The sequence below is a fragment of the Spodoptera frugiperda genome, chromosome 6, assembly GCF_023101765.2.
Source record: "Spodoptera frugiperda isolate SF20-4 chromosome 6, AGI-APGP_CSIRO_Sfru_2.0, whole genome shotgun sequence".
Lineage (NCBI taxonomy): Eukaryota > Metazoa > Arthropoda > Insecta > Lepidoptera > Noctuidae > Spodoptera > Spodoptera frugiperda.
In genome coordinates, this window is record NC_064217.1 from 4564628 (window position 1) to 4706405 (window position 141778).

General features: G+C 35.7%; 10 protein-coding genes and 1 non-coding gene across 14 annotated transcripts; 5 read left to right on the plus strand and 6 right to left on the minus strand.

Annotated features, from left to right (window-relative positions):
- Window positions 1–17721: 17721 nt before the first annotated feature.
- LOC118267997 (telomerase Cajal body protein 1 homolog) lies at window positions 17722–21045 on the minus strand. Its single transcript, XM_035582264.2, has 5 exons — window positions 20502–21045; window positions 19964–20152; window positions 19455–19618; window positions 18610–18899; window positions 17722–18140 (listed from the first exon to the last, which is right to left on the minus strand). The coding sequence occupies exons 1-5, from the start codon at window positions 20942–20944 to the stop codon at window positions 17823–17825; spliced, it is 1404 nt and encodes a 467-aa protein (XP_035438157.2). The 5' UTR covers window positions 20945–21045; the 3' UTR covers window positions 17722–17822.
- A 242-nt stretch (window positions 21046–21287) lies between these two features.
- Window positions 21288–45193, plus strand: LOC118267994 (hormone-sensitive lipase). Of its 2 annotated transcripts, XM_035582260.2 has the most exons (16): window positions 21288–21452; window positions 21531–21815; window positions 24882–25039; window positions 28016–28202; window positions 29063–29276; window positions 32856–33046; window positions 34064–34313; window positions 35899–36108; window positions 36782–36919; window positions 37913–38062; window positions 38575–38716; window positions 39359–39451; window positions 39923–40018; window positions 40339–40483; window positions 40753–40878; window positions 41557–45193. In XM_035582260.2, the coding sequence occupies exons 2-16, from the start codon at window positions 21531–21533 to the stop codon at window positions 41656–41658; spliced, it is 2487 nt and encodes an 828-aa protein (XP_035438153.1). In that variant the 5' UTR covers window positions 21288–21452; the 3' UTR covers window positions 41659–45193. The 2 variants fall into 2 exon arrangements, with proteins under 2 accessions (XP_035438153.1, XP_035438154.1); XM_035582261.2 differs by having other exon boundaries at window positions 21303–21815.
- Window positions 45194–45985: 792 nt separating this feature from the next.
- LOC118267998 (probable N-acetyltransferase san) lies at window positions 45986–50033 on the minus strand. Its single transcript, XM_035582265.2, has 3 exons — window positions 49865–50033; window positions 49398–49721; window positions 45986–47121 (listed from the first exon to the last, which is right to left on the minus strand). Exons 1-3 carry the CDS (start codon window positions 49870–49872, stop codon window positions 46923–46925), a joined length of 531 nt encoding a protein of 176 aa, XP_035438158.1. The 5' UTR covers window positions 49873–50033; the 3' UTR covers window positions 45986–46922.
- Window positions 50034–50463: 430 nt separating this feature from the next.
- Window positions 50464–54304, plus strand: LOC118267996 (probable cytochrome P450 301a1, mitochondrial). The gene is made up of 10 exons (XM_035582263.2): window positions 50464–50901; window positions 50984–51221; window positions 51514–51707; window positions 51972–52170; window positions 52500–52582; window positions 52857–52972; window positions 53133–53302; window positions 53544–53609; window positions 53692–53905; window positions 54013–54304. The coding sequence occupies exons 1-10, from the start codon at window positions 50553–50555 to the stop codon at window positions 54121–54123; spliced, it is 1740 nt and encodes a 579-aa protein (XP_035438156.1). The 5' UTR covers window positions 50464–50552; the 3' UTR covers window positions 54124–54304.
- Window positions 54201–55951, minus strand: LOC118267999 (protein lin-52 homolog). Its single transcript, XM_035582267.2, has 4 exons — window positions 55791–55951; window positions 55540–55641; window positions 55185–55283; window positions 54201–54911 (listed from the first exon to the last, which is right to left on the minus strand). Exons 1-4 carry the CDS (start codon window positions 55822–55824, stop codon window positions 54742–54744), a joined length of 405 nt encoding a protein of 134 aa, XP_035438160.1. The 5' UTR covers window positions 55825–55951; the 3' UTR covers window positions 54201–54741.
- A 2091-nt stretch (window positions 55952–58042) lies between these two features.
- Window positions 58043–101515, plus strand: LOC118267786 (40S ribosomal protein S19a). Of its 3 annotated transcripts, XM_035581974.2 has the most exons (32): window positions 58043–58140; window positions 58795–58865; window positions 59718–59927; window positions 60260–60436; window positions 63182–63494; window positions 64113–64367; window positions 67055–67216; window positions 68454–68702; window positions 77145–77407; window positions 77749–77936; window positions 78904–78985; window positions 81653–81685; window positions 82090–82353; window positions 82434–83958; window positions 84775–84973; window positions 85812–85936; window positions 87003–87218; window positions 87680–88007; window positions 91699–91919; window positions 92380–92544; window positions 93354–93520; window positions 94279–94394; window positions 94866–95089; window positions 95437–95674; window positions 96571–96846; window positions 97243–97378; window positions 97842–97947; window positions 98360–98485; window positions 99068–99201; window positions 99802–100013; window positions 100408–100608; window positions 100712–101515. In XM_035581974.2, the coding sequence occupies exons 2-32, from the start codon at window positions 58795–58797 to the stop codon at window positions 100771–100773; spliced, it is 7044 nt and encodes a 2347-aa protein (XP_035437867.2). In that variant the 5' UTR covers window positions 58043–58140; the 3' UTR covers window positions 100774–101515. The 3 variants fall into 3 exon arrangements, with proteins under 3 accessions (XP_035437867.2, XP_050550307.1, XP_050550306.1); XM_050694349.1 differs by lacking the exons at window positions 58043–58140; window positions 58795–58865; window positions 59718–59927; window positions 60260–60436; window positions 81653–81685 and having other exon boundaries at window positions 63146–63494; XM_050694350.1 differs by lacking the exons at window positions 63182–63494; window positions 64113–64367; window positions 67055–67216; ... (23 more) ...; window positions 100408–100608; window positions 100712–101515 and having other exon boundaries at window positions 58092–58232; window positions 60260–60473.
- Trnal-caa (transfer RNA leucine (anticodon CAA)) lies at window positions 86261–86376 on the plus strand. The gene is made up of 2 exons: window positions 86261–86298; window positions 86332–86376. It is a non-coding gene; the product is annotated as a tRNA-Leu (tRNA).
- LOC118267785 (uncharacterized) lies at window positions 100648–107318 on the minus strand. The gene is made up of 9 exons (XM_035581973.2): window positions 106532–107318; window positions 105912–106447; window positions 105492–105833; window positions 105062–105203; window positions 103418–103556; window positions 103002–103110; window positions 102585–102709; window positions 101919–102067; window positions 100648–100812 (listed from the first exon to the last, which is right to left on the minus strand). The coding sequence occupies exons 1-8, from the start codon at window positions 107113–107115 to the stop codon at window positions 101927–101929; spliced, it is 2118 nt and encodes a 705-aa protein (XP_035437866.2). The 5' UTR covers window positions 107116–107318; the 3' UTR covers window positions 100648–100812; window positions 101919–101926.
- Window positions 107319–116880: 9562 nt separating this feature from the next.
- On the minus strand, window positions 116881–119151 carry LOC118267537 (G-protein coupled receptor moody-like). The gene is made up of 3 exons (XM_035581590.2): window positions 118786–119151; window positions 118131–118369; window positions 116881–118042 (listed from the first exon to the last, which is right to left on the minus strand). The coding sequence occupies exons 1-3, from the start codon at window positions 118975–118977 to the stop codon at window positions 117271–117273; spliced, it is 1203 nt and encodes a 400-aa protein (XP_035437483.2). The 5' UTR covers window positions 118978–119151; the 3' UTR covers window positions 116881–117270.
- Window positions 119152–123306: 4155 nt separating this feature from the next.
- Window positions 123307–125705, minus strand: LOC118267756 (G-protein coupled receptor moody-like). The gene is made up of 3 exons (XM_035581931.2): window positions 125489–125705; window positions 124673–124911; window positions 123307–124572 (listed from the first exon to the last, which is right to left on the minus strand). The coding sequence occupies exons 1-3, from the start codon at window positions 125681–125683 to the stop codon at window positions 123834–123836; spliced, it is 1173 nt and encodes a 390-aa protein (XP_035437824.2). The 5' UTR covers window positions 125684–125705; the 3' UTR covers window positions 123307–123833.
- Window positions 125706–137462: 11757 nt separating this feature from the next.
- On the plus strand, window positions 137463–139543 carry LOC118267711 (uncharacterized). The gene is made up of 4 exons (XM_035581848.2): window positions 137463–137713; window positions 138037–138216; window positions 138547–138706; window positions 139403–139543. Exons 1-4 carry the CDS (start codon window positions 137621–137623, stop codon window positions 139471–139473), a joined length of 504 nt encoding a protein of 167 aa, XP_035437741.2. The 5' UTR covers window positions 137463–137620; the 3' UTR covers window positions 139474–139543.
- The last annotated feature ends 2235 nt before the right edge of the window (window positions 139544–141778 follow it).

Sequence of the window (141778 nt, forward strand, 5' to 3'; positions counted from 1 at the left end):
TTTGACATTTGGCGCCACAACCATGACCTATCAGACGTATGTGTATGTGTACCTATGCAATCGGACATGAATAGATTGACTGCTTCCCACTGCGACCGCAACCAGTGACGTATGCACTAGACTTTAGTGCATACATCAGTGCCTATAGTGACTAGAGAGATAAATGTCAAGGTCTACAAAGTAGCTACAGCTTCAGTTTAGTATAGAAATTTATCAAATAAACTAAGATCTGAATAGCAACTAAACTAATACTTATATCAGTAATAACGACGATCTCCGCCACCGTAAGTGCGGGTCTGTGAAAAGCGAGCAAGGGTTCCTCACCGTCAGACCAAAACAAAACTAAGACACATTCAAAGAACCATCAGACCACCACAGGTGGGGCCGAGTCCAGTAGGGCTGATGCCTGAGTTGGAGCTGCGGCTCCGACTCGAAAAGCAGGAGTAGAAACTGGGTAGTTATTAGTTAGTAAGAGTCTGACACTCCTTCTCACCGAGTAGTTATTGGTGATTGGATGACTTTCCCTCCTTAATAACCATTAAGATTAAACATTTAGAGATCACATCAGCTAATATTAGACAATTCTCATAGCATATTCACGTTAATGTACTTAAAACGAGGATGCTTGATTAATTTCAGCTCTCGACAGGCTCGTCATCATGAGCAGCATGCGCGACTGCGGATGAAATACCTAATTAAATTAATAATAATTCGATTGTACTGAGTATCATAACTGTAGGTATTTGATGAAGAGCGGTTAGCTCGCTATTCGCTCCATCACATTAGAGCTTATTATGTCATGCGAGATCTGTGGTGGCACGATAGTGTCCATTTGATGTCGACTAGCCTGAGTATAGAGATTATGTTAATTTGAATAGCCGTATCATGGTAATCTGTTTCGTAATAGAGTTTTCTTCCAACTATAGTAATTTAGCTAAAATGCACTAACAAAACTTCTTTGGCTATTACAAAGATTGAAAAATACGATAAATAAATAGACTTGAAAAAACATGGAATGATAATTATAGTATTCTGACGATTATTGATCACCAGTGGCTTGGCCCAAATCAGCTTATAACCTGTCTGTACACCAAATGTCAACAAAATTAATTCATGATCATTTATCATTAAGTACTTTTAGAGAAAGGTTATGTTTTTGTTTACATCATGGCACAGATAATATAATGTACAGCTTATATACAAAAGAGTCTTAGTAAAATAAAAAAAAATCCTGCTGGCCATCTAACGAGAAAAAATAAAGATGCCATAAAGTTTTACTTTTTATTAGATTTTTTTTTTCTACGAATTAATGGCATCGCGTGGTTTTTTTCGCAGATATCAGCCAGTTTTGGTTAAATATTAAAAACTTACACATAAAAACTTTTTACATGATTATTTGTATTTTACCTATTTAGCTTTTTATCTACTGTAGCATTAAATTCAACGTCCCAAAAATAGTGTACTTTTAGGTTTAGTTTTTTTTTTTTTTGAGGGGGGAAAATCATCCAATGACTTTTCCCGCCTTGGGCGAGGCGGGAAGGAGTGTCACGTCTTTAAATTTAATCTTGGATCCATAATAAATATCTAAACTGGGACATTTTGCCCGTTAAACTTGAATGAAAATGTCGTATAACATACTTTGTATAGAAACTGCCATCTTCCTAATGGCAAATTTCCCTTTACACATGTTTCATACAGAGTGGAAACAACAAAGAAATAATTCTCAAACTGGAAAAGTACTGAGGAAAGTAAGTAATGTATCCACTTACCACGAACAGTGAAGGATCACCAGACCCCGATGTAACACTGTGCCACACGTAAACATTACTTTCGAGATTCGTCCGGAGACGATACACAGGGCCGGTTTTAACCCACCCGTGAACAATGGATACCAAACAAGAGATCAATTGGAGGCCCTTTCAAATCCTATCATTACCAAGTACGACTTACTACGTACGACGTATTACTATGATTTTTGCATGCAAGGTTTTTTATACGAGAGCATCTCTTAGCGTCATTTACGGCCTGGCGCCCAGGTACCCGCACTCATTGCACTTAAGTTAAAGCCGTCCCTGACGAAATCTAACTTTGTCTCGGAGACACTAACTTGGTAACGAGCGTAGTGTTACAAGTTTCACGATACGAAAGGGTGTTGGATAAAACATGATACTTTCGGCTTACAGTGTAACGTTTCGATAGCCACGGTTCAAATGACACGATAAAACTTGATGGATAAGGATGTGTACGTGATTGCCACAAGATCTAAGTATCAATTTGATATTTTTGTGACCATTTTTGATAAAAGTATACGAAATATGTCTGGAAAAGGCCGCTAACAATAATTAAGTGACCATCATCTGTACACTTAGTTTCAATAAACGCTTTGACCTTGATTTTGACTTTGAAATTTTAAATAGGTTTAGCAATGAGTTATCAATAAACCAATGTGTATCGTACCGTACAAAAAAAGAGGAAGTAAGTACTTAAATAAATCGTATATCTTAACACTAAATTCTATAACTATTGCGTCAATTTTTCTTTTTTACGTTAATGTTATTTTACGCACGAATAGAATATAGTAGTATAAGAATACCTACTCATACACATAATGCCATAATTCCCTCACAATTCCCTCTTTAGTTGAACGTACATTTTTCGTCGTGTTTGCCTCCATTGTGCTCAAAGTCCTCTGTGTACAATACACACCTTTCAATTCAAACTAGGCCGGGTTATTTTACGAAATATTCTTTATTCAGAATGGGTATATTTTTTCTCATGAATTTGTCCTTGTCTAACATACTTCTCAATATTGCTTTGGTTTTTATATCTCAGTAAATAAACTAAGAAATTCATTTATTCATTTCAAATAAGCGTTAAACAACAAACAATTTTCTTTGAAGCTGCAATACATGAATGGAAATTGAAAAGCACAAACTAAACTCGCATCAAAGAGACGGTGACGCAAGTGTACCAAAGAAGGCAGCGACGAAAACGAAAATGGAGAAACTAGATGGTACTTAGACTTACATAGAAATGCTGGGCAATGGGCATGTTCTCTTTACTGAGAAATCCACAAACCTAGCAATTTAAATAAAATTTTCATTATACATCAACCCCAACTAACCGAACTGCCATTCGTTGGTGTTAACTAGAATAATTTAGCCATTTTGGCGTGTTACAGCAATAAAATTCGCCGAATAGCTCCCCAGGGATAATAAAATGGCCGCCTAACTGTCATAGATGTCAAATGGGTTGCGGAATGGTCCACTATCGCCCTCTATGTGCAACAGACAGAACGTGATAAGTTTTATGTTTATGGCCTTTTTTATCTGGAGAGTACAGGTATACGACCTGAAAATTGATGTTACAGTTTTTTTCAGCCGATTTGGCAATAAAACGGATTTTGGAAATTTCGATTCGGACAGGTACTTTCAAGTTGTTTTGAAATACCGTATTTAATAATCACCTAATCATATAAATTATATATTTCTGTTCCCCTGGGAATACATTTACAATCAACGAATCCTTTAAACGTGTAGCGGCAACACCGCTAAACGAGGAAGCTTCCCGAGTGACGCAAGCAACGAGATCGGAGATCTTCGGGTATCTCCGCCGCTCCGCGGGCGTCGTTCGGAACACATCGGTTTCGACGACGCCCACGCGCCAGTCTATTGTTCGCCGCTGCGCAAGGCACTCACGCGCTCGCTTGCCTCCGCACCGCTAAACGCGCCCCACGCGCCCGCACGTTATGTCGCTAATAATTGTTAATTCTATCCTAATAATTGTTAATTCTATCTAAGTAACTTGTTTTTTCGTTTCTCATCTAGTTTATATTCTTACATCATCCTAACTTCATTCTAATGTGTTTTCGTGCTTGCTATCGCTTGTTCTAACCGCTTTGTTTACTAATTCAAAATATAACCGATTGTTCGTGAACTTTGGACTTTTATTTGGTGGATACAATACCTACATATTGGTGACCCCGACATGGAAACGCTCAAAGAAGATCGTTTAACAGCTGAAACGTCGCGTGTAGGCGTCCGTCCGCCTCCATTTTGGCCGGACGACCCGGAAATGTGGTTCGCGCAGATGGAGTGTCAGTTCGCGTTGGCAAACGTGACAGTGGACCTCACAAAATACTACCAGGTCGTATCGGCGTTGGAACATCGCTACGCCACCGAGGTCAAAGATATAATTACGAACCCGCCTGCGGTAAACAAATACGACAAGCTAAAATCGGAACTTATTAAACGTTTGTCAGCCTCGCGCGAGCGCAAGGTTAAACAATTATTGATGCACGAGGAACTGGGTGACCGTAAGCCATCACAATTCCTACGTCATTTACGGCACCTAGCCGGGCCGTCAGTGCCGGAAGACTTTCTGAGGACTCTGTGGTCGAACAGGTTACCAACTAACCTACAAGCTGTTGTAGGTCAGATAGCGGAATTAACCAGGCAAGCGAGCGCGTGAGTGCCTTGCGCAGCGGCGAACAATAGACTGGCGCGTGGGCGTCGTCGAAACCGATGTGTTCCGAACGACGCCCGCGGAGCGGCGGAGATACCCGAAGATCTCCGATCTCGTTGCTTGCGTCACTCGGGAAGCTTCCTCGTTTAGCGGTGTTGCCGCTACAGTAGCCCCCCGGCGAGACCGTGACTACGGTCGATAGCAGTGAGGGAAGCGTACTCTTCTTCCGCTTCGTGTGGTTTTCACAGCCTCGCTCGCTTGCCTGGTTAATTCCGCTATCTGACCTGCCATTTCTTTTATAAGGGTAGCTGTACCTGACTGTGCTATGCTTGCTACTTGCATGGGCCCTGCCGGCGCGATCTCGTTCACCGTGTCCGCCAAATCCGCCAATTTGTCCAACGGTAAATCCGGTTGCGACGCTACAACAGCTTGTAGGTTAGTTGGTAACCTGTTCGACCACAGAGTCCTCAGAAAGTCTTCCGGCACTGACGGCCCGGCTAGGTGCCGTAAATGACGTAGGAATTGTGATGGCTTACGGTCACCCAGTTCCTCGTGCATCAATAATTGTTTGACCTTGCGCTCGCGCGAGGCTGACAATCGTTTAATAAGTTCCGACTTTTGCTTTGGATTTCTAGACGATATTTTAATTTATTCTTCTTCTGCAGACCAGCACAGAAGGCACCTGCGCCAGCTACTATCGCGCCTGCAGGAATACGGCGTCCTCATTAACGCAACGAAATGTGTGTGGGGCCAGCCCGAGGTTACCTTCCTAGGATACCAGGTATCAGCAGCTGGTACCCAACCTCTCAGCACAAAAGTCCAGGCAATACAGGACTTTCCAGTTCCGTGCACAGTGAAGGAGTTACGGAGGTTTCTTGGTATGTTGAACTTTTATAGAAGATTCATACCCAACGCTGCAAAAAGTCAAGCACCTCTAAACTCGATGCTAGGCGGGGAAAAGGTCAAAGGCTCAGATCCAGTACAGATGTCGCAGCTCCAGCTGGAAGCATTCGAAGAATGCAAAAGTATGCTGTCAAACGCTACGCTTCTTGCACATCCAAGGGAACAGGCAGAGCTCTCTATACTAACTGACGCATCTGATGTTTCTATAGGGGCAGTTCTCCAACAACGCGCTAACGAGACAACGCAGTGGGAGCCACTAGCGTTCTTCTCTAAGAAGCTGAATCAAGCTCAACGCAAATACAGCCCCTACGACCGCGAGCTGCTTGCCGTCTACGAGGCGATCAAATATTTCCGGCACATGGTGGAAGCCCGGGAATTTGTCGTCTTCACCGATCACCGGCCACTCACATATGCCTACAAGAATGCGAGGGAGAATTGCTCGCCACGTCAATACAGGTACTTTGATTACATATCTCAGTTTACTACAGACATTCGCTACATACCAGGCGCCGAGAATGTCGTAGCTGATACCCTGTCACGTGTAGAAGAAGTCACAACGACAATTGATTACAGGGCTTTAGCCCAGTTTCAAGAGTCAGACCCCGAGCTTCAGTCGCTATTAGAAAAAGGATCGTCGCTAAAACTGAAAAAGATTACTCTAGTTGGCTCGGACATAGATCTCTACTGTGACGTTTCTAGTCAACCACCAAGACCATACGTCACGCCAGAGCTGCGTAATCAAGTGTTCGATGCTCTTCACGGTCTGAGCCACCCTGGACGTACAGCTACCGTGCGACTGGTCACACAAAGATTTGTGTGGCTAGGGATTCGTAAGGACTGTAGAGAGTGGTGCCGACGCTGTCTTCATTGTCAGCGCTGTAAAGTTACCCGCCACACATCCGCTCCTCTCTCCCATTTTCCTTTAACCTCGTCGAGATTTTGCCACATCCATCTCGACATCGTAGGGCCGCTAATACCATCTTCTAATTACAGTTATTGCCTCACCATCGTTGACCGGTTCACACGATGGCCTGAGGCCATACCTCTCAAGGACATCACCGCCGACACCTGCGCGGCCGCCTTGGTATCCGGGTGGATATCGAGGTTCGGTTGCCCTTCGCAGATCACCACTGATCGCGGCCGGCAGTTCGAGTCCGGCCTGTTTAAGGCGCTAACATCACTGCTAGGTGCCCATCACTACCGCACCACAGCCTATCATCCCGCATCAAATGGATTGGTCGAGAGGTTGCATCGGCAGCTAAAGGCAGGCATCATGTGCCACAACAACACACAGTGGACAGAAGTCTTACCTATCGTTCTGCTCGGCATTCGCAGTTCCTGGAAGGATGACGTCCAAGCATCTTCAGCTGAGTTGGTCTACGGTGAGCCCCTACGCTTACCAGGCCAGTTTCTGTCGCCATCGAGCAACCACACCGTTGAAGACATCACCAGCTTCGCTACACGTCTCGCAAAACACATGGCTGACTTGTCTCCGCGACCAACTAAGTGGCACAGAAACAAAACCTTCTACATACCGAAGGACATGCAACACTGTACCCACGTATTCCTAAGGCAAGATTACGTGCGCAAGTCTTTAGAACCACCCTATGCTGGTCCCTACAAGGTACTAAAGAAGACTCCTAAGTTCTATGAAGTTGAGGTAAGAGGCAAGAGCACCAACATATCACTTGATCGCCTGAAACCAGCTTATGTCACCCAGGACAGTCATACGGACAGCTCAACCACAGATCCAATAGATCTGTGGTTGAGTTGTGGTTAATATTCAAAATTTTACCATAAAAACAAATGAATATATTTCCCCGAAGGTTCTCTGGGATATACATTCATCCACCATACAACAGTTATACAACCCCACTGTATAATGAGCTTACTCCTGCTCACCACCCAATCAGGCTTCATGCTCTAATCAAGGAATTTTGAAAACGTACTGCTCAACTACCTTTACCAAACCTGACGACTTACACTAAAAGTACGTGATTAACAGAAACTTCACCTATCCGAAACTAAATCACTAACTAAGGCTTATTTTTAAGGAGGTAAAATCACTTTCTCCTGCCTTAGGCTAGGCAAGAGGGAATGTCAGACTCTTCCTAACTAAAAACCACCCCGTTCCTCCTGCTTTTCGAGCCGGAACACCGGTAAACCCGCTAGGTAATCCGTAGCTCACTAACCAAAACTGCTACCAATATTTATTTAGGAATCTCTGTCACACGAATTGAAGAATGTAATAAAAGTGAGCCAAAAATAACTCTCAGTAAGTTATAAGAAAGCCGAAAATATAACAATATCAAGTAAATAAAGACGACAAATGTTTATATAAACCTACATCGGTTTTGTATTTGCGGATATGAGAGTCCACACTCAATAAACTGAAATCTTGAACTCAGAGGGCAAAAATATTTATAAGGACTATCACGATCTATGATTATTTCATATCATTTCACAAACCCACGAATAAATTGCGACGAGTCCTATAAAAACATTTGAATATGAAATCTGCTTTTATGAATCCAATATTTTTTATATTTAGCACACGTATATAATTCTTTTAAAGCAAATAAGTTGACTAAAGGTTATAGAATGATCTAGAATGTATGAAATCTGGTATTCATTTTATTTTTAGGTTATTTCGTCAAATGCCAAAAAGCCGTTGTTTGCCCGCTCCAAAAGCATTTTGCGTTCCAACTTCAAACACTTCAGAATAACATCAGTCCACAAAAACAGGCAACAACAACCCTTTACACAGTCTATTTATAGAATAGTATATTTTATTTTCAAATAACTTTATCAATATTTTCTTCTCCACCATCGCTTAGCAGCTTTGACAAAGATTTTTCAAAGGCACTTTTTATTTACTTGCGTTATTTCTTTTGCAATTGCGTTTACAAACTGATTTTTCTTTTGGAACACCCACTGCGTAATCGTTTTGGTTTTGTTTGTTCAGTGGTATGGTTATTTTGTTGTGTTATTATTATTTTGTATTTTTGTTTCTGAAAAGTCTACCCTGCTAAGCTTATTTCTTAGGCATTGCCACTGTATGTCGGTTAAGTACCTATTATTTATGTTAATTATTTTTGTAACGGTGCAAATAAACTGTTTTTCTCGCTTTCTTTTCTTTCTTTCTATGTATAGATATATCTATTTTTATATCTCCCTTAGGTACTAAATTTCCTTTTAAATTATTAAACTCATAAGTTTAAAAAAAAAAACAAACTTATGCTCCCAAAGCCGATGCTTTAGGCCATTTATAAACAAAACACTGTTCTTAAGAACTAAAATAGAATACAAAAGAAAAACGTATTATACAAACATCATAGATAAAATGTAAATAAAATAAAGATATGTATCTTTCAAGCTTTGAAACAATGACATCTCTCTCACTTGGGATTCGAAACACGATGAAACAAACTGATACTAGACTCTTAGGTCTTACAAAAACAAGTTATATTCGTATTACCATTTAAATGTACCAAATATATTGAATGTTTGTATTACAAATATCTCAATTCTCAAGTCCAAATTATATAGATTTAAACATTTACATTGTGAAAACAAAATTTTCTTAAACAGTTTCAAAGCTCAACCAATGTATACCAGACGCAAACCTACAACTTTTAAACGAATCTATAAACTACAATGTTATGCAATGTAGCTTAATTCAAACACGTCTGATAGTACTAGAAATACTTCATCAAGTAAGTAACAATGGAAATGCAACCTTTACTAAGTGCATTTACGTACTTATTTCGCAAAGCACGTAGGCGGCACATGCGAGGGAAATGACCTTTTCAAACGCATCTAATGTGGTTAGGATGTTCCTACTTAGATACATTGTATCGCAGATAAACTTGGTGACATTTCAATATTGCTTGTTAAGGGCAGCGCATGTTACAATCTACGCTTTCAGCCGCTTGAAATGGTAGGGTATTTTGTTCTGGACCTACCTATATTTGTGTAACTTGTAGTTCTTTTTTTTAAGGATTGTAATGTGCTTCAGTGGTTGTACCTACTAATAGGAAACCGACCATATCAGGTTCCTCATGCAACGTCACGCCTGTTATATCCGATGGGCAGAGATGCACCGTACGGCACGTAAAATAACAATGTACACCCAGTTTTCACCTCTTTTGTTATAATTCACATGTAATAATGAGAATATTGCCATGTACTGGGCACAATTCTAGACTCCGTGCTCCTACTGAGAAATTTTCGTAAATACGAAAAAAAAAGAAAATCAGAATCCTTAAAACTAAAAATACACAAATTCTAGAACTGAATTAGGTACTACACCAATTTATATTATACAAAACAATTGCTCTTCCTTCCATCAATTTATAATAATCAGACGAATTGCTTCCTACTAATCTTTCCATCACACTTGATTGAATATTTATACTGCAGCGAACCCGTGTCAACCCTTCAGCTTTATGGATGCCTGGTACTTACTTACACACGTTGTCACTCACACTCACACTCTTACCATTAAGAATTGTATTAACATGCAAGTATGCACATGCCTTAGTAATGATAAAGATTTATACTTATAAAAAATATCCATTCTGTATATTGTTTATCTAAAAACTGAGAAATAAAAAATATTTACCGAAAAAAATATTATTCAATTTAAAACATGGCTGACTGAAAGCCCTGAAAAAAGAACATGAAAAGCATGGTTGGTGACTTTGCACATGTGTAATGTCTTAGATTAGAAAATATCACAGGTGTCTTAACCCGCCATTGGTGACCTATATGTCTATGAGACCGGGTAATTTAAAAACTAAGAATAATTTTTAAACTGTTTATCGAATTAGGTTGCGATTTCGAGTAGCTGCCTTACTACACGCCCTCTACCATTAGTCCACCCCGCAACAGCAATCCGGTGAATTTATTTTTATGTCCTTTCTATGCCATTTTATCTCTTTTATTTGCTATTTGTATATTTAAGTCATTTTGTGTCCTTCCAATGTCAATGTCCTATTTTATATCGTTTCTAATTCAAAATATCTATCTAAAAAAATCTAATAATAATAAAAAATAATACATAAACCACAAAATCACGGTGCAGGAGACCGGGTCACTGACTATGTAAGACAAACACACGTCACCAATGGCGGGTTAAAGAAATTACATACCTCTGATATTGGATAACATATCACCTTTTGCCTCAAGCTACGCACGTTTCTACTGTCCATATATGCTCGTGCCTTTAAACCTTAGGGAAAACAGACATGAGATTACAGGTGGTTTCTTTATTTACTCTTGCAATTGCAACTTTCTGTGCAACTATTATATGTGTCGTATAAACTTTACACGTGTTTTCTAATGAATAGACGTAAAAATATAACTGGTAGTACCTAGGTATGTCATTTGCACAGCACTATATTTTATGTTTTCGGGTTATTTTTCTTTTAAACGATTACGATTTTCATAGTATACCTAATTTGCACATTCAATTTTTACTACATACACACCTAAATAATATACGTGTTTGAAGAAACAGTGCTCTAGAAATATAATATATCAAAATCAAACTCATTCAGATAAGCGGAGATGCTTTGATCTTAGTCACGAATCAGAAACCAATTTCCTTCGTCTATTCATTTGTCTCTGTCATACACAGATTTGTGATTGTACAGATAAGTAAGTATCTGATTAATGAAATAAATACAATACAACAAACAACTGGATCGGAAATAGAATAGATTATGTCTAAGCATTTACAGCCCTAAGACAATAAAAACTCAATATTATAGTAAAATGATAATAACACGTTGACTGTCCGTGCATTACATGTAATGCATGATATGATCTGGCTGTGACGTCCTTGCATTATATGTAATGCATTAGTCAGTGGCAATTGAACTGATTTTACTGCGACGGGACGTGTGAGCTAGAACTTTGAATTTTCTAGGGACGTATGAACAAAGACTTGAAAAAATAAGACTTAAATGTTCCATCGAAATTTTATCCTTTTTTTATCAGTAGAATATTTTAAGTTCCATTGGACGTACCAACGAGATTATCCAAAATAGATGGGACAGTCAACGTGATAATATAGGTATGATAATAATTATCCGATAATTCTGATCTACTAATATTGTACCTTTTTAAAAAATATATAAAAAAAGAAATAGTTTCCAACTGGCCACTGTTCATGAAAAAAATAAAAATGCCATTAAATTATTTTTTTTTTATTTTATTTCTCTACATATTAATGGCTATGCTTCGTTTTATTTCGCCTCAATCAGCCAGTTTCCCTTAATATTTTAGATATACAAACTTTTTACATACGGAGTTTAGGTAATTGATACAACAAATTGCTAAGTTAAAAAAAAATATCTAAGTTATTTAGATCGGATATAAACAAAAACATTTATCCATTCAAAAAGCAAAATGGATAAGTAATGAACCATAAATACACTTTCATGCTTTTTAAACGTAGGCAATCTTTTAAGACCTATAAATTATTCCACATATTTTGGCTTTTGGGACTTAGCTTCGAGAATAAAATGGGAAATTTCCCATATTACGCTTTTCTCGACAAGCTTGTGAACAACTTAGCAGATAAGTTATTTGACAGGATGATGAATGCCGATTCGAAAGAACTTAGCTGTTCTAAGGATGTAAGGCAGTGTATCAATGCTTTGTCTTGTCAACACTGGATCGAGTGAACGACATAAAAACTCTACCCTTATGAAAAAATATATCTTGGGAAAAATATGTAACTTTTATATTTTAGTTTGCTTTCCGTCTATAAGATGCTTAATTCAACCAGTATAATTTCGGTTTTGCAGTACTTTTTTTTTAAATAACGATGCCCCACATTAGGATTTTCTTCTGTGTCGTGGGTGCGTTTACAAACATACAAGTTCACATACACATAACACCCTTTTGAATTCCATTTTTATATATTTCTTTCAATTACCTCTTATTCGACTAATTAAAGAACTACTTTTCTGTTCCACAGTTTAAACAAGTTTACTAAATATTCAATATCACGGCATAGAAACAACATTATTCAGTTCAAACTAAACCTCCCAAACACATTGTTGCTTTAACCCATTGTTTGCACAACATGGCTAGTTCGAAACTACAATCACCCACGGTTAGTTTGTAGGTGTAGCCTGAAGACCTAACTTTGGCTAAACAAGTCTATCTTATTAGATCTGTGAAGATAATATCTTCACAATATAAAGATCTTACAATATTCTAAATAGCATACATTATAATATATAATGTATACGGCCATACATACGGCCTATCATACGGCAGAATAGAAACTCGACACACTAGGGTAAACTTTTATTATCTGTGGACTTCGATTTATTTGGTAAAGATGGCCGACTTCGAAATGAGGTGCTGATGAAAATGAAGACTTTTTCTTTACTATTTTACATATTATTGTGTTACTATATAGTTTAAGTATTTACTAAATATTATAATTGTATAATTTAATATTAATTATTGTAGCTGTGTGAGAACATACAAAGTAATAAATGTATTATATAGATATATCACACTTTCCTAAGTAGATACGCACCTATATACGTTACTACTAAATCTTGTAGGTACTTAGGTGTAAGTAACTTGAAACAAAGAAATATTGAGTTCACTACCCTAGAGAAATCTAGAAGAACAGAGAAACCTATTTATTACAATACAAAACACACTGTTTTCTTACCTACCTGGGACAATGTACCTACTGAAGACAATTAATATGTATGTAGTGTACATATTAATACCTAGTTAGTATTGGTATTAGTACATTGCATTATTTAATAGTATATCTGAAAACATTAAAAACCAAATCCATAAAGTGTCGTAAAGTATGGTTGAGAGAAAATATTTTTTTACTCAGTAAATGACATATTTAAAAAACAGAAACATTTTTGACATTCTATCGAGTTGACATTAGATAATAACGAAATTAATTTTATATAGATAACTTAAGACGACTAACATTATAACAAGAGTTATGGATCTAGACTACTGCTATCAGCTTAAGACCTAAAATATACCTACCATAACTTTCGCAAATAAAATAATTTGAATTTGCAAGACTCGAAATAAACAGTCTACAAAGTTTTAAAAATGATTTATTAAAAAAAATAACCAAATCAAATACATAAATCACGTTATACATTAACTTTCCAGACGATTATTTAACTTTGCAGTACATAAACAGTTTGACGTACTAGTGGCTCCATCTGTCGTGAACAAATGGCATTAGACTCAGTTATTAATTAAAGTGGGGTTTTGTGGCCGTGTGATGGATGAATCTATGTATTATCGCAGAGATTCTGACATTGTACCGACTGTTTAGGGAACAATGAATAAATGAGCCCTGAGAGAGGCATCATCTGTTTGTATTAATTTAAAAGGATTTTTTGTCCTTAAGTAGGTATTAAGATTATTGTGCTATAAATTAAAGCAAATTATTTTAAGATAACAAATTATTAATACCTACATAATCATTTGATTACCTATTATGTTTATCGGCTTCCTCATGTGTGAACTGTTTGACGAAAAACTCGACTAGTTTCAAGCCATTTTAGAGGTTCATATTTAATTTTATGAACAACATGAGACGACGCGGCGACTGTCACGCTGATACTATAGCATATCATTTATTTAACAAGTCTCACGATCTCATAAAACAAAAAGAAAATTACGGGCATAAGATTTTTGTTTCACGTCTATCTTCATACAATAACACTAGTCCTAGTCTAGTAGAAAATATTCAAACTAGAATTACCTAAAATAACGTAATTCAAATTCTCTATCACGAAACCTCAATAAACCACAGCACAAATAAAATCATACGTTATGCGCATATACATAGAGTTTAGAGTACATGATACACGAGACGATACAAATGCGACACGAGAAACGCAGCGTGTTCGTATGCAATCTCGTAAATCCTAAAAATGTCACACGAACATTTTCTATACATACAAAATGCAACAATGTAAGAGAACACGTTTGTACTCCTTTTATAAGAAGTGTTATGAAAATATACCTGAAAATAAATAAAGCGTGTATTGTTTCGTAACTTATTCTAAGTACATATAACTTATTTTTCTTAACTTATTGTTGTTCCCAACATAAGGTAACATTAACATAACATTAAGCGTTTGATTATACGAGTATATAATGTATAATCAAAGCAATAAGCTTATTCCCAGATTAATGTACTTCTGATCCGGAGCTGCGGACTAACTACTACCAGCGGGTTTACCGGGGCTCTGGTTCGAAAGGCAGGAGTAGGAACGGGGTGGTTTTTAGACAGTAAGAGTCTGACACTCCCTCTCGCCTCGCCAAGGGCGAGAGAAGTCATTGGATGACTTTGCCCTCTCAAAAAAAATATATAGTTAAAGATATATTTTTAACTAAACCCAGTTGTCGATTTGAAATGCAGTGACCAACGAAAAATAGGATACACAAGAAAATATATTCATTCAGCTTTATAAAATAACAACTAAACATGCATTGCGCACGTTTCAAAAAGTTGTTCTTATTCTTATGAAATAGTCACAACATCAAAGGGCGAGGCTAGTATATCAATCTAGTTGACCGGCCAGTACAAAGTTGGACCATGTACCGTATCTAAGTAATAAATAACCGGTATAGCTGAGCAAACAAAACATCACTCTGAGCCACTAACTTGAGACATATTTCTTTGCACATCTTCCTCCTAGTAACAACTGTGACACAAAAAATAAACACACTAAAAGGTCCATAAATTATAATTAAACTATTTTGCATTTGTGCTAAAGACATTTCGATATGTTACTCTATTTTGTACTTAATGTAAAACAAGTTAGATTACAAGTTTATACATTTTCAAAATCAGACATCGAAAACAGAAATGATTTTAATAGCGAATGCATGAATACAAGACTGTTCCAATTCTAATTAACCTAAATTGTAGTAGAAACTTGCTTCCATTAAATTCTCAGTTTCTTATCTAGTGAGTCTTCTGCGAGGCAATATCTTTGCTACGAAGGCTACGCTGTAGCGTTGTAGCTGACTACGGTGCCGACTTATTTGCTGTCCGCTACGGCTACGTCGTAGTTCGTAGATACATATCGCCTACGCCGCGCTAAGACACCACACAGAAATGTTTGTCAGTAATTTTGTCTGTAAGATAAGCGTGTATTTGAATTCTTAGACTTCCTTACTTACATTTTAATTAAAATGAGTAAGTAATGATAACGAAAACACGCTGTAGGTATTTAGCAAAATACGGCACTAATTCAAATGGGAACTAAAATATTAGAATGAAAAAAGGATAACTGATTTTTTTCATAATCGTGTTATAAAATTGTAGGACAGTTCATCAATCAATTGTTATTGCCAGGTAGGTATTACAGATTAACCTATTTTTCCGAACAAAAACCGCTATTATAATCTCGTTACAAAACTGTTAGATGGCTATAAAAAAAATTATAATGTAATTAACTAATAACGATATCAGATGTAGATCATAATTATTATCGTGAGTAGCAAATGATCCGTGAAATTTATCTTAACGATTAGAGGTAGAAAAATTAGGTATAGTAGGTAATTGTATAAAAAATTGCTTTCAACTTATTACGTAATTCTGAGAATACCAGTATTCATGAAGCACGTCTCAGTTTAAAACCCTAATGATATACAGACAAGGTTTTCTTGGAATAACGTCTTATATCTAATTTATTATGGGGCTTGAGATTCTCTGTTTACGTAGCCTTGAATTAAGTTGTAATTTTTTTTATGGTAGGTACACGCCGGTAGACGAGCAGACGTATCACCTGATGGTAAGCAATCGCCGCCGGCAATGGACGCTTGAAACACCAGAGGCGTTACAAGTGCCTTACTGACATTTTGGGAGATAGGAATTTAAGAGTTGTTGGGGAAATGGTAAGATTTGGAAGGGGTAATTGGGCCTTCGGTAACCTCAGTCACACAACGCAAGCGTTGTTTCACGCTGGTTTTCGGTTAGGCCGTGGTATCACTCCGGTCGAGCCGACCCATTCGCCGAAGCAGAATCTAACCAGTTTTTATCTTTGTGACACGTTGTACTTTTATATTTCAGTATTTCTGTAACCTTTTTAGACAAATTAAGATATTGTAGTATTAAACATTTATTCATCAACATTTTTGTCCATTTCCTCACATAGGTACCTAGCAACCTGTAAAATAGACTTCTTAGAAAGTAATCAGTAGATAAGTTAACGAGGCCGACTCCCCAGTGAGCGCAGGAGGTAACAAACACGTTCAGCCAGCAATCGGCACGTGTTAAGGCCACTTTTATACATTGTATCTATGCTAATTTTCAAAGTAAAATCAGCCTGTACGTACCTTATCTCCTACTTAGTTATTGCTAGCACGTTCTTACAACTAGGGCGCTTAGCTTACACTTTACGCAGGGCTAGGGCATTCCTTAAACGTGTGCTAGGTACCTATGACCCTATGTATATAGGAACGTAATAAATAAATAATTGAGAACTAATGAAATAAACGCACTGATTAGTGCAGACTGGATTGTTATAATCCTATATCAAGGTAAATGTTTACATTTAAAAAGTTATTGAACTTTGTAAATAGAAATGAATCACACCCAATGGAAGTTGAGAGGATTTATTGGAAGCAAAATTACATTTAAAATAAAATATTTGTTAAACAACAAACATAAGCAAACTTCGGAAATTATTAAAAAGCCTTTAAAACTGCCGTTCCCTAGGCATAACTAAACCAATAAGCCCAACAATGGGAACACGCAAACGAGCAAATAACTCATAAAGGAATTTGTACACAGCCCTAAATCACATGATAATATCTTTTTGAAAAGAGTTGTTTAATATTTCCGATTATTTCGCCCACGCTTTGTAATAAAATGGATATATTTTACTTATTTATGTGTCCAAGTACCTAAAGTTGTAAATAAGCGCGCTGTTACCAAGTCGAATATCAAAGGGTCCTGTCACTTGTTAACTTAAACGTGCTATTATCAATAAAGGGCCCTTTGTTCACACCTTAGGTATGTACAAATTGAATATTGTCTGGCAGAAGGTGCGACAAGATTGTTTCCGTGCGTGATTGCAACTAGTTTATCTCTCAATGTTCTTCTCTATTGGAGGACTATAGTCCTTTGAATAAGTGTCACTTTAATCTGATGTTCTTTGACCTTGTATTACTGAATTGTATGGGAAATGAACTAAAATTTTAATACTTTAAAATTATCGATTGTTATAAAAAATGTGTAGGTAGATATGATGTGTAAATGCGCATTAAGAAAGTATCTAAGATAAAGTTCTATCTATTTAGGTAGAAAATTAAAACAACATTAAATTTGAATGATTCATCAGCTGTTTCAAACTTATAATTATTTAAGGACTAGATAAGTTAGTTAGGTAAACACACACAGATATTAAAACTATGTATATTTTAATCTACGTTAAATCTGGTACTTCTCCAATCCACCAGAACACTAGACTATTTTCAGTGTTTTCTGTATATTCTATTTCTAAATCAGGAGATTCTCGGTCTTCTAATTTTCTTTTATTTGATTGTGTCGGAACCGTAGACTCGTCAGTTGAATTTTCTGTTTTTATCATAGGTGGGGTACTGTCTTGGTTTTTAACTTCTATCTTCGGTTCTGGTGATGGTACCATTGGACGTCTGATATGGTATTGTCCTGAGCCAGTTGCTAGGATAGGCCGTATTGGATGAATTGAGACACTGTTGCAGCAATCTTTATGGAGTGGGAACTGAAAAATGAGAATAATATCAGTTTTTAGAGTTCATCGGTCTAGTAATCGCAAATTTGACTAATAAACTGAATGTAGCCTGGTTTCAACTACTTGATAAGTGTATTGGGAATGGTGTTTTGTTGTTTGAGATTCCAAACTTCTAAAAACAGTGAGGAGTTTGTAGATAGTTGATAAAAACAGGAATTTCCATAACACACTCATGGTAGAGTAAAGTAAGTAGTTATTTTTACAGTTACGACTCGTCTTTCATGCACAAAGCATTCATTTATGCTTCTCTAATCTTCATTTCTTTTATGCCTTAGGTCGCAAACCAGCTGACGTATCACCTGATGGTAAGCTATCAGCGCCGAGCATGGACACTAATAACACCAGAGACACAGATGCGTTGCCGACATTTTAAAAGAGAATATGCTACTTTCTTAAAAACATATTAATGTAGGTTATGTTAAGTATGATAAATACATACCTTATAAGTAGCAGTATCACCCATATCCTCAGTGATTTCCAAAGCAGATTTCCAAGGCACTTGATCCTCGTCCCACACCTTAATTACTCCATCTGTACCACCAGAGACCAAATACTTGCCACAGGGTGAAATATCGAAATAAATTCTTTGGTTAGTTTCTACTACTCTAGATAATATGTTTAGTGGTCTACGGAAGTGTCTGATGTCCCACAGTAATAGTCTGTTGTCCTTACGAGCGCCCGACACGAGGTAACGGCCATCTGGTGTGAACTTTACTTGAGTGACTCCTCCTGTAAACAGATTGTATAATGTTTAATGTTTCGTTATTTGTAGTGAAATTTCGGTAAGCACTAGAAAGACCAGAAATTTCTATTGAATTTTACTTGATGAGTTATTAATTATTATAATTTTCGGCTTATGCTGCTTATGAATATTATTATGAGCCTGAAACCTGGCTTGAAACTTGTCGAGTTCCTCGTCAAACAGTTATGTGAGTAAGACGAAAAACATAATAATTAATTTAGTATGTCTGGCCAACTAAACTTATTATATAAACATTGAAAACTGATGTGTATTAAGTTGTAGCATTGTTGTTGAATTTATGAAATAGTAATTACTTTAAAATAAGTCTCCTATGGAAACAAGAGTGCTCCCTTTTACATTGGACTGAACAGTGAAGATAGCTTACAAGTTTAAAATGTACCTCTTTAGACAAAGATTGTTAGGGCATTCACATAACTGGTGAAAAATACATATTATAATTCACACAATGGTTGCCTAGCTGATCCTAATAGGCTTAAATGCACATCCAACTATACATAAAGCATTGAAAAGTAAAGTAGTACCTCCATGTCCATGCATCACTCCAATACTCTTGTAATTGCCGAGTGTATTCGCACTGTACAAGCTGACAGTGGTGTTCCAGGACCCAACAGCCAACAGATCATCGCACACAGCAAGACATGCTGCCGGAGCTTTAATTTTATGTTCTATGAATTCTCTGCCTGGTCTGTAAATTCAAAATATATTATTACTCATATTTTCTCACATCTCTTTTAGGTTTCAATTAACCCATTGTATGCCGGATCAACAGATCCACATGAGACACAATTTTCTATTAATGTCATATATACAGCATACGAAAGTTAATTTTAATTTTATGTTTTCATTTCTTAAATGCTTAGTGTTTAATTTTTGTTTCTTTTCAAAAGTTTTAAAATCTCTAATATTATACTCCTTTAACATAAGAATTTTGATTTCATAAGTCGTTTTTATTTAGTTTATTAAAATTATGTTTACATGTTTTGTGCTCTTGACTATTCTAAGGTTGTTCATAAAATCACATTTTAATCACCTTTCTACATCAAAAATTCTAATAGCTTTTTTGTATCCAGCTATAATTAGGCCGCCAAAAGTTGAAAAGGTCACAGATATAGCTGGTTCCATCTGGTCAACTGAATCAAATCCCCTGTAGGAACAACGCAGGGAACCATCGTAAGCATCCCACATTTGCACTGGAGCATTCTGCCTAGTTGTCAACCAACTGAAATCAAATTAGGATATTAACCAATATTCTATTCAAATAAAATTTAAAATGATTTATTGGAAATGTTTTAAGGTATAAAATTATTAAAAGCTGTGGGGTCACATTTACATCTGTAAATATTACTGCAGTGTGTATTTTAACACTGATTACCGATTAAACAAGTACAAGGCTATCAAACAAAATAAATTGAAAACTTAGATTATAATTCCGTCTGTAAACTCATAATTAATTCCAATAATAATAAGAGTGATATTGTATCTTATTAAACCGCAGAAAAATAACGCAGATATTTCACACATAATGTTAAGAATCTATTTATAAATTACAGTATGGCACTCATACTAACCAACAAGTATCTGGGATGCGACTATTCATCCTAGGAAACCAACAGAAGTCATATATCAATCCGCATTCTTTGACGTGAATTACAGAATCCATAACGTCTATTATTCGGTTGGGGGCAACAGACCCTTCGTAGAGGTCTGTCGATAGCTCGGTCACATGTACCCCATCGTTGTTCACCACACTGAGGCAACAAGTACCGTCCGGTGACCATTTACAACCACGCAAATAAGGCTGCACATCTTCATTAGCCCGCCTAGATCGCGTCCACGAAGAATTTGATAGTTCTATCAGAGTTTTACTCGTAAATAAACTTGGAAATGGAAGAATAGACTCTTCGCTAGCTGTTGAGTTTTCTCCATTTTCTACATCATTGGCAAAATCTTCGGTCTTGACATTAAGTTCACCCACACCTACTTGATCCATTTCTATTGAAATGTCACCCATTTTAATTTAAAAAATCACTGTTTATTTCATTATTTATATGTTTCTAATACATATGCACGATAATGAAGTCGGCCTCAATTTGACTTTGACAACTAGCTATAGCTGTCATTTTCGCCTTCCAAAAAATTTAAGTTTCATCTGAAATGATTTCTGTCTAAAATCTTGAAAGTGTTTATTTTAAAAATCGCAATATTTTGAACATACTAATATTATAATACTCAAACTGAAATAGGTAGGAAAAAACCATTTCAAAACTCAACAATTGATCGATGTTGCCAGCTTTAATAAAACAGAAAACTGGAACCCAACAAACAGCTGTCAATCTGTCAATGAAGCAAATTGACATAAATAAAAAATCTCATGTCAAATAGTCAAACTGTATTCAATACTCGATCGCAACGGAACGATAAATTTACATTCATAAAGTCTGTGTTACTTAAACGGCCGATGAATGAAATTGTAAATTAATATGGTACAATGAAAACAAAATTTTCCCGCGATCAAATTTGTAATTATATTTTCGATTGGTATGATTTTTTTGCATAACAAATAAGTGCGTCAGTTGTTTATAATAAAATCGTTACAGATGAGGATTAAGTTCTTAATACGCGGTTTGCGTTACGGGAAAAGGGTTATATCGGAAATGGCCTTTTCGGAATCACCGGCGAAAGCTTCGCTGTGCTGTGAGATATCACAGGATGGTGCTGCACCAACGTATGCGATGTACGAGGCATTGAAAGATTCGTGCCAAAACAACGCGACCTATTTTCAACCGGACGACAGCGAGAATGGGCAGAGACTGTACCAGGGCTTCATGACCCTCATGGACCATGTAGACACTGTGTGGCCTTTGGTAGATCATGTGAGGAAGGTATGTACAAACATTTCATACAATGGTACTTAATATTTTGAAACTGACATTGCTGATTGCATCTAACATCTTTTTTCTTATATAGAAGTCTAGTCATTGATATTCTGTTGATATAGAAATGAGGTCAGTCAGTAGTGCTACCACCATTTGCAAAGACTTTCTCTAATTCATTATACATGCATAATAAAAGCACTAAACTAGATTCACACAAATAAACATGTTACATAAACAACATTAGCTTAAATTCAAGGTGTAAAAACATTATAGCACATCCTTGTTTATATTATCATTTAAAATATTTTAAAACCTTTAAATTAATCTAATCATTGTCGACAATGATTGATTACTTCCTAATTAGTTATGACCTTTTAATAACAATACTAAAACCTGTTCATTGATAAAAAAAGCAATTAAAAGAAGTTTAATAAAAAAATATGTACTTTAAAAAAGTGCATGTTTAGTCTTTGGTTAATTTTATTAAAAGAAGTTTTATATAAAAGAGTTTGTGCTTTAAAAAAAAAGTGCATCTTTAGTCATTGGATATTTCTATTCTAATTCTAAACCATTGCACAACACAATGTTATCATAACAAACAAGTGTTAGCAGCAGATGTTCTAAACATACTTGAATCACATGATGAGATAAGAAACATGTGGTTACTCTCCACACTAGGTGTTTTAAACAAAAAACTAATCATACACAGACAATGTATGAACTTTGTCCATTTTGTGATTCATCCGGGTAAACACACTGTACATCTTAATTATGCTACACATTCTGCCTGATAAATTGTCTAGATAAGAACACTATTACACTGAAAATGTAACTATTTCATTACCACTTATTATGTTTTGTAATAAATTGTATTTTCTAGTAATTTAATTAAGATAATGACTTTTTTAATTTTTCTAATGCTATTAACTGCTAATGACCCTATCTCCTACTTTATTACTTTTACATTATTATGTCATAAGTGAATTGGAAATATCATTGAAAATAAATAATATACTAGATATTTCATTATCTTATCAATGATTTATGATTTCAAGTATCTACATATTATTGAGATATTGTAGGTATTGCAGTTTAAGTACTTTTTAGGTACATACATACAACATTTTAGGCAAATAATGAGGCTAAAAATAAATAAATTTAAAAAATTAAAAAACCCGACTGCATAAAGAACACTTTAAATAAAAACTGAAAAGTAAAAAACAAGCTTAGTCTAAAAGTGTAGATAGCAATGCTATTACCACCAAATTAAATAATTTCATAATCAATACACAAAAAATAATAATCTTATGCGAAACATAATTGAGTGCAACATTCGGGACCCATATTGAATGATTTTAGTCTAGTTTATTTAATGGGTCCCGACTGTTACACTCAATTATGTTTCGCATAAGATTATTATTTTTTGTGTATTGATTATGAAATTATTTAATTTGGTGGTAATAGCATTGCTATCTACACTTTTAGACTAAGCTTGTTTTTTACTTTTCAGTTTTTATTTAAAGTGTTCTTTATGCAGTCGGGTTTTTTAATTTTTTAAATTTATTTATTTTTATTTAACACTTTTTAGTTAGTTATAATACGGCTATGTGTTTCTCAAGATTTCACCCGCGACACGAGAGAACTACTTCCAATACCAAGATAATAAAAAAATAACACACGTCGATCCAGTTATTTTAGATTGATTGCGTAACACAAAGAGAGTAAAGGAATTAGAAAAAGAAGAAGGATTAAGGGCAGTAAAATTTACTATTTACAAATTTCGTAAACGCTCTAATTCTTTAAAAGAATTTTCGTCGTGTGGACTATTTAATATATTTTTTTTGGATCTTTTATTGTGAGGGGTTTTTGTCCGTAATAGTATTAATCCTTATCCTTTTAAATAGTCTATTAATTTTCTACATTAAATGAAGATAAAATTTGCTCTTTACACTGTTTCAAAATTTCTACTAGTTTTAGACAAAAAACGGTCTTTACAGTTGACGCGTCGCATGGGCTATAGGTAAACGACTATGTAGATAGATTCCTTATTTAACGTTCAGCAAAGCGAGGGCGGGTCGCTAGTCCTTTATTTATAAATAAATTCATTGTAAATAATTTAGTTAAGACGTACTTTTATTATCACTTTTCACTTTTAAGTTCAGACACCGCTAGTCAATCGCGTCGCGTAGTACCTATACGAGTATTTAGTTTGGATAATAAAGAACATAATTGCACATAGTATTTTTTTACTATATGTCAGTGATATACCATTTTGGAATCCTCATGATGAGCTCTTTAATTTGATACCCATATTGTAGCAAATAAAAAATTTTTTTTTTTTTTTACTCCTATCTAGGGCGCCTCACGGCCGCCATGTTGGTTTTTGTTTTACGTCACATATCTAAGAACACTTGGGTAATTAAGACGAATCTAACGATACCCTGATTGTCGAAATCCATCAAGCCGTTTCGAAGAAATGAGGTAATAAAGAATATTAGGCTCATACATACAAGATACGCGCGAAAAACATAACCCTTCCTTGGCAGTCGGGTAAAAATAGTTTAGTAGTTTTCCTACTTACAGACTTTGTATTTAAAAATAAATATAGGCAACAAAAAGTATTATATGCTCCATATTTACCATGTACCAGATTCAATGAATACCTACATAAGATCCGATTACATGTATATTTCTAAGACCTGTATACTAATGCTTTCACAATAAATCTATTCTAAAACCACATGTTGAATACCATCAAGAACATGTCAAAATTAATAAGGCTATAAAATATCGCCATTGGCATGACCATAAAATTATGACATTCAAAAATAAATCTTAGCAACAATATTGTTTTATTACTAGACAATGTGTAAGTACCTAGATAAATTACTTGTATGAGACTACTTATTAAATGAGACAAGCAGGGATCGAATCGGCGCTCTGATTGGCCGGTGCGAATGAACCAACCAATCAGAACGCCGAACGATTTCGATTTCGTAAAACGTAAAGCAAACTCGTACCAAGGGAATATTTTTTGAAGAAATTATTGTAACATGTAGTTTTTTGTTTCAGGTGGCTCCTCAATACGACTTCGATTCAAAATCGCCAGGCAATGGATACCGCAGTTTCGTTTCAGTGGTCGATTCCTGTGTATTGCACGGTTTAAAACTTAGCAGACAAGTGAATACCAGTAGAGATGCACTCCTATTTAGAAAGGGACATTTCGTCAAGTAAGTACCTATTTAAAGTATCAAAGTAGGTATAAGAAAGACTCCTTAAAATTAAAAGTGTAGCATTGAAAAGAGACCGCCGCGTCCTTAGTCGCACTATCCTGCTCACGACTATGAGCCCCTGGCGCGGCTTGAAATTAAACGAGTTACCTCGTCAAATAATTACGTAAGTAAATACGTTAAAGTTGATGTAACATTGAAAAATATACTTTTATATTTCAATTCAAATTCTGTAGCTTTGTGTAATCGATGAAAAAATCCGGAAGAGGTTCGCAAGTCAACGCGTAGGTTCTATTTCTTAAGAAAACTATACAATTAGCCAGGTAACGATACATTTCTAAATATTATTTCCTAACAATGTGCAGTGAGCTTAGAATCTCTAAAATTTTCCAGCAATAATTATTCAAGATTAAAGAATAAACTCAATAGAGACTGAAGGTCGTCGTCTTCCAATAAAATCGCACGACAGTACAGTCTTTGTAACATATTTTACGTAATATCATTAAAAAGGCTTAATTTCATGCTCTTCTGCTAATATTCAAAGTGATTGGCACTAAGTAACGCTTGTTCTTGTCGTTCTCCTAAACGTTAACATAAAATGTACCTTGAACACTTGAGGTTAAGGTCTATAATCCAATGACAGGTAAAGTAATCGTGAAATTGATACATGTTGGTACTTTTTGCTTGTTAACCACAGGCTAGTTATGTATTATTCAGTTTTTGCCACTTGTGGCAACAAGGAGATCAAGGTTGTTGTTATATTTACCAGTACTTACATACTGATGACTAATTCATAGCCTCTCTGACTATAAGAGCAATTTCTATCTATCTATGACTAAAGCAAATACTTAAAGCGATTACTTTTACATAACTAGCGACCCGGCCCAGCTTCGCTTGGGTACAATGGTGATATATCATGCATGTATTATACATTATAAACCTCCCTCTTGAATCACTCTATCTATTAAAAAAACACGCATCAAAATCCGTTGCGTAGTTTTAAAGATTTAAGCACACAAAAGGACAGAGAAACCAACTTTGTTTTATACTATGTAGTGATATGTAAATACATACATATGGCTTACGCTTACTAGCGACGTGCACTTATACGCCCACTTTCCACCAGTTTCGCTGAGTCATGTAATATAGGGGGAGAACCGTGTGCAGTACAGCTACGGGATATTTTTCATTACTCCGCGACTCGAACTTGTTGTTAGAAAAATGTTGGAAAATAACAAAATTAAATCCTATTGGGACTTGGACCCAATTTCAAATACATTGGTAATCTAAAATGCACTCGATTGTAAATGTATATAAAGTCTTATATTGCCTGGTTTATTGTTGTCTAGGTACAAAAGAAGTGTCACATATATCGACTTGGCCAAGATATTCAAATATTTCGAGTTCATGCAAGTAGTATAATTGTTGTTCATGAAAACCGATGCCAATTTTCAGACGCTTAATTGCATTACATTTGGTGGATAAAATAGTTTAGTTTAAGCATTGGTAACAACGAACATGTTGCTTAAAATATTTATTTTCTTTTTGTATTTTACTGTTCTAATTCAGTTTTTAGAAATTTTAATATTGAATTTATGTAATGTAATGCCGTAATGTGCACTTCTGCTTACTCCTTCGGGGATAAAAAAAACAAAATATTGAATTAACAATTCTTTAACTGTTCCTCATTAGAGCTCTTATTCATTGCGCTTGATTGTTTCATAAAAACTCTTTTATAACCATACCCTGTACTATAGCAGGTACTCTCCATTCTTAATACAATGCCAAGAGTCCAAAGTCACCTCAACAATTATTTTAGAAGAAACACTTAAAATATAAACAAAAACAACAGTTTCACCTTTACAATATTAATTACCATTTCCACAAAGATGCGAGTATCATACGTAAACATCTACGTAGCTACTTTAAAATCTATACCACCCATGACCTACAAAGGGGAAATCGAACAGCTTTTTATTGTCGTGTTCGTTGCAAATACTCTTAGCTCAGTCACAATAGTCACTGTCTATATCTCTTCTCTACAGAATTGCTATACCTACTTAGATATAGCTTGCTTTTATCCGAGGTTACTCAGTTAAAGAAAAACTGACTGACAGATGCTAATCGTCGAATATTTTTGTATTTTAATGACTATTGATGATTTAAGTCCTTCGTAAAACCATTGCTTACTACAGTATGTTTTCGACTAACTTCGTTCGCTAGAATATTTTATTATTTAACATCTCTTATGGATAATGGACTAATATTTAGCTACTCAGCTTTTGTATTTGTTTCTACAGCCTATTACTTTAACCTGCATGTGCATAGTTAATGAAAACCCCGATACAGTTTGGATAACACTTTGTGTAGATGCAATTTATCTCTAAAATTAGTATTGACTTTGAAAATGCATTGCGCTACCGATCATCTACTGTAAATAATTGATCTGACAGCTCTTACGTCAGCGCTGTATTTTCGCAGTATTGCAGGGTAAACAAAAGAGCTTATATGTGGGCGAAATGCGCGTGGAAAGTCTCGTGTCTCGTTGAATTTAAACACTGTGAAATGTGCAGTAAAACTTCATTTAAATAAAGACTTTACCGTGTCGTTGCTCTCTGTGGACACTAATGTGATTACGGAGCGGAGCTTACCTATACCTCTTTGCACTATTTAGTTTTCCTCTGCATTCCGATTGTACCTTTAAATAATGGATTACCTGATAATAAGTAGTAAAATGCAGATAAAATGTATCCACATAATCCTATAGTTTGGGTGCAAATGCAAATCTTTATTCCACCCACAGATCACATAGGTACATAGGAAATTACAATCACCTCACGTCTTTAGCTTAAAGGACTTCAGCAAAGTCAGATCTAAATAAAATCCCATTTATAGGTCAACCGCATAACCAAACTTGTCGAATGCGCAATTGCGCAAAACTTGCGCAAAATAACAGCGCCATTTTCTATGTTTTAGGGAGATAGAATCCTGCGGGCAGCTTCTAGCTTCACTGGGCACGTGTCTCCATCACCTACACACGCTGTTGTCATGGGCACCACCAGGAGAGCTGTTCCCAACCGAACCTCACACGCCCGAGGAGTTGTTTGCGCAAGCCGACACCATTAATCAGTATTGTTTCTATGGAAGGTGCCTCGGGTTTCAAGTAAGTTGAATCTGGTTAATGTAGACTTGTATTATTGTTGTACTTGGTATTATTGTTGTAGTATAATGTTGTTTGTTTGTCCTCGTTTCAAGTTTAAGCAGAGCCGATTCAACGTAAGTTTTAAATAAAGTGTCAAGTTACTTTTTTACCGCAGAAAATAATGTTCGTCTCACGCGTATTTCATTGCTTACATGTTTTCTTTTTATATATAAATACAATGAATCTGGCACTTTTGTATTTTAAATCACATTTTAGTTCTATTGATATGAAATCTTTTATAGTTTATTATCTCAGCTAGGGCTAGCAGAAGTAAAATAGACAGCATCTGTGCGGAAGTGTGAATATTTTAAGATTTTAAATTGTGGCCTTTTTCGACAGAATTTGGTCGAGTGCCAATCGCGAATTAGCTAAAGTTCGAAGTCCAATTAGTAACTCAATGAATTGCAAACAAGTTGGAATAGATTGTTAATTGACTAGAGGCGAAGTTCGAAATTATCTTCTCAAAGAGTTAACTCGAATACTGTTATTTATAATTACTTTTTTATTTGTAGTTAATGAAACCTTTGCAATGGAATGTTTTTGCGTGGTGTGTAGCGATTGTAACAAAAAAAATAGATTATTAATGAAACCAGTCGTTAATGATCTTCATCCTGTATGACAGGGTTATTTTTTACACATTTAAATGTCATTGAAACGCAGAAAACCAAAAACCTGATTTTCTACTAAGCACATAACTTATTTCAATAAAAATCTAATTTCCTGCATTAAATAGCCATAATATTGCTTTAACTACTTGAACTAAAGTCCTAGAAAAAGCACCTTCAAACAACCTTTACCTTAATGTTTGTATTCTATTGCAGTTCCTGCCATCAATGCGTGGAATATTGAAAGGCATATCAATATGTATGGCGGGCTTCTCCGAGGCGTACTATTGCCATGGTAACCTCATCAGCTCCGTGTGGACTGGTGGCCAGTACCTCATCGACCCTGAGATGCGAGCAAGGAGGATTGTTAACATATCTCAGTCAGCGAACATAGAGTTCTGCAAGGCGTTCTGGTTTCTGGCTGAAAGTGGTATGTTTATTATTATTCTTAATTTAAATTTACACGTCACTGGCAATTCCGAAATCCGTTTCACCACCAATCCTATAAACTTCACGGAGCCCGACCTTTCCAACGAATGCAAAACCGTGGAAATCGGTTTGTGCGTTCTGGAGTTATAGCGTCAGGAAGGAAAACCCGACTTATTTTTATATTACAGATTATTTGCAAGAGAAATTGCTTGCTGTTTTACGTTTTCAAGATGTTTGTTTGGTAGTCGTGTCTGATCCGTTTATTTGTTTTATTTAATACTTTTCATATTCATCGAATGTATTGTACGAATCTTCAAACGCGTTACATATTTCGCATACAAGAGTAACAATAATGATACAATAAACGAAACATATGAATGTATTGTAGCGATGAAATTGACGGTGCACACTCGCCCACACAATAAAGTACTTAACTAAATCGTTTTCCTCAATTGATTTTAATGACATTCTCGAAATGTGACTTGTTTGTCTCATAACAAATGAATAGTCATTTCGATTCCATTCAGGTCTAGAAATAGGTGTTTTCCCGTATCCATTTGTCCTATTGACATAGTGTATTTATCCCATAGTACGGCTATTATGACTAATTTAATCGTACTATGTGAAAATATGACGAACCAGACGTGACTAGAATATTCTAATAAATTGATCCTATTAGGTAGAGGTACTACGTTATATTATTATCTACTTATTGAAGAGCCTAATGTGTATGAATTTCTTTTATACAAATAGAGCTAGACGATCGTACCAAAACATTGAAAGTCAAAACTATTTCAATTAATCTTAAATTAGGCACTTTTGAAACGTTAAATTGAATAGTCTGTCTGTCAGTGAAGCTAGGTGCTCGTTCCAAAGTGTATGAAATACGTCTTCGAATGAAGAAGAACGAGCAATTTCACGATCTCTAGCCATGCTAAGAACATCCTACTAGACTAGAATAGCATGCGTTGTTTAATGAAAACCACGAGTGTTTAATATTGGGGTCATTGTGTTAGTTTCGTAAATATGTCGCCGAGTTCAAGGCTAGCAATATCAATGTTATCTTCAAGCAATACCTACTAAATAATAATCACTAGAAAATTATCTGTCTGTCTGTATGTTACCTAATAACTGTTAAACTGGTGAACTCATTTTGATAGAGATTGCTTATTGGAAGCGGATACGGATTTTTTTATTACTCACATTAAAAGTTCCAAAGGGTTATTTAATGATAAGATAATTCCATTGAAATGAGAATTTTGTATTTTAATGTTTAAAGGTTATCATTAAATTACATATGAATTCATTAAGTAGATACGGCGGTGCTATTCCACACGTGTTGTAGAGTTGTGTATTTATTCATCGGCTTACGTTTCCTTATATCATAATTACTAGTACTTAGATAGATACTAGGTACATTCTAATTGAGTACTAGACAGCTAATACATATTATCGTATCGTGCTAACACGGATGTTGCTGTTACTTTATAGTAAATTAACTAAAGTATTTAACGTTTACTCACGTATATTAATGGAGAAAAGCTCTGCTAGTTTCGAGTCACAGAGGGACTCTTCATCATGAGCAGCGTGTGCAAACGCGGCATCCACGCGAAGCCTTTTACTTTATCGTAATTTATCGAAAAATAAAACTTATCTCTACACTTTAACTTCACTATCCAATTTTTGTAATATATTTTTATCATGTTTTATGGTAACAATACTACCTAATTACATATTTCCTAAGAATTACACTCTAGTCTAGTTTATAGTACCTATGTATTATGTATTCCAGAACCATTTGTCAGCAGTTATCAGTTCTTAGTTATACAAGGAACTAGAATTTTATTACCACAATACCATACCTAATATACTTTATAGCATTGTAACTAGTTGATGAGAAACATGGCAAACGCGATCAAATTCATGTTATAATACTAAAAGTTCTAGTTTTAGATGATACAGTTTTTGAGAACTTTCTAATATAGTTTTTGCTTTCTAATTAGTAGATTAGTTAATGAGTATTCCATTCCATTTCCTTTCAAAATATATTTACAATCATTGATTTATGTTATCAACCAATTCGTGACGTTTAACGCGTATTGAATTACTTTCAACCATAAATACAAGCGATTTGTTTATAAATTGTGATCGTATCAAACGTGATTTTCTACGTATAATTTGCGTACGTGCTTCTAATATTTTGCTTCAGCCACAATACAACAACATGAGAACAAACATGTTTGAAATTGTTTAATGTACATATATTATGTATTATAAATATCATTAAGTAGGTATATTACGAAGTGACGCAAATGTTTGGTATACCTTTTTCCGGAGCTGCGGACTACCTAGCGGGTTTCTCTCTCTCTAGCCTCGCCTAAGGCGGGAGAAGTCATTGGATGATGTTCCTCCGTTAAAAATATCCCACAATTACACAGACAGATTAATAAATATGATATTAGCATAGTTAGGTATTTTGATTAAACTGTGAACCGTGCGTGAGAGCCTTAATTACAATAATTTAGCAAAATGGTTTTTGAGATAAATCTGTGAATTTAATCTGACTCAACCACGTCAATGCCTTTGTTCCACATTTGTACCTAACGCTATTAAATAGTGGGCGAACACCGTATATTTCGCAGCAGCGTGCACCGTTAGTAATACCACCGTTATATTAATAATGTATTTCATCATTAACTGCCGTATTTAGAGACATTTCATGATAACTTACAACTATTCCTAAGTAACGATTTTTTCCGGAGCTGCGGACTATCTAGCGGGTTTACCGAAGCTCCGGTTCGAAAAGCAGGAGTAGTAAGGGGTGGTTTTTAGTCAGTAAGAGTCTGACCCTCTCGTCTCGCCCAAGGAGGGAGAAGTCATTGGATAATTTTCATCCCTTAAAAAAAAGTAACGATTTTGTATCCAAAACAATTGCTAAGGATTGGGTTAAGTAACCATTAGGTAAATGACTCTGAGTATGACGGTAAGACCCTGTTTATTAAATGATAGTGGTCAAGTTAGTTATACAGCGATCCAAACAAAACCTTCTAAAGTTTATATAACAATTATTATTTGTTGTTACAGCCTTCCTGTCCTTATCCCAAACCTATTTGGAGTCGGCACATTATGTTTTTCCTCTATCCTCAATGTGATTTATCAATACATTTTGCCATATTTGGCAATGTTATTTTATTATAGCTACTCATTCGTCTGTTTTATTCTTAAGTCAATAAACACATACTTATGTATAATTTTAACCGACTTAAAAATAATGAGGTTCTCCTTTTGACTTGTATGTATGTAGATACTTACATATGTTTGTGTGTGATACGGGACGTGGTGACAAATTCTGCTCTGTCGTTTTTTTTTACAATACTAACTTTTGCCAGCGGCTTCGCCCACATTTCCGTGAGATAAAAAGTATCCTATCAGCCAAGTCAACTTATACCCTGTCTGTATACCAAATTTCATCAAAATCCGTTCAATAGTTTCAGCGTTATTTACGAATAAACATCCAAACAAACAAAGTGTGATAAATATATCAAAATTGATGTTTATATGACATTTGATATTTTTACAGAGATTATGAAGAGAGTACCAAGTCTAATGTCATCGCCGGTAGCTGTGAACAAGCTCATAACGATCCCTCCAGAGCCTATTGTAGTGAACACAATCGATTACAAGGAGATCACAGTACTACCGCCCACGGTACACATAGGGCTACAAGGATTGAATGTGAGACTCATCAGTGCAAACAAGAGGATTGGCATGGTAAGTAAAATAAAAATGTTTTTATAATAACTATCGTGAAATATACTAAATTAACTAAAAGTCACCGTTTACTCACGTTATTATTATTATTAATGGAGAAAAGCTCTACTAGTTTCGACTCTTTATCATGAGCACCGTGCGCAAACGCGGCAACGTCGCGCAGGCTACTAGACTCTGTAACTCGAAACTAATAGAGCTTTTCTCCATTAATATACGTGAGTAAACCGTGAGTTTTAACTAGTTGAAAAAATGGTTTAAATACAAGTCAAGTCAAACATGTACTTTGATTGGTAAAACAATTTCTGAAGTGCAGATCATACTAGACTATATGATAAATGCAACATTCTATTTATTTTCGGTCAAATACTGATTATTATTTTTGTTAAAAATTGTCTTCACAATAAATTATTAGGATATTTTTAATCGTAATTTAACTTTTGATAACCACTGCAGCCTCTCCCTGAGATAAAGGTAAACCACTGTCTACGATTTAAGTAGCAAATATAATTACACCCCAAATAGTGGATATTAGAGGAATCATAATTATATAGCTCTCATCCCATTATTTTTATTCTTTAGTCTTATACAAAATGTTAGGAAGAATAGACCATAGCGTAGACCGTTTGTATATCAACTTAAATAGATTGACTTCTTAGACTGTATGATGTAGAACTCTATACTTCTTCCAACATATCAATCAGATGGAATTTTTAGATTTAGTATATGATAAATGATAAATAAACTGAAACAAAAAACGAAATAAAATAAACTGCACGGTTAACACGGTAGCTGGCCAACTAGCTGCATCGTGTAGCGGGTTCGATTCCCGCACGAAGCAGCTCTTTGTGTGATCCACAAATTGTTGTTTCGGCTCTGGGTGTCATGTGCATGTGAACTTGTATGTTTGTAAACGCACCCACGACACAGGATAAAATCTTAGTGTGGGGGAAAAATAAAAATAATAGTCTTTGAAAATCATTTTGTACCGTTTAACTATATCTAGTATTATTTATACAGGCAGGAGAAGGATCATCGTCCTTCCCACCATCAGACGGAGTTCTCTTCCATTGCCACGGCGGTGGGTTCGTGGCACAGAGTTCAAAGTCCCATGAAACGTACCTGCGGGATTGGGCGGCTAAGCTGAACGTGCCTATACTGTCTGTAGACTACAGTTTAGCACCCCAAGCCCCCTTCCCGAGAGCGTTGGAGGAAGTGTTCTATGCCTACTGCTGGATGCTCACACATTTCAAGGAGATTGGAACTACTGGTAAATTGTTTAATACTTATTTTTAGCGATTTTACTCACATGGCTCGACACGAAGTTAATAGTGTGATACTCGATAAAAAGGTCTATTATCATTCTTAAGAAACTACTAATTATGAAGAAAGTTAACTATTAAAGGATGATGCCAGAGTTTCTATGAAATCTGCTCCCACCTTCCAATAGCTATATTGTGTCATTGGATAGGTAATTTTGATCCCATCAAAAACATCCTGTAAAAAACCCAAGTCTCGCAGCTCAGTCTTTCTACCGTCAAAAGTTGTGAGATCCATGTAATACCAAGTCGGTTAATCTATTTAGTGTCTACTTGAAGGACCTTCTGTCTTAAGTTATTACATAAGTTATTATCATGCCAATATTAAAAATATTTAACGTTTTAAACAAATAGATCGACTTGGACATCGCTTGATTTGATTATTAGTATGTATCACACTACACAGCACGACGGGCCAGCGACCAACAGGAACGAGAGTTTCAATCGCGTGAGGCGCGAGAGACTAAAGAATCCAATATAATATTGTAATATTCATTTTGTTTTCATGCGATGTCCAAGTCGATCTATTTGTTTAAAACGTTAAATATTTTTAATATTGGCATGATAATAACTTATGTAATAACTTAAGACAGAAGGTCCTTCAAGTAGACACTAAATAGATTAACCGACTTGGTATTACATGGATCTCACAACTTTTGACGGTAGAAAGACTGAGCTGCGAGACTTGGGTTTTTTACAGGATGTTTTTGATGGGATCTCACTTCTTTTTGTTGTTGTTCAGTTTCATGGGCTAAACACACCCTTACCCACCCTATACCCCCTCCCTTGCCTCATATGGTAGGTACCTATCTACACCTATTAAATTTATAACCACCACCAACCACCAACTGCATAAATAACTTTGTAATCCCATATATTTATATGGGATTACAAAGTTATTGATGCAGTTGGTGTATTTGGAAAACTGGACCGAAATTACAAAATATTTAAGTTTTCCCATGATTAAGACACTAAACTCTATATGTATTCCAAATATGAAGCTTCTAAGTCTGCTAGAAGTGCCTTGGACTTTTGATGATCGGTGAGTCAGTGAGTGACAAAATTTAGAAACTTTAACAAGTTGTCATTCTTAAACTACTGGTTCAAATTGACTGAAATTTTAAATATTCCGTGTTTATACAATGCCGGATTAGTTACTGAAGATTCAGGTTTCTTGCTTTATCCACAACCGAATTATAGGGGGTCGAAAAAGGAACGAATTGCTTCGAGAAAAGGATGGTACGGCCGTGCCGCTTTTTTTTGCTCGACTTGGCGGGGGCACTGCCGTGCCCCCAGATTTTAGTCCGTTCAGAGTTATTCTTTATTAAAAATGTTAGTTTTATCAGCTAAGTGTTATTTTTACGTCATTAGTGCATTTGTGCTTTATTGTTCCTTTGCATTAGGGTTTATTTTCAAATGTGACTAATGAATATCAGCGTACAGCGTTTTAAAGAGTATGTCGGTAGTCTTCAGATTTATTTATTAGAACTGCGAATAAGACAATTAATTTACCTCAAATAAACATTATTTCCACAGGTAAACGAATAGTATTTGCGGGTGATTCAGCCGGTGCGAACTTAGTAGCTGCATGTACACTGAAGATATTAACGACAGGGCTGCGGAGACCAGATGGCATGTTCCTAGCGTACGCCCCACTCATGATCAGCTTTGTACCAAGTCCAGCAAGATTGTTGTGTCTTATGGACCCGGTACTTCCATTTGGATTCATGATGAGGTGTCTTAAAGGTATGTACACTTTATCCTGTTGAAAATAAGGTTTATTTTAGCATCTGTCCTCGTATTTCCATTTGGTTTCTAACTACACTGTAAATGTGCACTAAAGTTTGAGTTTGTATGACAATTTAAGTAGCTATTTTAGTTTAGGGATAAATTGTATTTTCTGCCCAATATGGGATTTTAATTTTAATCACGGAAACTATACAATAATACACAACAGTGACGGCAATTCGTGGCATGCCATTTTATTTTATACTAGATTTCTGACTTCCCACGCGCTATTTTAAAGGCGAACCCATTTACCCAAAAAAATATTTAGGATTTTTTTGATAGACACGAATAATCCAATTTTTAAAGTTTCTATCATGACAATTGCGAGATGTTCCATACACACTTTCACTTCCCAACTTTAAGAAAGTGAGGGGGTTAGAAAGGGACAAAAAGGTGGCCTATATTACTCTGGAGTCCCCCAACTAACTTTACACAAAATGTCGTGTCATAAAATCGAAGAATAAACTGAAGAAAGGACAAACAAAACACACATTCCCCGTTTATTATATTATAACATTTGGATTTAAGTGAGAGACTGCCTCAAATTGTCAAATCTCAGCCTCTACTGGCGAATACAGATCTGGCAGTCGTTGTGATAAAGTGATAATTGTCAATTGAATATTATTTTCAGCATACGCCAGTCCCAGTCACAGACCTGATGGTGGCAAAGGCAAGGAGGACAAACAGAATGGAGGACACAACCAGATAATGTCGAGCGCCACCACGCCGCTCGATAGCAATGGCTTCCTTAAAGTCAGTCCTTCTCAAGGTACGCATTATTACAATTTTATTACACGAACGGATGATTTGGCTAATAATTCCTGAACTTTATATCTATACAGGGTGTAAGCGGAACGCTCCCAAACGTCGCAAACAGGTGATGGTAAAAAACGTGTATTATTTAAAAAAAATAAAGAATTCAATGTTTATTTTAAGTAATAATAGTTGTAATCTAATGCTGAATTTTAATATAGCATGAATAATACAAACACAAAAACGATTAAAATTATAAAAACATAAACAATTTGTGGCGTTTTTCGGGAGCGTTCCGCTTACACCCTGTATACGTGATGCAAAAACTTTGTACCCATTTTTACGAAAATTGCGCGGACGTAGGAGCATAAAATTTGGTACACTTATAATTTATGTGTAGGAGAAGTCCATAATGCTATTTTTTTTTCAAAAATAATGCTTATAAAGTACATTAAATTAATAAATAAAACATTACACACACATGCATAGTATCTGATCGTATTTGACAAAACGTTAAAATTGACAGACATTGCGTTGCGATGATATTCTCACGTCTTATATGAATAGAGTTTTATAAAAGAGTTTGAGTTTGAGTTAAATAAAAATTATCCTTGAACGTATGTTAAATGGTATTGTAAATTAAATCGTATATGGTCGAATTTCGACCACTAAGCGACCACTGGTAATAATAAACACACGACTGAGTTACAAGTCTTATATTACTTCCAAACAATACGGCATAAAAAATACAAGAGAGACAATCGCAGCATATATTTATTATATTATTATTTATATACATGAACCAGAGACATTACACAACAGATTTGTTAATGATTTAGAATTATCTTATTAAACAATCAATTTATGAGAAGGCACCAAGTACACTTCATGTAGGCTTAATACCAGTCGATACTTTAATCACAGTGCAAAGGAACGCTTGATATAAAATCAAGTGCAAACAAATATAGACCTTACCAGCAACATAACAACGTATATTATTATTTGGCAGAAGGTATAAGCGAAGGGCCGTCATCATTCGAGGAAGTGTCTCCGTCCGACCTGGCCGAGCTACAAGCTCACAAGTCCGGCAGTGAGAGGAGGAAGTCTTCCGACACTACTATCAGCGCCGCCTCGCTGCAAAGCGAACATACCGCTACAGGTGAATGTAAATTGCATCTTATAATGTGCCTTCTCTACCTACAAATAAGCGTTATTCATTTGAAAGTCCAAGTCAAAATCATTTATTACAAATAGACCAGGAAGGCACTTTTGAACGTCAAAGCAAATATGACAAATTATAAAAGAAAATCAAAATGTCTGTCTGTCAGTCCTCAAGTGAAGCTATTTGCTCGTTCCAAAATGTAGATTCCTGTGGAGAAGTATGAGCAAGTAACTCCATAGAGAGCGCTATTGTCTGGTTTCTGTGAAATATCTAATCTCTTTGTTGGCACTTAGCATACTTATGAAAAGATTAGGTATATTCCATGTAGAATAACAGTTTTCCGTCGTATTACAAAAAATAAAGTCATAGTGTGCCATTTTCTGGCCATGGTCTGGCTTTCTTTTCACAAAATCGGTTATAGCTTAAAAATATCTCTCATATTCGTTCTTAAATAATAATAATTATGATATAATCTTGCTTCACATCACATATACTTTCCTGATCGCCAGGTATCACTCCACCGGAGGATAAATCTCAGAAGTACGTGTCAGACTTCCTTGAAAGGTACGTGTTGGATAGCGACACCGACTCTGAAGGACGCAGGATACCCATCATCAAACCTAACAAGATGGCTTACGATGAATCTCACAGGTAATACTATCACTATTGTATACAGGTAATAAGGTCCAATTTTCTATGTCAGAAGAAATGTTTGTATCTGTGTGTTTGTGTATAATTATGAACTTATAAATAGCTAGTTTCATTGATATTATTGATAAAGCAAATAAAGTTTTTATTTCGTCTTGATTTTAGAATAATAGTATAATAACTTTGTACATGTTCTTATATTATAGTATTTAATTAGCATAATATTGTAAATTCATCATAATCAAATTCCATTACCTTCAATATACAAGTCATACTTAGATATAAAATACATTTATATGCATGTAGCTAAACTATCAGGTAAGCACTAAGTATAGTCATTTGGTTTGTCGGTAAGAAAATAAAGATTGACTCAGTACAAAGATAGGAGATACTGTTAAACTAAATTATATGGTTTTAATGAAGCTATGTCTTTTTTAACCATTAGTCGAATCAGTAACCAAAAACTACAGTCTATTCCTAAACAATTTTTATTTTCGTACCTGCATTCCATTTGGTGTGTACCATTTTTCCTGCGTTGATTGATATCCTGAATACAGTGTATAACATAATACTAAACGTGTGTTCTTTTCATATGTTTTGATTGTGACTAATAAATGTTAAATTGTGACTAAATTATTGTTATAGGGAAGAATCTGAGAACTCAAGCACGCTAGTAGGAGAGCCACCGCTTGTTGAAGATGATTTGAGTAAAGAAAGTAAAAAGAGGATTAAAACAAGGTATATTTCGGTGTTTTCAAAATTTATATGTTTTACTTTATTTTTTGCGTCTAAAATTAAAGCACGAAGAATAATATTGTTTTTAAACTACTAAAATCTCTTGATAGCCGTTTATGTCGTGATTGTTTTACATGAACAGTACATACATTTTGTAATTTTGTATCCACATATTATGTAAGGAAGGGAGGACATACATAATATTGTAGTTCGAATGTAATGTTTGTGTAGTGTACTCATGAAGTTTTATCGTTGTAATAAATCCATACGACAAACTACACCTGATCTCCATTCAATCTTACTTAACATTATAAATGCGAAAGTATGTGAGTTTGTGTGTATGATTGTTACGTCCAACTGCTAAAGGATTGGGTTGCCATTTGGTTTAGGTAGTTTATGGTCGGGAAAAATACGTAGGCTACTGTTTATGTTCGTAATCTTGAAGTTTATTAACATTATTTAATGGTTTACTAGGATTAGCGAAGCAGCGACTGGTTTCATGGGCGCCATGTCCTCCAGGCTGGCGTACATCACTGGGTCTAACGCAATCTCGAGACCTACGCAAGATGAGTAAGTGTTTTCGATTTATATTAAAAATAAATGTTTGATTAACATTGCGCATGGAAAATATGTATGTAGAAACCTAATGTACAACCTATAATAATAGTAATTGTTCTTAAACATGCTAAAATCCCTTGTCATAGTCTTTCACCAGATTTTTTATAAGCTTTTGAGTAATTTGGTAAATGCTAAAAATATTCACCATTGTTTTAAAACATTTATTTCTATTTAATATATCGCTGACATGAAAAGATACTACTAATTTTACAAGTGATACTTCCGACATATGACTGTGTTATTAAGCTAAATATTTGTTAACACGTCCGCAGCCTAGCAGCCCGCACCAACCTGGACGCGCTGATAGCCCGCAGTCCGTCGGACGAGTTTATATTCTCAGTGCCGCGCGACCCGCTACTGTCGCCGTACTGGGCTGACGACCAACTGCTCACCAAGTTCCCGCCTGTCAGAATACTGGTAACTTACTTTATGACTGATAACTTACCTTACCTGGGATGCGAATAAATGAATCGAGTTCAATGATGTACACACTAGGTGACGATAATATAGCAAAAGATTTGTTCGACACATACTATTAGACAAGAAAGGTTTGTTTTTAATAACGCCTTTTGCAAAAAACTTGTGGTGCCATAGCCCGCATTTCATACTACTGAAGAAACTTGTGTCGTTAAAATGTGTATGTAAAATAAAGACGTGCTATATTAAATCTTTCCATTTTATTACAGACTGTGCACTTAGACCCATGTCTAGACGACTGCGTGATGTTTGCCAAGAAACTGAAGAAGCTCGGCAACACAGTCGGCATAGAAGTACTGGAGGGATTGCCGCACGGATTCCTTAACTTTTCACTTGTAAGTCTTACGCTCGAATACTGAAATTATACTCAATTTAAAATTTTACGCTCTGTAATTTTTTTTAAGGTTTTGTAGCGACAGATATATTTTGACAGCGTCTAAAAAATTAAGTGCTGGAACAATATTTAGAATTTTTATTTACCAAACTGGGAATCTATGTTGGACTGTTAAGTAGTAAAAGTACATGAATTTTGTGTAGCATTTGTCTGTTCGCGATATTTCTGTTGCGACGATAGCTCAGTAGGTGAATAAATAAGAACGGTGGACTGTATAATATGTTATAATGATGTAAAATAAGAACTGTTACAATATGGTTAACGAGCGAAAAGTATATAAGAAAAGATTGTAAGCGCGAGCGCGGGGTCGTTGTCGCGGCTCACAGCGGACTGTCGAAGCGCGGGGCGCGCGGGGCGGGCGGCCATTGCCGCGCACGTCGTCGCCAGTGGCGCCCTCCCGCACGCCGCACGTAGTTGAGTGTGTGCGTCAACATTTCTTAGACACATTTTGGTGCAATTGTCACTTTTAAATAAACTGATACCTACTTGATCAAATTTTAATTTTATAGTTCTCACGAATTTGTAAATATTTGGATACAAAATTCTGTTGACTGAAAGTTAATATCAGAAATAACTTGAATTTAGAATTACCATAATAAATTGTTCATTTTACTTCCAGATGGCCAAAGAAGCGAACGAGGGCTCGAAGCTGTGCATCGAGCGCATCAAGCAGTTGCTGGACCTGGACACGCACCCGGCCGCCCGGGACAACGAGTTATGAATGTGCGGGCTCTGCTGCCGACCCTAGCGGCGCGAACAAACGAACTAACACCTTATTACACGACTAGTAAGTGCTAATTTGCAGTGAAAGACTTACTTCGAGATTCTGTCTAAACTATAAACTTTATTCTCTGGGCAGTAAGTGCGACATTTCAGTGAATGAGTTACACTAAGCGATTCGTTCTGTAGACGAATCTGTGTGAAGTGGTGATAAAGAGAGGAAAGGTCTTCAATTATAATTGGCAATTAACTCTTATAACTGTGTAACTATGAATGTATCGATTTGTAAGTCGATCTTTAAGCTTGATTAGACTAAATTAGATTCCTAAAGACTGCGAAGATGAGGGACTTTTGTCCGCCAAAAACAAAGATCTACTTATTTAGGATTTTGAGAAAAATCCAATGAGAACTTAACTGCTATTACTAATGCTATTCAAAATCGAAATTAAAAATCTTTGGATTAAGGTCGATATTTGATCGATTGATACAGAGATTTTAGATTAAGATCGGTTATATAGTTAGTCGATATAGGCAAAAATTTACCTTTTGAGGATCCCTCGTCTACGCATGTCTTTATTGTTAATGCTAATAGTGATGGAATTGTATGGAGTCTTGCACTGACCAAAATCTTAAGGAATTAGCTTCACGATGTTCGTTGAAGATTAGGAAATTGCACTCGAGAGTAATAGAAAAGTTTGTCCAGTTATATTATCGATATTGCGATGTAGTTTATCGATAAAAATATCTAAATGTACCAATTCGAAAATTCAATGTAATGCGACTGCAATATTTCAAGCTCTAATTGTATGTTGTTAATTGATATTAATAATACCAAATGTAACAGCTAAGTCAAAAAGAATATTCGTCTAATTAATTATTATTGTTAACAAATTGTAACTTGATAAATTCTTCAAGCTATCTTTGTAAACATGATGATGTAAATTGTAACTGAATGTATTAAACAATGCCAAATGACAGAATGGTACTGTCAATATAAGATTATAGACATGATTTAATTTAAATAATATTCTGGCTCTCGTAACCTTCGAAGAAACTCGACTAATTTCTAGCCACACCGGGGCTTATAATCATGTGCTCGAGTATTTTTGAAGCAGGTTACGTAAGCCGCAAATATTATTATTTAAATTGAATATGTCACATGATAGTTATTATACAAAGATATGAATAAAAAACGTAGTAGATATGTTAAAATCACGCGTTAAATAAACACTTTCTTAAATAACTCTGTGATGTTGGCACCAACGTTCTGACTTAGGTGCCATTGTGTGCAATAGTTTCAGTATTTTAGTTTACACCTTACCTTAAATACGTTCTTTTTACATTAATCACAATGATTATGGGTCTTATTAAACCCGCCAATATGCGTATACGTACAGACAACAGCACAATAACCTATACTTATCTGTCAAATTGATTTTCAACTCAGTAACATACTTGCAAAGGTTGAAATTTGATAGATTGAACACATAGGTTGACCTGCTGATATCTGTGCGTCTGTCTCTAAAGCAAGTTCAATTGTGATTATTCATAGTATCTAACTTAATTTATTTATTTTATTTTCATCACAATTTTGTATTAATTTTTATGGCAATGTAAAAGACGCAGTTGTTCGTTCATTGCCATATGTGATAATACCAAAACATTACGGGAAATGCATTTTGTTAAAATAAATGTTATGTGTAATATTTAACTATTTATTGTTATATTTAAATATTTTCAATTTCCCTTCGTTAGTGTTGTGACCTTCATTTAATTGGTTAATCATGTGTTGTAAAAAGAAGCTTTATCTATTTATTGTATAGGAGTGTCAGTGATTGTGTTTTATTGATATTTTAATAAGGTACTTCACTTAATTTTATGATGAGGTTATAATCTTTTTGTTTAAGTAGTTAAATAACTGCGGCTATGTTTGCGCAAACGACTCAGTACATGCGCAAAACTAAGAACAATTTTGCGCATGTTACAAACTTTCGACAAGATTTTTTGCGCAATGGAGATTTTCCGCAGCTACTCGTAAGATATTTGTTTTTATTTATTAACATTGTTTTCGTTACTTACCAATACTTATGAGCCTAACATGTGTTATTTCAATTGGAAAGTTGTAATTAATTAATTAATTATAAATTAATGATGCAATTTGTGAATCCGTTCCAGCTGTGTATAGAACTTAATAATATTGTAACAATTTTATTATAAACAAATGGAATTACTTGATACATTACACGTAAATTATTGTGATGATATATCCAACCATATACCTAAATTATTTGCTCTCTTTTCCAACATCACCTAAGTTTTTAAAATATAGTTCTATATTTTGAAATATTTCTACTAATTATACCCTTTCTTCAAAAGCAAATTGTCCCTTTAACAAATGGACCATATCTGAATATCACATCTTTATCATGAAAAGAATAAATTGTTGTAACATTGAATGCTCAATTCTTCGTTGTATATTTTTGATAAATTGTTTTTTTGGAATGAATATGTGACTATTTTTATTAAGTAATGTTTTTAAATTCTTGGGAAAACACTTGAGTGTACAGACGTCAACAGAATTTATCGTGGTACTGTCCAAATTTGATGTTTTAAAGTATCAAAATGAGATAAAGGAATTTGGGAGATGGAATTATTCGTGAGCTCTTTTCAATCTTCAAATGTTTAGCATTTTTCCACAGCTGTGTTCAATGATATATTTTATTTAGTTGAGCTAGAATATTTATGTACAACTATCTTAAATCTGAAAATTCTATAGCAAAGTAGTCTTAGAGAACACATAGCTTTAGAATATGCCTAATATTTTGTTATGGTATAAGATACTCAATGTTTTATTTAAATAGCTCTTGGAATCTGATTAAACAGTAGAAATGTACCGATATATTGCTTTAAATGTTAAAATAAATAAAGTATATCCATGTATTGTTAATGTTTAGGTATCTAATTCATATTTTCTTTGCATTGTGTCTTGGATATAGAAAATGCCTTCTGATAAATTAATATTTGTCATTCGTATTCGCTCTCTGGCTTTGTGTTAGTTGTCTATGTATCGAGAACAAAGCTACAAAGTTAGTTGCAATAAGAATGCAAAGTTAAACTGTGTCTGTGATAGCGAATTGAAAGCTTTTCGAAAGCATAACTAACAGTATTCTAAAACACGAATAATAAGTACATCATGTAAAATAATGTTGTCTGTTTGTGTATTTATGAAAATGTAAAATAAAAATGTATTTAATAATATTTTTATAGAAATAAAAATATCCGTAAAGACATTATGAACTTATTGTAAACTTCGACATTTTAATGTTAATATCTCTATATAAATTTATCGGTGTTTCGAATAGATGGACACATGAAATTAGGCCTTATGGAAATGGATATAGATGTTATATTATAATCACAAACGAAATAGTTATGATCTATTGTCCATAGTGAAAATATACCAACTAGTCAATAATGACAATATTGTACAATGTCTTATGTTATTTTAATAAATGAATGCAAATACGTAACGTTAATTGTTGTTTCTCACCCTCTATTACCCAGTTCCTACTTACTCAAAACACACGGTGAAAGATGGTTGATGTCACATCCTCTTGCGATGGATTAATTCATACATTATGTTGTGCAATGGTTGCCTTCTCTTTATCCTGAACACTTGAATGCATTTGCATGCCCATGCATCATAAAGGGAACCAAATAAAGGTAGGTACCCTAACTTGCCTAACCTCTAGATATTGATGATATAGAAAGTGTAAGGTAAGTACCCTTTTCTAGGTTTTGGACGTTCAGTTTTTGGATATAAACCATGAAATAATTAATGTATTTTTGCAAATAGGCTACACAAGACCACTTTTACCCGTCAAAATAGAACTCGATTGATTGCGTGAACCTGAATTCGACTCGACCTAAATTAGATAATCGTTGAATTTTCTGTTATACTCTTTATTATCAATGTTTGATTGGAAAAGGAGAGTAAATCGGGAAATATATTTGTTCTAAATATTACTTCATAATATTTCAGTTATTGTATCTTTCTCACTAAGAAATGATTGCTTGTATTTAGATGACCTAGTTCAAACATTCGTGAATGCGTGTCGTGACGGTAAAGATCCTTCACAAAAATCGAAAGACTTCTGCAATAACGAACCAACAATGTAATGGAGTTCAGACATGCTTGCATGCCTCATAAATACCGATCTTAAACAGATGACCTACTAACTTCCTCCATCTTTTATTGTTTAACAAGGCTAATGCATCGCTCTGTGCGTGATGATTTTCAACTAGAAATTAATAAATGAAACATCGTAAAATGTTAATCATGTTTATTATACTAATAATGCTAAGGATGCAGTGAACATGATATTTAATAAACTTCATCATTTACAGAGAAGACAGGGGTCGACAATTGACTTTTTGGTAACAACATTATGATAAATGACTACTTACAGATGCCATTCAGAAATAAAAAAATATCTCGCTATTAGACCATGTAAAATCTTAACAAAACAAAAATTTCAGTACAACTCAACATTAATTAAATAAAATTTATTTTTGTTGTGCAAAGAATAAGCCACCGATAAATGTTTAGTTCAATAGTATAGTTTATCAAAACCCTAACTTTCCTCATTGCTCGAAAAACAAATGCATTGATATGAAATACCAATTAATTGCGAGGTGATTATTAACACTTCCGCTCAGAATTCGAGAACATTAATTTTAAAACGGGGAGTTTATGACTACATTATTAAATACCACAATATACAAGTATAGTAAAAAACTGACAGAATTTTTATGTCCGATATAGTTAAAAGAATGTCTAGAGCTATCATTATCCATTACTTTACATATACTTATTCAAATCATGAAAAGGTTAATTTACAAGTTGAATGCTATTTTTTTTAATATTATAAGTCATAAAAGTTACTTATAGAGTACTAGACAGTAATGCATATTGTAATGTAGTCAATACATTTATGAAATACGCACGCATTATTATGAACATACTCTGTACAACATATGATACTGAGTGGAATATCAGTCATTTCTAGTACTATATTTATGGCCTCATGCGTCCACAACCACAACTTATTGATTAACCCATCCGTTACAAATATCTTAATGTAAATCAATCCTGTATGCACACAGTGTTTTATTATGATTCTTACACATTATGTTATCACTTGTTTCACATTAACAACCGAGTTGAGGCTTTTACAAGTACAATATTTGGGTGTGGTTGTGTATTCAATCATGTCCATTGGTTTTTGCGTGTGGTACGGTGCCATTGAGTAAAGGTACGGAAGGTGTCTGTCTGATTGTCTTCTGTAGCACATGGGCATCGGCTGGCTCTATCCTCTTGTAGTAGTGCTCTTTTGTCTCGACGATCTCAAATCCAAACTTCTTATAAAAATCTATTGCTCCCTCGTTGTTCACTTGTACGTGCCTGAAATAAGTAATTTGGATTATAAATCAGATTTAACACCTTCACCGCCAACAAAAAACTGTAAAAAGCTATTCCTCCACTAGTGTCGGACAACGTTGTCCGACATGGCGTCTAAGGTGATTTGATTTTGTTACTACTAACTCCCTATACTATCTATCCACTACATTTTAAATTGCAAAACGATTTGTATTTATTTCACTAGTTAGGTAGTTCATTACTTATGTATGACTAGATGCATTTTATATTAACATGGGCAATCCTATTGACCTATTTTAGATTGGTGAATAATAGCACTACCTAAATTGAATAATCATTTAATTTCTGTTTTTATTATCAATGTTTGATTGGAAAATGAAAGTAAATCGGGAAATATTTGTTGCATAATTACTTCATTATAATTTCGTTATTGTTTCTTTCTCACTTAATAACTCTTTAAATGGCCTAGTATAAATCCGTGAATGCATGTCGCGACGGTAAAGATCCTTCACAAAAATCGAAAGACTTCTGCAATAACGAAACAGTAATCCTATTACTATTGTATACCCTATAAACATTATTCTTATTGAACATTTTAATTACTCAATGTCATCTCTTTGAGCAATAACACCTAACAAAAATCAGCCAGTAATCATGACTGTAAATTGGTACAAACTTTCTTTAACACAATGCATCGACACATCCCAGACAGCTAGGCCTACATGGAGATCTGAACAGTGATATGTCGAGTTAAATTAATAAATTGATGTGTAACAGCTTAAATTGAGTCAAGTATCTTGAGACACATCTGTAGCACAGATACGGTTGATATTATAATCAAAATGTCCTCTCAATTTACTGAAGTGTTTATTAGGACTTTGGATTGTGACATGATAGCTGATAAGGACCAATATATTAATGTTTTATCAATTACCTTGAGCAAATTATATTCTAGTCTAAACTGTACATTGACTCTGAAGGATGATTTAAATGTGTCCCAATTGGTTGGAGAAAGTAATAGTTTTAATAGTATTATATTAACTTTGTGCCTTCCTGGTCTATTTGCAATAAAAAAATTGACTTTGACTTTGAAATAGTTTGTTTATTTACTAACATTTAAGTATGATATCTTTTGTCTTTGTCATTACAAGTACTTACATTTGAAAGGTTTAATTTACATTAGATTAAATTTTATGATAATGTCAATCACATATGAAATATTAATTTTATTTGATTTCATTCCAACACAAGTATTTAACAATGTTATAATTGATTGGATAAAAATAACTAATTTAGAAACACTCACTTCAAAACACTAATGACACATTAATTGCTATTTAATGATCATATTACTTTGTCCTTAATCAGATGTTATTGTAAATAGCATTGTAATTGCCTTTAACTACTACTTGGATATTATGCCCAAAAAATGGCTTAAGTCGCATTTGAATACAATATGAGTCATAGTTAGTATCTGATTTACGAGTACTAATGCAGTAAAAAATCAAGGAAGTCAGTTACTGAAATCCAGTTTGCTTAACATGTCATTGTAGCTAGATCATTGTCAAATATAATATGATCCAGTATTAATATTATAAGCTGGAATTGTTTTTTAATCTTGGATGTGCATACAATACGAAATCATCATAAAAGTAAACAATGTACTATTGATAAATCAATAAATGTAAATTGAATAATTACATTTAATTTAATTAACAAACAAATTGATCCATACTACATTAAATAAATTATACATTTACATAATTAACATAAGAATAATGACCATTACTAGTTCAAAAGCCTGTCTTTTATTATTCAGTTTCTTTATCACAGATAAATAAATGACAATGTTGATAAATCAATATGAATAATGAATAAACTGCAATGAGTATTGTTCACCTTATGGTCTAGATAAGATCTTTATGTTAAGAGTTTAATAGAAATTCATCATCGGGCATAACACATTATTTAGTTAAATAACTAATTTAATATAATCATGTCCTTGACACAATTTGCTTAGGTAAATGCCCCAGTGCTAGTGTTTAGCAATATAGGTCTATAAATACAATTTTAGACTATTACACCAAGAATCAATTTACTGATAAGTCAAAAGCTATTTGACTGCTCTAGGCATGTTTATGTACTGATAAACTTGATATGAAATGTGACAATGGCTTGGTTAGCAGCACCTACTCATAAAGATTCATAACCTTCAATCTGCTGATACTAATTATAAATTTATGAAAAATACATGAAAATATAACTGTAACACCTGTAAATATAATATAAATGGTACTTACAAGAAAATACTGTCGAAATTGCCGTCTTGTTCAACATACTTGAGCACATGTTCCACCATCAGAGTACCAATGCCCAATCTTCTGTATGGGTACAAGCAACCCAAGGTCATAATATAAAGTCTTCGCGAGTTTTCCGACGTGTCTATTCTACAGCATACTGCTCCCACCACGATATCGTTATAATATGCTAACTTAGCCAGTTCACCAGCTTCTAAAACATCTTTGTAGAATTTGTCGTTGTAAGACACCGGAAATACAACTGTGTTTAACTTCTTCAGTTGTTTTATATTATGTGGGGTCACGTCGCCGAGTTCTATTTTAGCTCTGAAAAGGCAAATGTGCTCTTAGAAATGTAAAATGGTATAATATTAGGGACGGACATTGCACTTCACTTTGGTGCGATAAACCATGACACAAGTTATTTTTAGGAACCTGATGGACACTCAAATATGCAGCGGATGGCTTACCTAGTCATTTTAATAACTATTCTAAAAATTAAACACTACAATTTAAAAACTAATCTAACACAGTTATATCACACGAGATCACTCCCGCCATCTACCAGTTTAGCTAGCTCGCTCTCTCGCTTCGCTAATCTTCGCTCAAGCGACAAATCGAGTTTTTGACAGATAAGTTTCCATCCTAGGATATGAAAATTCTACTATGTCTAATATAATAACTTTAAAGTCACCACTCTACTATTATATAAGCGATTTGTACTTCTACTTAATTTTAAAATATTATTTAGAACTATTCCGTCGATATTATGAATTTATTTAAAGACGTAACAATAATGAATACCTTGAGGTAGGTATACCACTAAAATAAACATATTTTTTTATAGCAGCAACATTGCGTTATTCGTTCAGAATCATTCTCGATCAATATTTTTCGGAATATACTTTTATTCCGAATTAGTTTATCTTTGCAAACTTAAAATAAATGTTAAAGATATACAAATAAAAGTTATTGAACTATAGAATGCATATATTGTTCAATTGCAAATTATTTTTTTATATTACCAACCACTACAATTCATAGATATGTCAGGCGCCAAATTCAAATAAATTCATCTTTCTATTGTTTTTATTTGTCAAAATCCAACATTACCTGACGGTAGATTTCTTAGTGAAGAAAAAAGGCGAAATAATAAAAATGTATCTTAGCCAAGTGCGTAATTTTATACCGTACACAAGATTGGGATTGATGAACATCCAGAACAGATGTTACGAGAAGGTTGCTTTAAAAACTACGAAATCTCAAGAAATGGAGACCTCTAAGGCAAGCATGCAGTCTATGGGTTTAACTCCCAAACAAATTGAAATGTTTCCAACAGCCAAGGTGCATATACCGATGGCGCTCACTAGCAGAGAGCCAATTATTTTACCATTCGATGAAGTACCTGGGCCGAAATCTTTGAAGTACATATCCAGTTTCCGTCAGTACCTTTCGGAAATAGGTACTCAGATCACAGTAGGTGTTCTCACGATGATGCTTAATGTGGGTACGTACCTTCTATGAAAGTTTCCTACCGTATAAATTCTTGTTTTTTAAACATCAATTTGCATACCTTATGTGTTTCACAGGCACTTATGTGAATGTAAAGAAGCCACTGAAAAATCTCTCTGCCCTCTTTGATGAATACGGTCCCGTTGTTCGATTCGTTAGCCCCGTGGGTGGGGACATAGTTTTAATAAATCACCCTGAACACATTCAAAAAGTGTACGCAATGGAAGGAAGCTATCCTGTTAGATCGACTTTGGATTCTCTGGAGAAATATAGATCTGAGCACCGGAACCAAATTTACGGTGGACTGTTTACCGCGTTAGTTGTTTGATATTTTATAATTCTGTACTCTTTTCCATGACAATCTGATTCCCGATATTTCGGCACTGTTGCTAGCGTAATCATCACGGATTTAGGGAAAAAATGGGACATACTTAGGTAGGTAGTTATATTTTGTCAAATCCAATATGGTCGGAGATGTCTACACAGGTGTTGTAAAAACGAGGTACAAATTCAGCATCTCTGTTAGTCTGATTTAAATTTCATTTAGTGAACCAACTATCCAATAACATTGTTATTAGACAATTCTTATTAAGACAATTATTTATAGTTGCGGCGAGGAATGGCATCGCCAGCGGGAAGTTGTAGTAGCTCCTCTACATGATTCGGTGAGCAAACACTTGGGTGGCATCAATGAAGTGTGCGAGAATTTTACACAGAAGATATACAATTTACGAAACTATCAAGACGAAGTTAAGAACAATCTGTATAAGGAGATTTACAAGTGGTCCTTTGACTGTATGGGTAAAGTTTGCAAGCTTTTTATTTTTGTCACCAGCCACTAGCATTTTTGCGTTAAATATTTCTAAGTTGTGATTATAATTTTAGCTATCAGTCGTTAGTCGAGTGATCGCACAAGTGTGAACAAGTGGACCTGGGAATCATACCCGTGTTGGATAGTATTAGGATAGGCCATAAGTTCACCACCAAAAATACCTGGGACTTGATGAGACATAATAATTGGTGAATAGTGGGTATTGCATTGTGACTGAAGTTGTTATATTCCAGGATTAATCCTTTTCTCGAAGAAGTTTACCATGTTGAATACAGAGGTGGTGTACAGCCAGTGCGACATGTCGTGGTTGTACCACAGCCTGGAGAAAGCCACGGATGCTATCATCAAATGCGAGTCCGGACTGCAGTTCTGGAAACTACTCCCAACACCTACTTGGAGTTCCTTGGTCAAATACTGCGACAGTCTAGATAAGTGTGTATAATATTAAAGTCTGTGATAAAAATATCAGTCATAATTCCTGCCTTACCGAAGTAAGATACCAACCGGAGGACACGGTGGAGCATACGATGATGGTGCGCCTTGCTTGGGCTGAGCACAGCCGTGTCGTCGTTTATAGTTTTAGGGTGCTTTTCTACGGACGAGACGTACCTGGATCCGAAGGGGCCCAATCTGAGCTAAAAGGGGTGATTTTATGTACAGGTGGTACATATTTATTTACAAGTTTTTATTTAGTTTTATTGCATTTTTGTTACAATGACATAAACTAGACATTTTACATATTGATAACACCCTTTTTACAGTTTGATCGGAAAATATGTCTTGGAGGCCGAACAATCTGTTGGTGATCAACTCAAGAATATGGGGCCTAATGTATCTAATGGACGTGAGTTAACATTTTATTTTGAAGCTGGTTGAAAGAAAGTTTTTTGTATCAGAACAATTCTATTTTCGAGAAAATTGTTACAACTGCTGTTAGGGTTTGATTCCCGCACGGTACAATATTTGTTTGGTATGAGGTACAATGTGTAGGTATATGACATTGCAATGCTTATAAAACGCAACCACAATAAAAAAACAAAGATCTTATAATTTATGTAAATTACACACACATTTTGGAGTTGCAAAATACCTATGTTTTATGTACTTTCACTTTTCAGCATTTACAATTGAAAATAATTCTTTGGTCAGTGCAATGTTGTTGGGGGAAAACAAAATGAGCGCTGAAGACATTGCTACTGTTATTATGGACATGCTTCTAATCGGAGTTAACACTGTAAGTTAAATTTTCTGTTAAATATAAGGAAAGGTAAGTTAAATTTTGACCTTTTTGCATGTTTCTCATCTATACCTACAATCTTTACCTTTGTACACATGTAGATAATCTATACTTATAATAGAATAAGTTGTTTTAAAATAATCATAATTACTTTCAGATTTCGTCTTCAATGTCTTTTCTTTTGTACCACATAGCAAAATACCAAAGGGCACAAAAGATATTATTCACCGAAATAGACAAAGTTGGTAGCGACCTCAACATAAATAATATGTCGAATATTATTGAAAAAACACCATATCTTCAAGCCTGTATAAAAGAGTCTTTACGGTAAGTTGAGGATTGGAGCATAAAAACGATATGCTAAGCTTTTCCACAAGATATGTAGCTATGCTACGAGGAGATCATATTTAATGCGATGTATCGGACCCATCCATAGCCCGCATCTTTTCATATAAAAAACATAATAAAAAACCTAATGCATTCATAGCAACATAGCACATCACATGTCTGGTGGAAAAGCACCATTAAACTGAGGTGTGACAATACTTAAAAAATAATTTGTTTTCAGACTAGTCCCACCAATTCCTGTGCTAACCAGGGTCCTACCAAAGAATATAACTATTGACAGATATAAGTAAGCACTATTACCAAAGTTTCTTTATGCAGATTTTAAGATTACAACCTTTTTTCCTGATCCTTCCAATTTCTATTTACAGCATACCTCGTGGCACCCTTATTATTATGTCTACTCAAGATGCATCTCTCAAAGAAGGGAACTATGATGATGCATCAGTGTTCTACCCTGAGAGATGGTTGAAGGGTGATGCAAAGGAATACCATGCTTTTGCATCTATACCATTTGGTTTTGGAGCCCGTAAGTGCTTGGGCCAGAACATTGCAGAGACAATGCTCTCTTTGCTTACTATCAGGGTAAGCAGATATACTTATTGTCTTAAACTGATTGCAATTTTGTTTGTTCTTATAGAAAGTTTCAACAGACTTCATATCTTGATGTTCTAACCTTGTTTAAATTTTAGATTCTCCAAAAGTTTAAGCTGGAATACCATTACGGAGATATCGGATCAACGAGAAGTTTTATATCAAGGCCTACTAAGCCACTTAAGATTAGATTTGTGGACAGAATTTAAGCTGCAGAAACAGAAGCTATTTCAACAACAGTTAACTAACACCTAGTTGCAAGTAATGTTTTAGTTAAATAAAATACTTTGTAAACTTAAAATAATTTATTAGCATCTACTAATTTTACATTGTAGGTTAACATTTAACTTTATTATGTTAATTTTATTATAATAAAATGTTTAAAAGTTACATATGTGTTTAATTCTTAAGATATATTAGTCAAAATGTAACTTTTAAAATGTCCTACAGGTACTATTATATTTGACAGTGCTGCTGACAGCAGGTCCACTATGCCATATTTCATAACAAATAAATATCAATTGATTGCTCACTATAAACAATATACATATTATAGAATTTGTTAGTTTTGCATCATGACTACATGTAGTTGATGGCTATACTATAACCAGATAAATCTCTTATAAACCAAATGACATTATTGTCATCATGTTCTAAAATAATGTTCTTCTAGAACTAAAAGTAATTCTATTGTGTAATTAAAAATTCGATGGTTACTTATAGGCACCAATTACACATAAACAGTGGCATGTCCCTTCTTATGTGTCACCTTGCATTATTTTGAGAAATAATTGATTTATTAAACTAGATTTGATAATAATATATGACTATTTGGCATTTGGTTTGGCATAGTACACTCGTGGTCGCCTGGAAGCGAATATATTTAAATACTTCCCTCTTGTCATTTCTTTAGCCTCTTCAAGCCCAAGTTGGTAGGCAAGGTCATGTAGCTTCTTAACTTCCATTATGAGTCCACTAGTAGAAAGTGACCCCAATTCTGTAGAAGAAAAAGATTGTATAGAAAGGTTGAGCCCGTGCTGACATTGAGAGGTAAAATGAATGGACTGTCCCTCATATCCTAAGATATTCATAAATTATAATAAAAAGGTCAACAAGTTTTGGAGCATACTAGTAAAAACAGATTTCAATAGTAGAAAAGAAATTACTAGCAAGAATAATAAGTTGCACTTAATGATATGTCTACTAGTCGAGTATTAGACTTTATTAGGTAACAGTATTTTGGTTGTTAACTTCAATTAATGCTACTTACGTTGCATATAGGTGAAATCTTCCTTAGTAGCTCCTCGAGCCCACAACGGCGGAGATTGGTTGTTACTCGGCGGGGGAGCAAATTCCGATACTCCAGGAACTGCAAACGATGAAGTAGAACATTGTGATTGTTCATCCGAGTTTAATACATTAACATTATTATCACTCATTGTAAATTGATTTAAAAAACGATCGTTTTTAACTGAAATGCCAAAATAGGTGAAATCATTTTGTTCCACAGAATGACAACATTAGAAACTAAACAAAATTTCGCGCGATTTTTAAAAACTTATTATTCAATATTATTCTAATACATTCGATTTTAAAGCAATTCTTAATTAAAAAATGACTCTTACTTTGCTCCGGCCACAATTCTGGAGATGCACGATCAAGTTTTTCCGAGCTAAACAAGCTTTCTTCTAACGACGTCAGTGGAATATCATCAGATGTTGTTTGTTCTAAAACACACCAAACATTCATAAGCTTTTAACCTTGTAAAAAGCAGCTAGCTAACTAATAGAATCCTATACAGCAATATTAAGGCATTATATAAACTCTAATACAAAGCATAAGTAGATAGTTAGAAATGTTAAAAACTAAATTTTACCTTCTTGAACAACAGGATTTTGTTTCGCGGCCATTTTCCAATTTTTGACAATTCTCAATGCATAGACTAGAGAATAGATATAGCATAAACAATAAAATTATTGTCTCTATTCTCTTCAATGTGGACAAGGACAAGGAAGAAGTCTGATTACTGTTTGAGGCTAGTTCACACAGCATGACCGCACATTGCACAAGCACAGCTTGATCATAAAAAAAATGTTTTGAAATTGTTTGAGAAGATACATAAATATACAAACACAACCTCACGCCTGTCTCCCATGGGGTAGGTAGCTAAAAATGTAAAAATAATGAGTATTAGCAATAGCTGGTGGTTCGGTTGGTGCGGTGGCTGGGCAACTGGCTGCCGCGCAACTGGACCTATATACATGTACACTCAACGAGTTCACTAGGGTAACATATGAGGTTGTGGTACATAATGAGTCAAATTAATTTGTAAATGTTATTTATGTTATTTAAGTATTAGGATGTTAATGTTAAGTTTAATTTATGTTCATACAGATATTTGGTTTTGGTTTATTTAAGTTTTTAAGTTTATACTGCATTTATCGCATTAGGTGTGCCTGTAATGAAAGATGTAATGTTAGGATAAATAAAAAAAAAATATGTCCATAAAATCATTAATCTCTAGAAGTAATAGAATAGAAAAAAAGCATTTATCGGGCATCAAACATTCAACGATAAATTCCCCTAATAATAGATAATATTAAACTTTTATTCATTTAATTTTTTTTTTTTTTTTTCATATTATAAGATTATTTTAATTTCTTTGTAACATTCACTTTTTACTAAGTCAAAAGTAAAAGTATTTATTATTAATCTAAACTAACACATTATTTACAACTTAAAAATACCAAAAAAAATAAGGAATAAAAACTAACTTAAAACTAAAATAAAGGCAATAGGCGTGGTTAGGTGTGGTTAGGCGTCGAAGTACTCGTCCGCATCGCTGTCATTGGGGAACGTTCCCAGAAGACTGGCCGCATTGCCACGTTGTATGGCAATGCTTATCTTTTGACCGAAGAAATAGCCAGCCCTCTGGTCACGCGTAGAGTCGAATAGCTTATGTGCAATTTCTTTATATAGAGAATGTGCACCAGGACCCCATGGCCCAAGTGTTTCGACCCCAAACGGCTCAAAACAATAATTGCCAACTAAGTTAGAATATTTGCGCCGCTTGAGGTCCTCTGCCGCGGAAGCAGCCGCACCAGCGCATGCAGCAGTACTTAGAAGGTGAGATGGCGCAAGGGTGTCTACACACGTAGCGTCCCACACCAAAGGCCTACCCATCTTCCAAGGCAGCAACGACATACCATCTGGTCTCTTGCCATCATCACGTACCAAACCATTAGGTTCTAATACGGCTGGTACGCCGGCTGAGGCGAGAGCACGACGAATAATGTCGTTGATGCTGGCATGACGACTTATGCGGCCTGCACTTCTACGACATGAAAGACCATGGTGTCCCGAGCCATCGACTCTTTCTCCACAGTGGCAACAATGCGGAGAGACACAGGGAGCACCCAACCGTAAGCACACAGCTAGCCGGAACGTAATGTCATCCAACATAGTTCCTATGTAGGGTGACGGGAGCGCCTGAAGCCACAAACCTGATTCCCACTCTCCCACAGCCAATAAGCGAGCTCGCTCTGCAGCATTAGAAGAAGAGTTGATTAATGACTCACGAATAATACTGCACAGCGGCACGTCCCATTGTCTCTGAGAAGAAGGGTGAACAGGTAAATCAGTAAGTGGACAGGCCATTTTCCAAGCTTCCACTGCATCAGTCAAACACGGCACCTCAAAACTAGCCAGTGATGGAGAAAGAATTTTCCTGACTAATTCAGAGGTACTGTGGACCGATGAGAGAAATGCTGGTAAGCTAATACTTGAAATTTTGCGGACTTTTATTCTGACTTTATCACTGAAACATTCATTTATCAACCAGAAGTTCTGTAAATTGACGTTTTTAAACATAGATTTTATCAAGATTTTATTTAATTTTCAACAAAAACATAGACCTAGACTTAACTGTAGCCAACTACAATGTATCTATGTACAAACTTTGGTATATTTTGGTTTTCTACCAAACTGTTAAATTAAACTTAAATATTATTTTCTGTCTCCATGTATATGTTACAAACATATTATTAGAATTATAATAATACCATCTAAAAATATTTTATTTTTAATAAATTATTGATTTCCTTACCGTTGTTTGTTATTTTGTCAAACTTTTACAAATAATTGGTAGGAAAAAGAAAATTGTAATATCAACACTGATTTATTTTTTAAATATCTTTCTTTCTTCCGGTTGCCAACACCAAGGCAAGGTGGGTTTTCAGGCGAAGCCACATGGTTTTATTTGTGAAATAATTATATTATTTAGGAATAAAGTGTGTTTTGTCAAATTTTGTAGCCCAAGGTAAGATTCGGTTGATTTATGTGTCGATTTTATACCTTGGGACACGGAATAATTGTAATTGAGAGTGAACCGCAACGCGCACGAAATGTCATGTGTATCTTTTAGCAAGACGAACATTATATTTTGGTGAAACTTGTGCTTTGTGGTGTTATTTAGTACATAAGATATCGTTTAACTTAGTAATCGTCATAATAAAATAGTTATTTAATGTTACTTTGTTGGTGACCATTTTTATAACCTAACTCTTACCTTGTTATATTTTGTGACACCAAAGGTAGTAAACACACTTTGGTTACAATAGGGCTGAATTGGTTCTTAAACATGTATACTTTAACCTCATATTGTAATATAAAAAATTTCGCATATGTGTTATCAACTAAAAATACATAATTTGTGTTTCATTAGAGTACTCAGTGGAATTTAACTTTGCTTGATATCTAGGCCTCATATAAATTGAATTTCATCTAAAGTGACCTCAACATACAGCATAGAACCTTTGTAAATTATCTGAAACTTGTGGGTATCTGGAATAAATAACATTTTTGTCCATTTGTGTTTTCAGATGCGTTCCGTCACATTGAAGGATGTTGAACAGGACAAGGTCGTCAAGACCGTAGCTGCCCATCTGAAGAAGTGAGTATATTGTACTTCTTATGAACTTATTAATCTGAACTCAAACGAGAGGGTATAGTTTCTCAAGTTCCTTTGAAGGGATTATTTATCATGGCTTGTTTGTAGATCAACAAACACACAACCATGTGTTTGATGGTGCCGTGATGAAGGTTACCCTCACTATTTTACTATTACAACTTGTCTCTTGATGTTTGTAGTGTGTATGCACATTGTTTAGTATGTAGTGTAGTTGCAGTAGTAAATAGTATAGTAAATAATGTCTTATTGCATATTACTACTAACTAAACTTTTCGGTGGTTTTTCAATAATTATAAATACCATGAAGATGTTTCATACAATGCAGATATGAAATGCATCATTGTCCTTAACCTGGAATATACCATGTTTTTTATTTCTATTCTTAATCTAAAAATAGTAGATTTTTGAATAGAGTAATTTGAACTGTGGAATGGTTAGAATATCAACAAAAACTGATCCCTTACAGAAATTTCTTAGGGCTTTATGCCCAAAAGCATCAATTTTAATTTCAGGCTCGATGCTACAATCCAAGTATTCGGATAATTTAACCTATTCTATTTTGCCTATCTGTCAGTTTGAAGTATTGGAAATAAACATATATGTTATCAGATATTTTGTAAAATTGTAGTAGATAATTTCGTGGGTCAGAGCCAATCATCCTCTAGCTTTGTCTAGGGATAAAGCTGAATAGAAGAGTGTTTGGACACCATCACTAACTCCATTTTTTTTTATTCTACCTTTCCTCTATCTATTGATAATTTCCCTGTTGATCTTCATAGTGTAAAGTAATAAATGAGGTGACTTATTAATGTAATATCAATTTTATTTTTCCAGGACGGGCAAGGTCAAGGTGCCAGAACACATGGACCTGGTGAAGACCGGTCGTTTCAAGGAGCTGGCTCCCTACGACCCTGACTGGTTCTACGTCAGGTGTGCCGCCATCCTCCGTCACATCTACATCCGCTCCCCTGTTGGAGTAAAGACTGTCACCAAAATCTTTGGTGGTCGCAAACGTAATGGAGTCACACCCTCACACTTCTGCAGGTAATTATTTGTTCAATAATGCATTTTAGTACTAAGGGCAAAAAAATGTGCTGTACAGATGACAATATGTCAGTTCCAGATTACATTGAGCTTAATGAATTTTACAAACAGTATTAAAACTAATTATAATTTATTAAGACGCAAACAAACATCTGTTGAAGGCAAATCACTAGTGCCGGTCACTTTTGCCCTCATTTAATGTATTAATAAAAACTTTAGGTTTACTTAGATTAACATACTATAATTTTACAACTTCATACAAGGTAGTTTGTTAGACATTGTAAACCATTAAAACACAATTTACTAATAAAGTTTTTGTTACATTATTTCAGGTCATCAGGCAGCATTGCCCGCAAAGCTCTCCAAGCCCTCGAAGCCCTGAAAATGGTTGAGAAGGTTCAAGATGGTGGTCGCATTCTCACTGTTCAGGGCAGACGTGATCTTGACAGAATCGCCGCGCAGGTCCGCCTAAAGGCTAAGCAGGCCGCCAAGCAGCAAGTCATCGTTCTGTAATTTTATGACCAATAAAAAAATTATAAAACCTTATTACTTTGTGGTTTATTTTTATAATTACGAAAGTACGAAATAATAAAATACAAAATACTTGATATCGTGTGGATTCTCTATGCAACTGCCTCGGTGGTTGTGGTTCTAAACGCATCTGTCGTCATTTTGATGAGTAATGATAACGCCAAATAAATCTATCAATACACATGTCTTAAATCTTAGACTCGGCTTAAATCTAACTGCAACGTGCTCGCACTTCGTCGAGTAAAATTTTGACTGCTCGAGCATGCCGCAAACTGAACTGCAAAACGCCTGCGCTTGGTCGAGCATGCAGGCGGTATACTCGCTTCACCGCGAGCAAGCATCGTTAAAAATGGTCTGAATGCCATCAGGTGCGCATTCCCAGTTTGATACTAAAGTCCGACGTTTGCAGACGAGCAATTTTCTCGCTGCGGCAATACTGATAGCTGATAGCACGAGCGGCTCGCGACGACTCGAGCGCGTTCGAGCATGCACAACGCATACGCATACGTTACTCGGGCACGCATCCTACAAGCGAGCACTCGAGCATCGAAACGTCAACGTGAATTATTCAATTATACAATTTTAAATTCATACGATTTATTTTACGGTAGGCTCAATAATATGCACTGCTCTGTTCTTGGTGTGCGCTGACCCTTACTTACGAAATTCTGGGTTTTTTTAATAAAATTTTATTATATTTCAAATAAATGACTCCCAGGCTAGACTCACAGTGCCGCATCGCACTAGCGGGGGCAACTACAGTCTGTACATCGACCAGTACATACACTCGTAGCGATCTCTATTACCTCATTTTACCTCTAATTTGATTTGTGTTGAATGAGTATGAATTGAGCTCAGTGGCGTGCCATTGGAGAGGCCTTTGTCCAGCAGAGGACGAGAACAGGCTGATGATGACGATGATTTTTATGAATACGTAAGGTGCGTTGGGGTAAGATCGGCGGAGGGGTAAGAACGTACAAATCAAATATCTCACTTATTTGGCATTATTTTTTAATGCTGATCACATTGCGTGGCACGTCATTAAGTCCCGCCCCGCCCCGCGGTGACCACCACTCGCTCCGGTCAACACAGACGTGTACCCGCGCCGTTTTAGAAAAAAAGGCATATAAAATATTTGTTTGTCCGGTCTTTCACCTACATTTTTATTTGCATATTTTAGCAAAATTATAGCTTATTTTGACATGGTTTTGCCTAAATACTAAGTTTTGAGCAATGATAATATGATAAAACTAATCCAGATTTGTCTACTACCTCTGTAGGCTGAAATCCGGTGTTACCCATGTCGGGTAAAGATCAGACAAAAATATCCCTATTCGAAAATGGGCAGTGATTGTCAAACTTTTGTTACAAATGATTTTAATTTAATTTTAAATAATTACTTAGGGCTGATTTTCCAATCTTCAGTTGCCACGTAAATACTCCCGAACCTCTTCGCGGGCCACTTCTTATACAAAAGAAGCGCTGGAATTAGCCATGCAGCAAATAAATAATAAAGAACTCACGTATGCAGCCACTTCAAAAATGCTTGTGGATAAATCTAAACTTTGAGAAACTCAATTTCTTTGAAATTTGCTATGTGGGGTAAGATCGGACAGATATTTGTTGTATTAGGTAATTTTTTGTGATTTCATGTTAAAGTACAGGAAAGATCGGCTACGTTCCTTTCATACACCTTGTGCTCCTAGCACTAGAAATTATTTTAAATTGTTGTCCGAACTTACCCCATGAAGGCCAAATCGTCATCACATCAAAAAAAAAATTGTCCTGATTTTATAGGCTTGCAAAGCAAAAAGTATTGAGTATTTATAAATAAATTAAATTTTAAATTACACTGTGTTTAATCATTATTCGTTTCCACTATTTTTCATTAATCTACTGTGTACCAAAATTGAGATAATAAAGTTTTTGCAACATCCTTGCAACTATTCGAAAATCCGTCCGATGTTACCCCAACGCACCCTATACCTACTATAAAACAAGGGCGTACAAAATATGTTTTTTAAACGAGCAGACGGATCACCTGATGGTAAGTAATCGTTGCCGCTCATGGACGCGCGAAACACCGTTATTTACCTATTGGGAATCAGGTAACCTCATTGACACAACGCTAGCGTTGTTTCACGTCGGTTTTCTGTGAGGCTGTGTTATCACACCTGTTGAGCTAGTCCATTCGTGCTACAAGAATAGAAGTGAAGCTCCTAGTCTCCCATACTCCATGACCTCTGAGTTTGTTTCGGCATTTCTTCTCAGAGTAGTCGGATAGGAAATGCCGGCCTCATCTAGTTATTTAAGAGATTGACGTGTAAAAGTGTTATTTAATAACCTATTTGCAAAATAAATATCATTTATCATTTATCATTTATCATTTATCATTTAAAATGTATGGCTTTTTCGTATTCGGTTTCCACGTAATGTCACCCCTTTAATGTCCTTAGAACCTTTAATATTATTGTACATTTTGGTTTGGCATGAATACCCTTATAGACCTTGTATTCAGTGATTAAAATTTCTGATTTTACGTTTTAACAATAAATAATTTTTGTCTTGAATATGCAACTTGTAAAATAAAACGTATATTTTTTAAGATAGCAACACACTCCAGTTGTTTGGAAATGTCAAGTGTCAAAGTAAACGTTATGTCAAAATTCGTAGTCGTTTGTTGCCAACTTCAGATTCTGTGTTCGTAGGACATCGCAACGCAGTTTAGTTTCTTTGAAATATCGGATTCGATTGGATGTGCTTTGGATATGCAGTGACTACAAAATGTTGTTAGTATTTGGACGTGGAATCGGCTTCATAGTATTAGTGAGTTTGTTATCGTGCGTTGTATCTTTGCGTCAGTATGGCACGCCGGGTAACACTTTATACGTAGCTGAAGACTTGGAGCCGAGTCGTGGAAAATTGCAAATTATCAATAGAAACATTGAGAATGAAGACAGCTCTCATTTGGAAAGGAGAAAACGTGAAGCAACAACATTAACGACTCCCGCTATACAGAAAAACATAAGTACATGGGTAATGGTCCATATCCTTATTAAATATGATTGTTACTTTTATTATTTTGATTTACTTACGGAACCCGTATCATTCGTCCCAGTATTTATAATTTGATCTATTGTTTACTAAGCAATATTGTAGTGATGTTGACTTTCTACTATTTTTATCACTGAATGACGATTTCTTTTGTCTGAAGACTGATGTTTGAAACTAGAAGGTCGTGCATATTCATTATTTGTATTTATAGTAGTAAACATCCTAATTTTAATGAGGCGTACATTTTCATAATGACTAAGCACTTTGAGGGTATTTTTATATTTAGTTCTCTAATATAAGCAGGTAAATGATAAATAGTGGTAATTTGAACACTGGGCTGTTATCTGACTGTAGTAACAAGTCTTATCTAAACTAGTTGAACTACAGTAGTTACTTGCACTGACAAATTAGTTAAGAATAAGAAAAAAACAAATGTAGTTTTTAATTTACTAGCTTTATTCAGAGTTATAGTAGAGAAAAAACTTTCTACAATTACAATAACTCTTTTAGTAATAATATAATATTTTCACAAGCACTGGCTGTAACATTTACAGCCACACTTTCACTTGTGCAGTAATTAAAAAGATATTTTATCCACAGACAACACATCTAAATGACAGTCATCAGCAGTTGATGGTGCACTGGGTGGGTGAAGGGTCCAATGTGATCATCTGCTTGGCCAGGGACTCTAGTCCTAGGAACAAAGGAGGTTTATCACCATCTGCCCTCTTCATATCCTATGACTATGGCAAGAACTTCACCAATAAGACTGAGAGCTTCAAACTGGGTGATGCACCAGACAGTGGATATGCACAACTGGATAAATTCTTCAACCATCCCAAATACCCTGAATTTGTAAGTACCTATACATTTTTCATTCTTAAATACTGTTTAATAATTTCATTATTTTATGGACCTTAGGAAACTAGGAAATATAGGTATTTTATCATATTTTTCTATTGAATTATTTTATTAATCAGTTTTACTGTTATCAATTTCCTATAAACACACTCTGTTTATATAAAAGGAGTGTGAAATATTTTAGCATACCATGTATTTTCTATTGTTGGCTATTGTTTCTTATAATTGACTTATAAGAATTAATCAGAATTCCTGAGAAGTAAGAATTTCTCTTATTATAATTTCATTGTGTCAACACAATGGTCATTTATAATAATAATAAAAAATCATTTCTTCCTTTTAAAACCTACATTTAAAAGTCATCCAATGGTTATTTATTTATTTAGCTAATTATTTAAACAAAGAAAATAAGTAATAGGTATTTATTTACATTCATTGCACAATGCTTGTGTAATTTCTCATTAAGTGTTTATCTTTCCATTCATAGTTAGCTATGTGAAGTATTCTTTAATAAGTACTTGAGTATTGCATTGATGTGAATTTTTATTATATTCACTGGCCTCCATGTATAGAAAGTCATTAACACAAGCAGTAGTTGCAAACTTTAAACATAATTAATTTTTAAATCGAGATTAGAATTAAGAGAAGCATCTTTTTCCATATTTTTAATCAACTTTATCACCTATGTGCCTATAACATTGATGAGTGCTATAATGATAACTTTACTCCAGCCTTCTAAATATCTGCTGCAAACAAAAAGAGTATTTCTTTTGTATAATTTTGAGCAACAAAGCTTTATAAATAACAACAAACATTGACATTGCTTATCAAAGATAAAATGTATTTTGTTACTCTCAATCTGATATCAGTCGGATAATGACTTGATTCATAAGAATAGTTTGTATGTAATGTTATATTTTACTTATCAATTGATTGTAGATGAATGTTATCTGTTGCTTCCTAAAGATATGTTGCCTCTTTATTTGATTGTATGGAGATATTATTATGATATTTGTTACCCGACTATGGCAAAGCAAAAATGATGATTGTTAATGTTGTTGAGTATGTAATTAAATAATTCTGTAGGTAAGTTTGGTGATGAAGAGATAAATATTTAGTAAGATTGTACTGTTTGTTGGTTATTTCCTACTTTTTTCTATCAAATTAAAATATTTAATTCCTGTGCTATGGATCTGAATCAAGATGAGCTAAAGCAGTGGTAATAGCTAAGCTTCCTTTCCTTTTTTTAAACTACAAGCTTAGTTTTTCTTTTATATAATTTTCGCGAAGTTTACTTTATATTTTGAACTACAAAATAGGTATATGTTCGTTTTTCTTTTACCTAGATTTCGCTTACGACACGAAGTATTGAGTAATTCAGTCAAATAATTTTATTGAGTTTATTGAAGATTGGCTATTTTCAAATTACCTAGATATTGGAAATTACCGTAACATGACCGAACGCAAGTGTCACAATATTGTGGTATCCACAAGATATCTTGTAACAAGTCACATAAGCTCGGAATCTTAACAGGACAGTTTGTCCTTTTATAGATAGCCGCATTCGTATCACGTGCACGGTTCAACGAACTTACGGTATACCTAATGTCAAGGTATACTGAGAAAAACAATTGCTAATGTTTTTACTCTATTTTAAGTAATCTTGTTCAGTGAAGCATTAGTTGAGATGCAAATTCACAGGTACATAATGTTCGGATCGCAATTAAATACTATTTTAATAATATAATGTTAATATTGTTGAAAACAAGACAATCATGGATAACATATACAAAAACATTCTATCATAATGCAAATAGCGGCTATTACTGGCCTAATAAGCAACGCTAAGAACTCGAGGTCATTCACACTTAGGTAGAACAGACGGTTTGGTATTTACCAACACTACTTGTTTTATTAACTTTTGTATTAAGTTTCGGATACTTATTACCATTACAATAAAGCTAAATATTGTTCGCCAAAATTCGACAAATAGTAATTTCTTTTGCACTACATAAAATGTGCGCATGTAATTTTGTTATTTATTAAACCTGTACTTATGTGAGGTTTACAGTTAGGTATGGATGAGGTGATGCGAAGCAACCTAGTTTCTTTTTTACGCACAGTCGTGCTTAGTATTTAATTGTAATAAATCACGTATAGTACATCCCACATGAATATTGTTATTTATTGTGTAATATTACATTTTGGGAATTTATTTTTGAGGAACGAAGTAACCTGAAACGCCACTAATCATATTTTTTACCTTAAAAATGTAACACTACATTTTTATTTAAAAATAGCAGAAACAGAAATACACAAGTCAAATAAAAACCTTATAATATTAAATAAGTATTTATTTGCGTTTAAAACTTGACACATATTTGGCCAATCTTGATATAAAATAAAATAAATTGCAATAACGAAAAATTGAATTCCGGTTAGCAATTAGTCATAATGACGTCATAACGGTATCATATCTGTTTCCTACACTTATATGAATTACCCATCACAACTTCCGACATTGTACAGGATGTCCATCTAATAATAATTAAAAAATATAGCATTGAACTAAATTGGAAAAATGCTAATTGTGCAACGAATTTATTAAATCATTGCTGCACTTAATTGATTCTCTTTCAATTTACCTGTCTTGTGTACTAATCTTATTGTTTTGTTCGCAGTGTGTATTCGTGGACTCGACAAACAAGAAGCTTTTCTACACGAGTGACAATGGACGCACCATCCACCGGTCGGACCTCTCTTTCCACCCCAGCGAGCTGTCTTTCGATGAGGAGTTTCCTGACAAATACGTTATTTTGGACAAAGTCGTCACTAATAGAAAAGTAAGTGTTTAATCATTAAGCTGTCGTACTTGTTAGAATCGTACAAACGAAACTTCTTGTTATCGGAGCTGCGGACTCCAAGCGGGTTTACCGGGGCTCCGGCTCGAAAAGCAGGAGTAGGAACGGGGTGGTTTTTAGTCAGTAAGCGTCTGACACTCCCTCTCGCTTCGCCCAAGGCGGGACAAGTCATTGGATGATTTTCCCCCTCAAAAAAGGCTTTTTGTTTATGTATTAGAACATACTTCACGGGAATTGACCCGGTAAAATTGAAAAGTTACTTATTCAAAAGTACCTACGTAATTGTTATGCGCACTGTGTATTTAATTGTGTTAATGTGCCTAACTGCCGACACTAACACGATTACGATTTCCTTAATCAACAATAGGCGAAACAACAATTGAAATTACTTTTAATTGGTTGATAGAACACTTTGTTTGAGACACTGGAACACAGATTCTCACGACATTTCTTTACTAAATAAAAAGAAATGTATAGTCACGCCTTTTATCCCGGAAGAGGTAGGCAGAGGTGCATATTACGGCACTTACGCCCGACTACTCAAACGCTACTCAATTTTAAGTTGTACTTAAATATCGTGCTATCTCTGTCATTTTATAAAGAATTGATAGTGCATTACATTTGAGAGCGTCTTAGAATTGAGTAGCGTTTGAGTATTCGGGCATTTATGCCACCGTACAATGGAAACCCACTTTTCTCTATTTGTGTTAAGGTCCCATATAATAGTTCATAGTAATCCCATTCCTTACTAAACATGGTACCAATTAAGCAGTTTCGAGTTATTTCTAATCGTGAGGGTCAGTCGTGTGGCACAATAACGGAGGACATGGCCGAAGGGATGTCACCAATCATATGGTTATAAGACCGTTTGACCGTCATGTGACTAGCACAGGACCTAATGGCTGAATGCATATTGATGTGACTAAACCAATTTTTCTTGTCAGTTATCATCAATCTTGTTACGAACGAATTTGTTTTGTATTTTTCTACTCGTTTTTCCTGATGTGATTCCGCTAATTGTCAGTCATATGTGGTAGGTAATAGTGTACCTATGTATTGCTTAATAAATTAAATATAGGTAACGATGATGAACAACGTCCAGATATAAATATTAATGCAACTTTTTCCTATTCTGTATGTTTTTATGAAACCGATTTATGTATAAAATAGGTTACTAAATCAAATGATCAGTATTTTATATACTCTCTTATTTCCATAGCTATACCTGACCCTAGACGGAGGAAAAACATTCAAGATGATCCAAAGTTACGTGAAAACCTTCTTCTGGTCGTCGGGTCCTGGTTTCTCGAAGGTGTTCTACATGGAGCGCTGGAAGCCTGATGGGACGAGCACCGTGTTCAGTGCTAGCGATCCTACCGACCTGGTCAATGCTCAGATATTGTTCGAAGAGGCCAAAGACTTCCAAATCAAAGGAGATTACATGTTCGCCACCAAACAATCTAAAGACGTAAGTTTTTTTTTATTACTTACTTAAAGTTATTCTATGTATCTATACCTATCTCTTATGTTTTTACGCCTAAACTATAGGACTTTGGATGTCAACGTCGTCTGTTGCCCTATCTGAAACTAACTTCTTATTCTCAATGTTAACGTAAACAAGTCATTAATAATTCAATATTGATCGTGTCATAGCAGTATGTGTAAACAACAATGAAACAACCTTTAAAGTACAGCTGAATGTTCACTCTAAAGTCAGGCCATAAAAAATTGCTCGGAGAGAAAGTCTCGCCAAAACACGTTTTGCTACCTTTGCATATTCGTACCTTTAAGATAAAAGCAAAAAGTAGTTCGTAGTTACTTAAGTGTCTCATAGTAATGACAAAATAAACCTACGAGATTAGTTGTCTATATTTTTTTGCCTCATTATTGGCAAAATTAGACATTGACATTGAAAAACGGATTGCTTCGCACGTGTCGTTATAAAAGGAATTTTACACCAAACAGTAACAAGTCACCTTTCCTAGGTCATAACATAATTTGTTTAGAACATTATAACGTCAATCAACTGATAAAATATCCATATCACATTCATGTACTCTACTCAAGTCTCGACAATGTTAGAGAACGGTAATGCTGTTAGGGTTTGGGGTATTCCCAGTTAAAATTAGCTCACGAACTCGTTTAGAATGGCTCGTACGGTCGGGTGCATAGAAATCAAACTTAACAATAAAACGGGTTCGATATTCGAAACCTCGACAAAGGTTACTCTCACTAAACCAGCGACACAGGAAACATTTAATAAACAAGGCATTGCCGATAAAGTTATTCCGGCGTCCGACAATATGTGACCTCGTAGGTCAGCCAAACAAGCAATTTCCCTTACACCTCACTACGAACTCTTTGTTCGTACCTACCTAAAAATAATTCGATGTCTCGAAGTGCTAGGCACAATATGTCGTTGTATCCGATTATTCTGTTATCAGTCGTTAACTCATGCGAAAGTAACATGTGACGATATAATTTATGCACACAACAGTGTCCTATCGATTGTTTTCACACAAGCGTGCTTAGTACAGAGCTCCTACTGTTTCAAACAAGCTAGACGTTATCAATTGTTTCGAAGACAGAACAGACATAAACAGATGAATTTTCATCATGTACTTTAGTATTAGGTATTACATTATGACCGCAGAAATGTCTGATTCATCAACATGACGCATAGTCGAAGCAGAACGCTTAGTTCAACGAGATCGAACTCAACTGTTTACACATTAATTTATCTATTTGTTGCCGGCAGCAGTGAGACTTTAATCATTATATTTGACAACTTTATTTTACGACACTATAGGTGGTTATTTCTTCTTTTTTGAACGTTTATTAGCTTTGCTGTCTATATTATTTAAAAGGAAAAAGCAATAATTGACCCGTGTTATTCTTATTAGTGAATGAATAAAGCGGATTTAATGTTAATTTAGTTTATATCGTTGGCACAATTGAGTCACCAATTAAGTGTCATCCAGCAGGATTGTGGTCTACCGTTTAGTTGGTACACCCCTCGGACCATGTACGTACGAATAAATGTTGTACACGGCGCAAGGAAGTATCTTGTCAAGCGAATAATGCGGCAAATTGTCCTTCTTCAACTGGCTCCTTGACGGTCTCAAGTATCCGTACGGATTACCCGAATCACCTCAGTTGATACGATAATGTACCACTTGGGATTTTATTGTGACTGCAACTAAGTAAGCACATGTATATTAGGTTATTGACACGCCATTATTGTTTGTATTGAATGGCGGTGCTAGTCAGCCCGCCTCCGCACTCACAGGCGATCTGTTTGTTGCTTAAACTTGTCGTGTCGTTTACCGCTAATAAGTATTGTTGATGTTAGTGCGACCATTTTTGTTTATTTTCCTGTTTATTCATATTTAACACCTTTTATTCTCCTGAAGTCGATGATCTAGAAGGATCGACACTTACAAACTACTTATATTACACACGAGGAAAAGCACTATTAGTTTTGAAATAAAAGGGGTAGTTATTTCATATACTTATTTCAATTATTTTATAAACCGGAATAGGTTGTAAGAACTTAATTTTTGGTTGCTTTATGCTGCTGATTACAGCTCAATTTATTTGTGTAAATAATATTATAATACTGTCGTGGTTTCGTAGGTAGCGTTTTTGTCAATTAAGCACAACAAATTCAACACTGAAACGTTTAACCACAGTCTACATTACTATATATGTACCTAGTAATAGGAATAACAAAGTGTCTAGAACACTCGAGTTAAAGCGGAGGCCAGGTTAATAGGTCAACAATATAATAATTTTAGTCCTACAACTTTAAAAAGTGAGCGTTCGTTTGCACACAACGAGGTCATTATAGTGACAGACATGATAGTTACAGTGAAGTACCATAAATAAACATTTCATGTTATGGAACACAAAAACATGGAATGGTCTCACGAAAGTACTTTGGTATAAATAATTATGTGATTTAATGAGCGACCAACACGATTTCTCCTAAATAATGTATTTTAAATATATTGTGTTATTTAATATTATTTTTCTTAAACTAGTAGGGGGCATTGATCTAAACTGCATAGGTAGGTACGTATTTTTATATTAATTCATGCTACAAATCACGTATGACCCGTACCTATAATGTTTTTCAAAATTCAAATTAAATTTATTTGCAAGAAATACTTATTATTCTTCTACTAGAATATATTATTTGTTTTGCATTCGGATTGGATGAAACTTTTAACATTTTGTTAGTTCGGTTTTTCAAAATATAGGTCTTTTAATATAATTCTACGGTAGATAGGATCGTGGGTGAAAGTGGGAAGTAGAATAAATCTAGAGAGGTACGAATATGACGTCATACAATATACTCGTGCAATGTCGTATGCATGACGTCAGGATGAGATGCATTTCTCTAGAAATAGGGCGTCTACGTCGACGGTAAGAACGAGACGGGAATAAAGTATTTTCAATTTTAGTTCGATATTATAAAGTCGTTAGTCGAATGCTCCTAAGGGAAGCTGCTGATTAATAGACTATTAGGTCTTAAGTTTCATTGTGCTTCGGGGAATAATGGGAGTGTTATACTGAATTTTATTGTAAACATGAGATTGACGATACTATAAATGAATTTGTAGGCTCAATATGTTTTCCGGAGCTGCGGACAAGGTAAAAGGTTACCGGGGCACCGGTTCAAAGCAGGAGAAGGAACGGGGTGGTTTTTAGTTAGTAAGAGTCTGACACGTCATTGGATGATTTTCCCCCCTCAAAAATAAAGGCTCAATATGTTTGTGACTACACTTTGCATTCGATATTGAGTTATTGTGGCAACATCTAGGTCATTGCTTAATGTTCAGTATCATAAAAATATACTGAACTATATGCTAATATGAACCTTGAACTTTATTCAATGTTTTATACTAATCGGTTTTCGTGACGTGTTTTTATTTATAAGCATCTGCATAATTATTTTATAACATGTATGAATTACTGTACAAATTATGTAAAAAATGTCCTTAGGTCTAATTTGGGAAAAATGCTATAATAATTTTGTTTATATTGACTATCTAGACTTGCTATTTCTAAATAGGTACTATTTTTACCTGACACAATCTTAATATGTATTAATAAGATTTGAGTAATTCAAGTTTAAAGTTTAGTATCAAGGAAAGGAATTTTACTTTAATCTATAGGACTGGAACAACCAAATGAATCGCAATTCAATAATTCTTGTGATGACTGTGTACAAAAATGACAAATACCATTATGCTATAATCTTTCATACTTAGTTACGTCAGGTTAGGTACGTCTTTACTTTCCCACGGAGATAGATGAAATTTCTAATTATAGAGATAGAACGCTACAATCTTCGATCGATCTTTGCGTACATTTTTTGCTTTCATCAAATTCTACACCTTATTAGTCATCACACGCAATAAAGCGTACTCTGATTACATCTTATTCACATTGTATACAGTAGCACCCCATATTCATTTGTAATGTTAGCCACGTATCTAATATTACTTAGTACCTACCTACGTCAGTATTAAATTATGCGGCTCGCATTTCTATGAATCAACGTTACCTTTTCAGTTTCTCAGTAACTACACAGTATATAACCTTAGTTACATATAATTCTACTGACTCCCTATCTATCCTGTAACAAGGCAGGTGACGTGACGTGAGCTGTGCTTAAACAACTTTCTTTGAATTCAGTCTAATTGTAATACACTAGGGTGCAAAGAAACGTAGCCACTAGCGTTTTATCACTTTAAAGAACGCTCTATAACTTTAAAAAATATCATTACTTTCACTAAAAGATGGTCTCGTTTTAAAGGTAATTAAATTACCTTTCATGAGACATACGTAAGTAATTAATAAAATACTTGTAATAGAAAATATTAACAAAGAAATGTGAAAGAAAAAACGCTTGTGGCTCCGTTCCTGTGCCCCCAAGTGTAATTTAATGATAACAAGGCCGAGATATATGAGAATATATGTATAAATATTATATAATTAATAAGAAAATTATTATTAACCTGCCAGTCTTACAAAAGGTTATTCCTTTTAAATGCTAGACAGAGATGTCAACAGCATGGGTAGTACTAGATATGATTTATTATATAGGGTGACAGGTGTTTAAACACGTGATTGTACTCATGATTACAAACAACATTCAAAAAGAAACTTTTTTTGTATAGTCATTAGTTTTATTTTTATCACATACATTTCGAGCCTTTAAGGATCCTTAAAAAGTTTTTTCAGCAGTCAAAAGGTTAAGTATCTAATAATAAAATACCTGACCTGCCACTTGATACTTTGTAAACTTAACTAAATACTCGAAATAGTACTTGAGGAGTTGAATTTTGAAACTGTTGAAAGATCTGTTCACTTGAAACCTTATCGGTGGAGCTTAAGTTGATGTCATTGTTTTCGTAATACGATGTTAGAGTATTTCAGTGGACATAAACAACGGTTTCATGTTGTGTTGTGTTGTGGGTGGATTGTTGCGACATCAAGACATGATGACAAATGACACCATTGGCTTGTATCGCGCGTTTTTTAATGCTTTTAAGTGCTTGCACTAAGTTGCTTTTAAATTTGATAAGATAATGTTAGGTATGTGCTTTTTGCTTGAAATCATTGTTTTAGATATTAAAAAGTAGTTTTTTGATGTTTTCGTTTATTTTATTGGTCTAGTAGGGGTGAGAAATGGGCCCAGTGAGATGTACAAAAACTGGTGGTACTTACCCTTACCTATAAAGAGGTAGTTGCTGACAAATCCTACACTAGGATTTATTACCGTATCGTGGGTGCGTTTACAAACATACAAGTTCACATACACTATATGACACCCAGAAACACAAAGTGTTGTTCCGTGCAGGAATCGAACCCGCGACATGTTGCACGGCAGCCAGTTGCCCAGCCACCAGTCAAAATATCAGTATCTTTTATTGTTTGATTATACATATGACGTATTTCTGTAGATATGTGGAGTAACATAAACCTGTTTCTTTGTCATATAGTGGTATATATTACATTTGTCATTATTTTTTTCTACCACTGCAGTTTGGCATATTATTACGACAACCGTGTATAAGATCTATACCTGATAACGATTAGTTTCAAAATACTTAATTCAAGGTTTTATTTTACGTAGGTATTCTAATAAAATCCTCGACCTCCTTAGAAATTGCCACGACCGTCTTAGTGTTTTGTTTTGCATACATATTAGTGTACCTAAATGCCTAGTGGTTACAAAATACATATATGTACATAGAGAGTGTTTATGAACTTAGTAGAAATGTAGCAAATAAGAATAAAATAATAACATTTAATTAGTATTACATTATATCATATTACATTAATTATTATATTACATTCAGTTAGGTATTACTATTAATTATGACTAAAGTATTTCATATTTATTATAAGCTTAAGTCGTTCTTATAATTATGTGTATAGATATGAGTCATATGACTTGTTATTCTTTTAATAACATTTAATGGAAGTCTTTCCTTATTTTCCATAAAAAGAACCACTATTCATTTCAATTTATTACTTTTTTATTTAGGTCCTAACTTTAGAAATGGCTTCGCTCGGGTCAATAGAGATTAAAATAGCCTGGCGCTGTCTCTAGAGTGTAACTGAACTTTAGTTCCCCAATTTATTTAATGGTTTAGACGTCAAAACATCGCGGACGGACCCAGTTTGGTAATAAGTAAAGTCTTTATACATAGAGATAGAGAAGTCTATATACAAAAATAATACTACTGGCGTGTTTTCGGTTTTTCGAAAATTTCTCAGTAGTAGCACGGAGTCTGGAATTGTGTCCAGTATAATAATATGGCAAAAGGCTCACCTTCATTTAACACAAATGGTGAAAAGTGGGTGTACATTGTATAGCGGCATTACGTGTCGTAATGAACACCTCTGCCTACCCCTTCGGGGATAAAAGGCGTGACGTTGACGTGACGTTTATATACATAGTTCTATGTATATGTTCATAAATATCTCTTTTAGTACGTAATAAATAATGATTTGACAATACCTGCTTACTTTCTTTAGATCTGAATGTAAACTGTCTGCCAAAAAATATTCCCATCTCTCTCTAATCGTAATTTATTTTTTTCAATTATTTCAAACAATGTTGCAACATATTATTGGATTGTAGTCATTATTCAATTAAACGTACAAGGCCAATATATTTTAAAATTTAAAATGAATACTAATAAAAAATATTGAAGTTTAAACTAATTAATCTTTAAGACGGTCGAATTTTAAACTAAACTAAAATAATAATATAAAACTAAGTTTATGTTTGCGTCCTTGTTTGTTATATCATTTATTTCTTCCATGTTTTTCTGTGCGGAATTTGATCAAAATCCGTCCAGCAATTTTGGTGTGAGATTGACATACAAACTTTACTTTCGTTTACGGTTCGTCTATGGTTACGGTATACACAAGTCAATATATTTTAAAGTTATACTATCAACTGCACACAAAACTATTAAATACTAAGTTATGAATGTTCTGACCTCAAAGGTCGAGGTAACCTAGACTCAAACTTTACCTCCAACATCAGAAATATTCGCCATTTACAATCATATGACACAGGCACTAAGGCATAGTTTAGCATACCATTGAAACTCCTAGTTCTTGTCTTAATAACAACAATTTTGTATTATTTTGTCCTCATAAAAGTCGTCATACATGTTAAATACAAAGCATTGTGACAATAAATTGTTATTACCTACTTATTTCAAGTATTTATTTGGCTATAAAGTTATTATGTAAAATTACAAAGATGTTTTGTTAATAAGTCATATAATATAATATATAAGGAAACATAAAGTTGCATGTTATTATGTAACTGACATTGAAAGCGATTATTGACGCGTTGTAATTTTAACTGACGCTTGCGTTTAGAGTTTAGATGCACGATAAATAAGTACTGCACCGCCGTACTCAGAGTCATTTAATGATTACTTAGCCCAAGTCCTTAGCAATTGTTTTTAATATAAAATCTTTACTAAGGAATAGTTTAAGTAATCATTAAATGTCTTTGAGTACGGCAGTTAGGTGCTAAGCTGGTGTTGTGGTCGTAACTAGTCTAGTCTGTCAGTTTCAGTCCAATTCTCGGGTCACGATTTGTAGTCGAAATAAATTCGGGTTTTCCAATAGTATTAGGTGTATGTATGGAATAAATAGTTTGGTGATAGATCATTCCTACTCTTCCCGCGGGTATCCTAAGACTCAGCAGCGCCACGACAGCGCTCTCCATAAAACCCAAACTTAGTTTATTTTGATCTCCAACCCAGACTAACAAAGAGATTATAGATATCAAACCTTCTTATGTAGATGGTGCCTACAATCGACCAGTTTACTGTCATGGGGTATTATTTATTTTAGGTTCACATCACACATCAGAAAATATCACTTTATTTTTAGACACATTCTAATTAACATTGGAGATTAATTCGTCCCAATCAGTCCATGATTAATTTTAACTTCTCATCTTAAGTATTTGTTATGTAGTTGACAACAGGTTTTCAAAACCCAGGTACTTGTGATGTAGGAAATTGATTAAGTGCGAAGTTTTACCGCATGTGAACAGGTTTTATGGTCTAACGTCAAGCTTCTACGAAAGTTTGAAGGTTGAATGCCGTCTTGTTATTAACATAACACTCGAATTTATGGAGATTACTCGTATCTTAAATATACCAACTTATAACATGTGATTATGTACCAAAGGGAAGGTCATTTGAATACTTTTTGCGAAACGGATATTTTACACAGATTTTAGTTTTTGAATGTTTTGGATGAATAAGCGTTGAAATCGAAATTTAATTGTTTTCCTAAACATAATCCGTTTTATTTAGTTTTTTTTTAAATTATATAATATGTATTTTTTCCTTTCCAGAGAAACACACTAGATCTGTACATTTCTCACCAAAGAGGTCCATTCTTCAAGGCTGAGTTCCAAACGGAATTAGATCTAAAAAGATTCCACATTGCCGACGTAACAGACAAACGTATATTCGTCTCTGTCATGCACACTGATGCCCTAGCGAATTTGTACGTGTCAGAGATAAGCAACAATTTCACACAGTACAACTTTGTGTTGAGTTTGGAACAGATATTGTGCTATTTCCCTGATGCAAACTGGAAGGACAGCTGGCTTGAGTGAGTATTACTTATGTAAATTTATTTTTTTGGTTTTAGACTACAGATATTTGCACTTATCCCTTCCCAAATAAAAAGGTTGTTGGCCTTTAAATTTTCCAATAAACAGCTCATACTTCTGGTTGTGTATACTTCATACATCTTTCACGTAGTCAGTTCCTATCGAAGGGAATGGCACCGTGTCATTTGTAACCTTGTCTGCAAGGACAGAGTCTTTTGGCTGCAGAAATATTTTTATTTTAGTCTCAGGAATGTCAGTTTGAGGTGACGTTCACAAACAGATCAATCATATCATGTATCAAGTATAAATATTTCGAGTAAACAAAAGGGTATTTTTTCAGGGATGTGACCGAAGATCCATTTACGGACTTGTACCGCGTTGAAGGATTAAAGGGAATCTACATTGCTTCGCGAGTGGACTCGAAGGCTCCAGTAGCAAATATTGGACCTGAGCATCTGATCTCTCTGATTACTTTCGACCATGGAGTCACTTGGTCTCCTATTAATCCACCAACTGAAGATGAGAATGGTGAGCCTCTTTGTTATTGCTTGTGTTATACGATGGCGAACTTCGCATTATCATAGGTTAGAGTTAAGAAAATAATATTAATCATCAGAATGGATTTTTACGGTATAAACCTGTAAACGAGCAGATGGATCACCTGATGGTAAGCAATCGCTGCCGCACATGGACACCCGAAACACCAGAGGCGTTACAAGTAGGTTGCGGACCTTTTGGGGGTTAGAAATTAAAGGATTGTTGGGGAATCGGGGATTGGGGAGGGGTTTTTAATTTTTAAATAATTGTTCCTCCGGTAACCTCACTCACACAACGAAATCCAACAGAAGCGTTGTTTTACGTCGTTCTGTGAGGCAGTGGTAACCTCCGGTCGAGCCGGACCATTATTGTCGAAACATGGCTCTTCCACATTTAGAGGTTCTAGAAAAAGAGTGATAACTGATAATTCAAGGATAAAACAAATCTTGACTGCATTTGAAAGTGACCATCAACTTGAGTAATAGGTTTTTTCAACAATACAAAAAAGAGTCTACGTTTCTTTCCACTAATCAGTGGAATGTTATGAAGCATGAACCAAGTTATTTGAGTTGCCATAATAAGTGCTGCAACGATGTTTACTTGATACCTTATCGAGTTGCGTTACATTGAGTTTCGCGGCGACTTTTAATTACATTTCCTCAACGTTTATAGATCTCAGTTTTGCAACACAAATGGCGATATTAAACTGTTATTGTTAGATTTTTCCTTTTATTTCTTCGGTTTTATGGTAATCGGTGTTTGTTTTTATACTCGTCGTTTTTATATTTGTCGTTATGTCAGATAGATTTTATATTATACAGACAGATGTCCTCAATAAACAAGCTCACTAAAATACTAAAGTATCGAGATAGCTCTTAAATTATTTTTATTTTTAAGGCATGAAGTTGCCCTGTATTTGGATAATCTCAATCTCACTTTCTCTTTTCTCCCTTCGCAGGCAAACCACTCAACTGCCACATTGAGAACTCCTGCAGTCTACATTTATGTCAGAAGTTCAGCCAACTGTACCCAGTTACAAGGTAAGATCAAATAAACTATAGCATAAATATGATGTTGTTGAATATTGAACTTTATAATAGCGGTTTAAGGTCCATTTTAATTGAACGTGCGTTTAGTTTTGGCTACCGTATCGATAAGTTTAACCCACGTTATCAGTTCCGTAATATGGTGCAATAATAAACTCATTCTATTAATTAGTTACGCCTAAAATTAAATATTGCTTATCGGATTAATTTAATAAACTATTTTATGGGTAGGTTAGGTTCACAATGAATTTAACTATTCTTGATCAAATGATAAATGAGGTATAAAATATTTATTCATTATTGATTTATTATTTTATGATTTACCATGTAGGTAACATTAGTCATAAATGGAAATGTCCAGTAAACATTTACTAGTTATTTAAGTAGTGCAATTCCTATCTGTGATAATAAAAACCCAGAAAATGTCGTTGTAGGCTTCAGATAACCTCTTGTGATACCTAGAGTCAGCCATTATCGTTATAAAATGGACTTTCCTAGAGTGCAATGTGTAGGAAATACATATTTATGTATATAGATATAAAAGATATCGATAACTTGCAATCATAAGTTATATCGATTGTTATCAGGGAAAGGGAATATCACTTGTTTCTCTGAGATTATTACTACGGAAATGCTACTAAATAAATATAGTAATCTTATAAGCCGCCCACACCAGGGTTTTCCCCTGTGTCGTGGGTGCGTTTACAAACATACACATGATATCCAGACCAGAAACAACAATTTGTGGATCACACAAAGAGTTGCAAACGGCTACACGTTGTACAGCAGCCGATTACCCAGGCACAAGTCACTAAAGTCTAATTGTAAGCGGTCACCGTAATGTTAGTCCAATCTGCAACATCAGACGCATCACGAGTGCATTGCCGACTTTGTAGGAAACTCTCCATTATTTTTGAGAAGCCCATCCATAGGTATATAAGTTTTACACAATAATATTATTAAGATAGGAGAGGTCACCATTTCCGAACTCCAACACAAACTTAGAGGTCTGTTTTAAAGAAATAGATTAATATAGAATGAAAGGATCACACTATTCGAATAACAAACCTTTGTATTAACGAGGTCATTGACCAATGAATGCAACAAATTGTACGGCACACACATATAGACAACTTAAAAGCAAAGAATAAGATAGCGCATTATTTAAATTAAGTTTAAAAAATATATTTACGGAAATTATGGCCGGTTTATCACCGGTCAGAATAATGAAAGTGTTTATAAATTCGTGTGTCTACCTATAATTGTACTTGTACATTCTCAAAGACACCTTGAACTTTGTTTGGAGTTCTGATAATACGTACATACAATACATAATGATACATATATACAGTAGATATTATGTTCATATGTCTTGTTTTCTGTAGATATTAAAGTATCTGTTTATTAAACAGTTTGTTGACCCGTTTCGAATAGGAAGGAATCGTGTGTGACTGCTTATTATCGCTGTAATCTAACTGGAGTAACCAGTTGATAATTGTTATTGATAAGATTATAATAGATACAATTACGCCACGGTTGAGGCTGTTTAGATTATGACCAGGGTTGGACGACAGTCCTAGAATGCATTCATTCCCTGTAAAAAGATCTATATAAGCCATTCGTGGATATAAATCGTGATGATTTATATAAAATACATACAAGTACATAGTTCTAATAACACTAAATTACACAGTCGCAGTTGTTTCGGTATTTTCCTACAGATTCCCAGATCGATATATATTTTCAAGTAGCTAGTGTTATTTAATTTATATCACGACTGCGAACACAAACAAATTAGTCACGTATTGACTAACCGCAGCTACCACAAGTATTGTACCTTTAGGTAGTCTATGTCTTAGTAATATACAATACTTTGCACTTTACGATATGATTCATCATTCAACATAATTATGGTATTTATTATGTCTATTTTTTATAATAAGGCTCATCAGCCGTCCTACTAGTTATAATGCTCATAACATTACGAGTTCTAGCGATAAATTCGCGGTTTCATATGCGTCAAAGAAATTATCGTAAAGGGACCTATTATAATTATTTTTATATGCTTTCGGGAAATATTTATTTTTAATATTGGTGAAGGTTTTAGTTGGTCTGTTGCAAACATTATCTCTTTATAATATTAATTTATTAGTTATATACTAATTGGAAGTAACTTACTATATATTATGTAATGTGCTACATCTATCTATCTATCTATACTTATAACAACAAACTCGTGGGCTCTATACTATTATATTTTTGAGTAATAGAGTAGACACTAATAAAACGCGTAACCATTATAAAATATTGAAATGCTAGTGAACTAATGCTAGAATACTTATAATGTAATGATTAGCTAGGAACTAGAAGCTGCTAAATAAATATACAAAGTCACAACCTATATGTGCTTAATACGTTATGAAGATAACCCTTCTTAGTAGTTGGGTCAAAACTATCATACATCTTATCACCTTTCTCTTACCTTTTATTATAAAATTATACAATTTTATACCATAAAAGCACCAAGTTTGCTTAAATATTCACCAAAATGTTGGGAAACTATCACATTTCTTGTTACTTAAACCGTAAAATTACTCACATAGCAATTATAATTATGTTTCATATAAGAAAAATGCTGATAAAGATTAAAATTGCTTGCAGCCCACCTGGAAATGTGGTTGCGAACGGTTTGAGGTAAACTGACACGAATAGAGTGTATTATAGTTACTTGATTATGCTTTTTGTTTAATTTGCACAGCACGAACATATGTGTTTATCCATTTTATTTAAATCTTTCCATTGGTTTATACAGTTTGTGGTTATATTTGCTTCATTATGGTTTCATTAACTCATTCCATCATTTGTCAATAACATTAAATGGCAATAGTTTTTATTCAATGTTTTATAATTTGACTTTAGAAGAATGTAGACCTCAATTCAGTACACCATTAATTTTAATATGTATTTGATTTGAGCATGGTAATATTTGCTGGTTATTTGTTGAAGATGTTAGTGTTCACAGAGGGAATCTGGTGAATGTTTGGTGTATCATATTTCATAGCATGATAGAGGGTGTCAACATATGTTATCTATTATAGGTCAGCAAGCATTATGAGCTCGAAATCAGCGCCAGGAATTATTATGGCCACCGGTGTCATGGGCAAGTCGCTGAAAGGAATCCCTGGCGTGTACATCAGTCGCGACGCCGGTCTTACGTGGAAGAGGATTCTCAAAGACTACTACTTCTTCAACTACGGTGACCATGGCGGTGTTCTGGTAGCTGTCAAGTACTTTAAATCTCGTGGTGAAACGAGAAAGATACTGTACTCAACGAACGAAGGCATCGAGTGGAACTCTTATCAGTGAGTCACTGCTGCAGTTACTGTTATCAATATAAAATTAATTATATTTGTTTGTCGTTATTAACAACATTAATTTATAGGTTCAATGCCGATGACCTGCGCATCTACGGACTAATGACCGAGCCCGGAGAGAATACGACAACGTTTACTATGTTCGGCTCTGCGAACGACCAACATCAGTGGATTATAATTACAATCGATTTGCGTAATACTTTCGCTCGCAACTGCACTAGTGACGACTACAAGTACTGGTCTCCTTCGCCTCCTAACTCATCCGTCTCCTGTGTGCTCGGTACCAGGAACACTTTCCAGCGCCGCCTCGCCCACACGAACTGCTACAACGGAATAGATTACGACAGACCTTTCAAAAAGGAGACTTGCGAGTGCAGTCGCAGAGATTTTGAATGTGATTTCGGATTTATGCTCTCCGGCAATGAATGTATTCATAATAAATCCTCAAAATACGATCCATACGCCGTTCCTGCAGATTGTCTGCCCGGTCACTTCTACTGGCGCACTAAAGGTTACAGGAAGATTGATGGAGATGTATGCAGTGTCTCAGGTTACATGGCGTACGTTCCTGATCTGATCCCCTGCCCTCTTGAAGAACCAACAGAATTCATGCTAGTCGCCCTCGGCAATAAAATCGCTCGCATTGATCTGTCTGAAAACACGACTATATACCCCGTGGTGAATGAAAGGAACATCGTTGCCATTGAATTTGACATAAAGAACAACTGCATCTACTGGGCTGACATAGAATTGGATAAGATCAGCCGTCAGTGCTTCAACAATGGCACGACACAGGAGGTGATCGTCGACAGAGACCTCGCCAGCATAGAAGGCATGGCATTTGATTGGATTTCTAACGTTCTGTTCTTTGTCGATGGCTTGAGGAAGAAGATCGAAGCTGTAAGGATAGATATGATCAAGGAAACCAGAATGAGGGTCACTATTTTGGATTCGAAAGTTTTATCGCGTCCCCGCGGTATTGCAGTACATCCAAAAGCAGGCTTTCTATTCTGGACAGACTGGGACAGGAACAACCCATCAGTTTCCAGGTCAAACCTTGACGGTAAGGACGTTGTAAAATTGTTCGGCAAGCCAATAGTCCAGTGGCCAAATGGTATCACGATCGACCAGATGTCGGAGAGGATATACTGGGTGGATGCTATGGAGGACTACATCGCTAGCTCTGATTTGAACGGCAAGTACTTTAAGCGGATTTTCTCGAACGACCAGAGAGTAACGCATCCATTTGCTGTAGCGGTGCTGAAAGACAAGATGTACTGGGACGATTGGAAAGAGAAATCAATATTCGTTGCTGACAAAGACAGTGGAATGAATGTGATGACGATTAATGATTCGTTCGTCGGTTTGATGGACTTGAAGGTGTTCGCTCACTTCGTGCAGTACGGCAGTAACGCGTGTTCGTACAAGAACACTAGTTGCGACACGATATGTTTGGGCGGGCCGGGCAATACATTCAGCTGCCTGTGTCCTGATGGGCTGACTATGGTTGGCGGCAAGTGCATGTGTCCCAACAACACGGAGCCCTACGCGAACATGACGTGTCCCGAAACAGAAGTATCTACTTGTGGCCTGGTAAGTTCATTCTCATTTAGTACATTGTTCTCTTATTTTGTATGTTATTGTAGTGTTGATTGAATTTCTTTGTTGTGATTTATACTTTTATCAATGTTATCGGTCTACATACGTCAGTAAGCTGATTGTGAGGGCCGGGATTAGTGTTATCTGCGTAGATATTTATTTTATAATGTAAACAAAAATAGGTAAACTTTATTTAAATTCAAATTCCAATGAAATATTATCTTATTGGGTTTCCACTAACAACGCTGGGATTGAAACTACCCCTTAATGACGCAGAGTGCGTATGACATGTGATGTGCCTACACGTAGAAATAATGATGAATAATGAGATAATTTACAATAAATGGTTGTACCGTTGTACGTACTTCCTGTAAAATGCATGTGTTTCATACTTAGCTTCATGTGATAATTATTTCAAAACATGAAAATAATGTAACACACTATGTTATTTTCATGTAATAGGCAAGCCTATCGGCATTCAGAGTACTGTACTATTTTTTTTTTATAATAACTATCGTAAGACATACTAAATTAACTAAAAATCACGGTTTACTTAGTAGGCTGCGCGACGTCACCACGTCTGCGCACGCTGGTCATGATGAAGAGTCCTTCTGTGACTCGAAACTAGTAGAGCTTTTCTCCATTAATTTACGTGAATAAACCGTGATTTTTTGTTAATTTATTATAAGTACTATTTATATAATTCGGAATTTCAAAATGAGGGTCAAAAATAAAATTCAATCAAATATTGAGGATATTTATTTGTTCAACAATTTGTATGAAGCTTAAGAATATACTTCCCACTCACAGGAGGAGTTTACATGCAAGAATGGGAAGTGTATATCATCATTCTCTCGCTGCGATGGTAACAACGACTGCGGAGATCTGTCCGATGAGATCGGCTGCCTCTGTGTCCCGCCGATGATCATGTGTGACAATACTCGGTGCTACCTACCACACTGGAAGTGCGATGATGATATCGATTGCGCTGATATGAGCGATGAGAAAGGTATTGTTATTTATTTTTATGTTTTATTAGTTTTTCTTCTGTTTTGTTGATGCAAACACCCCGTCCTAGCTACTTACTCTCGGAACCAATCTCAATGTCAATGCAATATCAATACAATAAAATCTCACTAATTATTCAATGTCAAAACTGTAGAACCTAAATCGTAGCTTTTAAAATAGCATTCAGAGTACGGAAAATAAAACCAAACTCAATACCATTTACTTCATTCAACATCCACGCAATATGGATGCAATGGGCAAGTCAAAAGTCAACTCAAAAGTACGAGATTTCACAATTTTAATGTCGATCGCTTGGTATTGGATTCAAGAGTTCGTTACGGTTGACGCAGCAGAGGGTGGCTAATGCATGATAAAATATTCACGTCATGTTTTGTGTACCTATATCTTTAGTTATATTTTAAATAAATTTAATGAATTGTTTGGTTTGTCACCATGTCAATCTGCGGCCAAAGGTTATTCGATAGTTTACGATGACTAATTGTTAGTATGACACGACTCCATAAGTCACTGACTAATTTATTGGTAGTTTGACAAGTGCAACCATCAATTACTACAAGTATAAGAATTTTGCACTGATGAATAGTCATAATCGCCAATTAAACAACTAAAAGCCAACAACATATTTACAAGAAACGTTAAGATACATTGGCTTATTCCCTAACAAACTGAAATTAGAAATTCCTTTTCATTGATTAAAAACAAATAAGTACTAATACAATCACACAAAGAAATTAATTAGCAATTTGATAACACGATAAACAAAGGAAATATTGCAGAATAAGTATAAGCTTGCTAATACTGTTTTGTTAATATTTCAGACTGCGGTCACCGTAATTGCTCGGAGAACAAATTCCAATGTGACAATGGACACTGCATAGAGAAGCGTTGGTTGTGTGACGGAGACAACGACTGTAAGGATGGATCTGATGAAAGAAACTGCACGGTAAGTTCACTTATTATATTGAGAAGGCCTAATCCTCCCCCTCAATCTCTAATCCCCAAATTTACAATCCTTAAAATCCCAGTAATGCACTTGTAATTCTTTTAGTGTTGCGGTATAAATGGGCGGCGTCGTTTATTAAAAAAAAACCAAGGAACAGCGTTCGCAACAAAAAAAAAACTCCAAAAATAAAATTTAATAAATAAAGCAAAACAACCAATACTTTTCAAAGACAAATTCCAATTTATCAAACTTCCATTACCCAATTTAAAAATGGGATAGCATGCGCTCGGATACCGGTCGGCAATTTCACCGTGTTACGTACATGTCAGGATGGCCGAGCGGTCTAAGGCGCCAGACTCAAGGTTCCCTTGCCCACTAAACGTGGGTTCGAGTTGTTCTGGTCCTCTCTGAGGGCGTGGGTTCGAATCCCACTTCTGACAAACTTTTTGTTAATGTTTTTCACTTTTTTGTGTATTTATTTTCACAGTAACATTCTTTATTTTATAATTTTGTGTAAAATGTATGTTTAATGTTTTGTAAAGATATTTTTTCGTTGGAAATCACATGTTAGTTCCCAGTAATTTGCATGATTCATGTTTGATTGTAATTACAATGTAATTTATCATCTTTCGACATTGTTGTGTTTAGTTTTTATTGTGATACTGATACCGTGTTGTTAGTGTCAAATGATTGTATGCCATTAAAGTATAGTGTTACTATGTCGCGTGTGAATTATGGCCTTGTATTTTGAAAAGAAATTGGGTCACATTGCTGGAATCGCTGGAATTAATACAGAAATATTGAGATTTATTTAAGTACATAAGAGTTTACAATATTATTTTAATAAGTTTATAATAAAAAATCTACTAGATTATTTCTGAACATTTTCTCACAATATCAATTCCCGATTCCCCAAACAACCCTTAAATTCCTAACCCCCTAATAGAAAAAAGAGTAAAAATATAAGGTTTAGTAATTAATTGTTTATAAATAATCTTTATTTAATTTAACTTTATAAACACTCATTATACCAACAACTTTTCTTATTATTATTATCTGTCAACAGATTCAAACGAAACGTCCAGATATAGTGGAAAGTTGTTCCGGCAACGGTTTCGCTTGTAGCAATGACAGTAGCATGTGCATCCCCAACTCGTGGGTCTGCGATGGGGAGAAGGACTGTGATAATGGCGAGGATGAGAATGACCAGCGGTGCAAGGACTCCACCTGCGCTCCTTACATGTTCCGGTGTCCCAGCGGCAAATGTATCTTTAAATCTTGGGTGAGTTACTTCACTACATACTATAAAACAAAGTCACTTCCTCTGTCCCCATGTCCCTTTGTATTACATAACGGATTTTCATGCGGTTTTTTTAATAGATACAGTGATTCAAGAGGAATGTTTATATGTATAACATAGCCCCCATGCAATGCTGGGGCGGGTCGCTAGTTTTAAATAACCTATAATATACTCATGTACTTAAAGTGTTGTCCAGTTGTTCTTTAACAGTATTTATGTCTATCAAAATTGCTTTAAAAGAAAATGCTTGTGCTTTAATAAGCCTCAGAGTTAAGCAGCATAAAACTATGCTTGTATTTGTTTATCTATTTCATTAAAAAGTGAATATTTAGGCTTTACAATTTACTTTATGATTACCAATAAATTAGTAAATAAATTTTGAGATTGTTGTCTAGAATTTTGCAATTGTAAGTAATTTTTAACATTATTTTATTTTGATTTAGGTCTGCGACGGTGAAAACGACTGCGGCGACGAGCACTCCTCGGATGAGAAGAACTGTACCAATTCTCAACATTCTAAATTGCTCCCTATTCCCGGTACAGAGAAGCCAGATTTCTCTAGCAATAAGACGTGTCTGGACTGGATGTTTAAATGTGACAATGGGAACTGTATGCCGGATTGGTGGAGGTGCGATGGGATCGATGATTGCGGGGACAAGTCAGACGAGATCGGCTGTGGCTTTGACCCGCCATCTGAGTTGATTCCAGTCACCCCTGACCATACTCCAGTCGTTAAGAGGTGTGGCAAGAATGACTTTACATGTGCACCAGGTATGTTGGTAAACTTTTTATTATTGTCACAAAATAAGAAACCAAAATATTATAAATGTTCACATAAAAAATGGAAAAATTACGTCATATCCATTATTATTATACTTTATTGCACACACACAAATATAAACAGATACATACAATTTCGAAAGGTTATGTACAAAGGCGAGCTTAACCCAGAATTGGGTTCTCTGACAGCAAACCTTAAAGCTAAAGAGAGATTTTATACAGGCGGGTAATCAACGTGCGCAAAATTTTTAAAACTACAAACACATTCTAAGAAAAAAACTACTAACTAAACAACAAATAACAAAAAAATAAAACTACACAATAGACAAAATAATAATTACAAAATAAAATATAAATTAAATACATACATAAATACATAAATCATGTTGACAAAAAATGTTCTTTAATTCGTCTCCTGAAGACATCTAATGATGAGCTCCCGCGCACAGTATGTGGAAGAGAGTTCCAAAGCCTCACAGCATGAACAGTGAAGGATCCACCATAACGGCTCGAAGCATGAGGAGGGACACGGAGAAGTAGAGATGAAGAGGAGCGACAGGGTTTGTCTCTGGGAGCAAGAAATTCAAAACGTTCCCGAAGATAGCTTGGGGAGTGGGAGTTGTGAAGAAGAGAGTAGAGAAAAGAAAGAATATGAACATCCCGACGTCGCCGAATAGGCAGCCACTTCAGCCGGCTCCGAAATTCAGACACATGGTCGTATTTCCGGAGGCCAAAAATGAAGCGGATGCACAGATTCTGGAGACGTTCGAGTTTGTCGAGAAGTTCCTCAGTCGCATCAAGGAAACAGACATCAGCATAATCTAATAGGGGGAGGAGAAGCGACTGAGCAAGAGTAATTTTTGTTTGAAAAGGCAGGAACTTCTGGAGCCGTTTAAGAGACTGAAACGAGCAAAAAACCCTCCTGCTTACTTCCGCAACGTGCAAACCCCATGACAGGTTGCAGTCCATTAGTATACCCAAGTTCTTGACGTGAGAGGAGTATGGAATAATAGTGTTATCGAAGAAGACCTGTGGAGGAGACTGTAGTTTATTAAGAAAATATCTGCCACCAATAATGAGAGCTTGTGATTTGGCAGGATTGACTAAGAGTCCAAAACTTTTAGCCCAGTTACCAATGTTTCCAAGATCATTATTGATGGCATTAATTGCACTAGAGATTTCCTCAAGTTTAAAGTGTTGATAAAGCTGCAAGTCGTCTGCATAGAGATGGTAGTGTGAAGCAAGTGACTTGGTGACGGCGTTAATAAAAACGGAGAAAAGTAAAGGAGAGAGAACGCCACCTTGAGGAACACCCGCAGCGAGGTCGCACCACTCAGAGGAAGCCTCATTACAGCGGACCGACTGCGAGCGACCTCGAAGATAAGAATTGAACCACGCAACTGCAGAAGGGGATACACCTAGTGAGGATAGGATACCTAGGAGGATGTCAAAATCAACTGAATTAAACGCACTGCTAAAATCCAGCAAAACTAGTACTGTTAGAAGCTTATTCTCCATGGCCAGTCGGATGTCATCGGTAATTTTGACCAGCGCCGACACTGTGCTATGGCCAGGACGAAAACCAGATTGGTACGGACTCAGCAGTCCGTTGGAGGAGAGATAATTAGACAGTTGATTGTTGACAACACTCTCAAGGACTTTGGATAGGATAGGAAGTATGGATATAGGGCGGAACTGGGTAACCGAGGATGGATTGGAGACTTTGGGCAATGGCAACACATGAGCTTTCTTCCAAGCTGATGGAAAGGAGCTAGTGAAGAGGGAGTAATTAACAAGATGGAGAATGACAGGAACGAGTACATTGAGGATAGGAAGAAGCATTTGTAGGTGAAGACCATCGTCCCCCACAGCTTTTGTGGAAATGGATAGGATAGCACGTTTAATATCTCCCTCCGCAGCCGGGCGGAAAGAAAAAGAAGAACAGTTTGGCAACGAAAGGCTGGAGAGATAATTAAGTGTAGATGACTTAACATTGTCATCTAGCGTTACTGGTGGCTTTGAGAAGTGTTCATTAATTGCATTGAGATTAATTTCGGGAGCGCTATCATTAGCAACTTTCCCAATGCCAAAAGACTTTAGAAATTGCCATACTTGTGCCGTGTTGAAGTCCTTAATGGAGTTGTGAATATGGCGTCTCTTTGCATCTCTGCACAGACGACTGCAGCGATTTCGTAATTTCTTGTAGGACGACCAGTTCTCCTCAGTTGGATCTCTTCTGTACCGTCGCTTAGCCTTATCGCGTTTGGACATCTGCTGCTTAATACCGTCAGATAGCCATGGGGCCGGAAGATGTTTAACATTTACCTTCTTAAGAGGAGCGTGTTTATCATAAAGTTCCAATACCAACTTATTAAATAAAGACACCATAGAATCTACATCATTGCAGTCGTAAACAGGAGACCAGTCAATTCCGCCCGCATCTTCCATCAAACGATCCATATCAATGTTCTTGAAACTGCGAAGGAAAAGAAATTTGGATTTACGCTTAGGTGGACGGATCTTATAAGATAGAAACAAAAGGTCGTGATAAGAGAAAGAGGCAGAGAGCTGCCCATGAGTGGCAACCTTGCTGGGGTCTGAAACAATTATGAGATCAAGGAGTGAGGGATTGCAATGAGGGGCGTGATGAGTGGCATTAAGCTGAAGAATGTGCATATTGACAGAAGAGACAAGGGATCGGAGTTTACGGCTACGCCCATCATCCCTAATCAAACACGTGTTGAAGTCTCCGAGGATTATCGTGTGGTCATAGAGGGGAGTGAACTGTTCAAGTTTCGACTCAAAAGAGGAAAAGTAATCGAAAGTGCAGGAAGGATTGTAATAGACACCTAGAAGCACCTTGGTGTTATAAAAAGTAATTTCAATAAATAGGTGTTCTGCGAATTTAGAGTAATCACTCGGAGACTTGTCAACAATTTTAAAGGAGATATCTCCACGGAGATAAATGGCGACCCCTCCGCCTCCCTTGCCGGTCCTGTCACTACGCACGAGCTTGTAGCCGGGCAAGGAATATTGCGTGGAAGGAAGTGCTGGTTTGAGGAAAGTTTCAGAGACAAGGATAGCATGAACAAAGTTGGAGTCAAAAGAGGATAATAAGTCGGCATGATGAGCAGGAATACTTTGAGCGTTTATGTGAACCGCGTTAAAGAATTTACTGTAAGGAGAAAAGGTATTAAAGAGTTGTTCACGGAGATGTATTGAGTCATCACTAAACGCGCTAGCAAAACTCTCATCAGAGACATAAGAAGACGAACACGAAACAAAACTGTCATCAAAATGATCGAACATGACATATAATAAAAATATATATAAGTATAAAAAGAAAATATATATATATCTAAATACAAAATCAAATTAAAAACAAAAAACAAATTACAATAATAACAGTTACCTGTTATTTCGACACCTTCGATGCACTCGTTAGTTAATTTGCCATACGTGGATAAAAAGACTCGTATTCACGGACAGTGACGTTTCTGATCCTCCATTATCTCCTCATCACTTCGGGTTAATTGCCATAGTTAGTTTCCATTACCGTACCGTAGTTGTTTCTGATTATTACCTATTAATTACACACGAATCGTGTATTTGCTGTCCTTCATATTAAAAAAATGAGCCGTTTTTGTTTCCAATCCTGTAACATATGAGCATTGTGTGGCAGGTCGCTGTATCCCCCTGAGCTGGGTGTGCGACGGGGCCATGGACTGCTCGGACGGGTCGGACGAGCAGTCGTGCCGCGGCGCGTCCCCCCCTCCCCCCCGCTGCGGCGCGGACCACACGCCGTGCCGCGACGGCGCCGCCTGCGTGCGGACCGACCAACTCTGCGACGGAGTCTTCCACTGCGACGACAAGAGCGACGAGATGAACTGCCCTGGAACTTCTGTAAGTCACCTCCTGTTATTACAGTAGACAGGCGACCTGGTTAAGATCGCAGGGAGCCATTGTATTCCGGAGCTGCGGACAATGTAACAGGTTACCGGGACTCCGGCTCAAAGCAGGAGAAGGAACGGGGTGGTTTTTAGTCAGTAAGAGTCTGACACTCCCTCCCGCCTCACCCAAGGCGGGAGAAGTCATTGGATGATTTTTCTCCCTCAAAAAAGGGAGCCATTGAATACAGGTTGCTTCCAACCTACCAATTTGGATGCTGGATGTCATTGGGAAGGTTTATGTGAAGCAGTTGATGTCTTGTGACTTATTTGATCATGATGATGACAATTTGTAAACCAAAAATTCATTTGAAATTTTAAGTAGGTTGTAGGTAATCTGTATGTAGTCAGTCAGTATTAAACTATTAATCTTCCATATTCTTAAAATGATTGTTATGAATACTTTTATTTTCCAGACCCGCAAGCCGACAGTAGAATGTGAGCGCGGTTACCTGATGTGCGACGACGGAACCAACTGCGTGCCGCAAGTGAACGTGTGTAATGGCCGACAGGACTGCTACGACGGCAGCGACGAACTCAACTGTACCAGCGACCTTAACGATAATACTCATGTCTACCAGGTTTGTATATTTCTTATTTAATTTTTATATAATGTGATTCATGGAAAAGGTTAACACGTTAACTGCCACGTAGGTCACCGGTGACTTACGTGAGTGGAGGATTTGCCTTCAACAATTTTCTGGCAGTTAAAGGCAATTACAATGATGATGATCTTAAAATAAAAGTTACGTTTACTCTCGTAACTGTTTGACGAGGTAACTCGACTAGTTTCAAGCCACACTAGGGGCTCATAATATATACGCAACATGACGTTCGCCGCGTCGTATGTCACGCAATACTGCACATTAATGTAAGTCCTAAGAGTGTCCTGAAACTAAGTAAACCGATATTGAGCAAGCCAATCAGTTAAAACATTAAACGTCATGGGGGGAGGGGGGCAAAAGCTGGGGGACCGGCGCTTGTGGAGGATTTGTCTTCAACAGATTTTTGTTGGCAGTCTGTCTTAAACAGATATAATTATAACTATAGTCTCACGAGACTTACAGTAATACCCCAGAGTTACGCGATAGGTGGGCCCGAGCGGTTGTCGCGTAAGTCGAATTCGCGTAAGTCGGGGTTCAACGTTGCATATAAAATGTTAGGCTCAAATGACTCATTTTTCGTTCTTTTAGATGACATAATTAGAGATTATACGTAAAATAATTGCATGCGCAACGTTTAAACTTGTCGCAAATTGAACACTGAGTGCGCGGAGCGAGAGAGCCGATGCGCGCGGTAATCAAAATGAAAAACCGCGTATCTCCGAATTCGCGTAAAACGGGGTAGCGTAAGTCGGGGTATTACTGTATAATACAAATGTTTTCCACAGTTCCTAAGTATAGGCGTGGACCAGTCTTCGATAAACTCGACGAGCTTCCTAATCTCGTGCTGGATGGCGCAGCAGAAGACGGTGCTGTACAGCTTCCTGCCTTCCATCTCCAAGGTCAGCGACGGGGTGTGGGCCAACAAGACTTGGACCAACGATAGTATTTACAGGTATTTTTAACTACTTATTTTGTTTAAATATAATTAAAGCTGTATAATTATTAGGTAACAGCTGACTGAAGAACTACGCGACTACATTTAACAGACACCGAACAATAGCGTTCTTTCATAGATATGTAGTTGTCTTAGTACGAGTTTGCTTTACGTTTAAAGTAATCGGCTCGAGAGCGTGTTCGGCGCTCTGATTGGCCTGCTCGAATAAACCAACCAATCAGGGCGCCGAACGCGCTCTCGTTTCGATTGGGTACTGATCTTTTTAATTCCGAACTTGCTTGCTAAGCGTGAAGATTATGGAAAACCTCTCTCTTGTGAGATTATTGTAATGCTTCTTATGTTCCTATAAGTATTATGTAATCGCTTAAATTATAGGTATTCATATGTATTTATTACGGTACATTGGTGTGATGTGACCTACTAATCTGTCTAGTCGACTTCCGAAGGGTTCGCCGTCAGATTCGACTTTGCCATTGACCTTCATAAGCACATCTACTGAGCGTAGATAAGAGTAGAGTTCAATTCAGTTCAAATAGTGTGTTTTATCTAAATATAACTTAACTATTTTAACTAATAAGTTCTTAATAAAATTAACTATGATCGAATTGTTATTAACACGACTGAGATATTTCAACCCTTGGGAGTTTCGGTTTTGGAATATTCTGAGCAACAACTTTTTATACGTTTTTACTTTTTCATGAACAAAATGGTGAATATTAGTAAGTGTGAGGTATTTATGATTGTTTTTTTTTCAGGTTTACAGATCTGGAGCCTTATACCAACTACAATGTGACATTCTACATCAGAGACAGCAAGTCCAACAAAACTTATGCATCCATGAAATATGTGAACACCACCACTGGCGAAGGAGGTAATGCATATTTTAAATATAATGTAATTACTTATTATGTTATCGGATCATTCACGTGATTGTTTTGACGAGAACTCGACTAGTTTCAAGCCACGCTAGAGGCTTATATTCATGAGTAGTATATTCTGCGACAGTCACCGCGTCATGTGTTGTGCGTCGCAATTAATTTATTATGTCTCAGGAAAGTTACAATAAAATTATAATGTAATTACTTAGTTCTATTTCTTGTTTTTCTAGCAATTTCTTAAAGACATGTGGGGTATAAATGATTGATGTTACTAAGATTCTATTTATGTAATTTTATCACTATAATAACAGTCTTTAACACTACAGAAAAGCTAGTTCCGAAGAAAAACACCTGATGATAACCGTCGTATTCTTAGCAATTCATTTTTGTATGATATCCTACGTATACGAACGAAGGTTTTTTTATGTAATACGAAGGTTCCTAATAAAAACATCAATTTCCAGTACCATCGCCACCAATCCGGCTGAGCGTCCGCCAGCTGATAGGGCACCGTATCAACGTGGTGTGGGACCGGCCCGAGTCCCCGCGCGGCGCCATCCAGTCCTACACGCTGTACTACGCGCCGCCGCTGCCGCCCGTCGCCAAGATCATCCCGGCCAACGACCGCAAGACCATTTCTGTAGACGTCACCGGGTTCTTCAAGCCGTTCAATAACTATTCCTTCTGGGTGAGTTTTATATTCATTGTTATCTGTTTTTATAGAGTTGGGAATGATGACTGATAGGTTGGTCATTTGATCAATGAAGCTAATAAAACTTCTAGTGCCACAATCAAACACAGTTTTACAGTAAAATAAATTCATTTCATATCAGTTCAATCGGATGACACAAAGTGTATTTAAAAAATGATGTTGACTCGTCGGCTATGTTCGACCGTGATAGATCATGACAACAGCAACACTTGTTTGAATATCAATTTTATGATACATGTTTTAATTACAATTTTATTACAAATGCCATTATGAGTACAACTAACCATTTTATTGAAAAATAAACTTTATTTCTACCGCTCTAGGTGACGGCTACCAACAATGCGTTCACGTCGACATCCTCGCAAGTGATGAACATAACGTTTGACCCGGCCAACGACGTAGACGACCTCGTCAACGCCAGTATGACGCGACTCAACACAAGCTCCGTGCGACTCGAGTGGCATCAAATAAGGAACGTCGACGGATACATGGTCCGAGTACGACTGCCGCCGGAATACGCCATGCGGGACCCCATCACTACCAAGGCTACTAATATTACATGTACGTTATTTATTTTCATTAATATCTGCTGGACTATAGTTCTCTACAAAATAAAGGATTTACGGTAATCTCCACCACTCTTAGCAAACGGGTTGGTAATGAGTATCAAGTTTATTAAGAAGACGTTGCTGTCCCGACAGTTCCCGATTAGGGCAAGCGTCCACAGGTCCGCATCGTACGCGCCGCACGCAACGGATTTTAGTTTGTATTGTATAGAAACTCATACAACTGCGTCCACTGATCCGCATCGTACGGACCGCCATCACCGGCAATGCCTACATGCGATGCGTACCGATGACGTCATACGGGATCTGTGCGATGCTTATGATGCGTCTATGGACACCTACCTTTAGTTGGCTCTTACAACATCCACAGGAAGAGTAGGAATTGTGACAATTGTATTTTACTATTTTCATTTATTAATTTGTATGTAATCAAATATAGGATATCTATATACCTACTTACTTCTGTACTAACTAAAGTAACCGTCACGAGAAGCTATAAATTATGTAAACAAACATCTTTTACTAAGTAAACATTTTATACTGCGAGATAATAATAACTTGAACATATTCAATCGACATGAAATATAGACGGGTTATATGAAAGTAACAACCTATTTAATTTAGTCGAATTATATTTTAACGACGCAAAGCGCTATCGTTTGTGTTTCTTGGTACCGGAACGCGTCCGTCGCAGGGATTGTAAACTATCGGGACGCCATTTTGAAATAAACAGTCATTCGAGTTTCGAATGCTTACGAGTTTGTTTCATTGCTTTGCATTAAAAGAAACTTTTCTTTCATGTTGTGAACTCCTGAACACTTGTTTACAAAATTTATAGCTTCTCGTGACGGGGACTTTATAAAGTATTAATATTCACTTTTTTACTTACAGTGACGAACCTACCGCCGGGAGTACAAATAAACATTGATATAAGGGCGTACAAGAACAACGTGTATGGCGATCCATTCACCATTCCATTCCAGACTGAAGGCACCCAGGATGAGACCTTGAACTTCACAGCAATACTGTCCAAGGAAACGAGAACTTCAGTCTATGTGTCTTGGAGTCCGCCCGCTGGAGACCGGTATAAGGGCAAAGAGCTAGAGTACGAAGTCCACTATACCAACATGATTCATAGGACTACCAGCCCTGGAGAAATGTCCAATGGTAAGTGTCTATTAAATATGTATCTGTACAGTTTTAAATTATTCCTTTCACATACTATTAATTTTTTCCGTTACATGACCAAAAATATGCCTTCGATTTTGGGTAAAAATTACATGAAACTATAAATTTTACACTGGTTGTGATTCAAACTCGGAACTATAATTAAGAATTTTATTGATTTATTTATTTAACTCTTCATGCACATAAATATGTATAAGGTGGGCTCAATGCCGTTGGTATTTTCTACCAGCCAAACCAGAATTTTCAAAGACGAAAACTACAATTAGTTACCTTGAAGTTTCTGGTTCGGTAATCATACTTGTAGTTAGTAATATTTTTTAAGAATTTTAAGGTTTACATAATCAGATGTCCTCAACACGGTATTTTGTTCCCCAGATACTCGTATTATAACAAAGAACACGAGCGTGCTTATAGAAGGGTTGCACGCGTGCGAGACGTACATATTCACCGTCGGACTGCGAGGGGGACCTCTCAGCATGTTCAAGGGAATCATCACACGCGAGAACGACATGTAAGTTTCATTCTTACGTATATAGAAATGTAGCTGGAAACTGTTTAACCACCGTATTTGCTAGTTTTACATATATATTTGAAGTTAGAAGTCGATTAGCAATCTCTGACACAGCGAAATTTTGATGTTTTGTTATTGCGAGAAAAATAAAACTAATGAGTATACAAAAAAGTTTTTGGGAAAGTTGTTGGTATATATAAATTATGTGTTTAAATATCGTTCACTAATTAATTATTAGTCACCTTATATATGCGTCACAGTCCGTATAGTGCAGGTGATAATGGTTATTGCGGTGTAAGTACATAGCCTTGTGACTGTTGACCATATTTCAAAGAACTATGTTTTATTTTTTTGTTAAGCTTTTATTTGAGAATATTTGTTTAGAGGTTTATTTAATTAATGATTACGTTTCATCTACTAGAAACTACAAGATGTAATGTATTACGAGTAACTTTTTTCTCAGGGCTCCTGTGAAAAACTTGCACGTTGAATACGACGAGGAGAAGCGCCAGATGAAGATCCTGTGGGACGCTCACTGTAACGCCCTTAGGACACCTACCACTTACACGGTGAGGCACATAATTAATTTAAAACTAATACTGCAGTAACTTCACGTAGATTTATTGTCCCTGGGACGCGTCGGACTTCAATGTTCCGGTGTTTTTATGGTTGTCTCTACTGTAGATCCTGGCTTACCGGAGTTGCAGCAGTACGGGAGGTTGAGGCGGGCTTGTCCCAATAAAAAAAAGTAACTTCACGTAGAATATGTTACCAGGTACCAGAATGATATGGTTTCGTGTATATGTGTTCACATAATATCTGCTTACATTGATAAACCTGTAAAACGAAACCTATGTTTGTGAAATCTATCATGTAATAACAAGAGAATGGTAATTGTCAAACTGGAATGTTAACCTTATAACATTACACTTAAAGGTTTAATATTGAGTGTCGTATTTACACCGAGTGATATTGTTTCAGCTGGACGTGACAGAACTGACGCATAACCGCAAGAGCCAGTACGAGCTGGCTTTGTCCCGGCAGTCGAGCTACTCGCACGTTATCAACGACGTGCCCGTCGGCGGGAGGTACAACGTCTGCATACATGTAAGTTTTACGTTACGTTTTTTATTATAAGTTCCGTGAAATAGGACATCATTTTGGAAAAGTATTTGTATAAGACTCGATTCGAGTGACTATTGATATTGATTCTTTTTGTAAAAGAATACAAATTGTGTTTATTTTATTAGTGATTAGAATCAATGATAATAGTTTATACTTTTCTCAATATCTTATATTATTGTTACATTTTTATTTGGAAGAAAGTTAACGTAAGAATAAGAAAAGGATTATCCGTTGGAATTAAAATTGAGAAAATATATAATGCAAATATCATTCACCACGTCGTGTGTTGTGCAATGTTACTCACGCACTCATTATGTCTTATTCTTACTACACTGTAGTCGGCACAATCGCTGACTCATATTAATGCGTGAGTAGCATTGCTCACTGCTCACTACTAGATTAAAATACTAAGAGATATGTCGTCATAGAGTGACGTGTAACATAGTAATGTATTGTGTATGGTGTGCAGGTTGACGTGTAAAAGTGTTATTATTGACGTGTAAAAGTGTTATTTTATAACCTATTTGCAAAATAAATATCATTTATCATTTATTTATCATTTAGGTGACGGTCCCGGGCGCGGCCGTCCAGTGTCGGTCGGTCCGCGGGCGCGGGCTGGCGGCGCCCAGCGAGGTACTGGCGTGGCTGTCGCCCAACGGACACATCATGGTCAGCTGGGACGACCGACCGCTGCACCAGTACGTACTGCTTCATACATACTTACTACCGTACTATACTTTTTGTCGCTACTTACTATTGATAGGACATTGATTGTCGCTATAATATTGATTTATGTAATTTTAAACTATTCTTAGTAATATAACAGTTAATGGAATCATTTCAGTAACTAGCCTTCTGTCTAATTATGTGGAGCTGATAACATAACTAGCGAAGAAAGGCAATTGGGTAGTTTCCTCACACAAAAATAAATTATTTAGATTTTTCAACAAGATAAATATTTAAAAATAATCACATTTTCATAAATAGATTTCATGATCTTTATCTTTTCATAGATTACTAAATTTAGTTAAGTTAGCTAATTTTCTAGAAATAAGTCTGCTATTTAAAGTAAAAATATGATGACGTCCTAACGCACTATATCATACAAAACTTAGAGAAAATATTTGACGCTTCCCAAAAAGTATTGAATTTCACTGGTACGAAACCTATTATGTACTCCAATTTATTTTTACTACTAATAGATTACAGCATAACATGCGAATAGTATACGTTTAACTGACAAAAAAAATGTAAGCACGATCTTGATAATACAATATTTCTTAACAACTTCTGTACAGGCACGAGTACGAAGTGATAGTATCTAAGAAGGAGATACCGGAGGACCTGCTGCAGCCGACGGAGGACATGAAGACGATGAAGGCGGAGATGTCGCCGTGCCTGCTGACGGCGCCCGATGACGTCACGGGCCCGCTGTACGTGGGCGTGCGCGCCGTCACCTCGGACGGGTACTACAGCGACCTCAGCGAGGTGCACACGCTCACCATGGAGGGTATGTATACTATACTACGCTATATTTGGAAGGGGACTGTGACTAGAAGTAGGACTACCGACAAAAAGTGGGACTGGAGACTAGGAGTGGTTCTGGGATTAGGAGTGGGACTGGGAAATACGAGTGGGCCTGGGATTAGGAGTGGGACTGGGTACTAGGAGTGGGAATTGGGAGTGGAACTGGGACTGAGACCAGGATTGAGATCGGGACTGGATAGAATGCTATTTTCTTTTCCTCATTTAAGATTGAATAGAATGAGAGATAAGGTTGAATAGAATGAGAGGATTAAGAATAGTTTTCACATCAGTTTACTCTGTATTTTGTGCTCATTATTTTTTATGTGTTCTATTAAGTTAGGTGATTAATCTTTAATGGCTACATATTTTTTACTTAGGATCAGAAACTGATGAACCATCAGCCCTTCGCGCAATGTGGTGGGGTTGGGGCGGAGCCCTGCTAGTGTGCATCGTGCTGGGCGGAGCCCTACTACACGTGGCGCTCAGGCACCGGCGCCTGGCGCGGTCCTTCCTCCGGTTCACTGCGCACACGCCGCGCTACGATAGCCGGCGGGGACAGGCCATCATTGGCGAAAATGGTACGTACATTACAACAACACATAAATGACACAACTGTAAAGGTGAAGGGAATAGTTTAATTAAAAAAATACTCGTGTTTTGCTTACAAACGTATTGTTCCAGACGACGACGACGTGCCTCCTATCCACGGGTTCTCGGACGACGAGCCGCTCGTGATCGCGTGAGCTGTGCGCCCGCGCCGACTAATGTGATGTAACCGTGATCTTGTCAAAAAAATAGTATTTATTTTTTCATAAAGAAAACTTGCACGTTTAAAAGAAAATTTTTAATCTGCTTGTGGTTGTAAAATTATGTTAGTTACAGTAGTCGAATTCAATTGCTTCACCACGATCGAGACATCGATAGAGCGCATCGACAACAATATGATTATTATTATTATTTTCTATTTGAAATGCCCCGAGTATTATTATGTTATTCAGAATCAAATTATATTATTTTAGTTATATGATCGCTGCGTGCGTTTCCCTGGCAGTGGGTGAAGTTTAGCCGAATTAGTGACAATGATAGAGTGACAGGGAAGCGCGCACAGCGCGACCGACGGGCTGTAAATGGTAAGACTTGTTAAATTATGTTTATGATACGTAAAGACATAAGTTTTAAGTTTCCGGGCATATCGGAATCGTTGTAGGTAACATGAACAATTCTCATTTCATTATAATAATTCGGCACCAAAGAATAGAAGTACAACGTAAAGAGATATTAACATCTACGCTGTTGTTACATTATAATGGATCTCGACATTCCCAATGTGTGTAGTGTTTTTTTACTTTAGTTCCTATAGAACGTTTTAGTGCCGCGTCATCTTATTTGACCAGTCTCATGAAATTGTTAAGTTATCGTTATATGGCTGGGCTCATATATTATGTAAACTAAGAACATTAAATAAATAAATATTTAAAATGCCAATGTTGTGGTTTTCTTTAACCTTTCCTTAGAGAAATAAGTTCCAAAGCAAGTTTACTAAGTGAGTGATTTAGTGAATGGTATTAAAACTTCTACAGAAATGCACTTGAAGATGTCACTAGGTGAAATGATACAAAAATGTTGATTCTTAATCGAAAAAAGGAACGTAGGGAACATGTGTAACCAAGAATATAATTATTCTATCAGCATTTAAAGATATTACATTAAACATTAGTATGAATTTGCTTTACGCTTAAAGTAATCAAAACGGTAGCGCATTCGGCGCTCTGTTTGGCTGGTTTATTCGAGCCGGCCAATCACAGCGCCGAACGCGCTCTCGTTTCGATCATTTTAAACATAAAGCCAACTCATACTAAGTGTACAGTTATGTTTAAATGGTGCGCACCTATAGCTCTAGTCGTCGAGTACAGCGATGGCCCGCTGCACCCAGTCCCGTACGGGCAGCAGTACCAGCGTACTGTCGCGGGACACCGCCACCGCCACCGCCGCCGGCCGCCCGTGCTTGTTGCATATCAGGGACCCGCCCACTCCTGTCTGTGGAATATTCTTGATATTTATATTACGATCGACATTTAAGATGTACAAAAAATAAAGGTATTAAAAATCTTAATGACATGGAAATATGTAGCTATATTGGATTATATCGTAACTGACAAAAAATATTAACGCACATGAAAATATTTTATTTTTATAATTAAAACATTTGCTTACAATATTTGAGACTGGAGTTTTTTTTTCTTATACCAACTGCATTGCCAAACAATACCAATGCTACTGAGCATTTTCCGAAACCGAACAAATACGGTAACATGATATCTACTTTGCTTAAAACTTTGACTGCCAATAAAAATCTGTTGAAGGCAAATCCATCGCTAGCGCGGGTTACTTTTACCCCTAACGGCGTTTAATTTGTTAATCAATGAGTCGATTCCAAGATCTTGTAACTTCACAACCAATTATAATTAGTCTAGGCACAAAAGCCTAGTCATAAAAACATAGATATAACGATATAGGTATCATTATTTATAGCTAAACTCAGTCGTCTACTTACCACAGTCCCGCGCGCCTGTACGGAGGCACACAAAGCGTTGTTGGGTATGTTGATACCCTTGAGTGACAGCCGTCCGTTGCACGAGTGGAGGGTGGCGCGCTGCCAACGAGACTTCGGACGCATCTCTGAAATATCAAGGGAACAAAGCTTTAGATATAGGATATAGGAGGCCCCTTCATTAATATCCAGTCGTAATGCCTAGGGTCTATAACATACATCAATAATACACAAAGCATTACGTGTAATGAAGACATTGCAGTACAAATGATAAACAAACCCCTACAAAAAACACTACCTAGGTATTTGTTCCATGAGGCAATTGAACCCGTGACACACGGGTTAGGTTATTCGTACAGTTATTTTAAAATTAAATAAATATACATATGGTCGCAGTATCTTATAGTCTCAGTAACTTACCTTGGTCAAATCCGCCCCATCCAACGAAAATGCAATCATCACCCAAGCGTGGAGCATCGAGGCAAACTGGATGTATGTTTGGACCAAGTTTGAAGGATCGCTTCCAGTGCTAAAACAAAAACAGGTAGACGAGTTTTTAAACTAAAATACTTAGGTCACTATACTAAACAAAAATTAGCAGAAGTTTTACCTTCAGTAATTCGGTATGACTTCAGTATTAAGTACTCAAAAAAATCAATGGCATTCGATGTTAATAAAATATTGGTACCTTCCCATTTACCTACGTACATGTAACGGAAAATAGGTACTATAAGGATCTAAGGACTTTGTGGTTGGATGGCTGGACACCTTGGAGTAAGTTATCTAGGCCTCGGTATACAACATCACTAAATACACATATTCGTTCGTTCACTCACCAAAATAGCCAAGTTGTTCTTGATTTCATCGTGTTTGTACTGGGGATGTATGTGGTAGGAAATGACTCGGCTTCTAGACGCCAGCCTCGCGTTGAGGTTCCAAAGTCCAGCGATTAGTATGAAGTCCCCTGGGGCACTCCTGGAGAGAGAGCAAGGGTTAGTGAATTTATGGCCCCCGTTTAATATGGTTATTATACGTTCATCATCATTTTTTGAGGGGGGGATATCATCCAATATCTTCTCTCGCCTTGAGCAAAACGAGAGGGAGTGTCAGACTCTTATTGACTAAAAACCACTCCGTTTCTACACCTGCTTTTCTAGCCGGAGCCCCTGTAAACCCGCTAGGTAGTCCGCAGCTCTGGATGATACGGTGTATTATGAAAGGTTTCCTGTGTGTTAATTACTAAAAAACTTGATACTATAATTAATAACGATATCAATCTTATAAACAACTATTTGTAACTTGCATAAAATATAATTAAATATTCCGTTCTCTATATAGTGTCCACATATAAATTATGAACATAAGTTTTAAAGGTTCAATACAAACAAGTATCATAAGGTATCATTGATGACTCAGTTCCAGTGACCTAAATAAAATTCTATTAATAAGTGTTTCTAGACCACAATTATATGGACTTTGACTGTGTTGTCGGAATTATTTTTAGTTCATACTTACTCAGATGCACCTGTTCGTTTTACGTACAGAAATAAAAGAAAAAATACATTGAAACGATATAACCTTTCATTGCCTTGTTAGATAAGTGTTAGACAATAATATGACTGTTGAGTAAGAAGTCTCGAGTTCGATTCTCAAATCGGGTAAAATATTACTGTTTTAATGGGGTTTAAAAAAATGGCAAAAAATGGCACCTTCTGTTAAACGAAGCCCATAACATACCAAACAAATGAAAAGTGGGTGTTAGTGCAGTTTACCTTTTTTTTTTTTTTTTTTTTTTCTTGAGGGGGAAAATCATCCAATGACTTCTCCCGCCTTGGGTGAGGCGGGAGGGAGTGTCAGACTCTTACTGACTAAAAACCACCCCGTTCCTTCTCCTGCTTTGACCCGGAGCCCCGGTAACCTTTTACGTTGTCCGCAGCTCCGGATCAGGCATCAGCCCAACTGGGCCCCATCTGTGGTGGTCTGGCTCTTTGAGGCGCGCGCGGAACGCGACGCGCCGCACGCACGGGTCTGGTTGTGGTCGGGCGGCGAGCTACCCTTACTCGCCGTCCGCAGACCCGCACTTACGGTGGCCGGAGATCGTCACGCGATCCCCGACGCCCGGAGTGTCTTCTGCGGCGGCTGGGGCGTGAGGAGGATCGTTCTCTCACGCGCTCCGCCTCCTCCTTAGCTAGCATGACTGCTTCGCAGAAGGAGGAGACGGCGTCCCATTCCCCCTCCCTCCGCACCATGGCCTGAACCAAAGCCGGACGCGAGAGGTCACCGTCGCTGATCACATCCCTGAGGACACGGCGGTGCTCAGCCCATGCAGGGCACACCGCTACTGTATGCTCCACCGTATCCTCCGGGTGATCCACGCAATGCCGACACCCGGGCGTTTCCTCCCGCCGAATCCGAAACAGGTACCTACCGAAACTTCCGTGTCCGGTAAGCACCTGCGTCAGGCGGTAAGTGCAGTTTACCTGTAAACGCATTCAGCCGCAGTAACAGCAGCCCGTGGATGTATGAGTGTGGCGTAGCACTGCACGACCGTCTGCTGGCGAGTGGACACGATCAGCCCTAGCCAAGGATGTGACCCATTTACAGCGTCTCCGATCTGTTTACCTGTTACAAGGAAAATGTATTAGGTACTCACTGATTGTTGATGACTAATTAAATTAATGACAAGGATGTGTCCTCACAAAAATACAAATTTGGATATTTTCAATGTTTACAGGTACCTAATTAGTGTTAAAAAGGAACACTAGATTTGCTATTTATACCAGTAGGTATTGTCAAATTAGGACGCATTTTTCTATTGGGGTTATGCCATAATGCTCAATTGCTTATACATGGTAGGCAACTTAAAGATCGTAGTTGGAGCTTGTTTGTTATTGCAGATTATTTACTCACCTTTATTTTTGAAATTATATGTCTTAGGGATTTTTCCACAATCAGCAAATATTTTATCGCCAGAATCATCTTTTACTTCAGTGCTTGCGGGAAAAGACCCATCCTGTGTTGCTTCACCACTGTCATCCGTGAAGCTCTCTGTGGTAGTAGTTCTGGCTATCGAAGACGACTTATGACTTTTGTTCCTCATTAAATTCAGGATTTTAAAGTCTTGCAACACATTGAAATTCGGGTTTGACTGATAGCTGATAGTTTGGCTTTCCACATTATAATTGGACTGTTCTTCTGATGCCGCTGTAGTTAGTTTGATAGGTTTCACTCGTGGTTTTGATTTTTTGTTACCTAAAAAGATTAAAAGATATTTATTAGATGAATAAAAAATAATGTAAGCAAAAACGTGTTAAGTTAAAGTAGACATACCTATTCTCGGATCGATGGTAGAGTATCCAAAAGAACCACCATCATCATTTTCATAGTCATCACCACCGTAGCCCGTAGCCTTATGTTTATTGACAAACGCCCACTCCGGAGGACGTTGTCCATGATCAGAATACAGCCCCGTAAGACCGGGTTTCGGCAATTCCGCTGCGTAATCGTCATTGTAATCATCCGTAATGTAATCATATCGCGTGTCCGGTGTTTGTTTCTGTTTATTCGGTGGTTTAACATTTTTAACATTCCAATAGGGATCGTCATAATCTGTATCTGGTGAAGTAACCTTCTTTGCTTGTGCAGCTGGCTTTGGTTTCTGGCTGTGATGGATTTGATGAGTGTATTTACGCTGTAATAAAATCTCTCTCTGCTTCTTACCAGTATTTTCCCTGTTTGATCTTTTGGGACGTTTAATTTTCTTTACGGTATCGGGGAAAATTATTTTTGAATTCGACTCGTCTAAGTTTGGTAGAGGCAGAACGCAGCATATCTTAAGAAGCTCATTTGTAATTTTGTTTGTGGATCTGAAAAAAATATTTAGTAAAATGTGCAGGTAAACGTAAATTACAAAGACAGTTTAAAAATAATATTAAATGAAATTATCTTACTTGATATCCAGCACGACTCCGTTGCTCCGAATACATTCAGATTTTTTCATAAAAGTACAAATATCTTCCGACTGTTTTTCTTTATAGTTCATATTGAATGATACTCTATCGTTGTACAAAATAGTATTGTTGGTGCCGGCATTTTCAGTAGTCAAAGGGGCAACAGTGGTAGTAGTAACGGTAGTATTGATTAAATCTTTCCAAACAAAATTATCGTTCTCAGGAAATTTAAACACAAACTTATCTTCTGCCTCGGGTGAAGCGGTTTGTTTTTCCGCTGATTGTTCTTTTTCAGGCCATTTGATTAAATTATTACCACCTTTGTCACTTGCTTTGTCGACGTCACTGTTACTCAAACTTATACTTTCTGCAGACTCCACAACACCATCAACGAGATTGTCATCTCTGAACACAATTTTAGCACTTTCATCAGTATCGAATTCTGTTAAATTTTCGAATTTTGGAGGAGGTGGTCGTACTCCTTGGATGCTGGCTAGTTTATCGTTTAACCACCAGAATTCGCCATTTATTTGGGCGACAGAGAATTTTATAAGAAAAACAAATATAATGGTGCGCGAGAGCATCGCTTATTGTGCGTGTGCTCGTTAGATTATTTAGTTCAACTGCAGGATGTTGCACCAGGTGGAATACTGTCGCGTGATTTCGATAATGCACCGGTCTATTATTCGACACCAATTATGTTATTCGCAATGTTGATCAATGCTCTATGCGCCCTCGCACGTCCTGTGCATGTTATTTTATGCCGAGCACTGAACTGGCCGGCTTTTGTTTTCCTACTTGTATACACTGCAAATTAATGAGTAGGGGAAGGTAGGGTAATTGAGAACGGCGGGTAATTGGGAACACGTTGATAAGTCCCACTTCCCCTCCCCGTATCCCGTCTCGCGGCTATTCGAGGTATGCTTCCCCCGCCCCTAAGTGCGCAAGCGACAGTGGGAGCTGGAGGATGCACGCATCTTGACACGGTGAGTCAAAATGTTTTTATTGCATTTTTGTTATAAATTTTGTGTTTTCATACATTAGATGCAAATGTCATATTTGTGAGTACAATGACACCATATTTCGTAAGTTTATTTCATGGATAATCAGTTTTAAAATTTTACGTGTTATAAGATTCACTTAAAACGCTATCGAAGGTCGCGACCATTTTTATTCAAATTGTCGACTGCGGGTAATTAGGGACGGTGGGTGGCGGGTAATTGGGAACGAACAAATTTACAATTTGTTTTTATATTTTTATTACAATACAATTATTTTTAGATGAGGCGAGACGTTGATGCAGCCATACTGAACCAGACACCACCAGTTCAAATATCAGATTCACATGACCACGATAAAGCTTTGGGCACATGTGCAATGCACTTCCAGAGAGACCAGCAAAGGTTACGTGTGTGATATGTGTCGCGAAAATTTTTTTTAGTTATTTATAACTGTTCTCTGTGCCATTTTTAACAACCCCATTTCTAATTACCACTTCTAAATACTGTTTTCATTTGCTCCACGAGCTGATCTCAATTACCCCATAGGGTGTCGGGTAAATAGGAACGGCAATGTTTTTTATTTTTGCTAATATTTCTAGTAAAACGTTGATTATTAAAAAAGATTTTTTCTATTATAAGCAGACAGATAAATAATGTTTAAGTTTTAATAAAAGTTGATTCCTTTTTTAAGAGAAAATATTGTGTTTTTTGCCTTTAAAGTTAAGTGTTCCCAATTCCCCCACTTTCCCCTAGTCATAATGTTTACGCAATGTTATGAGTTTCACTTTACTTTTATTCAAACTTTACATATTTTAAGCCTACGTATTGTAAACATTTTAGCATGTATTTTTACGTTGGCCAGTAAGTTTATCTCGGGCTCTGACTGCATATCTACATCTAAAGTTGGTAGTAATTAGGACAAAAGTTATGAACAAACAAATTAAATTATATGTATAAAAAGTCCAGCTACTTAAGTACTGATGTCATAAAGTGTAAATTAAAAAAAATAAGATTAGAGATATAAGGAGCTAAGTACGTTAATTACAAATTGAGAGCAAGATAATAATGTCCCTGACACAGATGGGAGTAACAAACAAATGTGAATCACTCGTTATTTCGTAGTTACTAGAATATTATTACTAAGTTAATTTCAGAAAATTAATAAGCATTTGATAAGATTTGTTGACGCAAGAACGCACTTTGATTGCACGGATGGTCCGGTGGCTGGGCAACCGGCTACCACATAACGTGTAGCGGGTCCGATTCCCGCACGGAGCAACTTTTTGCGTGATCTGCAAATTGTTGTTTCGGGGTTGGGTGTCATGTGTTTGTGAACTTTTTTTTTGGGCTGTTGAAACGCCATGTTTTTAAGGGGGGAAAGCTGACTAAAAACCACCCGTTCCTACTCCTGCTTTTCGAGCCGCAGCCCCGGTAACCCGCTAGGCAATCCGCAGCTCCGGATTTTGGAAACACCATGCCTTCTTAAAACACCCTGTAAAATATAAAATTAATGTATCCATCGTATACAATTAATGTTAACAGCAGCTTTAGTTTTAATCTCTCCTCTTAACTTAGGATCTCAGTCATCAGGGAACTAAACTCTGAAACCCTTGGTGTGATCAATTTTTCCGTGTGTAACGTATTCGATGACAAATTAGTTTATGTCGGAGCGTCTCCCTCGGCAACTTGCTCAAACTCTTGATAAGAGTTGCTCTAAAAACTTCGTGCAGCTTCCAAATTGATTTCGATCGAAACTAGGAACTTAGTGCTGCCAACCGATAACTTAGTTTGCAGGGAACTAACGGGAATTTGTTTTCTAGTATTCATTAAACTTTTGCAGCTGTTATCCGTTCTGAAGCTATTGCCATGTGAAGCGGAAAGGATGTTCGACTAATGAAAATTTCTCTGTCCATTATTATTGTGTCTTTTATTGTTTTAGTTCGATGTTGGGAAATGGTCAAACTTTTTAACTCTATTGAGTAAGTAAAGTTATTAATTGATGAACATTGTTATTATTAAAGTTTGGTTTCAAGACTTTGTATTGCGGTTTAGTGAATAGAAATAATAAATTGCTTTCTTTCCAAACCGCTGAGTAAAGATTAGTTTTAGACATAATTTTGTACACGAGTAAAGAATTTTTATAACAAAGAAAATAAACTGACTAAGAAAAATGTTGTCCGTGTTCCTATATTATTACTACAGGAATTATACCTAAACCTTGCGTTAAGTAAGGAAGATCAATAGACGTTTCTGTACTACCACACCTTACTGGGCACACCTTTAATGTGTCGAACTGGAATATATAAAATCACGCGTACGAAAATTAGAGGACCAACGTGCCAATGCATGTATATTTAATGTGAAAACGTTTAGATTTACTCTTATTAATTCATACAAAACATACAATATAGTTAAAAATATGTATTCCTAAAACGAATGTCAGTATTTATCATATACTTCACACCAAAATAAGTGGCCTAAATGTTATTCATACTACTCCACTTTTCGCAACCTATTTCTGAAATAGTTTTCCATTTGCTACCTAGTCAAATTCAGGTCACTACTGTACAAATTTATTCCATTTAAGAAGGTACAGTCTCAGTAGTCTGCAATCTGGTCAGGTTAGGAATTTACACATATAAATATTCTCTGTACATTGTAGTACAGAAACAGCGTTCTCGCGCCAATTTTGCCAGATTTACAAAGAGCCCGGAACAACAACAGAGTTAAAAAGGAGAATTGTTCTTGTTTGTGTAAATATATTGTTGTTCAGTGAAGTACGAGTCCTAAGGAAAGGCGGCGAGAGTTCCATTTTGTTCATTGTGTTACGCAATTAGAATGCATAGCTCGCTCCCTCGATTTACTTTCGGTTTGGTGCAGAAAATTGCAATGGCAGGTTTTTTCCAACGATTCCTTGAATCGACTGGTTCTTTCATTGAATAACAAGCGCGGGGTTTCTTGCATTTTTTTCTTCTGTTCCAGAAAATGTGTTTTGTGCTGAACCTTTGTGATGTTTTGTTCTAATATAAAATCTATCCGGCAACCTTCTACGAACACAGTCAAATACCAAATGCAAAATGTGTGTACGTGTGTTATTTTTCAAGATATCATACTGTCCGTAAGTATCTCCCATTTACTTCGATCTGAAGATTAATTTCGGGCTCCTTTGTTCCGAATAGAAGTTCCAAGTATTCAAAATCAAAGTGCGAACGAAATCTAGAAAACGGAAACAATGCAATGTCTGGAAAGGTTCTTGAGTCAGATCCGGTCGACCGAAGAGATTTGTGTGGGCGCCGTGAGAGCATTCCGAGGGAACAGTCGAATGTTCCACAGAGGAGCTAGGATTCAAATGCTTTCGAACATATCGAGTGAGGATTCGTAAAACATTTCAAGTAATATGAGTTCTATAAATAGAACATGGAAAACCTCTAAATTCTTTTCGTTTCTCTTTGCTGGTTATTTCGTCTCTAAAACTCATTGTAATTTTAAAGTGATTAATAAATAATTATATCCGAATTATGAAAACGTCTACTCGCACCCTGCACGCTGACTGCTCTGTTGGTGCGGTGGCTTGGCAACCGGCTACCGCTCAACGTGTAGCACGATCAATTCCAGCACAGAGCAAGTCTTTGTGTGATCCACAAATGTTGTTTCGGATCTGGGTGCAATGTGTATGTGTACGTGCACCCACGACACAGGAGAAAATACTAGTGTAGGTCAACGTTACATAAAACAAAAAACTTGTGACCCAAACTGGCTCAAAACGATGCAGCGGTAACCAGTGCAGCAATGCAAGAACATCTAAATAAAATAACTATCAAGCAAATAAAAAACTAAATAAAAAATATAGATATAGACATTCTCTCATAAAAGCTTACAAGTCTTATAACCGACCCTGACATAAACATGCCCTTGGAGTTTCTAAAGTCTTAGAAAATATTTGTCGTGACATCGTCGTCGAACCTCGCGCCTTGGGACCCATATCTTTCTTTTGAAGGTCACAAAATATCTTATTGCTCTGAGCCAACCATTTTTTACATGTTTCCCAGGAATTGTATGAATTTTAAAAGACCTATTTCCATGAAGCTCTTGGAAATATTGTTGGGAAATTGTGTGTAGCCACGAGTAACATATCGACGGTTAAAAGGAAAAAAGTCAAAAAGTCAAAAAGTTAAAAGTCAAAAATTTGTTTATTATGCTACTCTACGTAAAATTTTTCGCTCTTTCGAATGCGTTTGCTCTCATGGCTCTACGATGACAAAAAAAAAAACATTTTCCTAGTATTCTATCGAAGACCGACGAGTTTAAACGGCTCTCCTGAACATTTAATTTTTTGTCGCTTATACCCTATTTCCTTTAACCGTCGATATTATTATGATTATGTTCGCAGCCGGTTAAAATAAATCCGGGTAATATACCTAGAGACTGTGGTACTAAGAGATTAACGCCCGAATACTGAATCGCTACTTAATTTTATGTACGGAGCCATTAAGTTGTTGACTATCTCATACTAAAAGCGGTAATGTTGCTTATAATAACAGCAGTTATTAAAGGGTTGGTACTTCCCGAAGGCTGTCCAGCTTTATTATCAATAATATTAATTATATAATAATGATAATTGTGAGCACTGAGAAGTTCTTTATGATTAAAATTAAAATTATTAAACTTTCCATAATTAATAATGAAACACAAGTGACTTCTCGCACGGAGAAGGTTTGGGCATTAATCACAACGCTCACTCAATGCCGGATAGCGATTTCAAACTCATAATTAGAAATTATAAGCAAAGGTTTGTTTACGATTTTTTCTTTCACCGTATGTCAGTGGCGACTAAATAATCTGAGAAAGTACATATAACTCGGGAAATGTCGATGTGGAGTTGGTCGCATATATTATAAACGAATAAAAGTACAATATTCGTAGAAGGCACGACTCAACCCCTTCAACTAAAAAACAAGGGTGACACTATGATAGGTAGTTAGCTATTTATATTTTTCACATGCCACAATTTTATATGAGCACTAGGGATTGCAATCCGGTATCATTTTCAATCCGGCCGGATTTCACCGGATTGATGCTAATCCGGCCGGATCCGTCCGGATCCGGCCGGATTTTAAAGTTACTTAGGGCCTAGTATTTAGTGTGTTTTAGTTTTGATAATAATGTATAAAAAGAAAATAAAATACGTATTTATGGAAAATAAAATCACTTTTAATTATATTTTTTGGTATTCATTGTAATTTTTGGTACTATTTGTACTAAATTGGTACTATTTGGAGAAAATTATGAAACTATTTTTAATAATAAACTAATCAGTCTGACTCTCACTTATTGCTGTACCTATTTATGTAAGTATCAGAAAGTACTTAAGTAATAATAATACTATTAAACTCTTATTAATAATCTACACAGTTATATAACAAAACAATCTTTTAAATTTGTACTTATAAAATCAACAACTTCAGTTCATAATCCTAAGAAACAAAACAAGAAGCATTTATTTTTTGCAATGCAAAATTCAAATGAAAATTACTAGTCTGCTTCTGATGGCACTACAAATATAGCCTCTCTGCCTCAACACTAGTTGGCCTAATCGCCATCAAGTAACTGTTTTTTGCTTAACCGGATCCGCCACCGGATCCGGCGCCGACTCACCGGATCCGGTAGGTACAAAAACACGCCGGATCCGCCGGATTACCGGATCCGCCGGACCGGATTGCAATCCCTAATGAGCACAGTCAAACCCGGATATTCATATTCAACGGCCGCATGTAAATAAAACTATACGACTACACGTGATATCACTTGCATATTTCATAAACTGTGCAATTCAAATTCACTGCGGGCACAATCCAGCCCTGAAATAAACATAAAAATATGCTTATGCACTGTTTGACTCCAGTTCAACATAGCAAGCCATTTGAACGCAAGCAATGTTGAATTTTAAACTTGGTAAACCAAAGTTTGGTTTTGCTTGCGTATTTTCTTTGCCGAAGCTTTCGACAAATCCCTTTCGGAAGTGTTGTAAAATTTTGGCCATGAAAAAAGCGATACAATTGTACTTATACCTATGTACTGTTGTTTAGTTTTCTTCGTTGATCTTAAACGCGATCGTCGAATCTATTTTAGTAGGTACCTTTAGTACGAGTTTGTTTTACGTTGGACGAAAACGAAACGAGAGCCCGCTCGGCGCTCTGATTGGTTGGTTCATTCGCGTCGGCCAACCAAAGTGCCGAACGTTCAAGAAGGGTGCTGATCGTGGTAGGTAGGTATTGAGATAGTTACATCTAAAATACTCATAAAGAAATTACAAGTAAACTTCTTATAATTTACTACACTTACAAAAATGTTGTACTTTACGCTAATAATGTATGGTATATTAAAGATATTGAGAGCCAAATTGTAAATTGAATACAAGGTCTGAATGATTAAGTAGGTAGGTCATTGGCTCTCAAAGGATTATCCCTTTTTGTCCTTTAAAATTAGATCCCAATGGTATACATACATCTTCATTTGAGATTGTGAAATGACAAATTAATAATCCTTTGAAAAAGATGTGAGTATAGCTAAATAAATAGGTCTGAGAGTGACAGAAAGGAATAATAATTCTTGTAATAAATTGATTTCTACCTGAAATTTTATTGATTTGTATGTAAATTGAGTACATTATCTAATGTAAATTTTATATAAATATCAACGAGCAAATCACGCAGACGCGACGACGTAGCAGTAGGCTTGCGAGTTGCAACGTCGCCGCGTGTGCGCACGCTGCTCATGATGAAGAGTCCAAATGTGACTCGAAACTACTGTAGTTGAGCTTTACTCTATTAATTTACTCTACAGTCTCACGATAGTTATTATAAAAATATCAACGACCAAATTAAAATAAATATTCACTGTTCTAGAGTTTTAACGTATCCGCTGTTTTCCTGGCCCAGCATAGTTTGTGGTGCGGCAAAGGGACTGTTACATCGAGTGCGGTTCGCCGCCACCCTATTTAGCATTCAGCTGTGCTATGAGAAGGTCCACGGGAAAATCTACATTTTTAATACCGACCGCATCTTTAGCGCGAAATGTTACACTCATAATTTGAATCTAAGTGCCTACAGATGCTGTTAAAGTTTAATTTTTAACCAACTTCACGAACATTATTTATCTTTTAAGCAGTTTATAGGGGCTGTTTGCTTGTCATTTGGGTTTTGCTCGAGACATTATGCTTGCTTAACGTTTGACATGAAACCTAGTCGAGTTTAATTAAATACGAGTACGTAGACAGTACCAAAAGTTTCTTAGTAACAGTACTAAGGGTTAGTATGAGTTTGTTTTACGTTTCGAAACGAGAATAACTTTGATTTCGAAAGTCGGTATTTCTCATTATTCTTTGTTTCTTATTTAATACCTCCGAGTTAAAAGTTATTTAGACCATTTTAGTGTTATGTTTATATAACCGATTACCTAACATAACTACCTAACTCTCAGAAAAAAATTGGCTGGTAATAAAAAGAACAGGCTGTATATCTTTCTCTTATCTATCTATAGGTACGTTTATATATTCTATCTATCTATCTATTAACCTACCTATCTATACATAGGTTTTACATTGTAAGCGGTTTAAATTAACTAACTAAGTAATTAATTCAAAGTTCACAGTACTGTATGCAGTTTTACTGTAAGTATATTAATAGCAAGTCTTGTAGTCTTCACTCACACGTGGCCACGTTGCTCTAGCACAACTTTTTGCTCAGCTCTAATTAATTAACCGTAGGAGTTGGCTGCTCCTGATAGCCACTGATAAGTACAAAGAAACTGCTGGCTACATTTCCAGCGTTTGTTTTAAAAGTTAATTACTTATTTTGTTGTGTTTTTTTCACTATAAATACAGTACAGTGAAACTTGGTTAAGTGGGACCTGGATAAGGGAGAAACCTCCACAATTGGAACTCATACCGAGGTCCCAACACTTTGGCACTGAATTACCTCTATACTTCCTCATTATAATAATAGGATGGAATCCTCTTTATCTTTTTCGTTCTTTTGATTTATCATTATTGTTAAGTTAGTCTATAACAGAGACAGCAAGTGATTTTTTAATGCATAAACCAGAGGAACTGAGATAACATCGTTTTATTTGTTGAACGTATTTTTATTCATTTATAATGTGGATAATAATGATTACAATAACGACAGACAATTAAGATGTTTATAAATAATGGAAGGACCTGTCAAGTTTGAAGATTAAGGGAAACCTTCTTTTGCAGAGGATGCTCATAATCTATCAGTGGACCGTCCTCTTGGACTGTTCGAACACAATACAACAAGAAGGAGTACGTATATCATTCACCGTCAACAACAACAGATGGCTTAGTATGAGTTTGTATTACGTTTAACGAGATCGAAACGAGAACGCGTTCGGCGCTCTGATTGGCCGGTGCGAATGAACCAACTAACCGAAAGGTAGGTGAACTAATGAATTTTCAAAAGGCACTGCTAATATTCCTTAAATATATTATTTATTTGTATTATTTATTTTTAGCCGTGGTCATCCCATTGCAGGACAAAGGCCTCCCTACCTTCCTTCCACTCCTCTCTGTGGAGAGCTTTCTGTGGCTAATCCTTATCGTAGGTGCCAAGATCGTCCCGCCATCTCATTCTGAGCCTGGCGCGACGTCTGTTGAAGTTTTTTTTAAGGAAGACCTTTTAAACCTTTTAAAGACCTTTTAAACTAGCAGACGTATCACTTGATGGTAAGTAATATCCGCCACCCATGGGGACACTTGAAACACCAGAGGCGTTACAAGTGCGTTGCCGGCTTTTGGGGGTTAGGAATTTAAGGGTTGTTGGGGAAGCCGGGAATTGTGAAGGGGAGAATTGGGCCTCCCGTACCTCACTCAGAAAACGAAACCCAACGTAACCTACGCGTTGTTTCACGTCGGTTTTCTGTGATGCCGTGGTATCACTCCGGTCGAGCCGGCCCATTCGTGCCGAAGCATGGCTCTCCCACACTTAACACACACGTTATTCTCTAGACGTTGTTAGACTCAAATATATTACCTGCCCATAAATTCCAGACATAAATCCAGCAATATACTCCCTTCCTCCATATTTAACATGCCGTTTCGATAGCAAAATTGAAACTAAATATTTGCTATGGAAATTGAATATGGTAACGATGACCATTCATCATTGTCTCGAAAATTCATTTCATATTAAACGGACGGACACCACATTTTAATCCGTGTTCGTATATGCGTCTGCATTGAGTTGAGAATATTTCATATCGGCTTTAAAATATGAAGTTTTAAAGACTCTCCGAAAAATGACTATGACACAATTTGAATGAAAAACAAAGTTGAATTACTTTTTATTTACAATGAATGTATTTACAAAAATATATATAACTATTATACAATAAATAATAATACTATTTATCCTTCGTTTGTGCAGTTAACGAAAGCGTTTTGGGCCGCTTTGTACATTCTTCGTCTTGACGATCACTCCTTTATTGGTCCTTCTTTCGGAAGGTCCTTAGGAACTTCCTTGACACCTTAAAAGTGTGTCCAGTATCACATCACAACCAGAACTTTCAGTGAGATTTAACCAATGCGTTTATATGTCTCCTTGTAATCATGAATTCATTATAATATTTGCAGGAGCCGTATCGTTCTCACCAAATTAGGTATTAAAGTAGCACTACCTACTGCTTACCATATGAATTATTTCTTCATTATTCAGGTGCTAATTAATATTGTTGCCTCCGGAATTTATTTATAACGTCTTCAAAGAGACTCCTGTACGCATGTCGGTATTCATTCGACATTAACACATAGACGATGGGGTTTATACAAGTCCCCAGATATGACAAGAGATGGGCCGACACGTTAGCGTAAGGTTCTGACTTATACTCCTTGTAAACCAATCTTGTCACCATCAATGGCAAATGGGTTAAATTGTAAGATAACATTATCCCAGCGATCATTGCAAACAGTTTTTTGTCTCTCCTTGTCGGTGCCCTTGGTCTTACTTCTTTTATAGTCAGTCTAAACGGTGCTTTGAAGTATTTCTCAAAAGTTTTGTTGTCACGAGGTGTAGAACTGGCACTGCTAGGCGGCGTCTTATCATCGTCAGTTGTACTATTTGTAGGACTTGCAGGATCGAAGCTTATAAGTGTCCTCCCATCAGTTGACGTCTCAGATTGGGTGTGTACTAGAGGTAAATGTGATGGGCGCATTGGTCTAGGATTTTGTCCTCGTGTTTTTTTTGCAGTTTTCATTACCACCCACCAAATTATAGCGTAAGATATAGCTATAGTAAGATAAGGTCCTATGAAGGCGATAGTTAAGAAGTATTTCTTTGGCGAGTTCCCATTTTTGTCTTCAAGCATCGTGCAGAATCCTCCATTAGGTTCCAAATCAAAGCGGCCCCATACTCCGAAGTAAGACGGCAAAAAAAGTGCTGAAGCTAACGTCCAGATGAGGATTAACATCATTGTCATGTTTCTTCTTTTATAAATTCTGAAACAAAGACATAATTCGTTATGAAATAGTTCTTCCACTTTAATAACACATTTATATGTTTTACGTGTATATTCCTGTTACGTACTTGGGGTACCAAAGTGGGTGACACACAATGATATATCTGTTGATGGTGATGGCCAGGACTGTGAAGATGGAGACGGCGTTTAAAGTGAACTTGCAGTAGGCGTACACACGACACATGGTCCATCCGTGGGTCCAGTGTTTCTGCAAGAATGTGATAGCAGTCAGCGGCAGAATCAGGCTGCCGAATATCACATCACATATGTGGAGATTTATTATGAATATTGCTGTCGCATTCCGGACCTGTAAACGTATTGATTATGTATCATTATTACATACTTACAAGGTTTTTGTACTGATACAGTAACAACTTTGTATAAATCTAGTAGACAAGAAAGTTTCTGTTAAGTGGTACAGATAGTGGCGATTCAATAGACCAGATTATGCGAAGGAACCCTTAGGTCCTCATCAAAAATTGGCTGGCTCAATTGAAATATTACGAATTTGGTAAAAAAAAATCGTCAGAGAAAATAATTTATGTTAGTCGTATTTTCGTGGTTATAGTTTGACTTAATTATGCTTAAGTTTACCCATTTCGGAGAAGGGAAATTTATGTGTTATGCACTATCCTACAATGGACGTCTTGTGACTATGACGGTGATTCATATTGAATACAAATGAATGTAGGAACTACTCTTAAAAATAAAAATGAAAAATACCTTTCTGCACCTAGCAAGTGCTATGATAGTAGTGAGATTGCCAGGAATGCCTATGACCATGAAGGCCACACAGCACGCAGAAGCGAAGCCCAGGAGCGTATCAGAATAACACTTGAATAGTTTAACCGATGCTAAATCTTCACCTGACGAATACGACATTCCAAATTTGGCCTTAGTATAATCACACGCCATTTTACACTTTTACACAATGATTGCTACCGATGACGATATTAAAAACACTCCAAATGTGACTGGTTTATTGAATATTACATTTTTGGTTCGTAAGCGGTCTATTCGCTATGGCTATAAAAGTCCTAATGATATTTTCAGTGGCCACAAAGTGTCTTTGAGGCTATAGTGTTTCCACAAGCGAACATAATTCGTTTTCCCTGTGCGTCACATGTAGTGAGATAATGCGGTACCAATATTACATTTGCTTTATAATACAGTGAACATTAATTCATTTAATACTAAGACACCTAAATTTAAACATTTAGTCACTTGTTTTGTAATTTAAACTCAATTACCTACCATTTAAATGTTACAGGAAAACGTTTTGTTTCATAATCGTTTAATATTTTTAAGGTGTCAAGTATCAAAGACGTTCATACAAGTACCTATATCCAATAAAGAGGTATAAACAGAATATGTATCTTTTTGACCACACAAGTAGGACTTGTTATGTTAGACTTATAACAAGAATCATCAATTTCTAGAACTGGTATATAAATATGTATAAATAGAATTACAAGTCAGTACATCACTTGATTTTGCAAGAACTTCTGCATATTAAATTATTGCTAAATGACGTTGTAAACGGTTATAAAACTGCATACCGATTTATATTTATATGAACATACCTATAACCTATGATGTAGACTTAATCACTAATTGATGTATGACGTTATAGTCCTTAGTTTAACAAGTTAAATAGAACTTGAATGAAATAAGTACTTAGGAAAATAAGAGTATGCCACATTTTTTCATGATTACGTTATATTTAATTTTTTAATTATTTTTATTAGGGTACCAAACAGAATCGTATACGAAAATTACACTCAAATTAAATAATACACAGTCCAAAACAGTTTCCACATGAAAAATATACATTAACGCCGTATACAATCAAACATGAGTGAAAAAAAAATCAATTAATAAATGATTGAACAAATGAATAAAGTCGGTTTCAGTTAAAACAGTTATTACTTCTTATATTTCATGAAGGCCGAATTTCAGTTAAAACAGTTATTACTTCTTATATTTCATGATTAATGTTTTCTTTTCTATTTGGGTATTATTTAAATTTTTCGTATATCTCTGTTCTGGATAGTTAGGTTACAAGGTTCAAGATAAACATATCAATTTGATAGAGGTGTATTTCATGTTTTTCACTGGGAATTAGCCGATAATTTCCAAGAAAAAGATCACGGTAATATTTCGCACAATATTCACCGAGAGGCATTTAATGATTACTTAAACACAATCCTTAGCTATTGTTTACGTACAAAACAGTCATTAAGAATGCTTTAAGTAACCATTAGATGACTTAGTGCGGCAGTATGACATTTTTAACATTTTATCAGTGAGGATGTAAATCTTCTCTTTGTAATGAATCAATCGAGTGATTTATATCAGTGCCTATATATTTGGACACCGATACGAGTAGTACATTGAACTCGGTAATGCCTGTAAGCTCACAAGGGACGAATGAACGTGAAATATAGCGTAACATGGAAACCCGGGGGTTTTCCTAAACATTGAGGAAACTTCTCCCAGTAATTAAACTATGTAAGTGATATTTATTTGTTTTAACTTCTCTCTCATTACGATCTTATTGGCTTCATTTTCTAGTTTGATATTTATTTTTAATCCTTGTCTAGTAACTTTACGATTAAAATTTATTGTAGGTAGGTACAATGTCAATGATTATTTTAAGGAATTGAAATATCGAAGACTTTTTTAATGTAATTTTTTTTCCCATGACGTGGTTGCGTTTGCAAACTAAATAGTAATATAATTGCAAAACTCACGTTACTATAAGATATTGTAAAGTACAGTTAGCATTATATTATAATTTACTTCTTAATATACACATTTACTAATCCTCATCATCATCATAAGTAATCATAACCATCAGCCGCGAGACGTCTACCGCTGAACAAAGACCTCCCCCATAGATAGTCCTCCACATTTATACACATTGACTACCTTTATTTAAAGTCCTTATGTCCCCCAATGGGGCAGAGGGCGTCCACAAAGGTCCTCCATCTCGATCGGTCTTGAGCTTCTCGCTTCACTTCGCTCCACGTCATTCCGATGCCCACCGCTTCTGCTATCACTGTACGCTGGTTTGCTGAGGATGGCCACGCTTCCTTAACCTATAATTAGGCTGATTTTTTTTTTTTTACATTTAATGGGTCGACGTTTGGTCACCATCTCACCTGCTGGTAAGTGATGATGCGGCCTACGATGTAGCATATCTGCCCATAAGCAACCTATTCAGGGCTTTGAAGACACCCAGGTTATGCCCATCAGGAAACACAGACTCCGGCAAGGAGTTCCACTCCCTAGTAGTTCGCACAAGGAAGCTTGAATGAATTTTATCGAAAATGTAACATGCAGTTACAAGGCACAATGACGAATCAAAGTTAGCATAAAACTATGAATACCAAAGTCCAAAAATCTATTTAATCATATTGAACTTTAGAATTTCCTCATTCATAAATACATAGTTCCCTAGAAGTGCACTAATAAGTAATAATAATCTACAAATGTTATGTTGGAAAAATTGATTTATTTTTATAATTACAATTATAAATTTACGGAGCATAAAAATAATGGTTCTGTAAAACAAATCGTGGCATATAAAATACGTGTTCTTCTTCATGAGTAATAGGTACTTAACATGTTGAATAGACAAATAATAATAGAAAATAATAAAATTAATTGTTTCTATAATTATTTTCCTGTACAGTTCAAATTATGGTAAAGTTTATTCATTGTTCATAAAATAATTAATTGTCCTTATGTCCCATGTACTTTAGTCTTCATAGGGCTAATGTACATTATAATAATTTTATTAGTTCACTTGAGTTTAAACTTAGAGGAAAACAATGGGCAGAATGTATGACAGCGTACAAAATATATTATACTGAATTATACATTATACATTTTCAAATATTATACAATGTGATAGGGGTCAGACTTCTAACCCGTTAAGGCTGAGTACTACATCTAATTTTATCGATAAAAGTCGGGGGTCGAAGGGGTCCAATCCCCTCCCCCTAAAAGTTATGGCTATTTTAAAAATTTTTTTTTCTTTTTTTGATATCAAAGGTTGTATGCGTCGCAGAAACAAAAAAAAACGACAAACGGTAGCTAATAACCTTGGCTAACTAATTCATTACTTTTTTCATATGTTCGATAATGTTTTGGTGAGAAAAAAATCATTTGTGAATTATTTTTACCGAAAAACTCACTATTTTTCAATATTTTCAATTAGGGGTTCAACCCCCCATATTATTTTTTTTGTCGATAAAATTAGATGTAGTACTCAGCCTTAACGGGTTAGAAGTTCCAACCCTATCACATTGTATATATTATATTATTCTTTTACCGTGTGAGCTTTACCTAGCATTTGAACATCTCCAAGGCTGGTGATGATGATGATAATAAGGAATAATACTTACGTACATAATAGGGTAGATGACTATTTTTTGTTTTAATGTCCGTTTTGTAAATTATTTTAAAATATTAGACACCTATTTTTATCTGATTGAATGTATTTGCTTCCTAATATACTCCTAATTATTGATTCGTTTTATCTAAGTATTGTTATCTTGTATGATAAAATAAAAAATACGAGTCTAATATTTTTTTCATTACCTAACTGACGGACTAAATAGATTTTTAAATTTTCATACTCTGTGACCACCCCTATTATTTCAACCTCTCAAAAAAATAATTACAGCTTTTTTGTTAAAATTAGCCTAGGCACCTAAACAACACGAGTTGTTAAAAAGAAGTGGTGAATCTGGAGTAAAGTGGCGTAGCGTCAGAATGGCGTAGTGTCGTAGTGGCGTACCGCGTAGTAGCACCGCGCGTAGTGGGTAAATGAACATTACAGTCCGCCATTGTCTCCGTAGAACACTAATGAACAACTAACGAACTGAGACAGGCACTTTGCGACGCCTTTCTGCTGGTCTTAACAACCGTGCACAATAAATGTCTACCACAAAAATTTTGATACTGTTTTAAATGTACGCCTACGATTCTGTTGTTACATTTTTAAATGTGTTATTGTAATCATATTTATAATTCATATGTAAATAAAGTGTATTTTTCGCTATTTGTATAATTATATAATAAAACTTGGATTGAATTTTATTTTAATTTGTTTTAGTCCAAGTTCACATAAGTTCACGTAACCGTAACGTAACATATGCGACTAAACAAGGGGAGTTGCTTAATATACCAGTTCTGCGTATCTCTAGAAATGCATTAATATTACTTAATGTTATTACACTCCGTATGTAAGTATTTACTATTATAATAACCTAAAAAGTTATTAAGGTCTAAGATATTATTAGGTCTAAATCAAAAATAAATTACTATTATAAAATGTGTATTTGGTGCTATAAATACAAATTCTGAGTAGGAAAATACAAAATTAAATTTGAAATATTAATATATATTCGAAGATATAATATATATACTACCTATGTTATATTATTTATAGTAAAACTAATTGTATAAATGGTGGCCACCTAGACAAAGGTCCGTCTGTCGTCTTTATATGTATATGTATAATGGTGGAGACTGTTCACATGTGTTCTCTCTATGTCGAAGAGGTTGAGCTGCATCTATACATCCTTCTTGGTTTTGTACACAAACACATAAATCTACTATAGTATGCATGAAAAAATACACCACTATACCAATTCATATTTGGTCTTCTGAGGTTTGTAGACGTACGACATACGACTGTTGCCGAACAGTGACGAAAACTTTAATGCGCATTATCACTATTGGTATACTACATATACTTTCTAATTTAGATTTCTTCGAAGTTTAATTATTACTGTTCTGAAAAGTTTAATATATGCCTGTCGATACTCGGTGGACATAAACACATAGATAATAGGATTTATACAATAATCTGAAAAACTAATCATTTGTAACATCATCATTGTCAAAGGATATTTGGGTTTATCCAATATAAGGAGCCTGCCTATCATTGCAGGTAATTGAACGAAACTGAAAGCTATAATAATAGCCATTATCATGGGTAAAAGTCTTTTGTCTCTTTTTGTTGGGCCTTTTAGTCGCCTTTTAGTTGCTTGGAAGATTTCTTCAACAGTATTTCTTCCTTTGGGAGTATTTGCTTCGTTGCTGGGTGGGACCGCACTGTTGTTACTTGTGTTGTCCCCTTGACAAGAAGAGTCGCTATTGAGAATTGGTCTTGAAGTGCTTCTAGTACCATTTAAATTGTGCGTCACGTTATTTGAAGGACACGAAGTCAAATTTTTATTTTGCGTTTTCCTTTTTATTTTCGTCACTGCCCACCAAATTTTGATGTAACACAAGATCATAATGGTAATAGGTAGTACATAGCCGAAACATAAATAAAGTATTCCCCCATACTTTTCATATATGACGGTACAGAATCCTTGGTTGGAATCTAAACCAAAGCTGCCCAGTCCTACAAAATAATATGGCGTATATATGGTTAAGGCAGTTACCCAGATCAGCAGTAATATTATTGATACGTTTCTTCTATTATAAATCCTGAAAATATTACGACGATGGTTAAATTGGGAGTCTTTTGGTGAAAGATGAGTTACTTTTTATAATAAAATCAATATTACTTTAACTAAGTACTACTTACTTGATATAGGAGAATGGAAAGCACACCAATATGAATCTGGTGACAGAGATGGCTAAGATACTTAGGATAGAGCAGATAGCCAACGTGAATCTGATGTACGCATACGCGATGCACATTGCTTTTCCATATGTCCAATGGTTCTTAGCAAAAGCCGACGCTGATAGCGGCAAGATTATAATGCAAGTCAGCAGGTTACTTATGTGAAGATTTATTATGAACACAGCTGTTACGTTCCTTACCTAGAAAAATAACTTCTTATATAACGACAAATAACAATTGATACCGTAAAACAACGCAAGTGTTGTTTCACGGCAATTATTTGTGAGTCGTGGTATCATACTCAAATTGAGTCACACTTCTTCCATTCGTGGTGAAGTATGGTTATCCCAAGTAAAAAAAAGAAATAAATAATCTTTATTCAGAACTGTAAATGGACACAAATATGCAAAAATATTCTTTAAAATGAAAAGTCGTCCATATTTCCTGTGTTCTTTTTCTTTTAAAATTGACAACCAATTTCATATTTAAAAGATATGCCCGTTACCGCCAAGATGAGAATCGCTGTAAAGTATTTCTAATTAAGATAATTACTAGCTACTAGCGGTTTCACCCGCTCTGCTTGGCTCCATTTGGCCGTTGCGTGATGATTTATAGCCTATAACCTTCCTCGATAAATGCGCTATCCTACACAAAAAGAATTAATCAAATCGGACCAGTAGTTACTGAGATTAGCGCGTTTAAACAAACAAGCCAACAAACAAACAAACAAACAAACTCTTCAGCTTTATAATATTAGTATAGATAGATAAGACTTACTTTTTTATCACAAGCAAGAGCTACAATGGTAATGACGTTGCCAGGAATGCCGAGTATTATGAAAATGACACACAATGCGAGAGAGAAAGACAGGTGTGATTCCGCATGGCAGTGGAACAATTGTATGGCTCCAAGCTCTTCATCAGACACACTTGAGAGGATCAGATGTGAGTTGTTATAGAAACACTTCGCCATCTTGCTTGTTACACACTTAGATAATATATTTTATAGGTTTTATTCCAGTACACAAATATTTCTCTATATTATAATCTATTTAGTCCAATCACGGTCCGATTATAACTGATAATATTATTAGTGCTTGTTGGCAATTTTTCGTTGTTTGCATTAATATAGATTAATTAGGGAATAAAGTATTTCCTTATTTAATACAGAGGGAAGGATAGTTATTATTTTAATTATTCGTTACTATTTATATTTTTGTACCTAATCGATGTTATTACTGCGTAGTTCTACTTTTGTTATTTCACAAATGTAAATTTTCGATGCATTCTAGTAGGTATTTCTGTGTGGCATCAACAGTATGCTTCAACTTAAACCTAAATGTGTTTAGACTACGTTTGCCTCCACAACCCACAATATACATTCCTTGACGGTCATCGGTACTCCGATGAGGACTTAACTATTTATTCTAGAGAAGGTGGATTGTTCACTTCCAATTGCTTATTGCTAACCGAAGACTGAAAAAACTTCTTAATAAAAAAATAAGTAAAAACATCAATATTGATCTGTTCTGCAGATGAAACGCACATGTAATGACAATGGTTAGTTGTAATGTTAAAGTCAGCTTATAATTTTATGTGCATTTTTTTTGTACAAATTGTTTAATAGATAGTTACTGCGTCACACAGTTTTATAATAATGTTTTTATTGCCGTGCATTGTATTGTAACTGAAATCTCTATAAATATTTTGCAAACTTCTATCTGTTACGGGAACACGTTAACTGCCTTTTAAGGAAAATGTGTGACGTTCCAAATATTTAGTAGAATAATGAATTTTACACGAATATTGCAGTTCAATTGCGTAGTTTGGAGCGGAAAATCCCATTTGTATGTACGCGATCCTAATGGGTTTGTAGTTGGTAGCCGTTGATAGATTTATTCAGGAGAGTAAAAAGAAAGCAGATTGCGAAGCTGGGGAGGTCCATTCGGATGTATTCGACCGACTCTCGGATTACTGCAGCGGTGTAACACGGCCACTCTCGTTGGTGACAAATGATTTGTTACATTTTGTGCAAAGTGCACATTTTGGAAATGGCTACACCATATTTTAAGTGTGAGATGAGCCATGCTTCGGTACGAATGGATCAGCTTGACAGAAAACCGACGTGAAACAACGCTTGCGTTGTGTGAGTGAGGTTATCGGCAATCCAATTATCCCCTTCCCAATCATCTTAATCCGTGATTCTCCAACAACACTTAAATTCCTAACTCACAAAATGCTGGCAACGCACTTGTAACGCCACTGGTGTTTTGGGTGTCCATTGGCGGCGGCTATTTACCGGCTAATACAATAAATTGGATAATGTTATTTTATGAAGAGGAGTGCTGAACAAAAATAAGACTGAAAAGTTAGTAAGCCAATAAAATACCATCAGGTATTAAGTATTACAATATATGAACATAGAAAAATGAATCAAATTACAGTATATAATTGGGTTAATTTTAGCACATGGTCAAGTTTAAAGGCTAAACTCAATATTAAGGGTGTTAATGGTTGTTTGGATACGCGGTTATAATAAACCAGATTAAACCGGCTAGCTTAATGTTTTTAATTACGGTATCTGACCTTTTCATGTGTTAAAATACCCTTGTAGGACAGAGTAAATGTGATTATTTTGTAAAATGACACAACATGTGGTCGTTCCAGGATAATTTGTTTAGATTTGACAATAATTGTATTGCTTTGTTCGACTTTAGTAAGTGTGCGTGCTGATCTGGGCTTTTGTGTTGATTGTTGTCGATTCCCGGTTTGAGGAAATATTATTGTTTATAGATTTTCTGAAATCACAATAATACCTAGGCGTCTGGAATTAAGCCTGGTGTTTTGCAGTACGTTGTCCTCCTATAACATAGGTATGTAAACCTCTGATATTTATACTAAACTATTTTATTATAAACTAGCGGTCCACCTCAACTTCACCTGGGTTTGATTTCTCGAATTTCTCTGTTTTTACAATTCTTCTTTAATAAGAACTTTTGTGAATGATTAAATTCTTAAACATTTATCGTTTCAATTTATTTGCCCAGATCATGAGATTTAGAAGACACATACATTATATTTCACAGACACAAAATATGTCAATCTACCGGAACCTAAGGTATAAAAATATTTCCGTCTACAAACATGAAGGAAGGTATTATGTGGGAATATCATTAGGGTCAAATAGCGTCATTGAAACATAAAGATACCTTCGGGGTTCGGTAAGGGTTTTCCTCTAACATTTTCTTAGGCTCGCCTTCTGTTACATGAAACTGATAGTAAGTGGCGAAATCCGGGTCTCCTCTGTGTTTAGGCAATAAACGACCTCTGTGCGCCTTTGGGGAATGTGTATATTAAGTGAAAAGTTATTTTTTTTATGTCTTTAAGTCATTGACAGCTGATATAAGAATGTTGAAGGCAAATCTTAGTATCAATGGGGTGTTTAATGTTACTTTTTTATTTGTTTTCATTGATGTCTAGATTCGGTCTTAGATATAGTGCAAACGTCGAAGCTGCGAAAAACTGCAAGGGTAACTGGCACTCCAGCTCGAAGCAGGAATTGGAAAAAGGTGGTTTTAAGTTAGTAGGAGTCGGAAACTCCCTTTCACCTCACCCAGGGCTAGAAGACGACTGAATATATATTTTCTTCTTAAAATAGATAAAGTGCAAGTCAAATCCATTATGCGTACAAACCACATTACGCAAGGATTTGCGTTACCTATTCCCATTCCCAATCTAATTCCATTTTAGGTATCCACCTAAAATGGATTTTATTGAAATGTGTAATGACGGTTATGGTATATGCTGTATATGGTAAACGTACTAAATAAGTTGATACATTATGTTCATCGCCACAAATATAATGTACTACATATTAATTAACTGACAGGTTAATGACATAGGTATGAAAGTTGAAAATTCCCACATTTATTATTATTATTGTACAGGTAATTAATTTACTGTTAACTACTATGACCATTTTCCTATAAAACCATTGTGTGACAAATAAAAACATACCAGTTTCTACTGGTAATTACCATTTAAAATATCTTTGTTTTGTAATATCTATTACTGTAATAAATGTCTCTTAATAGTTGAACTATAGCAAAAACTTCCTTATAATTGCGGTGTATAAAATGTGATAGTAAACTATTTGTAAAGTTGAGTACTATCTACCTAGGTTTAAGGTTTTAGGTTAGTAGGAGTCTGAAACTCCCTTTCACCTGACCAAGGGCGGAAGGAGATGTCTGAAAGTATATTTTGTTCTTAAAATAGATAAAGTGCAAGTCAAATCTATTATGCGTACATCCCACATTACGCAAGGATTTGCGTTACTCATTCCCATTCCCAATCTAATCCCATTTTAGGTGGGTACCTAAAATGGGATTTATTAAAATGTGTAATGACGGTTATGGTATTTGCTGTTTATGGCAATTAAGTTGATACATTATGTTCATCGAAACAAATATAATGTATTACATATTAATTAACTGACAGGTTAATGACATAGGTATGAAAGTTGAAAATTCCCACATTTATTATTATTATTGTACAGGTAATTAATTTACTGTTAACTACTATGACCATTTTCCTATAAAAACCTTTATGTGACAAATATAAAAATACCGGTTTCGACTAGTAATTCTATTTAAAATATCTTTGTTCTGTAATATCTATTACTGTAATAAATGTCTCTTAATACATAGTTAAACTATAGCAAAAACTTCCTTATAATTGCGGTGTATAAAATGTGATAGTATACTATTTGTAAAGTTGAGCGCTATCTATCTAGTGCCCAAGTTTAACTCGAAGTTTTATTGTTGGTTCTTTGTTATTATTGGTTGCATGAGTCATTGAAAAAATGTAGGAACTAATGGATTTTATGAATTTTGCCTTTCAATGTTCTTAATACTTAGTGTGGATTTATGAATGAGATGGCCAGGATGTGAATGACCTGCGTTAATGTAATAAATGATTAATTATTTATTTATATATTAATGTGAATAAATAAGGATGTATTTTGTAATTGAACCAACGAAACAATGTGATTAAGAAATGTATTGTGATTGAAAAACAGTAGCCTATGGAGTTTCTTACTCATTCTTCTCTAAAGGAATCTATACTTTGGAACGAGCAAATAGCTTCATTAAATAATTGATCGACATACTGATACTTTTTTTTTTATTTGACGTTCAAGTGTCTTCCTAATTGAATAATTATTTTGACTTTGACTTTGTAATTAAGGGTTGTACTCGTACTAAGAACCACTATAATGTTAATACGACTAGGGTGGGACGTTTATATGACGTAATAGTTCAGGGATTTGTAATTATATTGGACTTGGGTAATATACTTATTTACTATAACCTGGTAAGATTTTTAAAGCTTTTGATTAGGTGTAACGACTATTATAGATGTTTGTATGACCACCACGACAGACGTTTAAAGTGTGATTATCATTAGTAATCCGTGTACAAAATAGGACGAATCAGAACCGTATTTTCGTCACCTCTTTGGCGAAAATGTATCTAATGTACCCACCATAATGGGAATGTATCTGGAAAATACATTGTATACTTAGATATTAGGTGCAGTACTAGCAGAACTGAAAGCTAGCATCGTACGGAACCAGTTAGCGGCTCTTTAACAGACTGTACGTCTGTTTGTCGAAGGTACAGTCCCTAATCGGACCTCCTTTTATAATTTTCAACCTTATCATTTTGCAATAAAGTTGAAATTGTATTAAGATTGCTCTAGTATCGCTGTCTGAGGAGATTACCTTATGGTCATTGGTTATAGCTCTTAGTCAAATTAAATGATTAGCTGTATGCAGACTTTCTGGTATTTTTCGTTGAAATACATTGATCCTTTAAATGAAGATTAGGCTAGGCTGATTATTTGTGAAAATTAAATTTGAACATTTATGTTTCTTAATATTTTAGGTTTCATGAATGTGATTTTGTATACTACAAATACTTGTGATAGGTATTTGGGTAAATGCAACGCTTAGGAATTGGAATTGAACTTAACCTAACCGAGGTTGACAAAACTATGTAGTTTTTGAATCATCAACACTTATTTCCATTGGCATACAAGATAATCTCGAAATTAAGAAAAACATTTCGTTAGCTCTCATTTCTAAAATTGGATGATTAAAATTCCGAACACAGATGAATAGTAGAGTATCCAAGGAAGCTTAGGGATTTCCACTCAGCGAAGATGCTGAGACGAGATCATCTTTCTGATTCAAGTATTAATTAAACAGTTAATCATGCCTATTAATGCCTTGTTTGTATTATTAAACAATCAGAGCACTCTTATATGTATATGTACATAGACATATGTGGTTATATTTAAGGAAAAGTGGATAACATATTGTTGGTATTTCTATTGTTTATGTGGTTTATATATGTACATGCGTATTTACGTAGTTTTACATTTTGTAAGTACTTATTATGAAATATAATGTATCATACATTGATTAATGGAAATGAAATAATAATGAACTCAATATTTCCATAGTGACGCACTCTTATGTTACTTAATTAATTAGCTATTTCTCAATATTTATTTATGGTGATAACTGACACAGATTGAATTTATTTTTAACCAACTTCATTGTTTAGACTTGTTTGCTTCAAACAAAAAGGAAAAAGATATTTCAGTCACATTTTGCTTCGTTCAATCCCATCCACATTGCAAATATATCATAGTCACGCATTGTAAATAAATAATATATCAAAAGGGCACATATTTACTGGAGTCAGTTATCACATCTCAAACGGAATCCCGTTCCGGGATTGTGAGTAAACCCAACGGATTTCCTTATCGCGTATTGGCGAAAATTTATAGAGTGTGAAAATTCTGTGTCTCGACGGATCGGTGTGAAATGACAAACGTGACTCGAATAAAAGGTAAAGCGGGTTCACACTAGCCGAGAGGACATTTTAAATGAGTGTTGTTGTGTGGCCAGAATTGTATGCATGACGCGGCTGAGCATCATGATATATTATGTATTGAATTTCTTCGAGTGTTGCGGTTTATTTACATTGGTGTTTCATTCTCGTTCCTGTTCGCTTTCGATTTGGTAACGTCTTTATTTGGTAAATAAGGAATGAGGTCGTGGTTTGTAAGTACAGACTGATGTGTGACTGTTACTCATTTGCTCTCGTTGAAGCTAATTTTGGAAGTATAATTATTTTATTTATATCAGTAGCATTAACGTTGTTAAAACCCTTATCTCCTTAACACAATCACAATTTGCTTTAAAACATGATATTCTAGCTATCCTATCTAGAACTGACCCAATAATACAAAGCCGTTCAGTCGATCGGTTGTCCCTAAGCAAATATAAACTTGGATGACAAATCCTACGTGCTTGAAGTCTCGCCTACACGTGCAGAAAATGGTTGCCGTTTTACATTTTCCTGAAATTGTCAAGTAATGCAGTCAATGAAGTTATTGGGGGATTGTCTAAAGTTTAAGGGTTATGTTATTTTGAACTATAGGGTCGTTAGGGATTTTTGGATTTTTATATTTAAACATATTTTTCCAATGTAGTTATTATTTAATTATTTGGGATTACATAGTTATGGGGGCATGTTGCTTGTTATACAACAAGGTCCACGTTGTAATGTTTTTTTAATTAAATAAGGTTAATGTAGAGCAAACAGTTTTCCGGCAAAGGTAATTTTTACGGAACATTACTTACCAACAAAATCCAACCCAAAATAATCTTAAGAAAACCTACACAAAAATTAAAAAGCCAAGGTCAGATCGAAAAGTGAAAAAGAAACAAATGACGAAATAAATCAGCGAGGCATTCCCTGGGTCGGACACGAGAGTTCGAAGCGAGGCTTTGGAAGCATTCGATTTAACGGAACATTTACCACTGTGGAACATTCAAGACAGAGTGCAAACATCACCCTGACACAAAGTAGCGAAGAAGTGAATATATCCTCTATTCACATTACTGTAGCCATTATGTGCGGTTATAAAAGGGTCTAAGGGTGTGGTGAACCTAACATGTCCCGCGGGAACATTATTTATGCCCCCGGAACGGGACAGTTCCAAGGTCCCAAGATGTTCGACCTAAAATATGGGCAACGCCGCCCAACTTCCGAAGAATAATGAGTGACCCAAATTGCGTGCTTTTGACAACTAATGCCACATAAAAATGTTTGCAACATTTTTGTTCTAGTTGTTTGTTTTAAAGATGATATAAAGATTTGTTTAGTTAATCTCGCATCTTTCGCACGTTCGCATTGGAGATGCGGTTGGACCAATTTACAGCCTTAACGATTTTCTGTTTTTCACTACTATAAATGATTAATTAATTGTTGTTGTTTGGATATTTCATACTATACATATAGAGTCGTACTGGTTTAATGTCTCTGAAATATATCGTCATCAGATTTCAGGCATAACAACAAATTTTCCAACAATAGTTCTCCGCCTCTCCCTTCCGTATTGTATGAATGACAAACAAAAATAAAATTCCGTTCCTTACTACACAAGATTATCCAAATATAACCAAAACATGACGTTGATATCGCAGAAAATAACGAATTTTGAAGCATGAAATGTGACACGAGGTAGGTACATTATACTTTCACATGTACTTAAGGCTTATGTGAGATTTGATGTATGAAAATGTGTTACCGTTGAATGTGATAAGGAAAAGTAGGTTCTGCTACAAAACAGAATTTGTTTGCTACATGTTATATGTATACAAAATGTTTTGTATGCTAATGTAATCGTGGTTAGAAACCGTTTTCTAAATATAATTTCTACGTTATGTACTTATTTGTTCCCTTATCATCATAATATCAGCCACAAGACGTCCACTGCTGAACATAGACCTCCCCCAATGACCTTGATCAAGTCGTCTGTCCACCTTGTGGGTGGACGTTCTACGCTGCGCTTGCCGGTATGCGGCCTCCACTCGAAAACCTTTGTTCCTACAAAGAACTGCTGCACCTTATCATATGTTTTCTCCCTTTCTACTTTTAGCCACTCATGTTTAAGATATTCGTATATTTACAGGATAAATCTTGATGGTTTACTACTACATAAAGCATCGTGTCCGATAGCAAGGCTACTTCTATAGTAAGCTTTAAAAATAGAACACAATTTTGCAATTCCATTTTAAAATTGGTGTACGGAATATTGTAACAAATAAAGAAATTATATAAAATGTGTACGAAATTAATTACCTAATTAGGTAAAAGTCTATGGAGACTTGGTCCTTTTAAAAGTACATTATTTAATAAGAATTTTCGTTTATGAGTGACATTAATTTTAGGAGTGAGAGTGACGGATCCCTTTTCCAAATTACCTTCCTCCTTTTGACTGCCATGAATGTTTTCAACGTTTTTCAAATTCCTCTGAGGTTTTGTTATTTGTATGGCAATTTGTTTACTTTTTCTTGTTGATCTTTACATAAAAGAATATTATTTTGTGAATAGATTATTATTTTTTGTGTTTGTTATCATAAGAAATAGTTTTTGGGTAACGTATGACAAATCTGCTTGAATCCATTTGCGAAATCAAATTTATCAGGCATGACTAAGCGGTTATAATCTGCAGAGCCGTGCTTTGCACGCTAGACCGGCAAAATCTGAGGGCAAAACAGATCAAATGCGATAGTGGCGTCGCTTTTGAGTAATTAGTGGAGCAAATCAGCCATTTCAATCGGATGGACGACGAAAGTTTGGCTTGGTGCGGACGAAATGCGGCCAATTGTGGAATGCTCGGTTTATTTAGCAAGCTGATTGAATGGAACCAACAATACACCGCACATTACAAGCTTATGTTTATTTTGTACATTTTTAATTAGTGGATATTGAAGCTAACAAAATATCTGATTACAGTAACTTTCACTTATATAGAGTCTATTCTTCATAAACACTCCGTATTGAATACCCAGAAACTTTTATCTTGGGGCTGACAAAACTTTACCACTTAACCACTCTAGCACTACTTTTACGCAATAGGCTTAAGAAAAAAGGGTATCTTAGTGATTTTGCTACCAAAATCCGTTGTTAGGCACGTCTTAATACAAAAAATAGGTCGGATAAGGTATCCGTGGTATAGCCCTGGTACGTGACGTAATTTCTTTCAGTTAATTCCTAGGCTGGTACGGAATATGAATTAGTTCAGGAAAGTATTATATTACACACTTACTTATTACTTTTATCTTTTCCGTATGTAATGAAATACGTAATAGGTTGTTGTAGTGGTAGTGTGACATATTTTTCCTTGTATAACTCCCACTTTTACAGAGTTTTACGTCATTTCTGTTGGATGAGTTCACCAATACGAGCTTGAGTGAATGAGCCTGTTCCAGCTGTCGTTAGGAGATAGATTGCTGACGCATTCACTTTATACAAACACGTAAACTGTAATTGTGTGTAAGTTTACCTTATTACTATCATAACGGTCACTAAGTGCTTAAATTATAGGCACATATAGAATCTCACAGGTTCTCAATCACTGGGCGCACTCTTCTTCTATCTGCAATTATATTGTGTTCTAGATATTTGTAGTTACTGCAATATTGTTCCTTCTTTTTTTTTAAATACGTTGCCCCGTATTGGAATTTTCTCCTGTGTCATGGGTGCGTTTACAAACATACAATTTCACATGCACATGACACCCACACCCGGAACAACAATTCGTGGATCACACACAGAATTGCTCCTTGCGGGAATCGAACCCGCTACACATTGCATGACAGCCAGTTGCCCAGCCACCGCGCCAACCGTGCAGTCTTCTATGCTCTCATAGCTTGATGTGTGCTTACTTCTATCAATTTCTTCATACAATAACGCACTTTTGGAGCTTTGTTGCGCACGTACGTGTGTCTTCGAGCCTTTACTAAGAGATACCAGTATTTGTTCGTGCCAACGCAGCACCTCCCAACTCCCAACACAATAGATATTCATTACGGTGTATAGTTTCATTCACGAACAAAAGGTGCATCAAAGACGGTAATGGACATTGAAGTGCTTTGCATTGTTCTTAAAAAGAATGAGAATAGTGAAATTTTTACCTTTAAGATTTTTGCAGGTGAATATATACACTATTGCTATTATAATATTGGGATGAGATTTCTTATAACAATTTTGGTAATAAGAGATTTTGCCCCACACTAGGTTTTCTTCTGTGTCGTGGTTGCGTTTACATACATACAAGTTCACATACACATGACACCCAGACCCGAAGCAACAATTTATGGATCACACAAAGAGATGCTCCGTGCGGGAATCAAACCCGCTACACGTTGCGCGGCAGCCAGTTGCCCACCCATCACGCCAACCGTGCAGTTAATATTTTATTTGATTACTCGTATCAATTTGAGGATTTTCCATCATGGATAGGGACAAAAAGAGTAGCTAGTTCCACTATAAAGAATATAAACTGCATACGACCCCAACGTCACAAACTGATATTTATTGCCCTACATTTGTATGCAAATCAGTGCATTATTACCTTGCAACGTAGTGTAATAAAAATTAAAACATATATTGTTCAGTTTATTCGTTAAATTTTAAGTGTTTCGGTATTAAAATGGCTGCCAGAATGCAACCACGTTAGGTACGCACCCGGAAGGCGCCTTGGTATACATTCAGCAATAAAAGTAAAAATATGTGTGTTTATGTGAATACGAGTCTACCGTGGAACTCCATTCTTCGTACCTCAGAATTTCTGTTATTTAGAATGCATTTTAACTTTTAATTGTTTTTACTATTATTTGTTTCAAGAGCTTTTATTTTTGTGTTCATAGGGCTGACAATGCTTTGGACTAGGTAATATTATAGTACTAGGTAATGTTATGACTTACGACAATGCCTTTGGGAACATTTGTGTCAAGTAGAATTGTTACTTGTTAATTTTATTGAAAACAAATTATTTGTAATTGCATTGCAGGGGATTTCCGTTTATATCATAAATGTGTTTACAATAGAGGTTTATGAGCGTTTAAACATTTTCGCAGAAATAATTACGTGATTTAAAATTCCGTGCTGGCTTAGGTATCTGCCTAAACAATAATGAACTTCAGAAATGTAAGTAGGTATGCGCATTTTTCTTGAATAAATGTTCTAAAGTGAATGAATCATTTTTATTGTGATTGTGGGATTCTGCAGAAAATCAGAGAATAACACACAAACAGAGTCGGGACGGGCTACTTGTTTAATAATTCTGTAGTACGTTAGTTGATTTAATTTTATTCTTGATTAAACTAGATTAGAATGCAGTGTTTGAAAATAAATGTTTGGTATCTTATAGTTTTTTTATTGTATCACCTCACTATTTCGGTAGTAAACAAAAATGAATAATAACGTTAATCATAATGCATTTATTCCTGTAATAAAATTACGTCCAACTTGTCATCCACATATGTAGGTAATAACAGAATATTATTGGTAGATACTAAAATTACTCATTTGTTTATAGAGGTTACAAATAACTAAAGTTTATAATATACCTGTAGAAAAACAAACCTATTGATTTAAAATGAATAAATGTAATGTTAGGATAAATAAATAAAATTAAAGTTGGATAATTTTTATTTAACTCAAACTCAAACAAACTCTTTTATAAAACTCTTTTATTTGAGATTATTTAAGCGAACAATGTACCGTCGTGCAAAATAATAAGTATTTGTGTTATATTTACATTAAATTGTGACATTTATATGCTCGTACGAGCAGCTTCCAATGTTTTGTATATTCTGTGGTCATGATAAGGATACTCTATACAGAAACCTTTAACAAGTTAAAATTGAATCTGTACAAATTGTGTGAAGATGACATTTAATTTTTAAGGTTATGTTGTAAATAAACACTTTATGTAAAAGTTATATTTTTTAATAATATCTTGTAAATAGCAGTTAGTGTAAATAAAAATGTCGGAATGGCAAGCAACATGTTGTAACATGAAGGATGTGTGTGGAGCCTCATTGAAGCATTCCGTCATTGTGGTGTGCTATGGTACAATTGTAAGTGATCATTATTTACTTTACTTGAAAATATCAGTTTATAGCTACCTAAGGATAAATTGTAATATGATCGTCTGTAGTCGTATTTATTTAACTATTGGTCAAGTAACTGACTATAAAATTAGCCTTAATGAAACTCACAGATTGTAAAATATAACAATAATTAAAAGCATTTATTCTGAATCACTTTCAATATGAGTTGCGGGAAAATTTCCTCAGTAAATAGTAAATATCACTGGGTAGGTACCTAATGAGTTGCCCTAGGTACTCAGTCATAGCATAAAATATTTGCTTATGATGATAAAATCATTAACCTGTTGCAGATGATAGCTATAATAGCGCTGTTAGCGTCACTGGGGACAATCCTCTCTATCGCTAACAATGAATTGGTCTACAACTCCAACCCTATCAACGCCATCAACATGATCTTTGCACTCTTCTGTACCAGCACATCGATGTACCAGGCCGTCGTATCTATTATTTTATTGCTGTACGTACGATGCGTGAGTTGTGTTTTGTTAACTATGCAGTGAAACAAGGGCTTGAGCGTACGCAACTACCAAGCGATCTGTCTCCACGTTTGACGCTCAATGTATACAGGGTGACCTTGAATTCGACGTATTCCTCTCGGGAGGTGATAATACAACTAATTTCCTACAAAATTCAAATTCACCCTGTAGAGATAGTCGAACGAGTTGATAAAAAAGTAAATGTAAGGAATTTGTAAATCACATGAAAACTTATGTTATAATTTACATTGGCTTTTATCCCAATTTTGTTGAGAAAGAGATGGAAACATTATTTATCATGCAATTTCCAACTTTACTTCCCAGAAAAAAGGGTCTGTATTCATACTGTCGGTGTGGTTCGTGTCGCACGTGGTACTCATGGTGGAGTATACCTTCATGTTCATTGCGCGGTCCATCATTTGCCTCTACTGCGGCCACCCGATGCAGAGTCTGTTCACTCTCGTCGCAGCGTGTTTTTATGATGGTAACATTTTACACTTTTCACAATAATACTAGGTTTTTTTCAATACACACACAACTTCACGCCTTTTAATCCCCGAAGGGGTAGGCAGAGGTGCACATTACGGCACGTAATGTCGCTATACAATGTACACCCACTTTTCACCATTTTGTGTTAAAGTCCCATGTAATAGGGGGTGAGCCTATTGCCATATCCTGGACACAATTCCAGACTCCGTGCTACTACTGAGAAATTTACGTAAAACTGAAAAAACCCAGTAATACTTTGCCTGACCCGGGAATCGAACCCGAGACCCCTTGTTCGGCAGTCGCACTTGTGACCACTCGACCAACGAGGCAGTCTGTTTTTCTCAATAATAAGTCCTAATACACATCAAGTCGGGAAGCATCAACAGTTTATAGACCAGAATCATAATCAGTTGGAAGACGTCCATTCGTCTGTTCCGGCCCCATCTGTGGTGGTCTGATGACTCTTTTAGGCGCCCCACGAATTTGAAATTGGGAGCCCTGCCTTAGTCTGCTATTACAATTGTGTCACAATGCTCGATCCCTGAGCAGTGCAAGAGGGATGGAGCTATACAACCTACATAGCTCCGTCCCTCTTGCACTGTTCAATGATCGACCATTCTGACACAATTGTAATAGCAGACTATGGCCCTGTGCGGTCTCAAAGTAAAAGAAAGTTTGTTTTTGTTTTCAGGTGTCATCATATATTTTTGTGCCATCGTAGCCAGTTACGAGAACACATTAGATCTAGATATACTCTACTAGTAATTTTGATTAACTAAATAGTTTTTTTATCGAATCCAATATTTACCAATAAATATACCTATATACATTGCTCAAGTGTTGTCTTTTAAAGTACTCCACTTAAAATAACCTTTTTATTTAACCTGGGTACATATTGAAACTGGTGGCTAAATCACAACTTCTATTATTCAACTTCGGTACTAAAGAATGCAACGTACTTATATCGACACAAGCCCTGTGCAGAAAACTGTAAGTCAGTACCCACCTGTCAAGAAAGTTCTGGTGACGTTACATTTATTATTATATTTGTGTTCCAACTGATTTGGGAATAAGAAATGTTGATTTCATTGTGCAACGTCAAGCTTCATCCCCGAAGGAGTAGGCAGAGGTGCACATTACATTAACAGCTACTGGTTGTCCAAATAAATAAATAAATTACGGCACGTAATGCCGCTATACAATTTACACCCACCTTTCATCATTTGTGTTTTAAGTCCCATGTAATAGGGGTTGAGCTGATTGCCATGTACTAGGCATAATTCCAGACTCCGTGCTTAGTAGCACTGAGAAATTTTCGATAAACCAAAAAATGCCTAATAATACTTTACCCGACCCGGGAATCGAACAGGAGACCCCTCGACCCCCGAAACAGTCTTGATCAATAAAATATTGATTTCATTTACAAGATATTAATTGAATGATCCAAATCTTAATGAAGGGCATATTAATTTAATTGAAAAGAAATACTTGAGCATAACTCGTTGATTACAAAAGTAAATAGGTACGAAAGTTGCCCCCTCTGTAGGCACAAGTTGAAAGCGAATTCTCTGTGATCAAAGACTTTTAAATGAACTGTTTAATCTTTTGATTATTAAGTTATGACTTATTTAGCGACCTGCTTTAAGGGGGATGAGGGTTTTGGATGAACATAGGTAGGTACTATTGGGTTTGTTAATTTGAAAATTGATTGACGTAGTTTGTACCGATTGATATGTGATGGGGCAGTAAGTTCACCATCGTATGTTTTTTGGAAAGTGTTTATTTGGTTTTAATTGAAATGTAGCCATAATAAATTGTTCTTTTGTGTCTTGATTGTGTTTGTAAACCAAAATTCTACATGATAAATACCACATTCACTAACGGTACAAAGATTTCAGATCACATAAGGAGTTATTCCGTTTGGGCTACAGCAGTGTTAGTTCGTCGTCAAACATGAGGCCAATCTAAAGCTGTTTCAGATAATATTCGTCTTTTTTTCTCTTCAGAGGGCCTAGTGAGAGTTTCAGCGCTCTGATAGGCCAGCTCGAATGAACCAACCAATCGGTACCCTTAGTACAAGTTTGCTTTACATTGAACGAAACTGATAAAAGAGCGCGTTCGGCGCTCTGATTGGCCAGGACAGATGAACTAACCAATCAGTACAAGTTTCCTTTGCGTTTAACGAGATCGGATCGGTTCGGTTCATACCAACAAAACACAGCGCCGAACGCGCTCTCGTTAAACGTAAAGGAAACTTGTAGTAAGGGTACAGGATACAATTACAAATGTTACGTAAAGTTACTCTTAATATATGTTTCAGAACATTCATTGTTTCCACGCCATTACACTAGGAAGTAGTTAAAGATGTTTCTAGAAGCAGATCCATGCAATACGTTGATTGTGTATCACGGCTACAGACCAAGTAACACAAAACCAGTACAAACTGACCTTTAAATGTGTAGATAGGCCATTCAAAGCGAGACCATGATAAACTGGTTTTGTGTAGCTCGCTGTGCACCCGTGGGTACGTAGCATCACGTTCGGCCATAAGTCGTTCCCGCCGTAATCTAAGCTCCGGCCTGGCAGCCATACTATCTGGCCTTTGCCAAATACGCTATTAACTTTAATATCTAACGTGATGCTCCAAATATTTTGTAATTAAGATAAATATTATTTGTTTACTTTTTAATAAAAATAAGAAATGTTCTTCCTGTAGAACATTTGGTGTCAACTAAACCACTGAAATATTACTTAGTGATTATTTTGGGACAAAATTTAAGTAGATCTACGTAGGTGTAGGTACAAAACAAGGTAGTCACTCTATGTAAAATACTGACAGTCTGTCGAATATTGCAGTTGACACAAGATAATATTTAAGTAAATCTTTTCACGTCATAACTACTAACAACATGTGTAAAACATAACATGAACTACATAATATTACAGTCAAGGAAAATAAAGTTGGGTATACCAAACTTCATTCGTTTTGGCGAATAGTTACACTTTCCTCAATTATAAATTAATTTTATTGTAGTAATTAGTAAATAGTTTAAGTCTGATATCTACG

Bases quoted from the DNA above. Each gene is read 5' to 3' on its own strand.
- LOC118267997 (XM_035582264.2), bottom strand. From the start codon at position 20,944: ATGGGTGACATTTCAATAGAAATGGATCAAGTAGGTGTGGGTGAACTT. The intron at 20,153-20,501 runs GTTAGTATGAGT...ATTTGATTTCAG, and splicing joins CGCATCCCAGATACTTGTTG to TTGGTTGACAACTAGGCAGA. The intron at 18,141-18,609 runs GTATGTATTTAT...CTCATTTTTCAG, and splicing joins GTGATACTGCTACTTATAAG to TTCCCACTCCATAAAGATTG.
- LOC118267998 (XM_035582265.2), bottom strand. The intron at 47,122-49,397 runs GTAAGTACCATT...TACTTATTTCAG, and splicing joins AATTTCGACAGTATTTTCTT to GCACGTACAAGTGAACAACG.
- LOC118267999 (XM_035582267.2), bottom strand. From the start codon at position 55,824: ATGGCCGCGAAACAAAATCCTGTTGTTCAAGAAG. The intron at 55,284-55,539 runs GTAAGAGTCATT...CATCGTTTGCAG, and splicing joins AGAATTGTGGCCGGAGCAAA to TTCCTGGAGTATCGGAATTT. The intron at 54,912-55,184 runs GTAAGTAGCATT...TTTCTTCTACAG, and splicing joins AGATTTCACCTATATGCAAC to AATTGGGGTCACTTTCTACT.
- LOC118267786 (XM_035581974.2), top strand. From the start codon at position 58,795: ATGCGTTCCGTCACATTGAAGGATGTTGAACAGGACAAGGTCGTCAAG. The intron at 58,866-59,717 runs GTGAGTATATTG...TTATTTTTCCAG, and splicing joins GTAGCTGCCCATCTGAAGAA to GACGGGCAAGGTCAAGGTGC. The intron at 83,959-84,774 runs GTAAGTTCATTC...TCCCACTCACAG, and splicing joins AAGTATCTACTTGTGGCCTG to GAGGAGTTTACATGCAAGAA.
- LOC118267996 (XM_035582263.2), top strand. From the start codon at position 50,553: ATGTATCTTAGCCAAGTGCGTAATTTTATACCGTACACAAGATTGGGA. The intron at 50,902-50,983 runs GTACGTACCTTC...TGTGTTTCACAG, and splicing joins CACGATGATGCTTAATGTGG to GCACTTATGTGAATGTAAAG. The intron at 51,222-51,513 runs GTTAGTTGTTTG...AATTATTTATAG, and splicing joins TACGGTGGACTGTTTACCGC to TTGCGGCGAGGAATGGCATC.
- LOC118267785 (XM_035581973.2), bottom strand. From the start codon at position 107,115: ATGCTCTCGCGCACCATTATATTTGTTTTTCTTATAAAATTCTCTGTC. The intron at 103,111-103,417 runs GTGAGTGAACGA...TTTTTGTTTTAG, and splicing joins AGAACAACTTGGCTATTTTG to CACTGGAAGCGATCCTTCAA. The intron at 102,068-102,584 runs GTAAGTAGACGA...AATATTCCACAG, and splicing joins TACAGGCGCGCGGGACTGTG to ACAGGAGTGGGCGGGTCCCT.
- LOC118267711 (XM_035581848.2), top strand. From the start codon at position 137,621: ATGTCGGAATGGCAAGCAACATGTTGTAACATGAAGGATGTGTGTGGA. The intron at 138,217-138,546 runs GTGAGTTGTGTT...TTTACTTCCCAG, and splicing joins TATTGCTGTACGTACGATGC to AAAAAAGGGTCTGTATTCAT. The intron at 138,707-139,402 runs GTAACATTTTAC...TTTTGTTTTCAG, and splicing joins CGCAGCGTGTTTTTATGATG to GTGTCATCATATATTTTTGT.
- LOC118267756 (XM_035581931.2), bottom strand. From the start codon at position 125,683: ATGGCGAAGTGTTTCTATAACAACTCACATCTGATCCTCTCAAGTGTG. The intron at 124,912-125,488 runs GTAAGTCTTATC...TTATTTTTCTAG, and splicing joins CTCTTGCTTGTGATAAAAAA to GTAAGGAACGTAACAGCTGT. The intron at 124,573-124,672 runs GTAAGTAGTACT...TAATATTTTCAG, and splicing joins TTTCCATTCTCCTATATCAA to GATTTATAATAGAAGAAACG.
- LOC118267994 (XM_035582260.2), top strand. From the start codon at position 21,531: ATGAGGATTAAGTTCTTAATACGCGGTTTGCGTTACGGGAAAAGGGTT. The intron at 28,203-29,062 runs GTAAGTTGAATC...ATTCTATTGCAG, and splicing joins GAAGGTGCCTCGGGTTTCAA to TTCCTGCCATCAATGCGTGG. The intron at 36,920-37,912 runs GTACGCATTATT...ATTATTTGGCAG, and splicing joins TAAAGTCAGTCCTTCTCAAG to AAGGTATAAGCGAAGGGCCG.
- LOC118267537 (XM_035581590.2), bottom strand. From the start codon at position 118,977: ATGGCGTGTGATTATACTAAGGCCAAATTTGGAATGTCGTATTCGTCA. The intron at 118,370-118,785 runs GTATTTTTCATT...ATACGTTTACAG, and splicing joins CACTTGCTAGGTGCAGAAAG to GTCCGGAATGCGACAGCAAT. The intron at 118,043-118,130 runs GTACGTAACAGG...TCTTTGTTTCAG, and splicing joins CACCCACTTTGGTACCCCAA to AATTTATAAAAGAAGAAACA.